General features: G+C 34.9%; 2 protein-coding genes across 2 annotated transcripts in view; both read right to left on the bottom strand.

The window, feature by feature from the left end:
* LOC107188745 (PAX-interacting protein 1) overlaps window positions 1-19,352 on the bottom strand; it is a 26,008-nt gene extending 6,656 nt beyond the window's left edge. The window contains exons 1-4 of the mRNA XM_015577091.1: window positions 19,154-19,352; window positions 18,570-18,754; window positions 16,014-18,454; window positions 10,526-10,970 (exon numbers count right to left, since the gene is read on the bottom strand). Coding sequence (XP_015432577.1) covers window positions 10,526-10,970; window positions 16,014-18,454; window positions 18,570-18,754; window positions 19,154-19,249 — 3,167 coding nt within the window. The 5' untranslated portion in view covers window positions 19,250-19,352. The remainder of the gene's footprint in view (window positions 1-10,525; window positions 10,971-16,013; window positions 18,455-18,569; window positions 18,755-19,153) is intronic.
* Window positions 19,353-25,676: 6,324 nt separating this feature from the next.
* LOC107188754 lies at window positions 25,677-131,950 on the bottom strand. Its single transcript, XM_015577105.1, has 7 exons — window positions 131,817-131,950; window positions 93,333-94,226; window positions 56,229-56,559; window positions 39,493-39,716; window positions 33,830-34,988; window positions 28,676-29,149; window positions 25,677-26,279 (listed from the first exon to the last, which is right to left on the bottom strand). The coding sequence occupies exons 1-7, from the start codon at window positions 131,948-131,950 to the stop codon at window positions 25,677-25,679; spliced, it is 3,819 nt and encodes a 1,272-aa protein (XP_015432591.1).
* Window positions 131,951-144,179: the final 12,229 nt, after the last annotated feature.

Below are 144,179 nucleotides of genomic sequence, written 5' to 3'. Positions count from 1 at the left end.
TTGAAGTTTTTTTGTTATGTAGATTAGTTCCAATCTATACAATGAAATAGTAAGATCGCGAGAATATCTAAGGAATCAAAAATCAAAATAAAATAAATATGGACGTATACTTCTGTATGCGTTATTTTACAACTGTTGTAAATAAAAAATATATATTTATAAAAAATTTTTAATGAACTATGTATAATTTCGCAATTGAATGTATCCCAATTCTAAAGTATATGAATCAAGGTATACACTGATACAAATTATAAATAGCATTTCTAATTTTAAGATCGTCCAAATGTATGAAATATGTTATACATATGTGGTGGGTGGATACTTCTGTGAGTATGCTGTACATGATCAAATAATCCTAAGCAAAAACAATTGAAGGTTCAGACCAGTAATTATTGCACAATGGACTCCGCAATGTTACTAAACTGTAAAAACATATTTATTTTCCATTATGTATGCTTGTGTTCCGAATTCTATCTACAATTCTTACTGATTTTATGCTAAAATCATACGTTTGATAGTACAACTTGAAATTGTATGTCAATTGTGTTAATTTACGTGACAATGGTAAATTCCTTAATTCTGAAACAACCCAGCATTGCTAGACGTTATCTCTTGAAGTAATGTCTTAAGATAGTTCAAAAGGAGGATGCCGTGGGAAAGAGGTATGGTACTCAACTTGGATTAATTCGCTTCTGAAGTAACAGAGGAATACCCAGGAATAAAAAAAGGATAAGATATGTCAAAGGAACAATGTATTGCAGCTAGTGTTGGTCAAGCAAACCATTAAAATGTGTTTAAATATCTGACGCAAGAGTCTAAACCAGAGATGTCCAACTATTGTTCACGAGCAAATCTACCATTCCGGAGGTATCACCACTATGGGATTCGGGATGACACACTCGAGCTGTAGCCGAAAGACCATTGTTAGGGACATTCGCTCGAACAAGCAAATCAGTAAACCATAGTGGGGGTACCTCCGGAGGAGCAGATTCGCTCGTCAGCAGCAGTTGGACATCCTTAGTCTAAACAGTTCAGAATTAAAGGTCGCTTTCAAATAGTTTGATGTATCAAACTCCAAACAGTCTGATGTAGTTGCAAACTCCAAACTCTCAAGCTTCTGTAGATACTGTAAAGTTGCTAAACAGTGACAAAACATTCCAAACTTGAAGCCACTCGAGCCTCGAACGTCGACACGAATTTGGGCAAAAAAATGAGGTATTACACGAAAACACATAAAAGCTAAAAAGTTCAATTTAGTTTAAAAAGATCGAGGAGAGTTTAAGATGTAATTAAATATAACGAACACTCAGTTTTAAACACGAAAAAATGTACTTGACCATCGACGATTCCGAAAGTTTTAATTCTTTGTCAAATTAGTCCTCTTAACTTTTCTTGTATGATTTTATTCCATTTTTGAAGCGGAATTTTCGCCAACGTTCACACCGCGTTTCAAATTTACCGGTTCTCGTCTAATTGCGTGTCCGTGTCGGCGACTCGTCCGCTGGTTATTGAAATATGTCTGCTTAAAGAAGTGAAAACTGTGCTTTGAAGCCTCCACAGAATTTAAGGAGGTACGTCACGCGCCAGAGGATAGACAAATTGTGTTGTTAAAGTGGGAAGTGAATGAATATAGGCCCGAAAAAGAAGAAAGTGGACCAATACAACCTTAACTCAGAAGAAGCCACGCCGCGTGGCGTCGTTGACAACGCGTCCAACAAAGCTATAACCCAAAAAGGAGAAATAGATGATCCTAGGAGAGATGACACCAGTAAGAATGCAATTACAGATATTAACACAGATAAGGAGGATTACGCATTAGTGATAACAAAGTCATTGATAAGAAAGTGGTATAATTCACAAGTTGACAACGAATATTCTAAAAGAATAAATCGGAGAAAACTTGTCTGAGTTAATAGATTTAGTGCATTATAAGACAGAAGTGATATGGACCTCGAAGACGAAGCACAAAACAGCACCCATAGACGGCAACTTGTGCTCATAAATTCGGAAACTATTAATAGGAAAAGTAGGAAACCACCACCCCTTGTAATGCACGATGATGTGAAAGACCACAAATTATTTATCAGACTAATAAATAATGTAGTGAAAAACCAATTTCATATAGAATACTATAAAGATACTGTAGACGTGCACTTGCATGATCTAACTGATTATGACAATCTAGAAAATGTTTAGACTGGAAAAGAATTGATGTTCCACACATACACTAGAAAGGAAGACACAAAAAGAGTATATGTTTTACTTGGTCTGTACGATTAGGCAGATCCGGAGGAGGTAAAAAGAAAACTGCATGAAAAAGGCATATGGGCAGAAAAAATAAGAGAAATGAAAGGTACAGCAAGACCACTTCTTAGGGACACAGTGCCTGTATCCTTACATCTAAAAGAACAGCAAACAAAAGTAAAACATCTATGCTATGTGAAGGTTGCCTGGGAAAACTATATTATAAAGCGAAAAATAACGCAGTGCCACCGATGCCAAGAATGGGGACATTCTGCGTCTAATTGTTTCGCGGACCCGGCATGTGTTAAATGTGTTGGAAAGCATTTAACAAATGAATGCGCTAAACCCAAAAATGAACCAGCAAAGTGCATAATTTGTAACGAAAACCATACAGCAGATACAACAATTTGTAATGTTTATAGAAATAGACTAAGCTGGTTAGAGAAAAGTAAAAGCATTCTCAGTAAAGTCACACCAAGACCAAAAGGCACATACAAGGAGGTTATGAATATCAATAGCATAAAACAGTTCTCACAACTAAGTCCAACTTAACAACAGGAAAAACCACAAGAGCCAAGAATAATCCCAAGTACAATAACACAAAACAAGCAAACAGCAGCAGCACAAAACAGCACAAATGAAGACCAGGATGATGTATCACAATTAACAGAAGAAGTCAAGAAACTTGATGAAGCTATTAATATTCCAAAGATGTCACAAGTAGCAAGAATGTTAAATACAAAATTAGCAAATTGCAAAACAGGATTAGAAAAATTTGAACAGTTTGTACAATTCTGCTAAAGAATGGAATGAAAAAATAAATAAAAATTTGCAGCTGGAATGCGAATAGAATTAGAAATAAAGTAAGTGAGCTAATAACATTCATCTCAAGAAATGAAGTAGATATCATGTTATTAAACGAAATTAAATTAAAAGATTCAGACAGATTTAACATTAGGAACTACACTGTGATAAAGAAATGCAGACACAATGCTGCAGGTGGAGTGACCATGTTAATAAAACAGCATGTACCTTTTAAGTTACAAAAAATAAGCCAAAGCATCTCGTTAAAGTACGTAATTATCACACTCGAAAGTAATACCAATATCATAGCGATGTATAACACCCTAGAAATCAGTTTAAAAGTAAGGATCTAGATATATTGTTGAAATCTAGTAGTAAGGTACAGAGTCTTCTCGATTATCGTCCCTAACTTGGGTACGCGAGGGGACGATAATCGTGGACTTACGCGAAACGCTTCTGACCCCTGTGAATACGTTTTTTTGTTCGAAGCTCGAGTCTCGGCAATTTGCCTTTGTAGTATTCCGAACGTAGAAAATGACAAGCCAGTGAAAAACAGCAATAATAAAAGTACGTGTGACTTTTGACGCTGAAAAACTTTTTTATTTTTGATTCGTTGTTAATGAAACTTTTACTAGTATATTGGTGAGATGTTTCTGATTAAAATAGCAAGTGTTAACAATTCATATATGTTCATTATCGTTTCTGATAAATCATAAGTAAATATGACCCAAATTGCGTGGTGTTTGCTATCATTTTAATCAGAAAAATCTTATCAACTTGTTTATAAAAGTTTCATTAATAAAGAACCAAAAATAAAAAAAGTTTTATCGCTGCATTAGTATTGTCTCCCGGATTACCGACACCCGGGAATGTAACCTTTTTGTGGGCTCCCAACGTTCAGTCGTCTGCTCGTGAACGGGAAGTCGTCTCGGCGCGTCGCAGCAATAAAATATGCGGTTGCCGAGTTCTACCCCCCCCCCCCAGTGGTGGGGATGACGCCTGGACAATAATCGCATATCAACAAAGAGTCAATAATCGCGAGGACTCTGTATTACTAATAGGAGACTTTAATGCCCGCTATTACTTATGTTGGCACACCTTTTTTTCCAAAAGAAATCAAGAAATGTACATTTTACTCGAGTACACTGTGAATGAACAACACTTTTCATCGTTTCGCACTTCATCTCTCTTACTTTTTAAACCTATTTACTCGCGAGAGAAGCAAATATTTGTCATATATATTCCATATACTTCTCCGAAAAATATTAGGAACGTATTTTTTTGATCGGCAAACGTTCACGTTGTAGGATCGAAAACAGTCCTCCAATGATGTTACATACGTAGAGAACCTTAAATTATAACTTTTAAAAATGTTGAATACTGCAAGCTTATATATTCTTTAACTGCAGAAATTCGAAATGCGGTATTTTCATAACTGTGGCATTCATTGATTTCTTACTACTAAAAGCATTGCAGATAGACTAGGTTGCTATCGCTGTCGATTACGCGTAGCTACGGCACTGAAGAGTCGACACAGGCGGGTGATGTGCAATGCACCGTGCACATGTTGCCAGCTAATATTTTCTGAACCTGTCCGAATTATAAACAGTTTCTTCAGAAATCTCTAAAGAATCTGATAACGTATTGCAAATTCGTGTTAGGTAAAGCAATTTTCGTAAAAATACAAAAATAATGCCCAAGAAGTACGTGCATTAGCTCTTCCTTAAAATTTGATGGTTATTTAGAAATATTCAAAACAACATAACTCTATAACTGTGTAGACTGGTATATTCAGAAAACTCTTCTCTATCTTGTAAGAGTAAATTAAACTTTTTACCGGTTTCGGTTTCCACATAACACCTCATATTTGTCTAAAACCGTGCGCTTTCACAGAAACTCGTGTTTTCCAAAATCTGAAGGTGAGATAGAACCATTCCCCTAGTGTAATTGTATATATATGTTATACACTAGAAAATGTGTATGTGTCATTTGTTAAGCAATTAAATGTATATATCAACAGTAATAGTCAATACTTCGAATAATCAATCCAATTTTCATTATAAATACTTCAATAAATACCCGTTCTATACCTATTACGTCTCAATATTTATTTACTCATTATGAGTTGACAATACTGTTTAAATTTCCATTAAGAAATACAGGATGTTCCGTTTAAGAAAATCAAGGTAACCTTCAAACAATGTAAAAAAACAATACTTGTGCTAACGCATGTCCCCCTTGAAATCATGCAACTTTTGCTTCATATACTTTTTCGTACAACGAATAGTTTACAAGTACACTGCTGATCAAAATTAAGAGGCCCTTAAAATTTGCCGAAAATTTTGGTCAGTTTCAAATAACTATATCTCCGCGAAAAATAATCATAAAAATATTGCAAACCACCATTTTGAAGCCTGAAGTTTCTAGCTTTTGAATCAGGAACTCAAAAATTCTGTTCGTGTAGTTTGGTGCTTTTTTTGAAGATGAAGCGCAGCAAACGAATGTTAAAAAATGTTCGTTAACTTTGAGAGATTGCTTGAGGCAAACCAAATTTTTTCTGGTAAACCCAATAGAATGCTTTTAGAGAGCAAACTTTTCTCTTTAATTTCGTTTTTTTTTTTTTGGTTTTGTTGTACAATTTTATTGGCCAAGTTATTCTCCATCATATAACAAAAGATACTTACAGTGTTTTGGAAAGGAAATTTTTTTTCGTCGTACAAGATAACGTAACATATTGCATAATTACTATTTTTCACAAAACATGAGTGAATAAAGCGTTATTAACAAAAATCGTGTCCACTTGTTTTCAAGTAAAGAGTACACGTAACCCCGGTGCCAAAGGCCGAACTGATTAGATTTTATTTACCTTATGCCCTCGATAGTGAAATTTGTGATACAGTCTGAAAAATTGGTGGATCACTTTTTGTATGTACGTTTCCTCTTCAAAACGGTTTTCGCAACGTTTAAACTGTTATTGCGTATTTTCTCTTAGTTTCACTTTATTTTGGAAGAAAGAAAAGATTTCAGACATTTCACAAACATATTTTTATCCAATCTCTTGGCAATGACAAAAATTGCACAATACCACCGACATTAGCATTACCCAAAGCGTACCACAAGGAAGGTGCACTGTCGGATTTGCGCTTCAGTGCGTATGCACAAGCATGGAGAGGGGACCCTGTGGTTCATCACTCCCACAGTATTTTTTTACTCCAAACTCACTTCCCGATGTATGCGTGCATCCATGTGTGCGTATGTCGTGCTTAATAATGGGTATTACCGCCTCTCCGATTGATTACTTCTCTTTTTGTGCATATTAATGCACCTCCGTATTCAGAGTTGGGTAAATTTTATTTTGAATAACGAATAACGAATAACGATTTTATTCGACGAAAAATTATTCGTTAGTTACGAATAAAGCGTTATTCGTTAGTCACGAATAAAGCGTTATTCGTTAGTCACGAATAAAGCGTTATTCGTTATTCACGAATAAGTTTTTATTCGTTATTCGATATTCTGAATAACTCCACAGCGAATAAAAGTCAGGAGTAAGCGACACCGCTTCTTTCAATCTTTTTAAATCGACCATAAACACGGCCCACAACTTACACCAAAAGCATTAGCTACCTGTCGCTGGCGGCGGCCCTCCTGCAAAAGTACTACTAGTCGAGCGATTTTGTAATCAGAGGGGCAACGTTTAGGCATAATAAAGTACTAAAAAAAGAGAATAAGTGTGAAAATTTCATTAAAAAAAAGAAGAAAAAGATGTGAATAAGAATAAATAAAGGAGGAAACTGAAGGAAGAAATGGATTTATTAAAAATAAGCGAAAAAATCTGTGATGCGACTACTGCGTGACGAACTCTAATGAATCTGTTGATTATTTAAGTAACCCGCCCTTGACGACAGGGGGAGCTGCACACTTTGACGTTCGTTTTGCTTCACCACTTCCGTCCGCGCGCTTCACGGTAACCATGTAACCACGTGCGCCTATTATACTTATTATCTTATATTATGTATATCATTTAGTCATTAAATACTATTATTGTCTAACTGGAAGTGGAGTGATTATTGGTAAAACCTAACAGAATCTACCCACCCCCGCTTGCGGCTCGTCTTATCAAGCCGTGGCTCGCAAATCTCGGTAAAAAAAAGCAAATTAAGTTCAGTAAAAGGAAGAGTGAATCTATCGCAATAACTAAGGAAGGACAGGATATATACACCATCTGCACTCTGGATAGAAATGTGTTTACTAAATTTCTGAACTCTCTTTTTCCTTCCAAACTAAAATGATCCTAAGAAAAAACAGGCAATAACAGTTCGAACGCTGTGAAAACCATTCTGAAGAGGAAACGTACCGCAATAAAAGTGATCCACCAATTTTTCAGACCGTATCGCAAATTTCACTCTCGAGGGCATAAGGTAAAAAACATCTTATCAGTTCGGCCTTTGGCGCAGGGGTTACGTGTACTTTTAACTTGGAAAAAACGTGGACACTAGGAAGATTCCACGATTTTTGTTAAAATGGCATTCTGTTTTGTAATAAATGATAATTATGCAATATTTTACGTTATCTTGTATGACGAAAAAAACATTTCCACAAGTTGGCAACTAAAGATTTTTAAAGAGAAACCTTTCAGCTTTCCAAAACACTCGTTGCAATTTTCTATACGATCATGCGTTCGCAAATTACAGGCGCTCAAAGTGGAAAGTACCTTTTCTCATATGATCGAGAATAACTCGGCCAATAAAAATTGTACAACAAAGCTAAAAAAACGAAATTAAAGAAAAAAGTTTGCTCTCTAAAATTATTCCATTGGGTTTACCAGATGTTGTTTGGCCCAAGTATCATCTCAAAGTTGACAAACATTTTTTAACATTCGTTTGCTGCACTTCATCTTCAAAAAAGCACCATACTACACGAACATAATTTTTGAGTTCCTGATTCAAAAGCTAGAAACTTTAGGCTACGAAATGGTGGTTTACAATATTTTTTATAACTATTTTTCGCGGAGATATAATCATATGAAAATTACCATAATTTTCGGCAAATATTAGTGGCTGCTTAATTTTGATAAACAGTATACTTTGAAGTTATCACGTTAGGTGAATCACCCTGTATAACTTCAACAAATTTTAGACTGAACAAAAATTTTACCATAATTTACTGCGAAATCATCTTCCTTGAGATGACAATAATTACTGGAATACCCACTATAACTTCTCGGTAATACTACCCCAGGCAAAATATCTTCAATCAAACACATTAATATGTATAAAACTTTGTAAGCAGTATAATAAAGGATTGACGTATATTTAATTTTCTCAGTGAAACAAATAAAAATACTGGTTTACAGTAGACTTCCTTAAAGGAAAGGTGAATTTTGTAGATTTAGGAGATACCAGACGAATGCCTCAAATCTGAAATTCTCTATCAAATCCAGTTTTCTTTTCTAAATTGAGGGCTTCCAGAAATTTGTTCTTTTTCTAAAATGAAGTAGAATTAATCTCTAATGTAATTGTTATGTTGACAAGTTTTAGTCCAAACGTCTTTTGAGTTAAAAAATGAAGCTTAAGAAAAGTAGTCACTACCTGAAGCAGTGGCTATAGAGAATGGAAAATATCATTTTCATGAATATTCCAAATCCTACTTTAGTTGAAAAGAAAAAAATGTCCTACCCCCACTATATATAAAAACATTTGAGGTTAATAAACTTTGTGAAGAGAATGCACTAAAACGGTAATGGATATAAATATTTAAGGCAAAATATCTTTTACCTAAACAATGCGAAAATGAGAATAAAGAGCTTTTCAAGGATATTGAAACAAATTTTCTGCAAACAGTGGAGAAAACTGAATCTTTCAATTGCTATCTAATTTTCGCATTCTGCGTTTCGCAAGAAAAGGATATTAATCTTTGATGTTAATATTTTGATTATTTTTCTCGTATTCAGTGAAACAATATTTTACCTCCAATACGTGAATATACGTTACCTTCTAGACATTTAGTTATTCGATTAAATATTTTCTGCTAGGGGTAGTACCATGCGTTGCTGAGAAGATGGCAAGCGGAAAGAATGCAGCTCCAATTGGTTATATGCCCATAAGACCACCTTCTCTAATGCAATCGCAGAGATAGGGTACACATAGACTACCGCTCATAAGTTTAATCGCATCTGTTGGGATGCAGTATATCTGAAACTAACTATAGGAGAAGAATGAGTTGTGTTGTGTATCATATTACCTAAAATTGGGGGGTTATGTGATAATTATCAATACACATATTATTCGAAAATACCTTCAATGATAAAGATATCTGAAAATCTGAATCTGCTAATAAATGTTATGATCGTAATGAACATCAATAAAGGGAAGATATGAAGTAAGTTTGTTGTTCGTGTTTCCCTTCTAACCTAGTACATTCAAACGTGGTATGATACATACTAACTTGCATGGTAAAGAATTAAGAAGATTTTAATCATATATTAAACTGAGTATTGAAATAACAATCGAGTTGGTTACAGTATTATTGCATGCGTATGGAGTTCGGTTACAAATTCGTTTTACTACTGAAATCTATGGCTAAAAGACACAGTCACAATTGGAAATTGCAGTTTCAATAAGTGTATTATACGTTACGAAGATATCGAATCGAGCAATAGCACGACAAAGTCAAATCTCTGAATATTGTATGCGTGACTAAATCTTTGCGTTGTGCGATTAAACTTAGGAGCGGTAGTGTACTTTCATTATGGGCCGAAACAGTGACATACGCAATCGCATCATATAGCACCGCGTGACAGAGAAAGCGAATGGGACACATCGAGACCTAATGTTCATTCATCGAGCCGAGTCAATCAAAATAGAAATAACTAGCCGCGTACTAAGGTCAACTATTGGCTGGTACAGTAGACTCGCGATAACTGCCTACTAAATAAAAGCCCGTTAGGAACGCCCCATGTTCAAACGCATTACTTAAACACGCGTGTGCACCCCACTCTCTCTCTCTCTCTCTCGCCTCTGTAGCCAATAAGGCTGGAGTCGCATGAGCGTTACAGAGGACGTCCCTCGACCGAGCTGCGAGGAGATCCCGCATGCTAATGGCCCTCGATGATTATTCGTTCCTAGAGCTGTCCACCTCTTGAGTCTCAAATCCGGGTAATTATCGCGAGTCAACTCTAACTCTGTAAGTCATTAATTGTACTCATTTAAGATTGTCTCTTTGTCCATGTCCCACCTAAATGATCATCACCTGCCTTTGTTTATAATGACTGACTCTACTCGTTGAATGAGATATAATATACGAACTGCAAAGTAATGCCGCGGCATTTCAGAGTGTTAACCATTGGTCTGCAGTAGAGTCGCAGGCGGACTTACATAGAGCGAGCGGAGTGCCCCTATTGCCCTTGTGTCATCACTTTTGACATCTTCCCAGCAACGTATACTAGGAACGTTAAATATAAAAGTAATGTTGCTACCTTCTGCAAACAAGAAGAGTGTTATGCCTGGTGAAGTAATTGGTAACCTTCGAGCCCAACGCCTCCAGCATATACTTCACTTTCGCCCGTTCCTCCCCCTCGAATCCAGACAACGATACAATTTGTTTTGCACACGGAAGCTCCGTCAAGCTGAACGGCGTTGGAAAATGTAGCGCGTGCCAGGGCGGCAGTACCTGCTGTTTACTGACAACGTCGGACAGCCAGTGCGCGCTGACACAACGTTTTCCTTCGCGTAGCGCCTGCACCACGGTCGGATGTTTCTGCGTGATCGCGAGCACGTGGGTCGCCCGGGTGCAATACTGTGGCTCGACCTCGCCGCCGTGTCTTTCGATCACTTGTTTCCATATCAAAACATCGTTCGGACGTTGCACGTCGTATTCAACGATAACAAAGATACAGCCTAGTAAAAAGAGATCCGGTGGCACTGAAAGCACAAAGTAACGTAACGATACTGACGACAAAAAGGTATTCGGTGTTAGGGAATAACTCAAGAAGACGCGCGTAATAATTGTTATTTGGTTTATACGCGTGGAATAAACAATTTTAATAATTAGTAGGATTTGTCTTTACGTTTATAAATGAAAGTAGTTTAATTTGTACACTCCCGCTTATAAGTCACCGGACCACTTGGTTGTTCTGAAGAAAGAGAAAATTGAAACAGATATGCAATTTTTTGAAGTACTCTAATTAATTAGTTTTGTTATTATATAAGATGGCGAGGTTGAACATACGACGAAAACTTTTCAGAATTAGTTTAAAAAACTATAAAATGGTAATTTTAGTAGTTGTAAACTATAGAACACTATTTACGGTCGAACCAATCTAACACAATCGTATAATTATGATGGCATTAATCCCTACGAAATTAAAAATACACACGGACAAGTATTGAAGATCTTATAAAAAGAGTATAGGTTGATTTAAGTGGAATTAGTTAAACAAATTTTTTTAAATTCACTACTTAACTGTTACGATTTATTGGAATAAATAATACTGAGCAAAATAAAGTCATTAATTGTACTCATTTAAGATTGTCAATATGCAGGATTAATAAGAACTTGTTTATTACATAATTTAGGTAAGTTCGTAACCTTGATTCATTCTTATGCAGTGTCTAATAACAGAAGCATCCGGTCACTTATAAACGGAAGTGCATATTGAATTGAAACTTGTTCACAGTACAATTTTATCGAGAATATGGATGTCAAATAGTTTAAGATGATTAAAGTTAGACAATCGATCAGAATCAAATTAGGCTCCTTGTTGTTCGTGCATGTAAACTTTATAAAGTAACATAAATATGCAATTAAATGTTATAAAATTTCGTGCAATATATCGTACATCATATTAAATCGCACAACAAAGAATAATAGCATAAAACAATTGAATATCAACTGAGATTTAAATATTATGAAAAGAATCAATGATTTCATTTGTAAAAACCTAAAGAAGTAAAAAAAGGAGATGGTGGAGTATTTTCTCAAAAATCTCGAAATATTTCATTTTTAATTGCGAGGGCTGACGCCGTTTTTTAGGTCAAATACGAATCTCCTTCATGGCGGTTTCAGGCCATGAGGGGCCGTATCATAAATTAGTAAATCAAACATATTCAGAGTAAGTGAGAGTACTAGATGTACCCATCAGACGTTTCTCGACACTAGAAAACAATGTCAAATGACAAGCAGTGAAGATCATAAGACAGTTTAAAAGAGCAACATGCTAAGGAAACCAAGTATAATTTAACAGAGACGTATACATATCGTACCCTTGCTACAAAAGTGACACAACATGAAAAACGTGCTTTCCAAGGAATCGCTATGAGTAAGTTGCAGAAACACTGTACAACAAATCATGAACAGTGTATCTTTTAGCTGACTGTATGTCACTCTTAGCGTTCGGAGTGAATTTGTGATTTGTGACAATACTTTATATTTGTTGGGAAACTAAGATTTTTTTTTATAGATTTTGTTTTATAGCAAGGCTACGATATATTTTAGTAATAGTCAATTTACTTAAAACATATTATACATTATACAAAGTTAAGTAAATAATAGGAATGTATGTAAAAATGACGGAATATAGCCTTCACAATTTTTGAAAAATATAAAACATACAAAATTACTTCACCAAACGTGAGTGAAATATAATTTCTTATTACTTCATACATAGAGTAGTACACGTAACTGGAACCACTTCGATTACTGCGTAAATAATAATTTTAGTAAAAAATATTTCAGATAAAAGTTGTATAGTTTCAAGGGCGGCATAATTTGATGTAATTAGTTTTTTGTATGTAAATGCCTAGAGGATATATGAAGGTCAAGTTTTTTTTTTAAATGGAATTGTATATTTTTTATTACATCAGTCGACCCAACTCATACTTCTGCATACAAAAGTGTTAACCTATTCATATAAAAAAACCAGTAGTTTAGCAGATATTTTAACTTCAATTATTCATAATGACGTAACTAGAACCACTGCAATTACTCCCAAAGTATTAACTTGAGCGAAAATTTCTAGAGTTGAAATCTGCATACAGTGGACTCTAACTACATTGCCACTAACCATATTGCCTCGCGAGGCACTTCCCCGTCACACGTACTTTCGAGCACACAAATTCGCTGTCCCACCACGTTGCGTACGTTGGCGCACCAGCAGGACCCAGCTTTTGCGCGGGCGCTGAGGCCGAGGCTATGACGATACTTAGCATGCAAACGGCTCTGAACTCATTGCGATTTTATTCCCCTACAGCCCCAACCATGGCAATATAGTTAGAATCAACTGTAGTTCGAACGGGACCACATAGTGAATTATTCGATTTATTTCTATCACTTACATTTCTTGAAATTTTAAGATAATTTTCAATTTTTTAAATGAAAGTCTGATTTGTTTTTCATAACGAAAGTTATGGATACGAGTAAAACAAATTCAGCGATATGCATTACGATGGTCATTAGATAATTTTTAAAAAAATTCTACCAACTGACGTACCGAAAACTGATTCTGCAGATGTTTGACTGTTAGGGAATCTTGATAATAACATAAACAAAAAATTACTGTTCTGCAAATGTATTTTGTTCTATATGATGATTTTACACGTGTTGAAGTTATGTTCAAAGTATTGTCCTTGGACGTCAATACATTTTCGGATTCTTTGTTCGAAACTATTTTGAACATTATCAAGAATACATAGCTGCATTGTTGCATTATTGTATTGTATTATTTTCGGTGGACCATCGTAATGCATATCGCTTAATATGTTTTACTGTTATTCATAACTTTCGTTATAAAAAACAAAAGACGACTTCCATTTAAAAAACTGAAAATGACCTTAAGATTTCGAAAAATGTAAGTGATAGAAATAAATCGAATAATTTAATATCTGGTCCCGTTCGAACCATGCAGATTTCAACTCTGACAATTTTCGCTCAAGTTAATACTTTCAGAATTATCGCAGTTCTAGTTACGTCATTTCGGATAATTGAAGTTAAAATATCTCCTACACTACTGTCTTTATTATATGAATAGGTCAACACTTTGGTATGCAGAATTATGAGTTGGATCGATTGACGTAATAAAAAATATACGATTCCATTTAATAAAATAAACTTAACCTTCATATGTCCTCTACGCATTTACTTACAACACTTGTTATCAGAAAATCTTGGTAACCGATTGGTAACTCAATTTTTGTACGAAAATGATTAAGTTTTTATACTGCATTAGCGAATGACATTGATATGTGACAGTACTCTATAACTCCTGGAATTCCTGCAGTTGAATGTGTAGAATGATTCTTATAGTTTAAAATGATTTAATATTCGAGATTTTCCAGAAATTACTATACACCAGTCTTTCTCGTAAAGCGCAAAAGCTGTGATGTTTATACATTTGATTAGAGAGATGTGATACCGATTAAGATTGTGTCGAGTAATGCGACGAAACTTATAAATATTTTCGAAAGAAACAACCAGCTTGAACTCTGTGGTTACAACGTGAAACGGGAAGCAAATTTTTGTATCATTTCTTCCGAACGAAAGTATGTTTAATAGATGAATAAGATTATTCCGATGAAAGTATGCCCAAATACAGCGTCCATTAGAACATTTTATGTTCAAAATGCTTTCAGATAATATTTGCATGTGAGGTTAAAATATGAAACACCTATGCATATTCGTATTAGAAATTTTATCAAATTTTAGAAAAAATTATTGTAGTTTTAGAAGGTGTCGTATATCACCACTTTAAGGTGGCTCACACAAATTTTTAATAATTATAAATTTAGTTGAAAATTTAACGGAACATGCTTACAAGCTTCAACTTTCGATTGCTACCAACAAATCGCAAGGTCAACGTTAAAATTATTGAAAAAGAAACGTTATAAAAATTTTTTCTTAACACGAGCCTTACGGAACTGTAGTTAATACCGAGAAGTTAATCACTTCTTATTTAGTTACAAAATATGACATTTTCGTAAAAAAATTAGGTGGTTATAGATTCTTTTACGGAGATTATGATGCCACGGGAGAAAAGATATGTTAACGATCAAATAAGACTGAAAATTACGTGCAAAGTATGCAGGTTTTTAGGTTTGAATGCGTTTGGCAATATCTTCTACGTATGTCTGCTATGAGCGTCAACGTCACTTGTTTTCCCTTGATTTGTTCGACGAACTTTCCAATTTTGTCTTAAAAATTAATCAAAAATTAAATTTTTTTATAAGCAAAAAATTTTGTTTTTTCCACTTATTTGCAAATTTTGTTACCATTTCAGTAGTTTGAAGTGGTTTAAAATATTAATCATTCAAATTAAATTGGTAAAATTGATAAAAAGTATAAGGCGCCATATGGAGCCCCAGCTAGATACGACACCAAACGCGTGAGCTACCTTAACTCCAAGGTCTTTCTAGGCGGCCATAGCACTGACCGCGTCCGTGACTGACTGGCTAACACGCGCCGACAGTAGTCTGATTCGACATTGCGTCAAATGTTTTTCACTCGTATTTTCAACGCTCGGTAACTCGATATGAAGCCCCCAACGTAATTGTGTCTTATTTTGGTATGTAGAATCACCCTTTAAAGTTCTCTAACGCCCAATAGTCGAATACCTTGAATACTATAAAATAATGACTCTATAGAATGATGGAAATATAATAATCAACCTACATACAATTCTTCTGAAATTGCGAATAAAAAGTACCTACGTAATAATGGTAGTAATATTTATTTCCTATATAAATATATTGCTTGCCACATAAACATATCTTCGGAAGACTGATCAAAATTATAGGAAAAAATTCCGACCATGCAGACATCGACTCGGCTGTTTGGACTCATTTTCACCAGAAAAAATTTTACCAATGCACTTCAAATATTAAGTGTAAATTATGTGCACGTATAATAAGAACTCAAGAAGCCTTAATTGAGGGGGTTTTTAAAAATGAAAAAAATAAAATAAAAAAGCATACGTTTTAGATTTGGATTGTGTCCGTAGAACTGAGCTTTTGGCTGAGTCATCGCGGGAGCGTACTGCATCTTTATCGGAGCCCCGGGTGGTGCTCCATTCGTAATGTTGCCAACAGGCCTCCGCTGGTAAGCTGCAAGAAGCTGAGGATCTTGAGACGGTGGCGGTGGTGGTCTGTGTTGGGCGGTCATTAATCGCAGCTGACCAGCTGCACTACCTTCGGTTGCGCTACCTTGCAATCTGTTCGTTAGCATGTTTGCCAAAGCAGTCTTTGTTTTAGCATTGACAACCAATTGTTGGTCAGGTGGTATTTGAACGTTATTGGATAAAGATGTAAGAGGTGGATCCTGTTGTGTTCCCTGTGGCTGTTGTTGTTGCTGCTGCTGCTGCTGTTGCTGCTGCTGTTGCTGCTGTTGTTGCTGCTGTTGCAAGTGTTGTAACTGCTGTAATCTCACCATTTGCTGCTTCTGCATGTGTAATTGTGCTATATGTTGCGGTGTCAGGGGCTGTCCCTGTTGGAACGTTTGACCAGGTTGAGCAGTTTGCGGACCCTGCACGGTTTGTCCGGTTTGCACGATCACTTGATTAGCAGAATTGATAGGCGTTAAAGCTGGCGGTTGAACGCCGGGATGTACTGGCTTTTGACCAGGTGTTTGGGCTATTTGTGGTCCTATCATTTGCGGTCGTGGCTGCTGAACCCACTGCAAGCCACCTGGTTGCACTGGTTTCCCGGGACTCCTAATAACAGCGATATGGGCTCCTTGTTGAGCTTGACGATTTTGCATTTGCCTCTGCAGTATGAAATTTTTCTGCTTTTGTATCTTTTGAATAAATTGGGCCCTCTGTTGTGGATCCATCTGCTGTAATTGCTGATGCGTCTGAGCATCCAATTGAATAAGTTGTCTTGGCGGCTGTGGTGGTTGTTGAGCCCACTGTCCACTCGGTCTCTGAGGACCAATTTGTTGCTGCTGTTGTCTTTGTAATTGTAAGTGGTACTGTTGTTGTTGCCATTGTGTATCTCTTTGTACAATAAAACTTTGCTGATTCGGTCCCATTAACTGTTGACTTTGAGGCTGTTGTTGTAATTGACCGTCCCTTATGACGAATTGCTGCGAACTTTGTGGGGCAGATTGTTGTAACTGCTGTGAAATTTGCTGAATTTTTTGTTGCTGCTGTTGTTGTTGCTGTAATAATATAATTTGTCGCTGTTCAGAAGCAAGTTGCTGTTGTGCAACTTGCTGCTGATTCAACTGATGCTGTGCTCCTATTTGTTGCTGTGTAGGAAGCTGCTGCTGCTGTTGAAGAACTATCTGTTGCTGCTGTTGTGGTGTTAATTGCACTTGTTGTTGTTGAACCAGCTGCTGTTGTGTACCGATTTGTTGTTGTTGTTGTTGTTGTTGTTGTTGTGATATGTGTTGTTGCTGATTTAGTTGTTGTTGCGAAAGAATCTGCTGTTGATTCAATTGTTTTTGTTGTGGTGGTAGCAACTGTTGAGGAGAAGACAACTGATGTTGTGGTAATTGTGAATTTATTTGTTGTTGCTGTTGTGGCAATATTGGTTGTTGTGCCCCTATTAACTGTTGCTGTGATGATAATTGTGGAGATTGTTGCGGATTCAAAATTTGTTGCTGAGTGTATGTCTGTTGTTGCAATTGTTGATGTTGCGTAAGTTGCGACATTTGTTGCTGTTGTAATATTGTATGCTGCATATTCATTTGTTGTTGTTGTTGTGGAGATACTTCTGGTTGTTGCATTTGTGGCACAGTTTTCATTTGAGAAACATTATTTTGTTGAGAAGATTGTGGTAACCAGCCAGGTTGAGTAACGTTCTCATCAGATACAGAAGTTATGATTGTAGAAACATTGGACAAATTTGTGGTAGGAATTGGACGTGGAAGATGTGGCTGTTGCGCATTAACAGTATTTTGTCCATTTGTTGCATAAGGAATTGTTGTTGCAGTTACATTTGCAGTATTGATACTATGCAATGTATTAGAGGGTACAGGTGGACTTGGTTGATTCCAAGGCATACGTTGTTTAAGTTGCTCCAGCATCACTTTAGTTCGGTCTTGTTCTTCTTGTGTAATATTATTTTCAGTGTCTTCATCCATAAAGCCAGTAATCATAGCTGTGGAACTATTTGGATATATTAAAAGTCTAGGGTGAAATTCCACTTCACTTAAAATAGTTCCTTTTCTACAACATTCTGTCACCCAATCTGGCGTTACAATTTGAATAGGATGTCTTGTAGCTGTTTCATATTTGAGACCAACAGCCTTTCCAGTAATTAAGTGAGTACAATACTGGTCTAAACGTAATTGACATGTACCACCTTGTAATGCGATCATCGCCCATAGACTTTTGCTATCTGCACGGCTTACCTGAGACACGCATGCTCGTATATTTGAAAATAATTGTGTATCTTCAGGTAAAAAGTAATGTGGCCTATATTAATGATACTGTTAAGGAAATTAATTACTTTAAACTATTAAATAATTTGAAAATTATTAATTGCATTATTTTTATGATTAATAAACTAAAAATTACTATAGTAGGATACGGTAGAAGTTTGTTACATTTAACAGAATATAAAATCCAATTCTGTGTAACTGCTGGTATTTCATAAATATCCTTTGCAGCAGATATATCATTCTCCAATGCATCATATCCTGCTATTAAATGTGTAACAAAATCACTAAAATAATTTGATCTTTCTGCACCACCTTCTTGTAGTAAATTTAAAATCTGCAATAAGTTGAATAATGCTTCTTTCAATAATAGGTTTTTCTGTAGCATTTAGAGTTATGCATTAACATAAACACTACAACAATTTTACTTTCACAAATTTCTATCTATAAATGCAGTAATATGAATACTATGCCTCTTTTTATTTCATTTCTTTACATAAACAATAAATTATACAAATATGTGTTTTTAAAATTCTCATATCATGTTTATAGTATTGCAGTCTGTTAAAAGTAACACTACTCTATAACCTCTATCACACGTATTCTGACTAATCCAATATAACCGTGGGTATATAACAATTTATTACAGTCACAGTTCATCGATATCAATATCGCAAAATTAATGATATTACACTAAAGGAAATGGAAAAACGCGGGAAACGGTGAAATGACATACCTTGGGATCACCTTCGCCGCTGACGTAGTATTTAACGTCGGCGAACAGGGCACCATCGAGTTTTAATTCCTCGAGGCCGGCCCTTATATCGCCCATCCTTACCAAATTGTAAGCAAAATCACGTTTTCCACATCACAATAAAAGTTGAAGAAACTGAAAGCACTTCAAAACTATTTGATAACACAACTCAGCCGCGACGCTTTTGTTATTATTGTGATCGTAAGGTTATGTAGCTACTTCGGACTCCGAAGTTCGGAGTCGAACGACTGCACTCCATGTTCGATATATATCGACGCGAGCGCGGATTTCGAGTGCGCTAAATTTGAACATGGAAAATGTTTAAATGTAATGTCCAATGCATTAATGCACTCGAGCAATAACATGTAGTCGTTTCTTTGTTCTATTTAAATTACTAAAGCTAAAATTATGTCTTATTAAATCTACATTATATAAAACAAATAAGCTGTATGCTTTGAAAATTAAGTTTCTTTAATGAAAATTTTTCTAGGGTTCTTCCTGGCATTCCTTTTTTAAAAATAAAGTGTTTACTGCGATTTTATTTTGAAATGCATAAAGAATTATAAATGATGTCTTGTGAATATATAAACTATATATATTTAATGCAATTAATTGAATCTAGAACAGAAACTCTTCAAATATTTATTGAAGGTTAGTCAGGGATTCGTTTCTTGAAAACTAGCACGAAACTTTGTAATTATTACTAATTTGTTTACACCGACGGGTCATGATCAATCCACACTATTATTCATCCGCTCTCCGTTCGCTCACGTTCCGTTCTCGATTCGATTAAATATTATTCTGTTGTTTAGATTAGACGTATTCACATTATGGGTAACGTTTAAATTTCGGTTCATTCGCATCGTAGCAACGATCCTTGAGAACAATATTTTACTGGAGCGAGATCGAACTTTTCCGGAACTGAACCGGTTGTGAATGCGTTACACGATTCTACTAGTCACTCGTCACTCCACGATTTTTCGAATATCAAGTAGCGGTGAAGTGAATACGGCCAATGAAAAGTGTTTAAATTTCGAAAAATTTTCTCTTTTATGTAGTGCTTTACGATGTTACACTTTGTAGCTTAGCAAAGACGTATTATTGTTATTAGATATAATTAACACATAAGTGCGAATCATAATTTTATTGTAACTTATTTTATGTCGTGGTCAATATTTGCTTATAACTGATAAATTTATATTTTTACATACAAATCTCCAAACCCAAGTTTATTCTATCTTCTCAAATAAATATTTTACTGATTAAGTCACTGTCAATATAACCGTCAGAAAAAACATACTACTACTACTATACTTTCATTTTCAGAACTTTATATATGTAAGTAGCATTTTGAAGCAAAAGTAGTGGAATATCACATATAGATTAAGAAATGTGGTGAAATGCATAGAAACAAATTTTACCCCTTTTCACCTCCTCTAGATGGAATTCAAGAAATCCTGAAATTACCTTCCAGGTATTTGCATAAGTAGTATTTTAAAGTAAAATGCAGTGGGATATTTCATCGGGACTAAGAGATATTAAATATTGCCACAATTTTTTTCATTTATTCCTTCTTTACCCCTCTTAGGGGTTAGATTTCGAAAAATCCATTCTTAATGGATGCCTACGTTCTAAGGGGAAGCTATCCCTAAAATTTCATGTTGCTAGATTCAGCGGTTTGGACTGTGCGTTGATGAGTCAATCAGGACTTCTCCTTTTATAAGTATACAGTGGGGTATGATACAACGAACTAATGCTACAGTCAACAATTTTTAGTATTACAATCGGAATGCTAGAACGAACGAATATGTTATAACGAACGCGGGAAAATACGATTGACCATTCTGCCGATTGTCCTAGTACACAGATAGAGTTTGGTATTCATTAAAATATTTTAATATTTAAAAATGTATTTATTTACATTGAGCATACAGTTAATTTTTCCCTCCGAGAAATAGCTTCGCGAAAACTGGTACTTCTTCTTGAAATTCTTTTTTCAATTTTGGATAATATAATTTCGAATGTACCCGAACTCACTTGAAAATATTTCAAGAATTTGTCGTCATCATCCACTAAGTGGAAATATAATGTGAAATATTCCCCATCAGCTTTTCTCATCATCAAACTGGGATGAATCAACATTAACCTATTGTTTTCTCTTTTTTGACACTTTTCACTTTCTTTATCTTCTTCGTCCAATGCGACAGCAATTGTAGCCAATTCATTGTCCGAAAATACTGCCATTGTATGGAATAAACTGATTACGAACTTGATAGTAGGGAGGTGGAAAATAAACTCAGGGGTGTGATCGTGAGCGGCCGATAGTGTGGATACTTGGATACTCATTGTCAGTGATGAGTGATGTGATTGAGCAGAGAGCGGATGGATAGCAAAAAGGAGATATAATGAGAGACGACACTCCGGACTTAGAAAGAGATGAAACTACACAGCCAATTTAAACGGCCATTCGGCAATAATCGGCAATCTTCGGTAAAGTTTGAATATTCAAACACGATTTATTTTGTATTACTTCTAAATCTATTCATAACCTATTTTCAAATATATTTTCTGTTTGTGGAATTTTGTGTTTAATGTTGTTACTTATTATTTAATGTTAAAAATTTTTTGTAACTTTCCTTTAACAAATCGGAGTTAGGTCGGAAATGTGTAGATCTTACTACATACAACATATGTCAGGTGATAGAAACAACGTAATACTTGAAAAGATTGTTTACTTTATTGTATACTCTTCTTCATTCGCGGAGTAGGTACATATCAGCGTCTAAAATGCTTTTCGCTGTATAATCCATCGAAACTGTAATGCATTTTTTATTCACTTCTGTTTCTTCCTTTCATTCGTACTAGCATGTTTTCTCTCTCTCTCTCTCTCTCTCTCTCTCTCTCTCTCTCGCGCGCTCTCACTGACACCCTCTGCTTTTCCCTATTTCTTTTTCTCTCTTTCACGCACAACCCACTATAACATATTATAACCATACATTTTCTATTTTCTTTAGTCATTTCTTGAATTAACACTCACTCTCTTCCTCTCGCTCATAGATAAATAAATTATACTCTAGTATGTACAAGATCTTCATAGATTTCCTCTCTTACTTAGTAGTCATTTGTCACTTAACAGATTTATTCATTTTGTAAAGACTCTAGAAATATTGAGCTTGGTCTGGTCAATATACGTCATATGTATATTCCCATTAACATTTGTCGATTTGTGACATTTTTTCCCAAAATTATGTTATTCATTACTTCGTAGTATCGAATATCCTTCTGTACGATTGTGATGCTTGTTTTTTTTTCTCGGAAATTTAAACGGCTGGCATGGGAAAGGAAAATTAAAAATTCCGTAAATTGTAGATCTCAGGACGACTTGTGAAGTTCTGAAATTGAAATTCTTCACTTATAAGCATGTATGTATGTATGTGTGCATATACCTGATTTTAAGAAGAGATTTATAATTATTTCAATCACGTTACAGAAAATGTTAAGGGATGATGGGAAACATAGACCGGCGTATTGCTCTATAAATAAAAGAAATTATGTAATTATAAATTCATTTCTAGTTGCTGTGACAGATAACTATAAAAGAATCATTGATACCTGGTAACTGAATATATTTCTCATGAATGTCTGGTATGGAATGAAAGCTTAATTTTATAATTTAGTTTAATGTCCGTCCTGTGTACACAATTACATATTTAAATAGGTGCTTATGTTTTAATTTTACACATCCCAAGTATAATATCCTCTCAGGCACCTGTGATTATTTACAATTCAAGGGCTGAATAATTGAACTGACATGTAAATTCGAAAACAGTTGATCAGAGAATAGAAGTCTCACACTTAAACATTTTGAAATTATCAAATTCAATAAACAAGTATGTTGATATCGAAGTAAAAGAATTCAAAAGTACGTCCGTATTGAAACTATAGTTATTAACTTCCATTTAACGATAGGTTTATTAAAATGAATGATAAGTAAACAGACTGCAAATATCAATAAAATGTGATGAATTTTAGTTAATTTGATCTATCTCTAAACAATATTTTCCAATTAAGAGGATAACTATACTTAGCCACTTATTGTGCTTATTCGATGATAAAATAACTTAATCGTTTGTTCCAGTAAAAATTGTAAATCTACTATTTGCGCGTGGACAGGAGACATTTTGTTTGGAACATAGAAAATCGGTAGCGACAAGGAAGAAAATGGAGCAAAAATATTTGTAATGTGGAAACGTAACTGCAAAATTTTTAACAGTAACATAATTACATTAGTTATCCTGTTTTTGTTGCTTTTATATTATTTTTATGCTCTCGAGAAAAATTATTTTACGGAAACCGAATTCGAACATTCATTACATTTTATGCCATGTATTCTAAATATTAGAAATTTGAGACGGTACGAAAAATTGTAGAATCATATCTTACTGAAGAAATTGTAACTGAAGGTCTTTTTTAATGTTGTGGAAAAATAATTTAAACAATACATATAATATAAAATATTAGTAATTTGTACCATACATGCGATATCTCATGAGGTAACATTATTCTTATAAGGTGCCTTATAACCCGTAATACCATAAATAAGATACGATTTATCATTCAGAAATAAGTTGGACACGTAGACTGACATTGTGGGTTGTTGAACATGGATTGACAATAAAAAATTACTGTACAGAGTAAAACGTCCTGCTTTTTCACATATATCTTAAAGTTTTCTATCGATGTTGCCGTCTAGCAATTTACGTAGTAATTAATTTGTATATTGCATTACCATAAAACACTTAATACTCTTCCATCAGAGCAAACGCAAGATAATGAAAATGAATACATAAGTTATTAAAAAATATGACACAATTGCATATGCAGGGAAAGAACATTGTTAATCGAAAGAATTTAAAGGCTTTTCAAATAAACCCGCATATTGTTATTAACAAAAAGTTATGATTGTACTGCGGAATCTTTGATAAAGAAGAAAACATAAGTTGTACTGAAAATAGTGCAATCGATTTAATCTGATTCCTGTTTTGAACCATGTGTACCTAGTTTACTTCATTAGAGTTTTTGGGAAAACTGTTCTGTTTCATCGATTTTAGTTTGTAGACATTAATTTTTCGAGTTTTTCAACTAAGTAAAAATTGCTGCTTTTTACTATACTTCGTATGTGTAGACTGATTTTATATCCACGTTTGAGAGTTATCTTTTAAGTAAAACTATTTAACATTTTGTATATTTGGAAAACTAATAACACTTCAACAATCAACAAGGTTAGCGTTAATCATAAAGAAATGGTGGAGACGTTAATTTAAAGTACAGCATCTAATGCGTCTGATTTATGATTTGTGGTAGTGTAATATTCACAAGTAGAAAACGTAAAATATTTGTCTTGTAGACTGACCAAGATTCATTTAACTATAATTATTAGGTGAAATTTATGTTATTTTAAACGAATGTACAGGAGACTTTATTTGACCTTATTTCTGAATGAAATACCGTTTTTAGTTATGTCAGGTATGAGACACGATGTAGAGTCGCGAGGTCGTTAGGGAACTTTCAGTTTTACTAAACTAATTTCTGGGAACTGTTGACCCATTTGACATCCGGTCCTTCAAAAGGATAGTTAATACGAAGTCATTAACAGAATTCAAGGGAAAAATCGCAAACCAACGATAGACAATCCATTCCGAAAACAACACAATGAATCTAGAGATTACTGATAAGATGTTGTGTAACATTTAGAAATATTTTGTATTTTCGTTCGTCGTCGACGATATCTGAAAGGATTTGTAATTTATTACTTTTATTAAAGTCTTTATAATAGATATGAGTATCTAAATATAAGTTTAAATTACTATAATCTTAAAAATTCGAGAAAAAAGAAATTATATCGTTACTTACTAGATACATTGCCAGTAATGTATGTATGTATAATGTACTCTACTTTAATTTTAAAAATTATACGAGTGACTTCCGAAATGAAAAAGAAAATGTCTAGCAATAAGTAAAGAACTGCAATTATCACTGCGATTGTAATTGTGTAAACTGAAAACAATATACGAAACCCTTGTAAAAGATAACGAATAAACCGAAGAATGAATGAAAAAGATGAATGAAATAAGTTGAATTGTCGGCAGTCAAAGGCTCGCCAGAACAGACTCTCAAGAAAAGAACAAGCAGCGGATTAGTACACACACACACAGAGAGGGTGCGAAGAAAAATGTAAATTACATTATACGATCTTATAGGCGTACATCTCATACTCCACATAGATGGCCAGTACCATAGAAACGGGAACGATCTCACCGACTAGGCAAGATTACATCATAGTCTCGCTACAACTGGTCAAGCTATCGAAGTCTAATTGTAAGTAAGGGCAATCGTTATTGCAAAAAGTTGCACTGCCGGCGGTGGTCGCCGGCCTGTTACACCAGCCCTTCGGATGCAACGTATTAGTGAGGTAACACAGTACATCTAGGATCTCGTTAATGCGCTAGGAACCCGGGCTTGTGTTTTCGCTACTCCTTCGCCTTGCCTCGAGCTCCTCAGCGAGCATCGCCACCTCCCAATTATTGTGCCCCTCCCGATGTGATTCCTCGTCCTCGTCGTCCTCGTCGTTCCCGCTATCGCTTCTTCCCGCGGCCCTGTCGTCAAACTCGTCCTCAGATCTACTGCTATCGCTGTTCGACTCCAAGTCGATCGCCACGTCGTCCTTCCACAATGTCTGCGGAACGATCGAAGTAGGCAGCTCCTGAAGCTCCAGAGTCTCCTCCTCGGAATGCTCCTCCCAGGACCTTCTGTTCTGTGAGGTGGACTCCATGGACGGGGAGGAACGCGTGTAATGGGAACGAGCGGTAAGAACCGTGTCTACCGAGCCATCCCTCATGAAAGGATGATCCTCACGGTCGTCGTCCAAATCCTCTTCCAGGGAGGCGTCGTGCTCGGTGCTGTCCCCCAGGGAGTCTTCCGTGTTTCGCGATTCGGTTTGTTCTAGCTCTTGTATTCTCGCCTGGAGCTGAGATATTATCTCGTCTCGTTTGCGAATTTCTAGCTCCAATGACGTGAACTGCCGCTCGAATTTCGTCTGAATGTCCTCCTGAAATTTTTGTTGGTACAAATTGGTTAATATTCTATGGTGACAAATATTCATGTAGGTATGTTTTACGATGAAACGGTCATTCGAAAGAATTGTTCGTTAATTGACGAACGATGAATAAAATAATATGATCCTGTATTAATATTTTTTTATAGATTAATGTTTACTCTGTGGGAATTGCGAATACAGGATGTCCCACAATAAGTGCTGACTGAAATGATGTTTGAAATGTCTTTATAAAAATATAATAAAGACACATTTTCTGTCGCATAAATCATCGGGGTCTGTTGAAGTAGAAGAGACATTTTGATTGTTCCGTTTTCAAGAACATTGGAATGTCAATCCAATTTTACAAATTGAATGCTGTATTTCCATGATGTAGTATTTTATTAAATATCTTATTTAAAAGGATATCTTCATCCTAATATGTAGTATTTTCTTCAAAAATATAAATAAGAGTAGGTGAAATAATAGCATGGAAAACTTTTACGAGAACATCCTTTTACGTTGAATTTATCGTTGTTTGTCTGGCGAGATAGCGACGTGGAAATATAATATTCCATTTAAAATAAGAATTAAATTATCATTTAAAAGGCATTAAAAGCAAGATAGTAATGGTATTTCCTTCACAATACTCACAGACTATAAAGATACGAATTTTAATAAATCTTCACATAAGATATCGATTAAATTATGAATAGGTACAGAAATCGTTATTTTAATCTAGAGAATGAAAATTTCAATTTATTAGTATTTTGTGTGAAACGCATTTTTTGGATAATTGGGCCGTCTTATTGGGATATGCTAGTATTTTTCAGTGTACATCGGAAATATTCGTTCGTATTTGACCCAGCCTTGTTGAATGTAAGTATAACGAGATTCTAAGTGTTCAGATGGATCAGTCGGTGTAAACGAAGAACGCAAGAACTTCGTCGGATCTAGGCTAATATCTCCAACGGAAAATTACTTCGTGGTAGGAAATTTAGCAGAGTTTCTTAAAAAATATTCTCCCCTTATGCAAGACGACATCGAAATATCCAGGTACTAATTCTTTAATTGTACGAAATGTACATATACTTATATACGTACTAATTTCTGCGAATATATACAACATAATTTTTGAAACAATATTTCAAAAAAGAGACGAGGTGATTCGAATTACGCAAAATTGTATTAAATTGTCTATGTGATTTTTTCACTTGTATTGACAAAACTACTAATGTCTAAACCCTTCATTTATTATTCTTGCAGTTTATTCAGTTAACGGCTAATTATTTTAGAAAAAGTAATCTAATCCATATCTATGTCAAAAAGCGAAATACATTCAGAAAATGTCTTAAAGATAAGATTGAATTAACAGATACAGATTATAAGATTTTATATCACGAAAATAAAATTGTTGTTTTAACAATGTGAAACACGTTAATCACGAAAATCTTGGATTCTAAATACACCATTATTAGGAATCTCCATATCCATAATTTCTAAACAGAGTTGCATAATATTATATGTATATCCACGTGTTATTCTCTAGTATGATACAAAAATGTCATTTTATTTAATATTTTTTAATGAAGTTATTGCCAATGGATGAATGAAGGATTTCTGATAACAGTTAGATCTAACACGATATTATGTAGACCATTTCATGCCGTAAAAGCGTATCTTATAAATTTTAAGGCATAAGGAATGAAAGACGCATTGTAAATGTAATTGAAAGTTGTCCAAATAATGTTGTATTTGGTTTCCTTTTCACCGAGAGAACCCATTGAATTCGTTGGTGGAGGTTTCATGAAAATATAATGAAATATAAAGGACTGTTTATATAGCATCAATGATTCTTATTCTCGCCTAACAATAGATGTACGATGAACTCTGACAATGAGCCAGGAATAACAAAAGATTAGCTAACGATTCCAAAGTCCAAAACTATGAACTGACACGACTGGAATTTTTCAATATTTTCGAAGTAAATATTCCTGTACATACATGTGTGTACAGAGTGTTTCACAACATGTTGGGCTTACTATAACGGTGGACATGAAATTGCAAAAATAATGAAAAGAATTTTTATAAACGTGTGTTTTATTTGACCCTGTTTTCAAATTACCTTCCCAAGTTGTATCCTTTTTTGTCAGAAACTCTAAGACACGAAATTGTAGGGCTTGCCTCCTCGCTTTAAAGCTTTAACATTACTAGGACAGAAATGGCTAAAACTCGATAAGAAGGTCAGACAAGGCGTATGTCTGCATAAAGTTCTCTAACTGGTCTTGTGTTCTTCGTGACTCCTAATCCTCTACCTGCTTTTGCATTAGAAAACTTTTTGAACATTTTTCCGAGAAAAAGTCTAGCAAGTCCCTGGGAAACGGTCGAGTCTAATGGGTAAAAGGACTTACCAGACGACCCTTAATGACTTCTCTGATACCAGTCACCAGCTCCCCCACGTATTCCTCTTCTCGTGGCCGACATACCATTTGCAGGTTACCCCCGCTGCCCAAAGGACGGAAACTGATTTTATTGGGCGGTGGCAGTGAGGCCTGCTCTTGGGTATCGGGCAACTGAGTCCCAAGCGGATAATTTCCCGGAATCTGCTCGGACGGTGGACTTTGCAGCGTGTACTTGTTAAATGTTACACTTTTCGAGAGTTTCGAATGCCGCGCTGCGTAGCCCTCGATGGTCGGGGCTCTCATTAATTTTCTAAATTCGGCAGTAGCCGCCTCGCGATCCGGTGTGCTCGTTGCCGAGGTGTCTGAACTACCTGTCCTGCTACCAGCCGAAAGCTTCTTTAAAATGCTCTTCAAATTTCGCCTCTCCAACGTTTCGTTTTCTGGCGAGAGCGGATCCGTCGGCGACGATAACATCCGTCGACTCTGAAACGTGCAAGTATCAGAATGTAACGACAGACGAGATCGATTTATATTCTTCACGTTTTACACTCATACGCAACGATGGACATTGTACCTCACGATAGTGTATTTATTTTCTAGTCCAAACGATCTTACGTTTCCCTTTTAGTACGTTGTCAATTAACACTAGAACTGCCAGCATTGAAGTTACGCTAAAATAAATCGTGTAATGTAATACATCAATGTCTATAGTATGTAGGATGTTAAAAAAGGGGTCCAAGACTTTGGATTATAATAGTGCTTATAGTACTCCCCGAGTGGAGCAAAAATGTATAATTAACATAGATCCTAAAATCAATACTTTTGATTAAAAAAAAAAAGGAATTTATTTTTACATTTGGCGCAGATGTTTGATGTCTTCCCTCCATTTTAAAGCAAACATCATATTTGCGGGTCATAGATCGGCGTACTTTTTCAAATATTCCTTCGGTAGGTATTTCGTATTGTCTGTTGTCGTACAACCTTGAAGCAATGTACCTACTTCTAAGACAATTTATCTATTTACGTTTAATATGTTGCGAAATTACTCATTTACGACATCGAATGCTCGTAAACATAAAAGTTTCACTCGGTGAGTAGGATACTATAAGTCCCTAAAGGCCCATTTACACGTCCATATAATTTGTACAAACTGACTTGTGCATTCGACATTCACTTTACCATGCATAGTTATTTTATATACGGTTATTTTATTTACAAACTCGGCTTCTACTAGGGGAAAAAGTGGCGTAACAGAAAGGCCTCCTACCACTTGGTATTTGGAATTACTGAAATGTATTGCAAATTAACATTCGATTTAACATTTATTTCACTACCTGGAATAAATTTACCAAGTGGTAGGAGACCCTTTCCTTACGTTATTTTTTCCCCTAGTGGAAGCCGAGTTTGCTCGTGAGTGTACACATAAAGAATAAACTATAAGTAGGTACAATGAGTTATAACAAATTAAGTAATAAGAAAAGTAATGGTAATTATTTGCCAGGGACGTTAACTTCAATTTAAACGCAACGATTTGCTTGCGCAAATGTGAGTGCACAAATGAGTTTGAGCAAATTATTTCAACGTAGATATAAACGGGCTTTAAGGTTCTATAGTCTCTTTTGAACACCCTTTACACTAAAGTATAGCATAACGTAGCTAAATGTAAAATATAATATAATAAATTGAAGGTCAACCTGAATATCCACCGAAGCACCTTAATAATTTCCGTAATTGTAAAATAATAAATCTGAATTCTGCCATTTTGACAGGTTTCGAAGTTTTAGTGTTAATACACAATATTTCTTTCATAGTTCCAGTAGGGCAAGAGGCTAAATCTGGATTACGCGTATTTCATGCGGAAACGGCTTGAAGTTCTCAAATTACCGAACTTCTACGTTCAGCGTGAAATATGTAGGTATATCGATGAATTTTAGTGCATCCAGGATGCTTACACGCTGTAAGGGCTGTAACTATACTGGAGTATATCATCGTGGAATATAATGTCGTAAGTGAATTCGATGTATTTTTATATTGTTTACATGTATAGTGAATTATTACGGATAATTTACGAAGTGCTGTGTTTAATAAGCTAGAAAAATAAATTTATATATAAGAAACAAAGTATTTCAGAATGTATGTTGTTTGCAATAATGGAAGATAATTTTCTATATTATCTTTACGGTAGTCAGGCGTATTATCTGATTGGAATTTGAATTATGACTTTCGAAGATAAATATTTGTTTATATAATAATTCATTTGAAAAATGCTTATCTATTATTTTCGTAGAAATTCGTGTGAACTATACGTAAACTGTGTACTTACGTATCTATTTGTCGTTCAAAGATAGAGAATATTGTTTTTAATCTTTTTGTTTCTGTAATAAGTATGTTCTTACTCTATCCTTTGAAGGTTGACTTATCCCTTTAAGATGAGCGTGGACTGATCAAAAATATGCGTTGAATATTGTCCAAGGGTCTACCTTCTTGGCAAATTTCGTTCAAAATTGGTGATTCACATTTTGGGACTATTCCTTGGCAGAAAGAATAAAGCCGCTTATGTTGAGGTTGATGTGAATCGAATTTCGAGACAATCGACAATATAATTGCTAATGTTATAGATAAATAGAAAGAAATTGGCAATAAGCGAACAAGAAATAGCAGACTTACACCATTTTTAAAGTATATGGTTCAATTGTTAAACTGGTTTATATTTCGTTACTAAGGGAAAATATTCCCGAACTAAAAACAAAAAAAAAACATGTCGCGTTACAAGTTTTACAAATAAGGTCTTTACTTTTATAAAGTGTCATTAAATGACAAAAAATATTTCAAATTAAAAACTGTTTATGTCTGTTCAAACTAGAATAAATATTTGATGTTGTGGCTGCCCCTGATAACCAGTTGTGTACAAGTTTCAAGCAAAATGTTAGCAATAAATGATAAAAGTTGTTTAAAAAATCATAGCCACCTGTTTCCGCATTTGACTTGGGTTTTGCAGGCAACGTCAGCTGACAAAATGGTAAAGCACATTGGCAAAAAATCTTGCAACGTGGCCTATGTCAAATTGAGGGCAAAACCGCAACAAGGTTTGCGCAAGCCAATTTGCTGCCTATGTTGCTGCCAATGTGCGTGCAAGCTAATCTTGCATAAAACTTGTAGTCATAATTTTATAACAGGCATTGGACAAAATTTGGTTTCGCAGGTTTGACTGACTGGGTCGTAAACAATATGACATTCCAATAATTCATTCTCTCCAAGCGATGGACAATGTTTTTCTCCTATACAGGTTGTTTTAAAATGTGGCCGTGACTTCAGGATGGAATTGAGGGTATCAAAATAATGAAAAAAGTGCGGTTCAACATTGGTCTCATGTGACTTGTTTTTCGAATTACAAACAGTTTCGAATTTCAGTAATTCCATCTACCTACAAACTGAGTTAACATAACATTTTCATAAAATCATGCGACGCAGTACAGCGTCTAAAATTCTTAAACGTGTCGAAAAGTCATTGAGACGACGTTTAAAAGTTTGTATTGAAGTCTAAGGTCGTTATTTTGAAAACTTTCTTTAAAAACAGACTTGCACACATATATTGTGCAGCAGCTCGGTTTTGTAGTAAATATGATTGAAATACAAAAATTTGTGTAACTCGGGCACAAAATTAAAGAGGACAAATGTTTATAGAAACTTTTTCTATTATTTTTATGCCCACATGTTTTGAAACACCGTATAGGGTAAACTCTGCTTTGTCCCTGGTATCGGATACTACGTGATACTGTTACATTCGTTTCTAACACGAAATTGCCTGGGCCAATCTAGTTCAAACAGAGACTAATGGACAGTGTTAATGTTCTAGTTTCTTACGATAAAAAAATCAGTCAGTTAACGTTTCGATTTTTCTACAATTTTATTCAACTTTTTATGGGACAGCCTAAGAATTTTGTCGTATTTGGCTAGTGCAGGGGTCGGCAAACTTTTGAGACGGAAGAGCCAAACCTGTCCCTTACAACAATTTAAAAATTATTTCAGAGCTCTAAATATATTTTTATAAATAAGGAACATTTAAAGTAACATTATAACAAGTTCTAATATTAATTATATCTTTATTAAATGAAGAAATAGTCTTAGAAAAGTTGCTCTCATTGATTGTATTTTCATTTTTAATTGTACTTAAGAGCCACATGTAAGTAGGTACCCAAAGAGCCGCATTTGGCTCGCGATCCGCAGTTTCCGACCCCTAGGCTAGTGCTACTTTCAGACATAAAGGGAGAAAGCACCTTTTTTATCCGAAGCGCCGCTTTTACTTATTCGCTTGTAACTCGTAAAATATAAAAGACATTTAAAAGATTTTTACCAAGGTAATAAATAGTTTAGATAAATTTTATATTGTTTTTAGTTGTCCATATTTTCAAAAGAATAGTTTTTTTAAAATATTTTTTAAAATATATATTTTTTTAAATTCATTTCCACTAATATATGGACAACTAAAAACTTCATGAAATTCATCTTAATCTTTTATACGATATATTTTGTAGTTTACAGGTTACAAGCGATTAAGTAAAAAGAACGCTTTGGATAGAAAGGGTGGTTTCTCTGTTAAAGTCTAAAAGTAGCACCAACTAAATAAGACAAAATTCTTACGTTGGTCCCATAAACAATTGAACAAAGTTCCAAAAAAATATCGGCGTGTATCACTTCGCGACCATCCCTTGTTAGTAAAATTCTATTAACTTATTATTCGTTTCTAGATGTCCGCATTATAATTATATCCTTGGCTCACTCTCGGAACATGCAAATATCAGTAGTTAATAGAAAAATTCTAAAACCATCACGGACTTATCAGAGTTCACCCCGTATTAAAGAATCCGGTCAAATAGACTCTTAATGGGATTTTCATGATCGTACCAACGCTCGACATGTTCACCATGCATACATTTTACGTACACCCACGAGCAAACTCGGCTTCCACTAGGGGAAAAAGTGACGTAGGAGAAGGATCTTCTACCACTTGGTAAATTTATTTCAAGTACTGAAATAAATGTTAAAATGCATGTTAATTTGGCATAAATTTCAGACACTATCGAATTCAAATGGTAGAAGGCCCTTTCCCTACGCCACTTTTCCCCCCGTGGAAACCGAGCTTGCTCGTGAGGGTACACGTACCTGATTCAGTTTCGCTAGCTTCCTCGTGTACTCGATAGCGCAGGCCTCCGAGTGACTTCTCGTTAAGCTGCCGTCAAACTCAAGCTCGATATTCTCGCCACAATCGAGGCTGGAACTCCGCACCGCTTTCTCCAGTTCCGCTAACTTTTGTCTCTCGTTCAATATCTTGAGCTTCTTGACGAACGGTAAACCACAATATTCCGGCGATAAATCGTCAACCGACGCGTACATCTTGGTCTGTTGTCTGAGATGCACGAGGGTGTGCTTTAGCTGTAATCTGCTTATCTGCGGGCTTCTCTGCGGCGAGATCTCTTTATTCGTTAACGATGCATCTTTAAGCATCGCCCATGGTTTCTTCGCGCTCGATACGTTCTCCGTGCTTGGGGTTACCGGTGGTTTCGTCGTCTGATCAACGGAGCACTGCGTCGACAATTGTTTTTGCGGTTGCTTCGAAGATGGCATAGGGGACTGTTCCCGTTTCTCTTCTGGGATAGCGTTCTTTGGTAGTAATGGCTCTTTCGTGGGCGCTTCTTTATCAGCCTGTGCCTCTTGTTCGTTTTTCGCTTTTAACAATAATATTCGCTGGAGAAACGGTAAATTTGGATTGGTCGGATTCTGAACGTCGGCGGGCGGTAGCTGTTGCTGTTCCGGCGATTGCACCTGAGTCTCCATCAAGGTCCGTCGTTCTTCGCGTTCCTCTTTCTCCTTGAGCAATCTCAACCTCGCGAGCAACGGCAGACCAGCCCCGAGTGGCGACACAGGTGGTTCCTGGACGTTCGAAGCGGACGCCTCTTGACAGTCGTCGATCTTTTGTTGTCTCTTAAGTGTCGGCGCTTTCGGCGCCAACGGCTGCAGCTCGAGGCTCTCCTCCGGTCTAGCGTTTCGTCTGCTTTTCCTCAAGACATTTTTCAGACCCTTCACGTCGCTCTTCAGCTTGTCGACGATTCTCTTACCGGTGCTGTTGTCCGAAGAATCGTGACCCGGCGAGGTGGGATGTCGCGACGCTCTCGCGACCTTTTGCGCCTCCATCAGCCGTTTTCTGCCGAGATTCTGTAATATCTCTTGTGCTTCTGGGTAATCCTTCATTGCTGCAAGCACGTCTTCCCGGGATAGGCTGAACAGCTCGGAGTAACCGACCGACCGAACGTCGGCTGTGCGTCTGCAATAGCAAGATTTTTTTCTTGGCTGTTAATTTGTCCGAGATAGAGAATTTCTTTTCGAAATTATACCGGGAAATTTCAATTATCATGTTAAGTGTTTAATGTTGGTTTTATATTTAATATATGTATATTATACTATGTATACATATCTTACTGTACACAAAACATTTGAAAAATATAGGTTTCCTTTAAAGGGCTGTATGTTTGTTAAAGAATGAGGTTCGTTTTATTTTAAAGACAAACGATCATACTTTCCGGTAGTATATATCAAAATTGCAAAAAAATATGGTTTTCACTCCGTAGCATTTGACGAACATCAAGGAAAAGTACAGTTTGGCACACTCCTATTTAAGGGCGAATTTTACTCTCTAGACAAAGATTTTGATAAATTTGATTTAAAGAACCAATAACTAGAAAGTTCAAACTTTAAAATGGTTTTTGTTTCATCAACTTGGGACGAATAGTAACAATGTTATGAGAGTTTGAGATTGAGAAAATTTTGAATGAAGATTGAGTAAATTTTGAAATAGTTTCGAACAGCTTTTCTGGTCAAACACCCCACTATGCGCTGTGTAACCTGATTCCCCTCTACCTACCTGCCAAGGATAAACATTCGAAATCGTTTTAGTCACTGTGGATGTTAGTTCACGTAAAGCCATGTTTGAGTTCTGTGTTATGATGGAAAATTGAACGTAATTTAGAAGCAAAAGAATTGTGATAATATTTTTGGTGAAACAGTGTTTAAATTCCAAATCTATCACAAAACTAGAAAACCATATTTATTTAAGAAACCAATTTATAAAGGAACGCATTTTCAGTCAGTTTTTGTAATTTAACGTAATATACCGTTCTCAGTTGTGTACGATGGTGAAAATACTTATTACAAAATTGTTGAGTACTCCATTGTAAACCAAAAGGCCTAAATCCGACAAAGAACTATTGTTCTTATTCCCAAAAAAATAATCACATTATTATATACCATTAACCGTTTAAAAATATAAACAATTGAGTTACAAACGATTCAAGTTGTATAAAGTTTCCGAATACATATTAATGTATTCCGATACAATTTGTCAAAATCGTAATGTCTATTAACCCTTTGCGGACTAACGCCGCATAATATGTATGTATTCTGCGTAAACCACCAATCTGGCCGATGAACTCATATGTATACGTTCGGCGAAAACAACTGATAGAGCCGAAAGACTCGTATACGTGTCCCACATAAATACATCGCTGTTGATAGAATTATAAGATAGAAATTGATAGAACTGAAAGATATATACATATACGCGTTTAAGAAATGACAGTGTCAAACGACTATCGCGACAGCCACCCGGCCTTACGGTATGGTTGGCTTCGAACCATCCCGCCCGCAAAGGGTTAAAGCAAGAAACGAGAAATAGTGACAACCTCATATGTACAATAATGGATAATTATTGGGCTGTCCCATAAGTCCTTGCCGTTTTCAACCAGTTTTATTTTTATTTTGCATTTATGAAAACTTAATTTGTATTGTATGATATAATCACCGTTGTCATTATCAATAACATTTAGCAATCTGCTCGACAAGTTTTGAATGCCTTTCTTCCAGAAAGGTTGGGGCTTGGATGCAAAAAAGTCACCAATATACATACTTTTTGAGGGTGGTATAATTGTAAAAATTCTTGCCCAGCAGATGTCGTTTAAGATCTCGGAATAAGTGAAAGTCCGATGGTGCAATGTCCGGGCTGCACGGTAGATGAGGTACAGTAGACCCTTCTAGCTCCTCGAGTTGCTCACGGCTCACGCGTCAACTTTGTGCAGTGAGGTCGAGCGTTATCATGAAGAAGCTAGACGGCGAGTCGTTTCAGCCGTTTTGTTCGCACGGCAACGTCTAGCTCGCGGAACTGGATCCTGTAAAGGTTGGCGTTGATCGTCTGGTTAAACTTCAGGAATTCCCAGAAGAGCATTCCCTGCGAGTTCCGAAGACCGAGAGCATCAACTTCCAACTGGGGCTGGACTGGCGAGACTTCGCCGCGAGAAAGCCAAAAGGCGTGGCGTGTGTCATTTTCGTAATGTACCCAGCTTTCATCCCCAGTGATAATTTCCTTAAGAAAGTCCTGCCGATGCTGGCGGAGCAACAAACTTTGGCAAATGCTGACACGAGCGGCCCGCTTATGATCGGTGAACGCGTGAGGTGTCCATTGCGACATTATTTTGCGGTGGCCCATCGAGTTAAGGTGGTTGTCGATGGTTGTATGGGATTACCGAAGAGCATTCTCCAAATCTTGCGCGCTGGTATCTGAGTGCAGCTCGAGTTCGCCGCGTAGATCGTCTTCGTTGAAGGTAGTTGGCCGGCCAAAACGGGGTTGGTTTTCACACCTTAACCCTCCGAGCACGGAAACATGTTCACCGGTCCCTATGTCATTTCTGACCCCATACCGATATTCTACTACTATACAGCGACGGCGAGGCTCGAGCTCGAGGCCCTCACCGACACTGTACTAACCCAGTGCCAGTATGGCTCGAGCTCGAGCCACCGTCACCATGTATACAATGTAATGAATAGCTGGTTCCACATTACATTTGGATTTTCGTGATTCTTATTACACTAACTAGAATAAAAATCTCGTGAATTATAAAATAAATTATATTTATTAGTCAATACTTCTGTAGCGTCTTGGCCCGGTCGTTCGAATTAAACAAACATCGGTCGCTATGCGATTTACACAACAGCTCCGTCACTGCGTGCGTGTCGCTCTCGAGACCGTGTGTCCCCACTCCTGACTCTGTCACTGTATGCATGTCGCTCTCGCGAACAGGTGACCCAGGGACCGTGCTCGAAGGGTTAATATCGCCCTCATCAACAAGCGCTTATACAAGAAGCGTACCGCCCGATAGCTACTAGTGTACCTGGTCCGAATGTAGCGTTAATCTTTTTAGCCGTCTCCGTCGAAAAGGTGCTAAGCTGGTATTCATACAACATAATAGCTCACAGTTGAGGTTGCTTCATTTTTGTTCTCTATTAATCTCCCTGTTACGCCCGCGCCAATTTATACCCGTTACGCAAAAGGTTCGCGCACATACTCGCACATTCTGGAAACTTCTCGGGCCTGCTTCGATTTAAAGACGAAAACGTTCGAAAACCAAAGAACCTGGCAAGGACTTATGGGACTGCCTAATATTTGAAGTCAGTATAAATAAAGAAATAACTTATTCTCTATATGCGATAAATATAAAAACAGAAGTTCCTTATTTTACATACATATAACTGACGAATTGTCCATTTCATACATACAGACTTTATATTGCAGTTCCGTGTTTCAAATTAACGATAACTACCGCATGTTAGTTGAAAAAGAAAACGTTGCAAAGTTTTATTTTTTTAGATTATTGCATTTTCATCGCGGTGAACGTTACCATTATACGTTTGCATCACTGGAGCTGGAAACCATGTATCAAATGAAACAGTTACGAAACTTGTTCGCAATACGTTCACAAAACTTTCCATCCGATCATTCACCGGAAAACAAAATAATGAGGTGGCATAACAAATTTTTCGAAACTTTTCCCATTTATCACCACCTAGCCGTACATAGTACGTATACATATGTACTCACTTTGCATACTACATATCGTACACGATAGTTCGTACCTAAATTTCATTCTGAATATTTCAGGGTGCAAAGACGTTAGGGTCTAGTGTTAGGCTATAATGCTTATACTGCGAATGCTTTTTATATATTTTTATATGTTTTTATGTATTTTATTTTATTTATTTGTATGTCTATATGTTAACTGAAAATCAATACTTCATTTTGTACAGATAAATTTTATTTAAAACTTTATGAGCGAATACCAAGAGGTTGGGAGGGGGGTATCGATTCAATCATTTTTATGCACGGGTTATTACGTTATTATTCATTGTATACAAATTAATAAGAATATCAACGATTCTGTTATGTAGTTACAAAACTGGTGTATTTAAATTTAAGGGAGGATTGTCCAATGCGTATGTCATCAATAAATAAGAAACAAAAATTCAAGTATAAATAAATAAGAAATTTACTGCAAAATTCAGTTACATCTTGGTAAGATGTTTTATTATTATTATCATTTGACAGCTTTACGTGTTACAAATATTTAAACAATAATACGTGATTGTTGTTAATTTTCAATCAATTTTTGTGATTGACAACAATCTATAAATACTTTTTTATAACATTTACACAATAGATTTTTATACAACAGTTTACTTTCACTATTTCAATGATATGAATTAAATAGTTATCTAATATTAATTCGGTAACTGTTTAATTTTTTAGTTAAAGTGTTCAATGATTTGTGGATCGTAACCTACCTTCAATTTGAACGAGTTATTAATACTGAAGCGAGCCTGAGTTTGAAACTTGGTTCATTATTGCTCAAACAAATCGATTTCATGTGCAAAAAGTTAAATTGTAAGAATACACGGTGTGTAATATTTTATTGATAAAAGAATGTAAATAACAAATTACTTACTTATTTAATCCGTCCAAATTGAGTATACCAATCTCCCCGAAGAAGTCGCCAGCTTTCATAGTAGTCAGAACTCTGCCCGTTTCGCTGATCACCTCCAAGATTCCATCCGCTATTATAAACATTTCCCTGGCTACTTCGCCCTTCCGACATATTGAATCGCCAGGTGTGAATATATAAGCCTTCATTTTTAAGACGAGGTCATGTAGAAACTCGGGTTGACATTCCTGAAAACAGAAAAAATACAGATTTCAAATTAATCTCTTTGGTTTCGATTTTATCTTAAGAAATTCTTCATACGGTTGCGATTTACTTTTTTTCTCCATGTCCTCATTCGACGCGTTGAAACATATTTATGAGCATATGTTTACATAGTATTCCTTATTATTTAAAAAAAAAGTTTATTTATGGATTGCAGTAGTAGAATTCAGTGGGAAATGTGGAAATTGTATATTATGATTGTTAAATAAAAGTCTATAAAACTACTTCTACAAGTCTTATAAAATTGAAAAAGGAATGAAATACATTTCTGTTATTCTCCTTTTTATATGTATAAAAGCTTAGATGGGACAATTAGACTATCCAGGAAGAACAAATCCATGTTGTAATAATGACTGCAGAAAATTTCATATAAAAAATGTTCAAATACTCCATTCCCTAATGAAGGTAATTAATTCGTTCAATGAATTAAAAAAATAAATGTACGCAATAGTTGTTTCAGATTTATAAAATTTAATAAATGTTTCAAGGAGACTTCTAGTTAGTATACAAAATGAGTTATAATTCTGCATTAACTATTATAACCCAAACTGAAAAATAACTCTCATGAATACATTTATTTCTCATTTCAACTATTTCCCTCCATTGATGTGAATATTACCAACGTGATAGAATTTTTTTTTTTGACACTTAGTCGTGGAATGGCAGACAGGCTAACAATACATTTTTTATTCATTTCCTGTGGAAAATGCGCCTATAGCTGTAACTTTTTCGCTCCGTCATCACATATGTCTCTGAATTTTGTAAAACTCTTTTCAGTCCGGAAAAGTCAAACGCTTCTACCTGGCATGTGCACTAGGGTGGAGAAAACTATATCGGCAGAATTTTTTTCTATTATTCATGACATTTGACAGTGGACGAAAGTTGTCTTTTGCAGTAGTAGGTATTTCAGCTGTCAAAATCTGAACTTGGTGAACAAATTTTGTAAAGTGCCGTAAGCCAAATAAAAATCACAATTTTTACTGCTTTTATAAATTTGTAGTGATTTTTTCAGTAATTTATTTTTTGATTTCACCATAATTTTGAACGAACCAGATTTGGGTGTAGACAAATGGAAACTATCATTCCACACTATTTCTTTATTTCCTCATTTATACATATTGTGAACAACATTATCGTACGTATTTTTGACCAAAAATTTAAATTTTCTCCGTAGTTTAATTTAATTTTAAAAGGAATCAATTTTCAACCTTAATACTACAAAAAAATCAACAGATGCAAAATTTTGAAATGCATGTTCAAAAAACAAAAGACTGAAATTTGAAAGTTCATGCGGCATCTCAACAATTTTTTTACAGAAACTAGCTTTTGCAGACTTAATCGGGAAAATCAAAGCAATATTTGTACAATATTTTGAGTATTAGAGAAGGAAAAATTTTTATTTTTTCGTTCTACCCAAATGTATAGGTCGTCTTGCTATTGAAAGCATTTCACGAGCAACAAATTAATGGGGGTTTTCAAAATTGGGTTCCATTTATTTTATGCACAATGTGCGCTTTTGGTTTTGAAACGCGCTAAATATATAAACAGTTAAACATATAGTCTGTTTTATTTTAAATATAGTTTAGTTTTTTTAGCTTTTTAAGCAAATCATTGTATTATTGCGAACAATGTAAATAATACACAAGAGAATGCCTATAAATAATAGGAATCATTTAAACAATTAAAATGTTATTATTAAAATAAATATTACTACTTATGTATTCACCAATTTCGTTAAAACTGCAAATAATACATTATAATAGAAACCACAAACAGTAAAAATAATAAATAAGAAAAATAACAAATAATATAACAATTTTTTTGAAAATAAATATTAATGTGAAATTTCTTTTAAATAATGTCCAACACTCGTTTAACCCCAGGAACCACTTTAAAGTCTCCGAAGTCGTCCAACGAGTCCCTCAGTAGTTCTCTACCTCACGGTTCGCTACTTCAACATTTTCCTCTTTCGGGACACAAATATTTACATAATATTGAGGAAGATCTTCAAATGTATTAAAAGTAATACATCAAAGTTTGAACATTATTCTCTTTCACCTCGTACAGGTATGCCTCATGAATACAAGATATCAGTAATTAATACTAGAAACTAGAACTACCGATAATAAACGTACATCTCTGTCTATCGGATCGGTAAACATGACAAACTTTTGAAAATATACAGATTTATAAATTAACTAATTTCTTCACTTTCGTATTGCAATAAAAGTTGTGAAAGATCTGAGAAAATGCATTGTTGTAACACTTCGATACATTATTATAAGAACTAATCATGCTGACTGCTTTGGTAGATCTAGTGTTAACTTCCGCGCAACCTAATAATGCGTATCTTCTTTATTGCTGCGAAGAAACATTTACTTTACTCGAATGACGATAGATTCCACGTAATACATAGAGTGAATTCAAGTATATTAACCGGTGTCATCGCGTACGCAAAGTGACTGAAATTAGTAACCCTCTTATTGATTCCTTCACGCCGACCTTGTGGCTTCTATCCTCGTGAGCAATATTGAGAGGGAGGATGCATCCAGTGCATATCAACAGATGCCTCTCATCGTCAAAGGTATACAAAGGCATACGCAACCACATTTGCTATTAATATAAATAAATAGTTGAAAGCAGGACATCCTGTTGAGGAGTAATTATTTTATTTATGTATGTTTTTATGACTATGTATTTTATTTTATTTTGTTAAGAAGTGTGTCTAGTAAGTTTTTGTCTTATGTACAACCGTTGAAATTACTCGGGACTGTAGCAGTAGGTTCTCTTTTGTCCAAGTGTGTACTGCGCCATGCGGTGCGTCCAGTTGTACCTTGTATTATTAGAACTGTAGTCAGTGCAATGTTCTCTATATGTATAGTGTTTATTATTGTTCAAATATATACACTATTTTACTAATATTGGAACTGATAATGTTGGATATTTTCTTCTGGAATAAATATAACAAAACAACACATCCGTTTTTCGTTTCTTTCAAACTTTCAAGCATACTTGTGTTTGGTATTTTCCCTCTGCCAGCCATTACCTACTTGAACGATTATACTCGTAATGTTGATTAAATATTTTTCACCCCTCTCGGTACTATAAACTCCTAACATCTTAGACCTTTTTAAATTTGTAGTAAATGAATCTTTTTATTAGACTGTGAGGGTTTACTGAAATTCAAATATTTATGTAGTTATTTATAGAAAACAAAATTAAATAGACTGAACTGTCCAGTGAATGAACATCCCCCAATGAATAAACATTATATTGAAAAACGAGTAAATGTCGTTATTAAAATAAACACATGATTAAATATTGATTTTATTCAATCTGTATTTTGTCTTTTTAATCGAATTAAATACATTTTTCCAATTTTTCAAACTGAATCCTAATTATCATGTTCCAAATGTTTATTAATATTGTTATCATATAAAATTTGACTTTAATAATTACAAAATCTCTTAAGTGTTCATTCATTGGTGCGTGTACACCCTAGACTCTAGAATTATATTTATCATATTAAAGATTCTATTAGGTTGCAAATAATATGAAAACTTCATTACAACGTATTCAACCCTTTAATCCACTGATTACCAAAACAATCCTGGATGCGATAAATACATAAAATTCGCTGTTTACTTCTTATTATTTACGTCACAAATTTTTGGCAACGTTCAATAATTTGTACAATCGTAAATTCTCGTTCTCTGTGTAAATAAATAAAATTTTCCGAAGACATGTAATTTATCTCTACCCAATTTCTTTTAGTAATTGCCATTCGCGCCAGTTTTCGTGCCTGGAATGATAATAAATCTTAGGGCGCGTTTTAAAATGAATTTCTTCTTTTCTTTCGATGCCTTTCGTTTCTCGCTTCTGCTGATAACGGCGCGGGATCGCCGTCTGGATAATGGAAATTCTTCGGATATTATTTTCACGATGATATCTGATATTCTCTTTCCTCCGGGCGAAAGATCCTCTCTCCAATCTTCCGTTCGAGATTCTTTTCGTGTCATCCGCGGTTGCCCCGACCGCGGCGGTCGTCTCCTGCCTACCAGGGGGCACGCTTTCTCACGCTCGTAATAAACGGGGCACGAGTTTTGCAGCGGACGTACCTACTCGAACATCTGAAAAAAATTGTGGTCCACGACGATCTTCGAACATCAGTTATCCTCGATGTCAGCTGTTCTCTGAATTGAACGAGGACCAATCTTATATCGTTTTTCTTACACGTTCAACTTCGTTGAAACGTGTCGAGTGCTTCTAGTGCTCTTGGACTCATTCAGTGACTAGTGAACACATTATCAACCGGATGCTATTTAACAAGTTTACTAGATCCAACTATCAACAGCCAAAGAACTATTATGAAATATTTCAATCACAGTAACAAATTACATTCATAAAAAATAGCAAGAATTCTAATAAAATAGGGTATCAATTTCTTTTTAACCCTGATCTAAGGGAAAATTAACATGCTTTTTATCTATAAGCACTGAAATTCAAAAGGCTACTAATAGGTCAGTAAAGTGTTAAAATGGACAACAAACAGAGTTGGATTTATATCATTTCAAGTAATAATTAAATATCTTTAGGTAAATAATTTTAAGAAAACGAAGAAAATAGATATTTGTTGTTTAACCCAATCTAAATAATTTATTTATAACAATACAGTTACTTACACATGTAGCTCTAATTATTACTTGCCACTTCTTATGCACTACTTGTAAAATAACAAGTTTTTTAATAAATAGAGTGAATAATGATACATTAAAAATACTGAAGAGTAATAATTAAAGAATAAATTTATTATTATTCATTTAATATGGAACTTAATATACAACCTATAGGAATAAACAAATCTGTACTTCGTTTCAGTTCCTGTGAATTAATCTAGCGACCAATTTTGCATAATTAGTCTGGTAACCGTATTTAACCTTTATTCTGTTCAAATGACAATATCTCTCTAAAAGAATTATTCAGAGAACTCGTAGATATTCGAATAATTTTATGAACTCGATCTATGCAATAAAATATCAAATGTCCAGTTGAATTAAATACAACAGTACTAGATACTTAGCTGTTATTGTCAAACTAAAAAGTAAAGTGAGTATCCTCGATTTAAAAAAGATAAATACAAATCACAAAATTAAATTTTACAAGATTTACAGTAATTTAATATGCACATTTAAAGTATAATGTCCATAAATTTACTATATTCTTTACTATATTACGTGGATAAATTTTCAAAAAGCAACCGCATCTGATAACCCAGATCTTGATATACATATGTTATCAAGATCATCTTCACAAGTAACCTTCAAAAGGTATATGTAAACCGCGGATTATTGGTTATTAAACAGTTATGAACAACAGAAACACTTAAACTTCCTCTAACTAATTCCGATCAGTATAATGCTTCAAAATTGATGAAAGACAGTTTAAGAAGAAAATAATTCGGAGTTGGTTGGAGACAGTTCAAGAAAAATGGTATCGTTATTATCACCTCGGATTTTTGGCGGAATCCAACAATGATGTACGCAAGTATGTATACTACCAGTTTGTTTTTTAACTAGCTCTAACTAACTCAGACCTGTATAATGCTTTGAACAGCACTTTTTTTGCTTTTTACCTAGCTCTAACCAACTCAGATCAGTATAATGCTTTGAACAACTATTTTTTAAACATACTACGGTACCTACAAAAGTGCAGATTTTAGGAAAATTGCGGTACGTTTTTCAATCTATCCTTGTTAATAACTTTTTAATAACCAATGATCGGCGATTTAAACCTTTTAAAGGTTACTCGAAACGGTAATCTTCATAACACATATTAAAGTCAGGGTCATCGGGGGTGGGTGCTTTTCTGAAGTACAACCCATTACGTTTATAATACACATAGTATAATAGATCATTTTAACTACGGCTAATTATATACATCATCTATTTTGAAAGTCGCAAAAACGTAATTTTTACTAAATTTACAGTTTGGTTAATTTTATTTTCTTCTCTTCTTCCCGTAGTTCTTTGGTTTCATTTTTTTTTAACATTCCGCTTTCTGATATCGTTACCATTATGAAATTCGAGTATATGATTACAAAATAATTTTAAAAAGGAAAACATCCGTGTATTTAAGTTATACATAGCTTTATGGTAATTTTGTAGTTACTTAAGTTAAACCATAAAGGAAGTTGCGCGTATGATATCTTAACTCGGGGAGACTAAGCCCTAGAAAATGGAATTAATCAGAAACGAAAGTGGGTTCATACGATATGCATGAGCGTACCTACAAAAATGCATTTGCCAGCGGAGACCATGAAAAAGTACGTTCCTTGCGTTTCTAGAAAAGCTATAACACGTATAAACTGGTTTTCCGAATAAAACAAGTTGCTGCAATCGGTCGAGAGTAGATACTCAGGCTATTAAATAATATTTCATACTTTTTCAAGCATGTGATTCACGTATTACAGAATTTCTTGATTTTTTGTTACAGTTCTATTGACATTTACGTTTACTTTTAATACCTACAGAATGGTTTTCTAAAAATTAAAAATTACTAATAATGGTTTTTATGGAAGTAATGGAATCTTTGGAATTCCTTGAACCTATCTTTTAGTCAATTAGTCAATTATTCAATACCTTATCAAGGTAACATCCCCTATGATCTATATTAATATATTTGGAAATGCTGCTGTTTCGAGAAAAAAAGATTTGAATGATTTTATTTTATATAAATTTTTATATTCTATATAGAACGCGCGTATGTCAAGGTTAATTTATTGATATTAAATAAATAACTCAGAGAAAAAGATGAGCATATTTATATATGGCACCTTTCCTGTAACAAACGTTTCTTTTACAATATAAAGTAATGAAATGATAATAAGGTACTATCAAGAAAACCTGTAACTTTATTATAAAATCATAAGAAAATCAATCTTCTTTTCTGTTCAACGGGAAAATAGCTTAATATTCAAATTGGTAATTGAAAGTATTCGCAATTAATTACTGTTTCATATCGAAATCTAGTATTGCATATGGAACAGAGGGTTCATTTGTACTTCCTGTGTTAGATAGGAACTTGTGATACGCTACGAAATTGAGAAGCAAACTAGAGAGTAGATATTGTATTTACGTCCGAAGTTAATTGAATCAGCGGCTGGTACGAGACGATTGAATCCGTGATCTGTCATTGCCCAAGGCTGAATAGATTTCATGTTAAATCGATTTCGCAGTTTGGCTAGTTTATTCTAAAAGTCAAAGGTCACAGGACGACAGTTCTACACCATTTGATTTTCTAATTAATTTTAGCAGTGTCTGTCCTATGAACTGTCTTCTTCTATCAATTTAGTAAGGTCTCCTCTGGTCTTTGATCTTCGTTCATATGCAGTTGTGTTTATTTGTTTTTAAATATTGATATTCCACGAGTTATAAGCTTCCGTCGAAAGTCAATATTGGTTTCACACAAACTTATTTACAATAAATTACTGACGAAAACGTGTTAAAAGTGACGTATAAAAAATTCCAATAAACAAATCTAGTATATTCCATGCATAATAAATTAAAACTTTTTCCAAAAAATAAATTGTGTACAATTTCTGTGTTCTACACATCCTAGTTTAAAATATATTCACCTACGTTTGTTCTGATATAAATTGTAATTCTTAAATCTGACTAACGTTAAATAATAAAATTGATAAAATCCGTCGTACGTGGAAAGTGGGCAGATACTTTTGTGAATAATTGTAGCTCATATATACACAATAGGATTCATCAAAACAAGATATAGTTGCACAGAATTATCAGCAAATTCTTAAATGTATCTGCAAACTTTTCTGTCATGAATTCTGTGACAATGAGATTATTTGAAAGATACTGCAATTTTACTAAAATAATCGTAGTATTCCTTCCCGTTTTGTTAACACATTGCTAGCGGTATACTGTCTAATTTTAATGTAATGCAGCCTTAATACCTACTCACATTATCGGAAATTATATAATAAATACATGAATATATTCGAAACCGTGTAAAAAATTCATTAAACCGGTCCAAACATCAGTTCCATGCTGCAGGTTCTATATTGACCCCTGGGGGCATCCGCGTTATACTAACATATGTGTATTTTATTAAAAATTTATGAGTACACTTCATGATAATACCAGTACATATAGTGATATATGTGTCGGTGATTGTAAAAATAGTGTAAGTTAAAAAACGAAAAAAAAATAGAGCTTTTTCTTATTTTATTTTACATCTATTTACATTTTAATATTATGAAAAAATTTTCGAAACAATAAATATATGATTTATACCACTTTCTTCATCACTGGTACAAATTTCAGCGCTATATTCAACAGATTTCAACAGACAACCATTCCATGTACGACTGTCCATTCATTTCCGAATAAAAATATCTCATACGTTAACGCATAAGGTGCAGAAGACGTGAAAATTTGCTGTTTCTCGCCGTCAACGCTTCAAAGAACACAGATGCAGTTTCACGGCTCCTGTTAATAATGTGCTAAAAAAAGTACTCCAGTGATTTAATATTCCTTTATTCCTATTAATCTTTTAATTCCCACTGCAAGTATATATGACTACATACATATTTTAAATTACAAAATAAAGTATTATGGTCTGTTTTTCTAAATAAATGCAACAGCTTGCCGTGAACACGCACACTGTATATGATTGGCTGTAGCAGAGTCGTCTATCATTTGCGAAAGTTTCGCTTGAGCCATAGCATTTACCGTGACAAATCAAATTCCTTTTTCATCTATATTACTTGTCAAGATGTTTAACCAAATAGGTCTTGTACCTACAGTTCAAAGGGCGGATTTTGTACTCTAAACATTATCATCAGTAGAAGCACATCCATATCAGCAGAGAAGTAATACCTACATGTGTAAGATTTTTCGATCTTTATTTGTTTGCCAAGTTGGAACAAAATCGAAGACTATCAATTAAATGAGCCGATCACATGCCAGAGCGACTAACTCCACTTTTTTAATTTTGTTAAATTTTAGTGTCAAAACGCTTGATTGGTGCTTAACATTTTACATTTGAAATCAATTTTTTTTTGTCATTTTTTAGAAGTTAATCACTCTGGCAAATAAACAGCTCAAATGATGTTTCTTGTTAGTTAGGTCTATTTGTAAAAGTATAACAAACCTACTGCACCCCGATCCTCCTAAAAAAATAACAGGAACGCAAGAGCCTGTATTATCATCACTGAAGGTGCAGAAACATTAACACTTTTTTATGAAGTATACAAATGACATTTCCTGTAAATCGTTACTATGAGTTCGCGCAGAGAAAACTGCGATCAAATTTGCGCGACGACGTGTGAAATAGAAGATAAAAATTCAATTTCATCGTAAATATATTTTTTTCAGTATTCTGTGTTTCATGGTACTAGGTGTAACTGAGATGAATAATTAGATGAAGTTGACACACATATAATCATGAAAGAAACATGCCGAAATTGCATAGTCGGAAAAAACGAACAACTTTCATAAAAGGCCATTTATTATTTGGTTTGCTCCTCGACTACATAAAAGGAACTGACCGGGCTATAACTTCACGTTGGTATAAAACTGTTAATCATTTTTATTCTAAAAATGTGATTAAATGTAGCCTACTCGAAGACAAACTGACATTTTGTATGCAGACATCTACTATTTAGTAGATAATATTAAATAGAATTCAATATACACACTAGGTCGTTGCACGTGAAATAAGCGATTTTACTAATACGTATATTTGACGTAACTCTTATAAAGTTTTTAATGTGGCTCCTTTCTTTATTGCAAAATTGCACAGTGTACTATACTCGTTTCAAGGTACCATCTAACATTAATATGAATTCAATTATGTTAGAAACTGAAGTTAACTAAGCTAGAGAAGCAATCGGAGTTAAAGTCATTCAGACATTTAAGCCAAATACATAAATAAACTTTATAAAGATGCATACCAGTTTCAGCTAAAAAATACTATTTAGCGATGACAACATTAGATGGGAAGAAGGCAGCTGAAAGTGTCTGTGTAGAGTCATCTACAAATTTATTATAATAATTATGTAATGAATATAACAGAAATGTAACACTTGTTCTTTAATGAAAAACGTGTATAGAATCTATTTAATCTATCTTTGTTTAATAAAATTCGCAAAACGTTAAATATAATATCAAGTAACAACAATAGAACGATCATTCCATGTGCAATAATGTAATAGAATTTAATAGCAATACAAATAACGTCCGAATTCTTATTAAAAAATGTCTTACAGTTGTTCACTTCCTTTCATTTATAATTAAATATGAATTGATCCATCGTGTGATCGGCTGATCATCTGGAAGTTACATAACTACAGGCGTCACGAAGAGGACCCATTACATGGCTAGATGCCCCGGAGTCGTGAGGGAAGTCATGCTCTAATACACTGAATTGAACTGGAATTACCACTAAGGTGATCGATAAGGCCTCCGGATTGAGTGTACCTCGGTACCGATCTTATCCAGACCGAAGTGTCATCTCGGTCACATAAATGTGTTAGAACGACAAGTATCGAGAGAAATTAGTTTCTTAATCACAATTGGTCCGTGCGTAGGATATCCGGTATAGACTATTGTTCGATTGGAATTTAATTGTAACCGAATACATATTTAAGTTTTCGGTGAATAGGTAAAATAAATAAAAATACTTTAAATTGAAAATTCTTAAATAGCTCTGATAGGTGTATTGTACAGTGTAGTTATAAAAAAATGATATGTCGATTTACGGCTTTATCTTACAATTGGACAATTAAAACTTAAACAATCAAATCAGAATATAGTACATATAATGCAGAATGTATAATAAATTAAAAGTCAACATAACATGTCCTTTAATAATACCTTTATGAAAAATAGCTGTGACCTAGAAATATGGAAATTTTTAACCTTATATATATAGATATAATTGGGTTATTTCAAGCCAAATCGACTTCTCTCGAATTTTTAAGACTACTTTTACTGAATTTATACAAATATTATGAGGTTATAAATACATTGTAACATCGTATACGTAAGTAGTATTTAAGTTTCCTTTTATTGAATTTATAAAAATATTATTATTAATACATTTTACAAGCGCATATATAAGTAGTATTTACGGCAACTGTTATTATATTTATACAAATATTATTGTGATTTGTAAATTTTCCTACGATTTGTTCAACAAAAACAGTTAAATGGTATACACATATACATATGTATATGTGCATATACGTTTTATATTAATTAAATCACTATCTCGATCCCCATTTCTAACTTCATTTTGTCAAAAAAATAACAAAAAGCAACAAATAGTAATAGGTTCCGATGCGATTTTGAAACTTTTATAAAAAAAAGCGTGGACTAACTGCAAAATTGAGAAATTTGAATTTGTATGGTAGCTACCTTGTGGCAATCGGCGGAAGTAATTCTGGTGGTGACTTCCGGGATTAGATTAAGCAGTTTAAGATATAGTTCCACTTTCCGCCACCAGATGGCGACCATAAAAATGCAAATTACTCCATTTTACAGTTTACTCGTGGTTTTTGAGATTCAAATTTCTCGAGAAATTTAACTTTATATTTATTTTTAATAAGATTTTAACTAAACTTTTTATAGAACATATGGGATAGAGGTAGTGCTAGGCTTACATAACAGACAACGAATATACCATTTAACTGTTGTTTAATGAAAAATCATAAGAAATATTACAATTTACACTAGTATTTGTATTTAATAATAGTTGCCTTAAATGCGACATGTACATACAATTTTACAATATATTTATAACAATATTTGTATAAATTCAGTAAAAGTGGGCTTAAATATTGTTGCGTGGGTGCGGCATCATCTCCAATAATAACAAGAAAGCAGGATTTATAAAATGAATAATTATTTATTCTAGAGAAGGAGTACTTATTTTTGTCACGTCATTCTCTTTCAAAGGTCCAACCGTGACTCTACATTATCTATGTTGGGCGCCGTTACTAAAACGACGCCGTCAACCGAATTTCTCCCGCATTAACATTTCACAATACGTGTTATCTATCGGGTAATACGTAATATGTAATATTATGTAGATAACATACGGGGTGTCTCAACTAACTTGATCACTCACCTCGAATAATTACGTAACGGTATATTTTGTGGGTAAAGGCATTTCAGAGATTTCAAGGTCACCTTGATTTTTTTTAACGGGATGACCTGTTTCTTGTACCATAGATCGATAGTGTATCGAATTCTGAGTAAAAATGTGTCGACCTTCATACGTATAGCCTAAAGCTAATAGTTAATGAGATATTTACAAAATACTCACTGTAGAGATAGCACATTTTTACTCAAAATTCGACATACTATCGATCTGTGGTACAAAACATAGATCATTCCGTTAAAAAAAATCAAGGTGACCTTGAAATCTCTGAAATGCCTTCACCCACAAAAAGTACAGACTTTATAAGATGTGCCCCTTAATGCCATTTAAGTTCCATGTCTTAGAATTTTCATAAAGTGTATCGTTAAGTCATTATTCGAGGTGATTAATCAAGTTAGCTGAGACACCCTGTATATGTATATTATACATATACGGGGTGAACAACGAATCGTGATCAGTAAATATCGTTAGATGTTTTCTAATGTACAGAACGAAATGTTTACAAACAGTAGACAAGATCTCAACATCGGAACGCGTACAATGGAGTAGTATACGATACTCTTTGTAATATTACAGTTCGAATATTTCTTTAATCTTTTCTCGACCCAGATGAAAGAAAAAGTAACACATGTTATGTTATGATACTTACCGAATTCGTCTTGAAATCCTCTAACAGATAGGCGTAAACAAATTATAGTGTATTTGCAAAAAATTGAAGGTGACCTTGAAAAATCATGAAAAAAAACAGTTGACAACAAATTTGCTACAATCACGTTGAAGCTCTCTTGAAAACATGCTATACCTGATAAAAACATTTTCGATCGGACTGCTAATAACAGAGTAATATCTACTGATCATGATTCGTGGTTCACCCTATATAACAGTGTTATTTATCCATCGCAAGTAATTCCCTCTTCTGTAACTTATGAATCATCCGTAGGATCTTCAAAGATTTATAATATTTTCGTAAGGTTGTCATCGAATTTCCATTTCTGGCGGCATACGATAGACGTGTGTAATAAATTGCAGTATTCCTCTGTCGAATTCAATTTGTGTGTAGGCGGTAGAATGCAGGGGCACCTATGTTTGTTGTTTCTGAAAATTATATGAATTTGGAGAGGAAGAATCGTCGACGGCTCCGGTCGCTAAAAATGAACTCGAAATGAACTTGAAAATTTCCGTTTTTTTATACAATCGATATTTTCGAACATGTGACACGAAGTACCATAAGATGTTACACCTATTCTACACTCATCTGTGGACATAGATCAGGGCTATGCGTGCCGAATTATCAGGCGTGTCGGAATATTGGGTTTAACTGTACTTACGTCAATATACAGCAACTAGTATCTTTTCAAAACACAGTTTTCTTCAAAGAAAATTGTGAACGTAAATCGTTTAATTCAATCTTTGAAAACCAGTTTATGGAAAAAATTCTAAATGGTGTACCATATAATACACGTTCAGCTATGTACTATCTGTATCGATCGTCTGAACGAGTTATGAGTATAACAGAGTAAAGTAAAAGATATGTTCCCGTCGAGCAGAAATATCGTTCTAATTTCCTCTAGTTCGCTCTCCCTGTGAATGAATGAACTATTATAACATCGGAACGATTACTGATGTATCTTTCATCAAAGGACATGAAAGCCCAATTTTTAAACTCCTGATTCGTCTCAATCGGTTTTCCTTTGAATTTTCCACGTGGAAGATAGTGTTCGCTTCGTATTCCTTCTTTCTACAGGACCTTACACTTAAGCACTGAATTAACTGTTAGGTATTGTTTAAACAAGTATTTGTATGATGATTATACTGCATTTAAATTGCAGAGATTATAAGCGAAGATTAGCTGTAGGGATAATGTCGTTTTTTAAAATAATTATGAATATAGCTAATAGATATTGTGTTAAATTAAAGGAATCACTATTTTTACAAGAAATTTCTTGTCATTCGCGCGGCGCGGCGTGTAAAGTAGCGAGGTATTATACATATGAGTAATGCGGATTTTACAGTATTTAAACGTTATTATCTTAAAAATGGATGCGAGTATGAAAAACATATATATAGGAAGAAATTATAGAAAACTTAACGCTCTTTTAATATTATTTGAACAAAATTTCGATAAAACGTACCATTTTTGAGAAATTTTTGATAAACTCCAAAAACATCGATAAATTCAAAACTTTAAGGTCTGGTCGGCACCCTTTTCTGTTGTCCGATTGAAACAAACTTTTTCATGCATCATTTTTTGATAAAATAGACCCATACTAGGGGGTAAAAGCAAAAGAAATCAGATCTAAGTCAGCATACTTTATATGATAAAAGCAATGTGTTATTTATCTCGATATCATGTATTTTTAATATCTAATTAGTCTTTGACGAACGGAGCGGATACATTTTCCGTGTTACAATTTCAAGAATGTTTTAATTGGAAATCGATTTGCATCGTTAATCACGTTTTCAATTGAACACAGCGGAAATATAATTACTGTTTGTGCCGGTCAACTTGCACAAAAGCACGTTTGTGTAATGTCCCGTGAATTATATTGCCAAGATGAATGTATCCACGTAATATTATCATTGCTTGTCGTACACAATTACACTTCAAAAATGGAAGAAGAGTTATATACCTTGGAAGAAGAGTTATAGATTTCATATGAAATATTCAGTTAATTGTTCCTATAACATTAAACGAATCGGCAGAGAAGACATTATCGTGATTCAATATTCACAGAACATTATTTTATACATATATTACACATATAATTTATATGTTTATGTAGGTTTTTTTATATACTATTTATATATCGTTTTATAATGAGTTTTTATGTTTGTTCATTAATAATATGTTATGTCAAATACGTTTTTGATTTGCTACGTCCAGGGTGCTTCAAAATAGCACTTTCGTCTTCAATAAAATCGAGGTTAAAAAATCAAGCAAACGTATTTTGTAATCAAACTAGCCATTGTATTCATTATTTGTTATTGTTGCTGTAAAAACCACCCATATTGATAAAGTAAATCGTAGATTCGAAGTATTTGTTAAATATACATATTTCTCTCTTTTATGGTAGCCTGTGATAAGGTAATTCTTGAAATTAAATAATTTAAAATTAATAATAAGTTTGATCATAAAAATGATTCTTATTGCATTTAACAACTTTTTTGCAACGTTTACTCAAACCGTATAACACGTATATCTTTTTTGTAAAATTCAATAGTTTTTATGCATAAAATAATCATTTAAACAATGCACCCTCTGTGAACGAGTTTTTTTCCATAGCTCCCTTCCTCCCCTAATCAGAATTCATGTGACTTTTTTATGTTCCCAAAAACTAAAATCCATGTCGAGGGTTGTCATTTTGGAACTGTGGACAGTATCTAATAGGTTGTGAACAGACAATTGCGATGTTTATGCATTTATAGTATCTCTTAATACGGACAATATTGTAGATCCCAAGGTAATTTTACAATGTTTGCAGGGATGTATACTCTTAAATTGGACTGTTTATATTTATGAATAAAATTTCTAAAAAAAAAAGATGTATTAGATGTTTAACAGCCAAGAACTGTATTATATGCTCAAGCTGTAGAGTTGGACTTTGTATTAAATGTATTACACCTTACCATTAATAATATGACAATTAATCAGATTACTTTATGAATCACTTGAACTTCTTAATCATTTTTTAACGCATTTTAATGAATAAACTTACTTCGTAGTTGTTTTAATCTTTTCTGTCACCATTGAGACCTATTGGAACATATAATGCCATTGTAAAGGACTAATGGGGTTAAATGTCCGATTTTCAGAACTAGGCTTAATCTATCCTTTTTCTTCATATTTGCGTGTATTATACCTCGTACTATCATATTATTGAATTCATCGTAAAAACAATCCGTCTCGATCAGGGTTAAGTTAGAAAATACAATAAAATAAAGGTTTTAATACTGTTTACTACTAGTTATGTGTGAGTATTAACGTGGTAAAGTCTCTAGTACAGAATTCAAAATTCTGCTCCATTTTCAGATATTGATATCCGAAATTCTGAATTTGCATGAACTTCCGCAGGCTAGTTATGACAGTTCAACTAAAGGCAGTTCCAGTTGAAGATGTCCAGCACTGTTTCAAGAACTGAGAACAACATCTCCAGCAGTTTGTGGCTACCCAAGGGACTATCTTGAATGGGATAATGTTAATTGGTAAACAACTTCACAAATTTCTGTGTCACCGGCGCCGTTACTTTACCAGCAGATCAAGTATATTATAATAATGTAATCGTCGAGCAACTCACTTGGAAGATAGTGACCTTCTTCAGTACCGACAGATTCACGTGAAGCGCCAGTTCGGTCTTCAGCTTATCCGGAAGCAGGCCCAGTGCCGTGTTGATATCACCTCCGCCCTGTATCCTCCCGCGAGACCAGCTGTAGTCGTACCACCTGAGAACCCTTCTCTTCATTCCCCCTGGGACCTTATGGTGTCTCATATAGGTCTTGGCGCCATCTAGAAGCCTCTCGAACTCCAGTCGATTCGCGTTCCGATTGGTGATCACGTTCCCGACCTGTCCGACGATCGTAGCGAATATGAAGACTCCGATCAGGTAGCTGACTATCGTGAAGACGTATCTACGGATCAAGAAGCGAGAAAAAGATCCGATCAGTCCAAGGAGGATGTGATCGCTGTCCTCGGTACATGGACGAGCGGCCCCCGCCGGAGCCTTCCTCCTCTTTCCTTTTTCTCCGTTCCTTTCTTTCCCTCTTTCTTTCCTCTCTTACTTGCACCACGTTCCCTTTCTTACGTCCATTTCCCACCATCACACGTTCGATCATCTTCCTTCCTCCCAGCTACAACGTAATTACTTACATCTCTCTATTCACCACTGTCTCTTTGTAATTTGCTAGATCTGATTTTCGAATCGGACTCTTCGGTTCACCCGGACCCTGTCTTTAACCGTAATCGTTGAAACAGGCCTGGGTGTTCCGGGGTGTTCGAACTACCTATTTCATTGAGTATTCATGGGAAACTGATGAATGGAAAATTGGGGCATACTTGTTTCCCTGATAGATAGCTTTCGGAAGTGGATCAGCGCATCCGATGAAAAAGTGATCTTGTATTTCTGCAATAGCTGATGGTTTTTTTTGTTTTGCAATACGTAACACTGTGCCCGACTAATAAAATATATACATACTTGGACAGCTGACACTTCAACGCGTAGTTTAGAAAAGAAACCATCACGATTGATTTAAGTTATTTTGAAAATGAACGACGAGAAGTTGTACTTTCAAGATTTTCATTTCCGAAAAGGGAAAAATGCAGTACAAACAACAAAAAATGCTTGCCTATACATGTTGATGATGCTGTAAACGGATGGAAATAAGAAAAAGTATAATTTAACTCATTCTCAGAATATGTGAAAAGAAAAGCGTCATCTACTGCAGATATACGAGGTTACTTTTGGCCAACCTAATATTTCAACATTCCGGAAAAACGAAGGCTGGCTAATGTAATTTGTTATTTCTTTCTGTTTTGCGTGACGATATTGTTCATGAATACTCTTCTGTACCCGTGGATTTGGTCCTCTCCGTATATGAATTAATAACTTGACCAGAGAAATTAAAAAATGTGTCGTGTTTCCGAAACATTTATAGATGTTCGAACGTTTCATAAAATTTAAATAACGAAGCAGAAAGTATGAAAATATTATAATCCGTTAAATAAATTGCTTCTGACATAGGTGTTTTGTTTCTTTGGATATTCGGAAGTATGTAGTAACTACAAAATCCAACATGTCTTAATCGTAAAATAAAAGTTATATACCTATTATGGTTTAATTTCATTATCGGAAACATTAGATAAGAATTTACTTTTCAAATTGTAAATATTTCTTTTATGTGCAAGTGTACAAGAATTTGTTGCTTCTCGAATAAATCAGATAAACACAATCTTTTGCTCTATGCATCGGTTCTATGAGTTAAACAGATTTAAACCTGTAGTTCTAAAAATCATTTTATATAGGTTTCGACGATTTCCAGTGTAAGCGTTATTAAGTGTACATTTCCATGTAAACGCTTTTAAAGAATGGCTCCTTTATGATTTTTGTAACAGAAAACTATAACACATAAAGTAAACAACCAGTCCGGGGTTTATTAACCCGCAGGTGGGCGCGCCCCTTAAAGTTACACGAATATTTTGATATTTTGATTTGACTGTCAAATTAATACAAATCATTTATTCAGAGATATAAAATACATGTTATACAATGTAAATATTCTTCAAATACGTAAATTTCATGTATACTGAACTAATTAAATTCATGTTTTAGCGGGTGCAGTGATAACACGGTTCAGTTTATAACGCAAACCACTAGTTTATTATTACTGTTATTATTATTATTATTATGAAACAGATTAGCATATCATTATTTTATTATATAATAAATGGGAAGTAATTATACGCATATGAAAATACAACTTAAGCACTTACAACAGAAAAATAATACAGATTGTGATTGGACAAAAATGGAGCAGTTGTTTTATTATCTATGTAGATAGATTTTGTTATCTATGGAGATTATATGTATAACATAGGCAAAATGTGCATAAAAACTTCAGTATCTGGAATTATATGATTTTTATTTTTAGTATTGATTCTCAAATTTTATATTGGTAATGTAGAATCTTCTCTTTCAGTATTATGTAAACAAAAAATGCACATTAACTTTGCTTTAGAGTACTTCCGGCATACAAAACTTTTATATGACTCGCATTTAATTGAACAATTGAACAATTTGAAATAAACATTCATCTTCGATCATTAGATGAATAAATTCTTGTTAGTTTTAAGTAATAATGGATTTTGACTCCAATATCATACATAAGAAATTCGCTTTTGCACGGAATGACAACTGCGAAATGATTTAGTCATAATCCCGAATTTATTTTTCATATTTCTTACAAAAATTATTTTTCATGCAGCCTTCATAATCTTCTCTTTCTGTGTACCGGTAGTATATTATCTTCAGATAGAAAGTAAGAATAACTATACGTCTCTACATCATATGCAAGACAATTTTCTACAAAGCAACGAAATATGTTTCGAATTTCCTTATTACTTCCAAGAATCGTTGAAATCCAATTTCTGCGTCATCCTTCAGAAACACTAAGGATTATATGATGCGATAATTCGCTATTAGGGGATTGTTCACTAGGGGAACGGTAGATAAACTCCACACTGATTGCTTCCTCCATATGTTACAGTTTTCTGTTACAAAAATGATTAAAAGGCCGTTTCTTACAGTGTTTACATGAGAATGTACTCATAATTGCAAATTTTAAGAACTCCAAATATGGGAAAATCACATTACCAAAAGAATTTATATTCCCTGAGGATTAATCAAAGATTGAAATTCTAGTCGAAGACATTTTATCGCCCCTTTACGTAATAAAAGCTTAGCGCGAGATTTCTTTATGACAGGAACGATATTTTAATAAATTCATGCTCGCGACCGCGTGCGGAGATTCTAATAAATCGAGACGCCTTTCACAAACGAGATTCGATGGCAACTTTATTTATGTTCTTTGTATTCGAATCTGGATGCCCTCACTTCTACGCCTCGCGAATGTACATTTTTCTGAGCGATTTCTTACCACCCCTTTTCTTTTATTTCGATCACGCGTAGCCACACACACATACATACACACGTATCACCCACATTCACACCACCCACGCTTTTACACACACACACACACATATACACAGAAGGGACAAGCTTGCACGACCTTCTCCTCTTTCTTTTCATTCCGTAACGTTCGTTCCGTAGCGAAAATTCTGATCCGTCCACTCTCCTTCTCGTACTTCCGTTAACCCCAAGCAAATCTACGATCTCGTCTTTCATACTGCTTCGTATTTTCCTCCACCAGTTTTATGTTTTCACACATGCACATCACCGTTCTCTTCTTTTACCGTGTGTCGAATTTACAGACGTTTCATTTACACGCGCGTTGCGATGTTCACGAACGAACGTAATTTAAAGACGATGAATTGATTTGTACGTGTGTGCTTATTTGTCACATTGTTGGGAAGGTAATGGAAGCTTGAACATGTTGAGGCTTCCGTTTTCTCTATTATAATAGTAAAAAACAGGGTGTCCTATACGAAAGAGGCCACATAAATATCTTCTTCCATTTTAATCATATGAGAAATGTTTAAAACACAATTTGAATGGATTCAATAGAGGAATACCGTGAAAGAAAAATGTTGTTTAAAGTAATTTCCTCCGTGCTTCGTTTAAGACTACCGGTAGTCTTTTACAGGAAAGCAATTATTTCTATTTTATTTTGTAACAGATGGGAAAAAAGCACTTGAACATGTTTCAGTGCTCATAACATCATAAACATTAAGACAGTATTATTTGAATGGTAAGTGAACCTACTCTTTTATGTTACAAATGCTGAAAATGTTATCCCTTTCATTTGTTATGCGATATTTTTCTTTCGAAACTATTTGAATTGTGCTTTAAATATTAATCATATCATTAAAAAGAAAAAAGATATTTAGGTGACCTCTTTCAGATGGGACACGCCATATATTAAGTACTGGAAAAAGTTCGATTCATGTGTAATATATGTTTTCTGTTTGAAATACAATTAGCGAAACTGGTCAAGAAATATGATTATTACAACACCCAGTAGTAATATATGTATACTGACCAATATATAACAAAAACTATTACTGAATCCGCTGCTGAAAACAGTCTACTATGAGATAAATATTTTTTATTCGTCATATTTTTGTGCAATCCCCCTGTGGAACTATTGTATTTTTTGTCATTATACTTCTCAACTATATTATCACAATAAATTTCATGCCACTAGTTTTTTTATTGATGTGTCATTACCTAATCTCGTCTCTTCAGATTTGGAACTATCCACAAATGTCGCATTTCTGATCGATCAATGCCTTAGTTAAGGGGTTAACTGGCCTACAACGTGTACCAGTTATCTTTTAAGAAATACAATAATGAAATCCGACGAGGAGCTTATCTGAGAAATAGTAACCTTCTACGGTACCAACAAAATTTACAAATCGTTCCACAATACATCTGTGTATGGGTTAACACTACACGTTCGCTGCCGGCGACTCCGATTGGAGGTATAAAGTGATTTCAATTGGAGTCACCGTAAGCAGCAAGGTACACAATGACTTATTTTTTCAAATCAGTCTACAGGTCGTAATTTTCAAGTCAATTTGAAGCTCATTTTTTTAAATTCTTCGTAATGAAATTCTCTATCAATCCGTGCAACATAAATGTTCAATTTCGTTGCTTCTTTGTTTATATCTAGTGGAACATATAGATTTTTAAGATGATCAGTAGCTATGGGATATTTTGAGATGAGGTCATTATTGTAAAAATCAACATTTTTATTTGTACAACAGTCTCATATTCTAAACTAAATTGTAAAACTGAAAATGGCGGATGTAAATTCGTATTTCTACAATTTTCTACTCACCTCATAAATGTGCAGGTGATGTCTGTGTTCATACGCGTTCTTATAGTTGATTTTTCTGACATTTTTGAAAGACTTGATTCACTGGACGTTTCATGCTAGTTTCCCTTAGAAATCTAATTTCATTATATTCAACTTTCTTTGAAGGTTAGAATTTGTGCTTCTAGAAACAATCCCTTGATATTGTGTTTATGCGTACGTATCTTAAACTTGAAATATATGAATCCAAGGATATTAAAAGAAAATGGATTACGTCTTTGTTTGTATGTATGGGTGTCGATCACCATGTGTTTTATTTGCTCTGCACCTCATAATATCTTTGTTCCTTGCCTCCTGTGCCTCTTTTAATCACTACCCAACGGGGATTAAAAAAACTTGTATTACATCTGTCCCATTAATTAATATATAACACGAACAAGGCATTGGATATCACACATATTGATTAACACAAATTTTCTCCGTATCCATACAATACTTTTTGGATTTATTCACAACGATCGGTTTTTCAGATTCATTATTTACATAATTTTATCATACTATTCCATATTCGTAAACGGAGTCCCCAAAAATCTATACACGCTAAGTTTCTTCCAAATAAGCTGATTTTCTGAAACTTCGCATTGCCATACTGGATTTGCCATTTTGAGTTTCGAAAATTTGACATTAAACTCGTAACCAGCGACAAAATTCCGTAGATACTGATGATCTTGAATATCTGTATGTTTCGGTAAATATAAACAATTGAGCAACGAAATTGAAATTTTACGCTAGACAGATCGATAGACAATTTCATTACGAAGAATAAAAAAAAAAGAGCGTCAAGCTTACTAAAAAAATTACGTTTTGTTAGCTGATTTGAAAAATATAAGTCATTGTGTACCACTGTGCCCTGGCAGCGAACATGTTAACCGAATTATAGAAGAAGACACTTTTTGTTTCCCTCAAAATATCATAATAATTACCCACTTTTTTCCATTTAGAAAAAAAAACTAGTACTTTTTAACCTTTAGAGGATGGGAAGACTATTGTTTAGGGTCCAGAGTGGTCGCTTGTTTTTCGTAGTATAACACTATACAAGTACAAATATAAACGTTCTACCTTAAATATATAAAAAGTCACGAAAAAATCTACTCGTCTTCTAAAGGTTAATAACAGTCTAGCATAAGGGAGTTTTCACTAACAAATTGCAAACGTAGAAAGCTCGGCAAGCTCTCCTTGAGAAAACCCAGTCTCTGCCCTGTGGGCTTAAGGTCGCCGGTGAAGGAGGAAATTCGATTTACGATTCGTAGGGTTTAGATCTGTATTAAGGGAAAATTAACTTTGACCCGTTCTAGATTGAAATTCCTGACCGTTGATCGTATTCCGCCGTGTACTCCCCTATACAACCCCCGATAGCTCCAGCTGTCTCCGGTGCTTTAAGTCCACCTCGAGTGCATCCCCGTATCTGGTTATTAAGCAGTCGCGTTGTTAGGTGTGTTGCCAGAACCCATCAAAGTGAAAACATCCGTTGGATCAACGATGCGACACACGCCCTCCACCCGTCTGAAAACGCTATGAGATACAGGCACGATTCAGAGCTGAGATGCGGAAGAAATTCGGGTCCGATTGGTCATATCCCCATAGGCCCACCTTCTCTAACAAAATCGTAGAAGTAGGGCACACGTATTTTCATTATTCGCAGAAACAATGACACACACACAATCGTATCGCATAGCACCGCAAGATAGAGAGAGTGAGGGGAACACATCGAGATCTAATGTGCATTCAACGAGCCGAGTCAATAAAAAGATCCAAAATAGCCGCGTGCTAAGTCCAGTTATCAGTTGGTACAGTAGACTCGCGATAATTACATGCTGGATAAATATCTGTTAAGAATGCCCACTGCTCAAACGCATTACAGTAGACATTCGTTTCCCGCGCCACCGTTATCTGCACGAAAGCCACGCCCCTTGATCACACGTATTTCTCACCACGCGCGCGTACCCTACTCTGTCGCCCAGCACGCCCAGGCCGGAACACGTACAGTGTCGCGTTTAACTCGCATATCTCATCACGGAAAGCCCAGTGTACATAATACTGTTTTAATAATGTTTTTATTGGTGCAATGAATATTGGTGGCAATTTGATTGCTTCTTGTCTCCTGGGTCACACGTAATGGGTAACAAATGCTAACCAAGCTAGACATTTGCCACTAGAATATGTCACGAATTATTACCTTTTTCACATAATACCTTAATACTTTAGTACGCAGAATGTTTAGAAGAATCAATTTATGTAATAAAAGTATTTTATTTCATAATATTTGAATATCATTAATAAAAATAACATAATTAACTTTGAAAACTTAGACGATACTACACCTACCAAAAACTTGTCACTGCTAAGTAATAGCCCTCTTCATACTGAACAACTTCTGTGAATAAACTTTTCTGATATCTCTAAAAATAACGGTGATAATTAATGTAACCGTAAAGTGCGCATATCCAACCCACCCTGTATGTAGCTACGTCGCACGACTGAACGGCCGAGTGGTGGGGAGAACGCTCGGGTATTTGGCGGCGTCTGCTTCCTGCACGATTCCTGGAATTCTGTCCCGCTACAGCCCCCACTAGTGCGGGAAACGAATGTCTACTGTATTTACGCACGCGCACACCCCAATCTCAGTCGCCTCTATAGCCAATAACGCTACGGCCGCACGAACGTTTCAGAGGACATCCTAGTGATGGGCACCATTGACTAAAAACTATCGACTAAGTCGATAGTAACCAACGACTACTTTCAATCGACTAATTTTTTCAATCGTCGACTTCTTTAGTCGCTTGAAGCGACTAACTTCAGGCGAATAATATTAGTCGCTTGAAGCGACTACTTTAGTCGATTTAGTCGCTTCTGACTGGATGTTGATTATTTTCTTCGCAATGCAAACGAATTGTAATTTGTCCATATATTTTTTTATGCATTACCACGAACTGTGCAAATTATTGCTTATAACCTAATTGATTTTCATAAAAAATTTAAAGCAGTTAATTTTTTAAGTGCCAATATTAAATAGGTTACAAAAAATCGAATATTAGAAATTGTTTAAAAAACCTTGTTTACCATTTATATTTTTGAAATTCTATCTATGAACTAATACATTTCCAAAAGGTAACTACACCAATGGTGCTGAAAAGTTGATGACACAATCTATACATAACCTATAAAGCAAAATTTCAGTAGACTAAAAACTATCGACTACATAGTCGATAGTATGTTACGACTAAATAATCATTAGTCGATAGTTTAATTTCGTCGATGGTGCCCATCACTAGGACATCCCTCGACCGAGCTTCGAGGAGATCCCGCACGCTATTGGCTCTCAATAATTACCCGTTCATAGAACTGCGCGCCTCTAGAACCCCAAATATGGGTAATTATCGCGAGTCGACTGTAACTGTCTTTGTCCCTGTTCCACTTAAATGGTCATCATCTGCCTTTGTCTACAGTTACTGATTCGATTCGTTGATTAAGGTACAGTGGGATAGAGCGATAATACGAGCTATCCGACGAACTTTAAAGTAATTCCGCAGTGTCTCAGAGTGTTAAACATTTGCTTGCAGGAGAGTCACAGGCGGGCTTACGCAGAGGGAGCGGAGTACCCTTCTTGCCCTTGTGCCGTCCCGCACTCCAACCTGTGAGATCTGAATAGTATTTACTCGGGGAAAAAGAAATGTCACCTCTAAATAGTATTTACTTGGGGAAAAGGAAATTATCCCAGGCGTGTATTTCGTTTTTCGATGCGTCACGATCCCGTCACCGGCACGTCTTACTGGCGCATGCTATTCGTCTCTTGGATCGATTCAACACGCCGCCTTGGGAAAATCCCTCTGTGATGGAAAAGATTTTCTGCGATAAACCCGCAGAGTGTTTATATGTTGCTTGGATTAAAATGTTGTCAATGTATTTCGCGAATTGTTTTGATTGAAAGATGTTAGAAACTCACGGCAGAGTTTGGCACAATTTTATTCGAATGATAGATAGTAAAAGGCAGCAGTATTTGAAAGCGTTATGTTGACCTTTAAACGGTTTAGATTATCGGAAGTGTCCGAAAAATCGTGTCGATCATTTCAATGAACACCTTTTATATACGTACATCCTTTATGTATTTGGTGGGGAGATGATGACCGTAGCCCTTAGATGTTGATGGCATCAGTAAATCACCCTTGCTAATTCATTTGTTTTTAGATCATTCTTACCTACGCTGCTTATCATGATCGTGAATATCACGGTGACTCCTTTGTGAATTACGGCCAGCAGACGGTTAGCCATCCAACGAAAGTACGAAATGGTTTGATAAATACTTTCTTATTGGCCATGACGTATTAGAGAAACATGGAAGAATATCTGGACCACAATGGCAGAGTCTATTGAGTCACACTTCTCAAATTTTAGAGGATAGCAAATGAAAGGTGTAAAAATCTTGTAACTTTGGAGAACCGTTCGGTAAAAATTTAACAAGAGACAATCGCTAGCTTCGAACTATTGAATGGACTTAAGGTAAGTCTCGATAACTTGAAATGGTGAACATTGCATTAAGTACACTATACATATAATGGACTGTACACTGTTTTGACTCGGCAGAAGATATGGACTTAATATCATGTTTGCACTATTATATTAAATGAAAGAGTGAAAAATTTGATAGGGGAAACATGTAAAATTTAATTTCTTAAAAAGGTGGACTTCATACACTCAAGCTCTGGGGTTCTGATATGCATTTATGTATTATACAATAGTTCTTTTCAGGAAGCGAGTACACGGGAAAATCAGGACAATAGATGGAGAAGTCCAAAAATCAGCTGAAAGTGTTTTACAGAATGATTAACTTCTGATAATAAAAACCGATAGTAAGTAAGATAATAGAAATGCTAGAACGCAAATCATAAAATTGCCCATGTTTACACATATAATCATTAGGCTTACAATTAGTGTATACATGATGGATTGTTACAAGCGCTTTTCTCAAAAACCCCATAAATTGAAACTTTATTCTGCAATTTCAACTTAACTTTTTCATTATGAATCATACCCTTCCTGGTCATACTACGATTTTACTGAGGCATTCTGTATTTTTGATTTATTAATATTTATCTGTATTTGAAAAATGAATGTCTCATTATATCCGAAAAGTTTTATAACAAAGTAGTTATATTTTTATAAGAATGTCATGTCGTTTTCTGTTGGACACAACAAGGAAGAAGCGAATATAGGTAGAGATGAAGTAATATTACCACGTGTTCGAAAAGGTATAATACGAATTTCATTCTCGCAATCCGCCTTGAACGACATTGATTGATGCGGAAAACTGGGCAAGTTGCTCAATTCTCATTCCAGTCCAATTTAAAGCACGGTATCCCAACCGACCTTGATCCAGCATCTTATTCGTATTGGATCTCCGATATTTTAATCAAAGCAATTTCCTCAGCTTCATTTCGCTAAAATTATTTTTCCAAGAGCCACGGTGGAGTGCTTCGAAAGTAAGAAACCAATCGAGAAAGCACCAGAGTCGGATTTAAATTCTCGGTGGGATGACCTTTTTCAGGCTAGAATCTTGAAACTGTTCGTTCCTGTGTTCTTCTTGTGTCGATTTTCCTTTTCAAGTCGACTACATCTGAGATACGATTATTGTTCTTTTACCGTTTTCATGTGGCACGTAGACTCAGTGGTTGGGTTTATGGAAGTGGGATTTTGGCAACACTGGGTTTGTATAAAAGTTTTTCGACCATTTACTGGAAGAAAGTATTTTGTAGCATCATTACCTTATGAATAGATTTGGAAATATGCAGTATCAGTTTAGGTTTGGCATTAATTCTGAGGAAGTATTCTACCTGAAAGTTAGTAGTCGCCTTGAAATAATAAAAATACCTTTACGGCAATTAACACTAAAACTACCAGCATTGAATGTATACAAAATTAAATTGTATAATCCAATAATATACAGAATATATAACATCAGAATATCTAACATAATCTACCATAAAATAGAATCTGTAGTAAATTAAAAACCAACATAAATTCCGTCAGAAGCATCATTATACCTAATTTCAATAATGATAAAATAATAAATCTGTAATCCGTCATTTTGACGGGTGTGATAGTTCTACTGTTAATATCTCGTATGATCTTCATTCCCATAACAGTAGTAGCTTTTTGGAGGATTCTGTCGAAATTGCTTTTGATAAATTCGTTTAGTACTTTCTATCTTTTTTTTTTTATTTACATTTTTAACGTTGCTTTAACAGCCAAGGTCATTAGCAACGCGGTACATTTATTTATACTTTCTGTGTAGAGAAGTCGTACATATTTCTTTCTGTCTATTGGTTACTATTATACATTGAGTCATAGGTTCTGGTATGGTTTTGCGATCTGTAGGAATTGAGTGAGGTTTGATACATATTCATCCGACTTTTCTATCTTTTGTTTGTAGTACTTCAAGGATATCGTTTCTGTTATCAAATTTGTTTTCTTCCCTTGTTCGTTCTGAATATAACACAAAGCAAATGCAATATTGTTCATACTGTAATTTTTACCGATCAGATCATAACTGCGGATTAATTTTCTTTTTCTGTTATTAAATGATTTATGTAAATAATCTTTTCCTACTCGTGATTTGTGTTTCGTGTCATTGTTCAGTAGTAGAAATGAGGCTATGGCCAACTTGTCTCCATTTAGTCATTCCAATATTTTACCGTAACTTTTGCACGTTAAGGGTGTATATGTACCTTCACTGCGTATATGTATGTATACGTTATTTGATGAGCCATTCTTTGTGATTCGTTCTAATTACTGGCGTTGTATTTTATTAGAAACAGCATGTTTGATGGACGTCATATATCGGATTGACTCGTAAATAACTTCCTTCGTAATAATTAAAATACTTAAATTGTACCATAACAACTGAAGTATTTAAAATGTACCAATAACAATTTAAATATTTACATTGTATCAATTATAATTGAAATATTTAATTTTTTTTTATCGTACCAGTAATAATAATTGAAACATGTACATTACACCAATAATAATCAAAACACTTAAACTGTACCAGTAACAATTAAAATACTTGAATTCTATCATTAATAATAGCTGAAAAATTTTAACTCTGCTAATAGTACTTGAAATAGGTGAATTGTACCAATAGGAAGTGAAATATATAAATGAAAAATTAAGTGTGGAATATATAATATACATTGTAACAAGTCCTCGATCGAAATAAACTTAAGAAAGGTAAACAGAAAGTATTTATGAATCAACCTAATGTTTCAAGTGTTGAACTGAGATAAAAAGACTTCAATTGTTCTAAATAATTTTCTAAATTATAAATTAAATATTTCCTTTCCTCTGTTATTTGTGGTCATATCAACCACTACATAAATTGGGTTATTAGCGATATCTTTAATAAAACGATGGTGTGTACCTATTTTGCTTTAAATAAATGGCTAGTCCTTAAATTGTTTTTAATTCTTTTAAATAGCGTTAATTATTGTCTATGCGTAATGCACTTTTTGCAGTGAAAGATTCTGTGTTCGAGTGATGTGTTCTATTGTCAGTTTGGTGTGGCACAGGAGGAACAGGTCACAGGATGGGCGATTTTCTTTGGTGAGGAGGTATCGACAAGTGATTTTCGTGTGTCCTATTTTTATCCTTGAGATAATTTGTACTTGGTTTCATTTTGCTAATGTGTGTACTGAGTTTGTTTCGTAAATGATTTTCTTTATTTGTCAATCTACGTTTGCAAATTAAGGATTTGTGAATGTTTCCATGTTCTTCTGATTTTGCTAAATAATTTCGTCGCTGAATGCATATCAGTTTCAACCACGAAACGTTACACATGCACCCGGAAATTAAATGTAAAACGACCTGCGTGTTTTCCAGAGTGTTACTAATTCGGTCGATGCGGTTTGCGGTTCTGAAATTTGCGCACACGCGAAACCAAAGATTTTCCAGTACCGTTGGAAAATTGCGAGAAGTTAGAGAAAGTGGAAGTTGAACAAAGTTACGAGCGAACGAAGTTGTAAGCCTGATTAATCTTCTTTCCTTTGGAGCGATTCGGTGCAACCGATTCGCGTGTGCTCTTGATCGTAAACTTTCCACACTGCAATTTTTTGTGACGTCCGTTCTTTCACACTTTTGCCACAGAAATTGAACTTGTTCCAATTGAAAATGAAATTTAACTTATGACATGTGCATATTTTTAGAATAATACATCGTAACTTTTATTGACAATCCCCCGGCGGTGATAATACAGAATGTAGTTATCTTTAATATTATTTACATGGGATTTTACATGGGAAAGTAATCGTAAAACGAAAATCAACAATGACGAAATTGCGTTCGAAGCTTTGTTTCCGAGCTATTAACTGTTGAAAATATGGGCGAAATACGCATAAAATACGTCTGACGTGATGGATTATTCTAATTAAGAGGCACGTTCTTCAACTGATTCGCGAGTTGGTTCTATTCATTTCATTTTATTTCACTCATTTCTTTTACTAAGTAGGTCATTGATCGAGCACGTGTAACATCTGGGAATCGGCTGTTCAAGTGGTATAACCCATTGTATCAGACTTTTTCTGACTGTATTTTCAACAATTAATAACTTTGAAACAAAATGTCGATCGTAATATCGTTACTCTTGATTTTTATATTAGTTTGGCATATAGCCACGGTGGCCAAACTGCGGACCGCGAATCGCACACAGCTCATCTGGACCTGTACTGCGGCTCCCCTATACTTATAGAATATCTTTTTGTAAACTTGACACATAGTACTGCATACTGTATTATGCAGTGTGATATCATCGCGACTCACAATTTAATACTGTTCCAATAGAGGATGCGGCTCACGAGTATTTATGATAGGTTATATGTATACAGGGTGTCCCAAAATAGATCTAAGTTCTTGAAAGGGGTGATTCCTGGGGTCATTTGAAACAACTTTTTCGTTAGCGAAAAAGTTCTGAAAGTCTTTGTTAACGAGATATTAGCGAAAAACCCCGACCAATCAGAGTGCGAGTCTGTCGGCTGAGCACCTGCGGTAGCGTTGGCTATGCGCTGCGCTTGTACTACGAACAAGTAAGTTGGCATGACTCGAAGGAAACTGTGTGAAATAGCAAAAAGGCGTAAGAAATAACTTCGAACTTTTCATTTTCATTCGATAATTTTTCATTTGCTATTCTACGCAGTTCCGTTTAATGCCTGTCGACTTGTCTGTTCGTAGTACAAGCGCATCGCGTAGCCAATGCTTGTCTTTTCAATCTAAAGTAGGTTTACGTGCGATAACGCCGGTCAATTAAGTTTTAATCCTTCTGCTTAATTTGTAATCCTCGTTAACATATTTGTAGGCAGACAATAATGTTTATCTATTAATTACTACTCCTTTTATCAATAGCGTTGGCTACGCGCTGCGCTTGTATTACAAATAAGCAAGTCCGCAGGCATTCAAGGGAACTGCGTAGAATAGTAAATGAAAAAGACGCAACAAATAAAATCAAACTTTTCATTTGCATTAAAAAATTCTTAATTTGCTTTTCTACGCAGTTCCCTCCAATGCCTGCCGACTTGCTTATTCTTGTAGTACAAGCGCAGCGCGTAGCCAATGCTATTACGAGAGCTCAGCCGACAGATTCGCGCTCTGATTGGTCGGGGTTTTTCGTTAATATCTCGTTAACAAAGCCTCGGAGAATTTTTTCGTTAACGAAAAAGTTATTTCGAATCACACCAAGAATCACCCCTTTCAAAGAATTAGATCTATTTTGGGACATCCTGTGTGACTTCTATTCTGATAAGATTTATCCACCAGTGGCATGTACACCCTGTATTGTATACGACTGGATACAAATGTAGACTACCGGCCAAAAGTATGAGACCAGTGTTCACGATTGATGTAACAGTAACTCCGTATGCTGTAACTGTTGCTCACAAGCCTTCAGCTCGATTGCCTTAGGAATATGTATATGACCTTACACACTAACTTAATTTTGTGTATGTAATCATGACAATAGAACAAATACTTTGTGAAGAATAATAACTAGTTATTAACAAGGTAGATTTAATAACGGAGAGTAACGGAAGTGACGTGATCTGTATACAGTGAAGTTGATTATGCGATCGTTGATTTTCGTCTAACGATCTTGGCTGGATATGAAGGTGAGAAAAACGACGAAGATGGGAGAATCTTCTATTGGCTAAAAACTGTCGATGTTTTCCGAAAAGCTAATTGGTCGATTCGCCGTTGTACGTGGTCACATCCACGCGAGACGGAAAATGGTCAAAGAAGCTTCCTTCCTGATTCTTGCGCATTGCTCTGGATGCGTGGAATCTGCTTTTGATAAAGATTAGCAAAAAAAACATAAAACGACCTGAGTGCATATGACTTACAGCTGTGCCGGAATCTAAATTCGTAGGGTTTTGACAACTCTGAAATAATTTAGACGGTCGAGTTTCTGTAACTGCTACTTCGTGACGCGATAGTAACAATATAATGAAAGTTACGGAATCAATACGTATACAAATCATTTCCCATCAGTTATAGCACAGTAATTATCGAACCTAGTTTCATATTTTGGCCGGTAGTATACCTATATACACATACGTAGCAGTATGTAAACATTGCATGGAATACAACCTAAGTCTGAAATACTTTCTTTGATTAACAGACCGTTCCGATAATAGTGGTTCTACTGTACATAAAATTTTTAGTAAGAAATTGCTGGTTTGTACGCGAATGCGATTAATTTCAGTGCTTTGCAGAATTTCAATCCCAGCAGGAACAGTTATAGTAACCAAACGTTACGTAGCCACGCACCTATCCTATAAGAGGAAGCTGTCGGAAAGTTTCGTGTTTCAATTAGCATTAAATACCAGAATCCGCTGCTCGTAATTTTATTTAAATCAAATCGAAAGTATAATAAAATTTGTATAGCCATCCCACTTTTCTTTGGATAAAGTTCTTTGTCCTGTATCTGCAACTCGTAAAATACCCTTTGGTCTACGGTAGATCTTATTAACCCTGCTACGGTCTCTGAGTCTATTTCGACCCAGTCACGTTTTCGTTTGTTTAACATTGTTACGACTTTACACACTTTCTGTACCCAATCTTAATCTCGTCTCTTCAGGGATGTTCTTACGTTTGCGAAATATGTGATGAAATTGTCACTGATCCACGTGTTTCTTCTTCCTCGTCATTATTTGGTGTGTACAGCTGGACTGAGGGTTAACAGTAGGAGGGTTAATCGATAATGGTCCGTGCTAGGTCTATTCTGCGAATGTTTGTGTATTTATAGCTTCCTTTAACTTGGAAAATACAATAAAATGAAGGTTTCAATAAAGTTTCATACTATTTATGTGTTATCTTTAACGTGGCAAAATCTCTAGTGTAAAATTCAAAACTCTGTCCTATTTTGATTCTTAGATGGTAGTATCTGAAGTTGTAAATTTGAAGAAAGCTCAGCAGTCTATTTATCAGTAAGATTTGTTCGAGTATTACATAAAATAAGATTTCGGTTCTATTGTTATAATTACGCGATTTTTATTTCACAGTAACTAACGAACAATTAACAAATAGTTTAATTTACTGTGAGTTGGAGTAACTTCGTCAAGGTACCTTCTTCCCAAGTCAGAAAAGCTGCAAAACCGAAAGTTATGCCTGTCTGACTTCGGGACAAAGTAACCCCTGACTGTGTCGAAGTTACCCCAACTTACGGTACCCATATTTTGTTGTTTATTTATATTCTTTAAGAAAACAGGCTTTAGAGTTGGAAATATTGATTTTCATAAGCAAAGAATCCCGTATCCAATTGATAAAAAAAAAGAAAGGAGGTACGTATGGGTCAATCAACCGTGGCCTATTAACCGGGCTTCGTGGAACCGCCGAACCGTCATTACCGACGACCGAGGGTTCAAGCAATTTTCCCCATGAGGAACACACTTCAGAGTGTAACGAAATAGGGAAATATCGATCAAAATTAATCAAATTAAAACTTGTTTTTCTTCACGTTTAAACTTATCCTTCTTTTTTAATGCGCGTGTATACTCGTATTCTAGTTATCTTTAGAATTAATTTTGTATAAATGAACTTTATTACAATTTTTTTTGGATACATAGCATGGTTTTATGTTTAATCATTTTAAATCGGTTTTATATATATATATATATTGGAATAATTTGTGGTTAAATACAAAAATTGGGACTATTTTATAAGTATACAAATGAAAAATTGTTATAAATATTTACTAATTTTATTGTGGGTTAACATAAAATATTCTTGTTTTTATGAAATGAAATTTAACGAGGTAAATAAAACAGTATGTAGAAAAAATATTAAGAGCCAATCATGGTTTGCAGCTTTAAATTTTTCCAATTTCCTGCAAGATTTTTCCCATCTTCTATTTAAATCTATGTGAATACATGCAGCAAGTTTGGAAACAGATTCTTTACAGTCATCCTTCAATAAAAACTTCGTACGAATGTGGTTTATCGAAACATTAACTTTTACGGACTTGTACACAACACGTCAGACTTCAAAACATTAGCTGTACGTGAATGTATCTAAAAACACGAAAAAAACTAATTTGCGCAAAAAAAGAATAATATAGAATTAAAGTATACATAATTTAAAGTCATTATACAAAAAAACTGGAAATACATTTTTTGACATATTTAAAGAAAACCTTGATCATAAATCCATTACGAAATATACCCATATCTTCTATAATTAAGGCACTATTCCATAATCAACTTACCCATTTTATTCTTACAATACGGTTGATTGATATTATAAATAAAAACTTTAATTACAAATGAACTAGAATATATAATACAGGAAAATGTATATGAAATTATTTTCGACTACGTTTTCCGTCTCCATGTAACTATTGACGATTGCAACATTTAATTGTTTTTTAATATGTTCATAGCGGACAGAAGTGTGGCCAACAATTTTTCATTGAAGAAAGTTCCCTAAAAAACATTTTTTTTATTAATTTTGAACGGGGATCGTTGCACTGTGCGCTTGTTGGAAACTTTTGAAAATCAGGTCGAGACTGCTCCCACGTAATCGAAACGCCTAATTTCGCCTTTGCGCTGTATCCCGTTTTATGGCGAGGGGTAGAAAATAAAGGCACTTTGTCCACCCCACGCCGCAGGGAAGGGGCAGGGGCGTTGGGGGCAAAATTATTATCTTCGCGCAATAAATTCCGGGAGAAGCACGACCGGCCGATACAATTCGACGACTGGTAATAGAATATTTTAGCCAGACGATGTACTGCCCTGAAAGGTTCGTTCACTTCGGGAAACGAATTACGGTATGCCCGGGCTTTATTTAGTAACCGAATTTTCTCCCTCGCGGTTTTCACTTCGCCCACAACCGTTTGCGAAACAACGATAGATAAGATTAACCATCTCAATAATTCCTCGGTATCGACGACTGGCAAGATGGTTTTATTTCCGGTGAATCATGCGTATCGGAAACACACGATTTATCGTGTTCCGAGTCCGGTTACGGATCTAATGTATCGGGTTGTTTCAAAAGTTTTTGCGTATTCCGTAAGATGCATATACAAGGCAATGTTACGTGTTTTGTCATTTAAAGTACGACCAGGGCCGTTCCTGGCGGTGGTGCAAAAGTTGTCTCCGCACTTGGACGGCCAAACACAGGGGCAGCCGCAGATCGTTTATTATATGTGAAATTCTAGTTATCAAGTACATATAATAATAAAACTTTTTCTGATGTTTATGAAAATGTGAGACCTGAATGTTTTCGGTTGAGAAACTTAAGTATTCCCTCCAAAAATAAATAAAACTAAAAAATATTTTAATATGCGTCCGGCTTAATATCAATATTTTCAACTTCCAAATAACAATACACCTACAACGTACATATCAGTCTCATAATTTTGAAATAACAATTTAAGGGTCTGGGCGTTAAAAAGGGTTAATAAGTCTTCACTTCACATCGTAATTACCAAATCATATTTCTTCAATCGTCATTTCTTCGAATTTGAATGAATTCTCAATCGAAATCTGTTAATACTTTCATGAAACACGGTGAATGGATATACCTACATATCTCATTGATTTTTGTAGATACCACGTCCTTGCGAGCTTCATTGTTCATTCCGTTCGGGTATTCCGATCGCGTCTATAATGAAATTGACAAACCGGAATTTATACCAACCCGGTTATTACAACGATAATACGCGTACGATAATGTGATAACGCGCGCCGTCCTAAATTATCGTAACGGCTACCGAATTGCATTTGTCCGCTAATTTCCATAAGAATTTACGGCCTAGTTAATGTAGAAAGTTACAGCTGCCTGTTATGAGCCGATTCGAATAAATGCAATAATATCAATTTGTACGGAAATCGTCGATAGAAATACATTTAATAAAATGAATCGGCTAGAAAATTGCCGAACAAAAATCTGGGTTATTTAATTACGTGTCAGATGAAAAGTAGGTTAAAATGATAAACTAAAAATTAACAGTGGCATTTGAATTTCGAAAAGAGTTTATTAAATTATCCTTTGCCGTTTAACATAACAAAAGTATTCTTCAAATATTTTGCTTTTTCATAAAGGGAATCGAGATTTTTTCAAGTGATTATCACTTATACATATAATACACGTTACATTACCAATACACTATCGATCTATGTTGTGTTTTATATACACTAAAAATTTGTGCCACGTTTTTACATGTATTCGTGTAGAAAGACTTTTTGTAAATTGTATTACAATTTCATGTTCACTTCGTGGACCATGTGTTGTTCTTCAATGCTGAATACAATAAGTGTTTCTGGTTATTTTACAGGGTGCGACTGAAAGGGTGTTACGAGTGGCCAGAAGGCGATTCCTCGTAAAAGAAATCGAAAGTGCAGAATACAATATTTTGATCCGAGGCTTAGTTTTCGAGAAAGTTGAATATGAAAATTCCATTAAAACGTAGACAAGGTGTTTCAGGTCAGGTAATAAAACCGAGCAGGAGGTTATTCTACATATAAAAACAAATCGAAAATATGGAATAAAATTTTTTCCTAAGATGCTTTGTTTCCGAGATAATCGAATTTGAATATCTGCTGGATGCGCGTGCAATTGAATAGGACTTGGGTAGGGCGTTTGCTCATCAGATTCCGTTTCTACTTACTGTCATTACACCTACTCGACGAAATTTCCAAGTGGTTTTTTCTCGAAAATGGAGTTTTCTTTTTCGACTTATTTTTTCTTACAAAACCACCTCCTGCTTGGTTATAATGCCCGACCTGAGACACCCCGTATGTGTTCCTGATGATGATAAATAGAAACGGAAAGCAATGCATAGACACGTTAACCACGTGTCCAGCAATACGTAGGGATTTTGGGATATGGTAAAAACTTTCTCGGCTATGGACATTTTTAATAATGATACATTTTTTGTTCAAATAATCACTATTTATACAAAGAATCGTTTTTTTTTAAACCCTACGTATTTCTTTACTAAAAGTCATATATGTATAGACAGTAAAAATGTTTCGCTTTTTGTGCCAGGTCAAATCGTTTTCAAGTTATCCCGCACGCCGATTAGGTGCTCACTTAAAAATAGCCAACCTGGATTAGCACCAGCGTCGCCATTTTGTTCTGAAAAAAATTCGTTCGCGTACCTAAAGATATGTGTACAATAGATGTCTTTTAATAGATTTCCTATTTACTTCATTATTTTCGCGAAAACACATTTCCGCAAATAGCTTTCATTTTTTGGCACCAGTGTCGGCTAACTCCTTAACGAAACTTTAAGAAGGGGAGAAGGAAAACATCGAAATGATTTAAGACGAGAACAAATCCCTACCCGCTGGTTATACACTAACTCAGAGGGGCGTCCCCCCCAGAGAGGCGAGGTCCCCGATCCACCGCGACAATGCCCTCTCGCCAGTGTTAATACGTTCGATTGAAGAATGAATGAAAGTGCCCGTGGCCTGGAAAGAGGCTTTCTTCCGACTTGCTTCGATCCCGTCGCGGCGATAGAATATTCGGCGGGGGAATTATTGAAATTAAGCTGAACCGACTGTCGTCGACCATGGCACCTGTGTGGACCGTTTGTAATAGGACTTATTCGGAATTCCAACTGTCGCCGATAAAGGATGAATTTCAACCGCGTACCGACAAGAACGTTACCTGCCCATCCCCCCTCTCGATGTCGATACGCGTGAAAGGGCATACTTTTGGCTAACCGCTCGGTCAAAATTCCATGAACTTTAATTCTGGTATCTCGATCCGTAATCCTTTAACGGCTGTCGAATGCCGGATGTTTCAACTAACTTTAACATCTGAAAACGTTTCTGCTATAGTGAAAATTTCACGAAAATGTTTCCTACGAACGTAGCATAGTTTTGTGGCAGCCATCGTCTAGTTACCTATATTGAGTTTTCCGAGTTCTTTTGAGATGATCTCATGTAGTATTATTGGACACACGTTAGACAGAATTATTCGCTTTGTTTTTGATATCAGTGGCCTGATTTCCAAGACGTGGGCTCCGATGTTTACTTTGGTGTGATTGTCAGTTAGCTTGTCAGCTATTTCCTTGCTGCTTAGATATAAGTAGATTCGGCCTTGGGAGATCCTCGAGAGAAACCTGAATGGGTTCAATTATTTTTCTGATTGCTAGTGCGTATTTCTGAACAGTGATTCCTTCAACAGTATCAAGAATTATGGCCTGTTCTTTCGTTGAATATTGAACTTTTTTAGCTATCTGAGCATAAGATACAGTCGGAGAGGGTTTCTGTGTTGTTGGATCCATGATTTGTGTTTTTTGAAGAACGCGAGGTTCGGAAGCTCCTATAGTCAGAGGCTTCTTCGCACTCGTGCACCGCGTGAGGTGTTTTTTGTGGCACCGGAAAGAACAGAAGTTATTAACTCACTTATTATTGGCACACAAGCATATAACGACACTGCACGCCGCTTAGGTAAATATTGGAGAGCACGAACTCGTAAATACGTCTTACTTCGACGACGGTTCGAACAAGGAGTTACGATACCTAGTTTCCTTCTGTTGGAAGGGATTAATGCTGTATTTGTCTTGTCGGTACCTGGTAGCCATTTAAAAGATAAATTCAACGACAGGCTACAATAAGTCCTTCAAGATCAACGACATGTTAGCGTCAACTTGATTTAAGTGGAGTCGAAGGCGGTTGGCCTCTCGCTCATTGACCGTTGGAGAATTTATGATAGGGTTTTCGATTGCGTGCGGTCTTGGAAGAGGGTGATGTGCGACTAAACAGACCTGGCGTCGCATGATGGTGCGAGACCACATTGGGTCCTTCTACTATCGGTGACGTAGAGGGTTGTTTATGTGAAACAGATGAGTGGAAGTTTAGAGATGGCAAGCAGCCTGATGTTGCGATGCCTTAAGAATAAGGACATTGTTCCTAGAGGATCTGGCCACGGAATGGGAGACAGTAGAAGACGGTTAGAAGACTGTGATTGATCGGACGGCACTTGCTTCAGAAGCTTGAAGAAGCGTAAGTAGTTCTTATAGAGATCAAAGGTCTCGGACTAATATTTCTAACATACAACAATAAGTCCTTCAAGGTCAACGACATATAACAATAAGTCCCTGAAGGTCGTTGAAGGTCGTGCAAACAGTATTGATGAACAAGTGGAACGTTCTAAAATATCGATGATTGAAAAGAATGTTACGTCGCAGTGGTGAAATTTTGTCTGTATCTGACATTTAGTGACGTGGAAGGACTTGATTACTCTGTCTGGATTTATTGGACATGAATAGTCTCGAAAGTGATAAGTCGTAGAATCTATTTTTGAAGTAACTATCCGGTACCGACGATAAAATATAGCATTTCATTAAAAGAATAAAAATAAAATTGACCCTCGTTAATATTTCATTAGTCTAACAGAATAAAACTACTGCTACTATACGCTACCCCTTACAGAACTATAGAAATTTTGTAAGAGATATTTTCATTAAATTTTAAATATAGCAGAAACATTACAAGTATCACAGTTAAATAAGACATCCTGTATATTGAAATCGAATGGAAAAAGTGAAACAAAACATTCGAATAAATGACAATGCAAGAAGGAGGATTTTGCGAAAAAAAATTATAAAGTAATGTATCTCCTCTATCACGAATTTAGTATAATGATCAAAGTTAATAATAGAGATTAAATACTGGGTTGTTATAAATTAGAATATTAAGCTTTCTACAAATCAGTATAATGATAAATACGGCGGAAAAATGTATATTGATTTTACGTTGATATTTATGTGATTAGAAAGTAAAAAGGCACCCATTAGGTATATAACACATTGTACATATGTATTTCAGTAATGTTAAATTCAGAAGTAACGATTATAATTTACATTAGTTAAGTCATGATTTGTATGTATACCTACTTTATATTAGGATGCACCCAACTGCGAAGTTATACTTATGATTACATAGTGACTAATTGTTAACTTTCAATTAGTAACTAGTATTTAGTAATTAGACACTAATTAGTAACTACAATTACTGACTTACAATTAGTAGGACTATAGACACATCCGACAATTATACTATACATTATAAATTAGTTTACATAAATTGAAAGCAATATTTATTTTATGTAAACACATTTACAACAAAATAAAACTACTATCGGATACGTAAATGTAACTTATAAATAAACTGTATAAATTCTTGATTGAATTCATCCTAGGCTAAAGTATGTTAATCAGGGTTTATATCAATGCAAATTGCAACTACTCTTTGTATTTTCAACATTCAATAAATAAATATTTGAAGTAGTAAGTATGTACGATGTCCTCCTCATTTTTATCGTTTTGTACAATAAATTATTTATTTAGTAAAACTAACCTGACCCAAAATCTATCCATTCCATTTTATTTTATCTCCCTTATTTGTATTTAATTCCTTTTCCTATTTTACGTAGTACCATAGTTTGGAATTAGGAATTACGCAGAGAAATCTGCTCCCTATCGTTTCGTCAATCGCGCCGAAACCGCAGGCGGTTTTCGCTGTGACGTTTATGGACACCGATTTTCACGACGACAATTTCACGCTTAACACGTTTATCGTTAAATAAATCTATTGTCACGCCACCGGCGTTTATTGCTCTTGGAAGTTGATGGACGATTTTCAATTAAACTACTTCGGTAAAATTCACGTACGTTCTCCCGTACTTAGCATTATCCCCTTTAAGGTATAACCTCGAGAGAAATTCGTACACATTGCTAAATTCTGTGGACGTAATTATTATTGAAACTATTAATATGTTTCTATGCAAGTAATACTCGGTTTCTAACTTGATATATTTCAATACATTTTTATAATAATAACCATGCAGTTGACAAATGGGACTAAATAATCGGAATTGTACGTGGAAAAAATGACCTTCGAGATATTTTTTTGTTCATTGTCTTGTTAGTCTCTTTCAACAACTACATTTTGCCTTTAACTGTTTTTTTTTCATAAACAAAATTCTGAGTATATGTATAGAGTGAACATAATATGTACATGTATAGCCTCACCGCATACATTAAACATAATTCTTTGGAGATATACATACTATCTTTGTAAAATGATTTTGTAATTAATATAATTCTGTGTATAAAATAGGTATTAAAGATCAGCATTTATAATGTATTTTATAGAACTTCATGCAAAGTATAAAAATGTGGTGGTTTAATGTTTTTCAGGGTGAGTCTAGACCTTTGTAGTGCTAAATATGTCTTATTAAATGTTGCTTTAGAATTACTCTTGAGATCAAGAATTAATAACTACTTACTGTTGAAATTTTTTTGGTGTAATTTTAATGAAAGGTGAAAAAATTAAGAAGAATTCATATGTTGCAAAATATTCATATCTAACTTTAGTGGCTATAACATTCTTCACAAAAAATTATGACATTATTTTATTCCTATGGTAACACGTTGACTGTTGAAATTTTTACAACTGGTTAATACTGTAATAAGAAACATATATTTCAATTTTTTTTTAGGAATATAAACATTTACACGTTGATTTGTATGATCAGCACTCGAATCATTAGATTACTATTGTATTAATTATATTCGTACAAAGTTATAAGTGCTACGATTTAGAAATTGAATGTTTTTTCGTACAATTCATAAGATGTCGGTCAACGGTGACCACCATTACTATCAACTTATTAGTTGAAATCAAGTTGCAATATTTTTGTGCTTTAATCTCGACAGAAGCAATGATTTTCATGGACACGTCGTCAGACGAATGACAAATTGCAGACTCCTAGCGTTACTGAAAGCTGCAAGAGTAGCTTCCCATAATCTGCTGCAGTTGGCGATAATATTGAAAGCACGGTCGCCAAGGTGTCAGAGTGTCACGTGTCTACCAGCAGTCAGGGAACAAACAATAATTAACTGTGCCATTGGGCATCGTTCATTCATGATATATCATGGGGATTCGTGGCACGCCGTGATGAATAGTGGTCAGTGGTCACCCTCTAATTACTCGCTGAACGTCAATCGAAAAATAATTGGACGCATCTCTCTAAAAAAATGTTGCCTTTATAGATAGCACTTTATATAATTGTCTTTATATGTCCCTAAACTTATTGCACGGTATTTTTATTTTTCCTATTTATCAAAATTAAAATGTCAGTAAAATCTGATATTGTTTGTAGATTTTTTAGAATTATAGAGTTACTTTACCGTAAATTATAGACCAAGATTTTCTAGTATCTGTATATTTTCCAACAATAAATTGTGGTTTTTTACTGTAAAAATTAACATAGTGTCACTTATCTTCAGGTAGACATTGTTAAGAAAAATGAAGATCATCAGATTATATGTTTTTATGTTAACAGGGAACAAATTCAGTTATTCCTTCATAAGTGAATTCTGAAGTTACAGAGCGGCTACTTTGAAGGTCTTCGTGTCTGTTTGATAATTACTGTTATGTAGTATTACTTATTATAGCTTTTCAAATGTAATTGTAATCATGAGAATAGAGAAATATTACGCACATTGAACAAGCGTTGAGCATCCAGTATTGGTCAAACGAAACGGTCTATGACAATGGCTGATCACAATTGTCATGAATGACATTCTCAAAATGCATTTCTGATCAATAAGGCTACACAGTGTCTTCAAAATCAATACATATATATATATATATCGCAACCTAGTGTTGTATAAAGCTCGTGTCTTTAAAGCTACAAAGCTTAGCCTTAAAGATTCAGTCTTTTAAGGCTAAAATCATATGAAGCTCGCGGCTCAAGGCTCGAGCTTCAGGACTCGAGTCGTCGAGGCTCGAAACTCGAGCTTCAAGGCTTGGGTCTCGAAGCTCGAGGCTAACACGTTCACTGCCGAGCGTGTTTCTGCTGGTTTTGTCTTCAACGCCAAAGAGTGATTGCCCATTAGAATCATATAATAATATATTACACAATATGATTATATGTATTGTGCAAACTTATCATGCGTAGTACATTAATCTTGCTGCCGGTCATCTATGACTCCCACGGCGTAAGAGTATGTTTTCAGTCGATAATACTATATTTTGAACATTACAGACAAATTTTTAGCAATGTTTCATTCCGTCTACTATTCAATGGTTATTTTGTTTCATTTTTCATTTCCCTTTCTTGGTATCAATCTCTCATGTGTTTGCAGTCACGGCTGTATTTTTTAAAAACTGTATGAAGTATAATATTATAGATTTAGTGTTAATTCCATTATTTAACACTTAAGGGTTCTAGAGGGTTGAACCTTAAAGCTTCAGACTTAATGTGGAATAACACAGTGACGATTGGAAAAAATTAAGGTTTTTATATATACTTTCAAAGTATAATTTTTCGAAAATGTTCTACTAAAATATTAAGTCGAAATTCACTTGTACAAGTATACATATGTATTTTGTAATAAAAGAAAATTTAACGTATTGTCCAAAATATATATTTGATGACCCTATTTAGTAATAGTTTAATGATGTTTGGGTGTTGCAGAACTAATTTACAAAAACCACGCTTTTCTGGACGTTTTTGGATTATTCCTCCTTGAAGCTTTAAAAGCTTGAGATTCGTGTAATATTAGAGTTAAAAACTTGAAAACTTTTAGGTTAAGTTTTAAGGCTTCGAAAACTCAAGGTCTGTACATTACTTCACTACATACAATTTATACGACTCGAGCCTTCAAGCTTAAAGGCTCGAGCGTTAAAGACTCGAGCTTTCACGACTCAACCTTCGAACCTTGAGGGTTCGAGCCTTTAGAGTTTGAACCACGACTCGAGCTGTCAAAGCTCAAGACTCGAGGCTCATTTTAACAACACTATCGCAACCACACTACCGCAAGTGAAGAGAGTGACAAGGTAAACATTTTGCGTTTTCCTTTTATTGCGTGAAATATTTTGCAACACGTAGATATAGCATCTAGAAAAAAAGTTGATGTCCAATACTTTAATCGAGATGGCGCTAGTGCCGCTTTGTTTAATCTATGAAATACCACATAATGAATCAGTTCCTTTTCGCCCTACTGAAAATTGACGTCTCCATGTCTGAATTACTTCTTCTTTTTATAATATCAAAGGAAACAACTTCTACCACCTTAGCTAAGATACCTAGTTTTCACGATCTACGCTATTAGGTTGTTGTACATGAAATGTCATTTTTCCGGAGTTCAAATTTGTCTGATCGATTACATTCAATAAATTTTATCCGATTTTCTGTTGCTTTAAGCCATATTTAAGACAAAGCAATACGCTGTAATACCCGTGTTTTAAATGTTAACAAGATAATTGAAGCACATTATAGTAGCTGTCATGAATAATCAAGATATTCATATAATTTTTTTAATATGAATTTAATCTTGGAATAAGTGTCAGACAAGTTGCTAAAAATAGAAATTTAACATTTGGAGAAGGTTCGCGTAAATGTTAGAGTAGTTCAACGTTAGTTCGTGAAATTTCATGAGAATTAAATGAATCAAAAGGAAGGCCAGAAGAATGTACCATCGACAATAGCGTCCTAACAGATACCATGAGTCGTGGTAAGTATGACTCACAATCAGTCAAGGGTAACTTTGTCCCAAAATCAAGAAATGATCATTATAGATTTTGCAGCTCTTTTACAGGTAACTTCACGTGAAATACATTTTTACGTAAAAATCAATTTAATTTAACAATTTGCAGTGTTGCAAATTGAAAATGATAATTTTGTAACTTTGGGACTGAGTCAACATTGCCCCAACTTACGGTAGTACTATTGACAATAATAATTCATGACAAACAACAAGAGAAATAGCGTCTAAATAGCGTTGAGGAAACTATATGCGGTTAAAAATTCATTACATATGCACAAACCTAATATATTTAAATGGTTCGGTCCGGAACGAAAAAATGATGACCTTGAAAGTTCCTGTGCTCCAGCCCGAGATAGAGACAAGATCAGAGCTATGCTTGTGCCCGAGTTTCGTTCAATTTCACGCAACGTAGTTCATTGGAATCGAATTTCACGGAAAGTTAATCATAGACTTCCACGCATCCACGATTCCTCTGTTATTACCATCCGATATCATCCCCAGGGTCGTTATACTTCGCCGTATATTCGGTCCAATACTCTAAAAGACTTCTACGTCTGGTGTCAAGGGGAGCCGGGGCAGAAAACATTTCCGTGACTAAAGATTGACGTTACCGTGCACTTGCTTATCTATCCGTCTGCCACGACCAGACATTATGATGGTCTTCTTTCAAGCAGTTCTATGGCCTAGCGTAATAATTTCTCCCCCCTTGATAGGACCAGCTTGTCACTTGTTTTTTTGGCGCGGTCAAGTCACGACCGGTGAGGAAATGGTACTGGCGTCCATCGATCACCGAGAACCTGGAGATAGGAACGTGTTTCCGTGCATGTTGTTGCAGGCAGCATCGACACCTATTTACCGATACCTCTTCCCCGACGAAGAGTAATTGCCAGCTTTGCAGGCTCTTGTCCTATCATTAAGAGGTCATGCTCAGTCAGAAATTTTGAAAAAATCGATTTTTCACTTTCTACATTTTCTTTAAGTACATCTCGAGAATATTCTGTGCAAGTTTCAAGGTAATCTAATTAAAAATGGCAGAGTTACAGGCGTTAAAAAATGAACATTTGATATAAGTGTAAGCTTGAATTGAAATTTTAAACGCGTTTTTCTCGAAACTACATTTTTCAAATCGGTGATTAATATTTCTCGAAAACTACTGTGTCGATTTATATGAAGCCTTTTGCGCCTTATTTCAAATCAGAAAAACTTGTCCTTGCACGAAGGATTCTTTTGTTCGTTCCAAACATTTTTCGATACGATGATTATTTTACACGTAATCGTAAAAAGTATGTTTCGAGCGGCGAATTTTGAGGGGCTGTTTCACTCCTTCAAACCGCTTTTTAGTAAAATCAAAAAATACATATTCAGTGGTTTTTAATTCTCTACAAATTCATACCAACTTGAACGAGAATCAAAATTTCGCTCTGGGTATGTTGCCTTGTTAGTTTGTCATGTGGAATCACCCTTTAATATATCTGCCGCGCATTGTCGAACAGCCTGTATAAAACACAATAGAATAAGAATATGGATGAAATTGAATAAACTTTTCGTTATTCATTTGTTTCGATTAAAGTGTTCCTAAATAGATTTTGAAATATTTAAATTCGCGTAAAGATCCTTAGTTTCTCACACCTGTAGCCAAACACCCTGTATAGTTCATCAGTGCGTAACGTGGTTTCCAATATGTATCGCGCGTGACACAGAACAACGCTAGATGCCGTATAGTTTGTAATCCCAGCTTTGATGAATATTTTTGCATACTTGCAGTTCATCGATGTCAACAGCACTTCGCACAGCATTGCCGGTGTTATGTGTTACGAAAAATAGTGTATTTACGCGCACGAAAAAGGAAGCACGACTTTTGTACGGCCACACAAAATTGATATTTTGTGAAACAAAAATACAAAAATTTAGTTTAACTTGTTGATATTTAACAAGTTGCCCAGAAAGAAATTGTTTGCAGGATACATTTCCTTTCAGATATTTTTTAAATGTTTTCTCACGTCACGCAAATTTGAACAAAAATAGTAACACCGTAAATATAAACAAGAAAATTTATAAATATAACAAGTAAGATTCTAATTATGAACATGAAAGTCATCATGATCACGTGTTATTTATGAAATAGGTCTATATTCGTTTTCCATCTTCAGAAAAAATCGTGTGTTGTTAATAGACTGCGGAAGTTTATGCAAATTTGCAATTTCAGATACTAGTGTCTGAAAATTAAAACAGGGCAGAATTTTGACGATGACACTAGAGTCTGTACCACGTTAATGATAACACATAAATAGTATTAAATTTTATTAGAATCATAATTTTAATGTATTTTCCAAATTAAAGGACTCTATAAATGCATAAACATCCGCAATCCCGTTATTAAGGAATCAGTTCTAAATTATTTGTCGAACTTGAAGGTCATTCAGGACATGACAACGTTACAAGGTTAAGTTACTCCGCAGATATCAATGCAAATTCGATATTTCTCTGCTACGCAGCGGGTTTATTCGGTTAGACACAGGGAATTAAAAACTTGCCCGAGTATGCACGAATAATTTTCAACTGAACGAGAAGAAAATGTAGAGTCCTCTTTTATGCAATTTAAGATTATGTTCATGGTTATGTACATTCATCTAAACGTTTCAAGGAATTCATAATATATAATTATGTAATAAAATCGTAATGGAAAAGTTATAATAAATTCTTATAAACAGCAATTCGTTCCTTCATCTTATGTACATCTGTAAACATTTTTACTAACACCTACATTTTTCTGTATCGTCTAAACACATGCCCCTATCCAGAATTAATTAATAACATTGTGTTCTGCATACGAGTTTTATCAGACAAAATGAGTTACCTACTCGGTTTTACGTCGATTGTGTGAAAGAAGGTAGTGACTTGAAATTTTAAATTGCAATAAGATCACGACTTACAGATCGTCGAAAATGCTAGGTTCTAGTGGATCCTTGCAACAGAATCTTCCGTTAAATATTTCGTTTGCATTTATCTCATTTATATTACTGGATAATTGTAAAATCGAACTATTAGCTGCTTTTGAAGTTGGAAAACGAAGGATCAGTAACAGTGCTTCTATGGTTTCAAGATAGTATTCAAAAATAAATATTTACGTTGACTTGGACACTCGTTCCTTAATAATTACCGTGCTACTAGTTACATGTATAAGATTGTAAATTGACACTGTTGAAAAGTTGGTTATTTTTCCGTTTAAACCAGTAGTGCCCGTTAGCGGCAACAATCACGTCAGTCAATCTGTTAATAACTGATGGTGATTAATCATTACCAGAGACAGTCAATTGAATTAGAAACAGTTATCAACAAAAACTAAGGGGCGAATGTAATCGCTCATAATTACTATTCCATCCTTACATGTACAATTTAAGTATGGTATTATTTTACATCACAGGTACATATTATTTTTTCATAACATTTCCTAGAATCCTTTAAAAGCGCAAAATTAAGAATCCTCTGAAAATTGTTTTCTTTCTTTCTCTTCTAAAATTAACGAAAATCTGATAATGATCCTTCGTAACTTTCTGCGACAGCACCTGGAGGATTAATTTTCTCGTCATAATTTCCAGTTTATTTGTCCTTCAACCGTTCATCTCGTCATCAATAATTTCATCAATTCGTTCGATTCACACTCGTTCCCCTTTCATCGTCCCGTTTGCTCATCCATTATTTCAACCATTTCTTCGCGTTCCTCATCCTATCACTTTTACATCAAATCCATCCCCAATTGTTATTCTCTCTCCGTTCGATCTTCGGGTTACCAGCACTCCTCAACCGTCAGACCGTTCAATCACAATTTGTATCCCAAAGACATACGTACATACATCACTTCACCGATCATTTCCCTCCCATTCGTTCCCTATCCCAGCACAACACTTTTTCCCTGGTCACTTTCTAAACAAACACTCACGCGCGCTCACGCATACGCTCTTTCATCACATAATTCTCTCGGTTCAGATTTCCTGGTTCTTTGCCGTTTAATTTGTCTTTTCACTTTTGGAAACGATACAGATACCCTCCGTTATGCTTGAACTGTAGAAGCCGGGACAGTCGGCCACGACGAGCGAGGCTCCGGGGATTGCCGCCCGCTACGACTCTGCCAACACAACAACAACAAGACCGCTTCACGAGTCGAATTCCTAACCATCTAATTCGCTAGGGACTTGACTTGAGAGAATATGGAAATCCAGGTAGCGCGGTGCGTTAACCGCGAGCGCGCCCTCGTAATATTTCTCCCTCACGGCGTGGCGATCCGCCTACTATATTTAACCGCCATTTTCTTGCTCGAGTACAAGGTCGAATCAGTATTACTTACAACCTACCCGGTGATTCGTGTATTCTTAGAGACCCTTCGCTTGACTCTCCGTGGACGGTGCCGGAGTCACGCGAGAGCGAGAGCGATACGCACACAGTGATGGTGCTGTCCGTGTAATTCGGAACTGAGCGACGTGTGACATTGTATAACGGCCGGGCTAAGACGCCGCAGAAGTATTGACTTACATCTTCGGCTCACTCTACTTCCTTTTTTACTCGTTGTCCTTCCTGTTAGTCGACAAAGCTTCTACAATGTCGATAAGGGTCTTGAGCTCGAGCCACCGTGACTTTGTGTTAGCAATCTATCGATGTGAGACAGAAATGATCCAGCTTCGGACGCCACGGGAATCCAGTACTCGGACGGTTAACGTCGAGTAGCAACAAAGTAAAGATCCAAGATAAATGACATGGTTACTGCGAACTCTTATTTTTAAAGAGAAGAGTTGGGATGGAATGGACACGTGTTGAACGGGACATTGTAATTATCTGAAAGATGAAGAATCTCTACACTACACGATGAACGTATTTTTGTTTTGTAGCAATGCATGCCTAACCACGCCTAATTTCAAGATCAAGCAGGAGCTGAAAAGAGATGGACAAATCAGTTCAACAGAATATCGTTCACTTAAAACTACATTCTGGCTTTTGTAAATCCTGTCGCTGCTATACTGGAAAGGCATGCATCCTACTTTGTCATTTATTGTAATAGCAACTAGCTACACTTGCTGAGTAACCTATGTGTGTGACAGAGACAGATCGAGAACCGATACTCGCTCTGTCCCTGTCTATCTCTAAAAATCTCTAAATATCCCTGTCTGACTCTTAAATGACAAAGCAAACCGCATGCCTTTTCAGTATAGCAGCGAGAGAATCGCATTCTGTTCCACGTGATTTATATTCCCGCGTATTCATTCTAAATACCAGATGTTGGAGAATGGATCTGCTGGAGCATTTAGAGCTCCAAAATTTATTTAGGTGCACTCTACTCGCATGATAGTGGCTGAGTCAACCTATTCAGTATACCGTGATGTTTTGAGAAAAGGTGATGCGTCCAATGAATAGACACAAAACAATTTTTATAAAAATGCGAACTTTATATTAGTATTTGCAAATTTTTGCAAATGAATACAAAATATTGTATATAGCATATATTGGTCACAGGGAACCCGGTCATCGGCATTGACGGCCTATTATGCACGGGCTAATGTTATCTTATTTTATTACACTGTCTCATTCAATATAACCAATATATAAAAGGAACAAAATACACTTTTTTAAAAAGTAAAAAATATAAAAGATAAATAGTTTCTGCTATCTTGTGATGATTTCTTTAACTTTTCTGCTATCTTGTCTTAAACAAAAATGTTCCTTTCATTCCACCTCTTTCTCTAGAGAAAAACATTTATCGTTGTAGACTACGTTTTCGATGAAATGGTAAATTTTGTACTGTATGCGTGCACACCACTATCATTTATCTCACGTGTTTATAAATTTGTTGTCGTTTATGTTTGAGTTAATGTTCACAAATATTGTAACAGTGGTATAGTGGTATTTATTTTTTTTTGGTACATTGATATGTATTTGTTTTATATAACATCGTACTGTGATTAATGCTTGCTACAAAGTGGAAGTACTAAATAGTACAATAATTAAATCCCGTAGCAGTCGTATTTCAGAGTACGCGTGTCCAACGAGATTTACAACTCGATGATTTTGGAAACGTAGCTTCATCCTAGGATACGTTATTCTATAGTTTTGACGTATTTTTTTTCTATATAATCAACATCTCTTATGCAGAAAATTGTGGACAACTTTGAAACTTTGAAATTGTAAAAAATCGATAAAGATAAAATGAAGTTAAGTTCACGTTCCGCGTTTTTATATGTTTATCCTCGACATTTGCAATATACATCTAAACTGATTTTTACTGAAACTAATATTTACGAAATAAACAAAATGTTTCTTAATATATGTATGTTTTATCCCGTATAGGTACTATACCGTTAAGGTGATGGAAAGTTACGGTGACCAAGAGGTATAGGTGATATTAATCAGTGTGTGATAAGTAAGAAAATTGATGGTCGTGTTAAAATTAATTGAGCACATTGTACAACCTGACCTATAATGCTTCTATTTATTATATGAAAGTGGAGACGTATCGTGTTATTTATTCGGTTTAAAACACGTTTGTCATTTTTCAGTATTATTACCGAGATATATGTATATGAAAGTAGAAAATTTATTGTTCTGTTAGCAAAATTCATCTCCTTTTGGACAATTTTGTCTTTCATATTTTTCACTGTGCAATTTATATCTGTCCGAACAATATTACAACTCAAATGACACTCGCAATTTATCCAGATTGTACTACCTTCGTTAAACTGACGAATGACATTCCATGTATTAATGTATATGTATAGATATTTATTCCTATACTAACATTTTATTTAAATACAGATAAGTTCCTCATGCTACTTCTTTAGCTATCTAATGCTTATACATATTCATATCTATAGTAACATTTTATTCATATGTAGGTAGATAACTTTTTCATTCTGCCTTTTTCACTATTATTAAAAATATTTTAGATGTTCAATAAACGAATACTTCTTATTGAACATCTTTAATGGAAAAACATTATGTACTCTAGACTTCACTATTTTGAATTTACATCCTTTTTTCACGGAAATGGCAGCATATTCGATATAATATTTTAATTATTAGAACCACTGTTTGAATATAAATATAAATATGGTAAATGATTTTTTTTAAAAATGATTTCATTATTTAGTCTTAAAGGATACAATCCCTTAATTAAAATTTCGTAATTGCTTTCCTAATTCATTGAAATAGTAATTTTTTATTTCCTGCATTAAATAATTCATATTCCGGTCTATTATCTACCATAAGCAGTGATGTAAGAAATCATTAATCAGTGTTCTTTGATTATTCAACTTTTTGAAGAATTAATTTTTCTTTTAAACGTTACTTTCGGTAATTACCTAGTTTCTCAAATAAAAACATAGAGATCTGCAAATTTCTTTTGAAATAAATATGAGGTACCAATATCTTATTTACAACAATACAGTTATGATATAGTTTAATTTAATGTAATTGAACTTTCTAAATTCAAGTCATATTAGAACATTTTAAACGTATAACTTGATATTTTAAGGTTACGAGTATATTTGCGTTTAGGGCTCAAACTTCAGCAAAGGAAAACCTTACAAATGCAGTTTTCACGAAACTTTTTAACACGCAAATTGCTCAACATTTTATTACCGTGACAATATCGTCGTAAAATATATCTGTGTAAGTTCTTGGTATTACGAAGACAAATGTTTGCATATTGAATTGTATACTTATTGCTTAGATTTTAAATCATTGCTTGGATCATTGCTTAAAATTAGATCACTGCTTTATTACTGTAGCGACCTTGTCACTACAATTCCCCGTGTTTTAGGTACCTATCTACAATAGTATGCGTAAGCGGCGATTTGCCGGGTGTTTCCGGAAGGTCTTGCTCGGGGCTGCCTTTTATCGATGTATCCATCTGGCAACCAGACTCGTGCTAGCCTACAGTTTTACTGTTAGCAGCGAAAGTCAGCGAACGTTGATGACCATTGTCAGGTCACTTTTTCTACGTTTTGTTTCCAAGATTTTCGGTCATGGAGAGCACTTCTTGAAGTACTTACGGAAGCGTACACTTCATTTCGCGGTCAACTTCTTGTGCATCTTTTATCCGTGTTTCATTATAAAATATAATGCTTATGTATCGCGCGATTTCAATTGTGTAATGTTTGCGTCGTATTACTAAAGGAGTGTGGACGAACATTGACTATAAATTATTATACCTTTTGTCCCCTCACTACTAAATCCGTTTAAAAGATTGTAAGCGTTACTCTTTGGAAATTGAATATTCATCGCATAATTTACCATCGCCCGTCATCAAGGATCACTGTGACAGTTAAAGTATTAACAATATTCTATAATCTGCATTTCTTATTATAACCCTATTCTTAGGCCAAAAAATGCTTTACTTTTACCATGTACCTCTACATAAAACACAAAAATATTCTTTCCAATTGATCCATATTCAACCCATATTCGATTAATAAATAATGTTTTTTCAGGCTTGAAACCACGTACTTCCGAAATATTCCGAGGAATAAATCGACCAGTGATCATTCTTATATTTCCGACCTATTTCGACATCAAATCACATGGTTACCTGTTCGAGTGTTTCATACCCACAAATTCGAACCAGTGTCCCCGATTTCCATTCTCTCTCAAGTTTCAAGTCAATCAAGTGAGATCTAATACAATAAGACCAAGCCCTGGTTAAAAACACGAACGAGCGCTAAGTGAACTGGACGGAACGACGAGAACTGAAAAATGAAGGGCAAAAGAAATGCGTGTGTATATGTGTATATATGTACGGTCGAAGAGATATATCACTCACTCGGCGTTGGTTTCCGGCGTGGGTAGGTCACCGATGGTCGTCAGGGTGAGGGTGGACCAGTACAGCGAGCCAAGGTATTTCCTTGTCAGTGTCGCGTACTCGCCGGGCCTGTACGGGTAGACCCAGTCCCCTTGGAATCCTTCCGCCTCGCTGAGCAAGTAGTAAAAGCAGCCGAACCAATGCGCCAGTATCAGCAATATATGTATGAGATTCAGGACACGCCACAAATTCGGATAGACTGTCCGCGATTCCACCATGTAATAATAGTTATAGACACGGTAGATCTTCAGAAACCTTGGGAACCTTAGCATCGGATTGCTACCGAGGTTCACTTGTAGCAAATCGAGCGGTAGTAACGCTAGCAGATCCAAGATGAAGGATTTCGATTTCAGATAATGACCGGCCAGTTTCTTGCTGTTATAAACCATCAGGCCTTGCTCGAGGTATCCAGTACGGAATTGCACCGCCACGTCCAGAAAGAAGACCAAATCCGTGAAACCGTCACACGTGAGCCAACCTGCTGGCGCCAGCGCCTGCAGCTCTGGCAAGCTTTGCCGCACGATCAGAGTCCAGAGATTGTAAAGGACACACCCGGACAAAAGCATCAGCCAGTAGTAATAGAAGTTCTCGTCCGGATTGACCACGGTTTTTGGCGGCCTCTGCGGCCTCCTTGGTCGTCTTCGACGTCGTCCACTAGAGTCTTTGTCGTCCCCCGCGTCCCCTTCGCCCTCCCCTGTGTCCAATGTCTCCTGGCTCTCCGGGATCTGTCGAGTGGAGAACCGCTTCAAGAACGAGTCCTCGCGTTTCAACGGCGGTTTCTTCTGGATTGTCGATATCGCAGAGGACAGCTGCACTGTGGTACGTAGTTTCATCCAACGTTGATTGCTTTTCGTTCTGGGAACAGAAAGAGGAATAGATCGACAGTCACGGACTAATGGTATAAACGCGTACCGAGCATTAAAGACGAGGAACGAGATCCGAGGGCTACCGTTAATATTAAATTGAATACAATTATTGTTTTGATTGTTACGGAGAAAATTGTAAACCCTGTGCGTCCTTAATAGTACGAGAATTGTTTGACTTGTTAGGAACGACAAATCAGAAGTTTACATTTTATATAAAACCGTGGATAGAAGATTATTCTAGACAATAGAGACCCTAATCTTGATAATGTTTATCTGGCCTTTATTTATGATTCTCGACAAAAATCAGTCCAAATGATGTACCTGTATTCTTTAAGAAATACATATTCATTCAACATTATCCAAATATACGAAGATTGTACAATCCAATTTGTATACATACAGTAGTGGACAAAAAAGTTACCACTTTCCTCATTTTTAGAATTTTTAATGTTTCCTAACGTCAACTTGAAACCTTAATATATTGGGTTTTATACAGCCTTTAATGCTCTATCCGAACATATATTAAACGCATACTAAAGTTTTAAGTTGATATGAAAAATTAATAAAAATCAAACAAATCGAGAAAGATAACCTTTGTCCGCTACTCCACGTATACGATAAATTGGGCTATAAAATCTGCGTGCATTTGGAAATTCGATTTACCAGTCTGTACTACCGTGGTCGTTTGTTTTTAACTTTCTCGTAATAAGCGTTGTTTGTAAATGACCGCCAAGCTGGTTGTCATATACAACACTTGACTGGAAAACACACCTGGCGCAAGAGAGAGATTTGCAAGGGGTTGAATACTAATAGCACACATGTGCAAGTGATTCGAATAAATTAGTGAAAATTATATATATACATATGTATCTATAAAGTATGTTCAGAATGTTAATATACATAAAAACATGAAAATGAAGGTTTTTCATAGGCAGCTTTGTTTTCAAGAAAATTGAATTTGAATATTTATTGCGTGGGAGGACTTAAAGAATATAGTTTAATTAACATGTTTGTTCTTTTAAGTACTCTTTTTATTAGGTTACGTTTATTATATCAGTAAAGTGAACAAAAAAAATCTAAATCTTTGCCCTTATCATTTTAAGAAAAATTGTTCGATGACCATTTTCTTGTAGTATTATTTGGTTTTAGCCTGGGCCAGTGTACAGTTTAAAGGTGCAGTTTCTGCAGAAATTTCAAATTTTGTAAACCATAGCTTTTTTACCGAAAAGAGTAATAATAAAAATTATTATCAAGAACTAACAGACTTTTAAATGTATTTAACATATTTATTGTAAATAGACATTAAACTTCCGTAACCCCCTTTATTTTTAGTGTTTCCGCCATACCCGAAGATATTTTATGTCAAGGCCTATTTTTTACCTATAGACTCTAAAAAATCTGACAAAATTCAGGTATACATCTCAGGATCTCTACTTTATGATCTAATAGTTTTCAAAGCTGCATGTTTAAAGTTTTTTTTTATAACAATGTCTTTGTTTCAAAGAAATTTAAGAGCGAAATTTTGCTGGTCCCACAAAAGATCCAGAAAGGTCACAGAGGGTTAAGAAACAGAGAATTCAAAGTCGAAATGTACTTCTAGTTATTCTGTCGAATTTTTACGGAAACATAATAAATTAGGCAGAATCGAAACATCACTCCTTCTCATAATCAATGGCAATCTATTATTCCGCACGTTATTCTTTCCGTCGCATGAGTAATCATGTTCTTTTCAGTAGTATTATGGACTACGATTCGATCTACACAATTAAGTACCATAAATACAACCCCTTGGAGCTATTCTCGAGATATCGTAAGCGCTTCTAAGAATTTATGGGCATTCTTACATAATACCAGGACTTCACAGCTTACTTTCCATGACAGTGACAAATTGTTTCAATTGAAGCTACTCACCACTTCAAAACAGAAAATACTGTAATTAAGTTGCTGAGAGACTAGTTGTAAAAATTTATTTTATGTGTTAAGAAGTTATCAATCGACATTACGTTTAAAACGAATGCTCACTTCTATGGGTTGTACAATATGTTTCACATATCTCTACCAGAGTGCATCGTGCAGGCCTATTAAACAATGGATCAATGGTAATATGTATATTTTGGATCACCAGGTTACCGTTAAAGCTCTATCAAATCCTTTACAAACCGTGTCCATGCATGACACCTTCATACATGAATCGTAAACCTTCTTGCATCTCGTTTCACACTTTCCACTATGGATATAAGTACACGGTCTATCCCAAATGTTTCAGAACTAAAATTAAAACATCAGTTTTCCGGAAAATTACGATGTTCTTTATCATCAAAATATTGAAAATAGTTTTTCTTTAATAAGATGTATTGCTCAAAATAATTATAGAAACTCTGGAAATAGCTCTGATATTTCTTCCTTATGATGTTGAAAAAACGACAATGGATCTTTTAGAAAACATTGTGGTCTCAAAGGATACCTCTCACAGTTTGATTATCCACCGAAGTCGTTTAATTCAACTACATAGAAAGATAAAGAAACGACGATCTAAAATCTAAATTGTGAAGAAAAATTACTAGAGCTATTTCCAGTGTTTGTATAATTATCGTGAACGATATATCACTTCAGAAGGAAACTATTTTTAATAATTGACGATAAAAAACGTGAATATCATACGAAAAATTACTGGTTTAACTTCAATTCGGAAACTATTGAAGTAAATCGTGTTCACTGCAGGTCAAAAGTAAGGGAGCAGGTCTTGTAATTAATGGAACTGGAAAGTACCATTTCCTGACGATTCGGAGAAACCGATAAAAGAGTAGTTTATTGTAATACTTCTTAATATAATACCTAGGAAAAGGAGTCATAATTGCCATTGTATCCAATGATATAGTACTTAGAAGATTGAGAGAGGTGAAACCTGTATCAATCTTTGTTGAAGCCTTTTTTTAGAATTTGCAAAATTTTAGTCATTTCTGAAAACTAACTATGAATAATAACTATAAACAATGTATCACCTTTGACTTAAACCTTAGTTTTTATAAGTTACTGAAAAACCATTATAAAATGAAGTAAACGTTTATTCAGGTACACTCGAACTTTTAATCAGTAGGGTATTCGTTATTAGTCGAGTTTTTCTTCTTTAATTCGCAAAATGTAGTGACGAAGTCAAAGATAATAGATTTATAAAAAATTCATTATTATTTAAGATTAATTTTCGTAAATCGTATTGATTGTATTTCCAATGACCAAATTTTGGAAAATTTTGAATGCTTAATCGAATATTTGAAAATATACATTTCTGCCAGGTCAATTCTTCTGCGTGCTGTTATATTCAAAATAATTATAATGGCTTTTTTCTAGATGTATGTATATTACACATATACAAAAAAACTACTTTCAAATCAGTCTTCTTAAATCTTTATAAATTGATACACATATTTCACTTTCATTAAGTACAATACCTGGGTCCATTATTTCTTTGGACGCTTGTGCATGTAATATCTGTACGTACATGTATATATGTAAATATATCTATACTTGTTGCAAGCAGACAGTTCTACTTTCGTTCCATTCGCCAAAATCCACTGAAAGGAAAGAAACACAGAATTCTCCGACGAGACAGTCGACGCCGCCTTATAGTATCGTTCCCATTCTGATTATTATATGTGTATAGATCTAAATCTATGTATAACAAAGATGATAAGGTGATTCTTACTTGAAATAAAAAGTGAGCGAAAATCGAGTAAGATTAGTTCAGTATCAGAGCATCAGATGGATGAGAGGCAGACAGACAGACAGACAGATATAGACAAACAGACAGAGCCAGAAACATCGAGAGAGTTGTCAATTAGGTTAGATAGAGACAGAACGAAACTAAAGGTGAACTTTTCGTATGCCACTACGCATTCTTTTATCGTTAATACACCCATGTTATGTATATTGTAATGTTGAACTGAGTGTATACATTCTGTATGTAGTTGTAAGGATAGTTATATGTCGGAGTCTCCTATGCGTATGTATAAGCTGACGGTCGAAGAATAGAGTATAATTGGGAATCAGTGTTCCTTCTCTAATTAGACGAGCCGGTAAGGGGAAGCAGTTGCGACGTACAGTGTCAAGCACCAGCATTCGATCAACAATAAGATATCATCATATAGTAATCCCCTAGATATGTATATGTTCCTTGACTTCATTTTAACTCCAAAACTTTCAGTTCGACGTAACTTGACTTTTGCTCTACCGTCGGCATGCACTATTCAAAAACAATGTCTGCAATATACCGAGATTGTAGTTGTGACACATTCCAAAACGAAGCAATGTTCAAGAAAAGAAAAGAATTAGGGGATTGCTAACGTGTGCGGTCCTATTGCACCTAGCAAGCGAAAGAAACAAAACAAGTGCTACAGATTTGTTAACTTGATATCGTTTCTGTACAATACTAACACTATTAACACCTCGTTATATTTGTATAAACAAATTTTCGGGAATTATACGTCGAATTGATGAGCACAGCGACTGCAATACATGATCCTTTAATTGTTTTCAGCAGTGTAGTTAGAGGGTCAGATATTGCAGCTACTGTGTGCCCTTCGTTAAGTCGACTATTATAATTCCTCAAAAGTTTATTATGAAGAAACAAAACTGGTTGTTAGTGTCGTATGGAACAGGTGTAATTTATCAAATTCATGGCATTAGTGACGTTTCTTCCGCTTGATTGACAGACTAGGACCACCCACAGCTGCGATTCTCTAATTGTTTTAGGACGTGTGGAATAGTAACGAGGGATTCTCGACCAGCAGCAGTTTCTCCGAGCGATTAAAAGCGAGAGGATGAGTCATCTAATACTGAAAATGAAAACTCACATTTTTCATTATGAGAAATTCATATTGAGAATATTACAGACGTGTCACCATGATTATTATTTCATAAATTGTGGTCGCATTATTGAAAGAGGAAGGCGAAGCTTGTTCAATAATATCACTTTAAAAAAAATCTATCTAAAGTAGTTTATTGACACTAACATTTTCGGTTGTAGTACAAGTATAAGATATTTTAACGATGTTTACCAATCTCAAGTGGTGTCTATGAATCGAGTAATAATTCTTAGAGTAGGTACTATGCCGAATTTTTATGATCAATGTTTCTGACTTAGAAAAGCGTGTTGAAATTTTAATTTAAAATTGTACACAACATAAATTAGTAAATTTAACTGACAACGTATAAGAAAATCCTGTGAACCTTGAATCTACACTCTAGTATCTTCATAACTTTAAAGAACACAAGGTTGATAAAACATATTTCGTTCAAAGCTATCGTTTCAAGCTATAGCTAGATTGTTCGTCGTATTCTATTGTGACATTTCCGTTTAAAATACTCGCAAGTATGATTTTTTGTGAACAAAATGTTTATAGATTTGGTGATACAAGCTGGCAGAATCGGTTACGGCACATATCGAAGACTTATTATAGACAGGATATTTAAGAAAAGGTGTAATATTTTAAGAGTTTATAGGAACCTCCAACGGATATAAAAAATCTATGGACCGTAATATCATTACGGTGTAAATTGTAATTTCTTATTTATGAACATTCCATACTGTAAATGAGACTCTCGGAGTAACCTACTGCTAGTGTGTCAATATTTTATTAACATGAAAGAGAGACAACTTTTATGTACTTTCTGTACTTATGTACGTTAGTAAAGGTTCTTAAATACAAAATGACATTTCACACTAAAAAAAATCGTTTTTACGATTCATTGAGTAATGATTTTTCATTTCACTTGGTAAGCATTGTATCTCTTTAAAATCTGTTTAGACTCATCTTTGAAACACTTTCTATATCTGAAAACGATCTATTTCCAAAATGTTATACGGTATTGTTTCACGGATAACCAACCATAAACAATTTGCCCTTTCATGTTTAGTAGAATTTTATAATTATTTTCACTTTATTTGTAGTTAGTTTCAATTAGAGACCATTCACTTATATTACGTTTTATTACTGAACTTTTGTTCTGAATAATATATTATATTGAATATACATAGTACGTGTAGTTTAAATAAATTTCTTTATAGTCTTAATAATTAAATACATCTGAATCTATTCTAACCTGAGAGCTGAGCTTATTATATCAATGATAATATCATTAATTCTTTGACATTATCCTCATAAAAATGTCACGAAATAATTAACATTCAAAATTTTCATGAATAGATGACTCAATCCGTGCTCTTGAATAATATAAATCTTTCGTATATGACAGAAATTCTGCAATTATTGAGGGATTACTGAATGTATAATAGAACACTTATTTAACGATTATTTGATTTCGTTTATTGCGTCTCATGAGAATTGAAGGATCACTTTCAATTCAAACTTTCTTGCAACTACGTTCCGTAGGTGTGTCCACGTTTCTTGCATTCTAATATTTCATGCTGACGACACTGTACTCCTTAGACATTTTGAATACTTTACCGACTTCTAAACGAACAATTCCGTATCTCCACTTTTATACATACGTAAGAAATAAATTCGCGAGGAAGAGTCAGAAGAACTTTGTCCACAAAATGGTATTTTTTGACTTTATAATCCTTTCTGAAGCGTATCATAAAACTAAATGTAACAAAAATTATTTTTAAGGAAACAGAACATGGCCTTAAAATATGTGGAGACATAATTTACAAAATGAAATTTATATTAATCGTGATATTTGTTTACGATCTTTTTCAGATACCGTAAGTTGTGTAGCACATATTTTATTTGCAGTATGTTTTTAAACTAGGTACTGCATGCTGTATGTAGGGGTAACTTTCAATCCGTCAGGGTACCTTTGTCTCGAAATCAGAAAATTATCATTTTCGATTTTGTAGCTGTCTGAAAATTGTTAAATTAAGTTGATTTTTACGTGAAAAGATATTTTATGTACAAATACCTGCAAAAAAGTTACAAAATCGAAAATAATTTTTTTTTACTTCGGGATAACTTTATTCCTGACTGAGTCAAAGTTACCCCAACTTATTGTACTTACTTTAAAAACATACTGTTAATAAAATGTGCACTACATAAACAATATTTCATTCATATCTATGAAACTAGTTAAAGTATTAATGTTACATAACATAATATAATTTAATATAATATAGTACATAATTTATTGTGATACAATATAGTAAAGGTAATATAATATATGTGTAATAAGTCAAGTCTATTTCTTATCTTATTTTATTATTATTTCCTTTTCTACAATACTAAAGGGGTTTCCAAGCGATGCATTCTATTTTCCGATCAACTACACTTCATATTTTACGACGTGAACGGAAAGGAATCGATGATCCTTCATTAATCCATGCCAAATGTCAGAGAATGCTATAATACAATATCAGTGCGTGCACTCTCCCACCGAATACTGTCTTATCATACTCAAAGCATTCATCCTAAAGACACATCGATATTTAATTTCTTCACTGCTTCCCAATTACCAAAATTCTCTCAACTCTTGTACCAATAACTTCAACGATGCTCCTGTTACTTCAAGTAAATGAAGATTTTGCGAAGAACTGGTACAATAGTTATGAGTAGACTACGGATATTTATGTGAGTTAACAATTTTAGGTAGGTACTGACATATGTGGTGTCTCAGGTCGGATAGAACAACCGGTTAGGAGTTGATTCTGTGAGGAAAAATAACTTGAAAAAAAAGAATAACATTTTCTCGGGTGATATTTCGCTTTCGACATAATCGAATATGTAAATTTGTTGGTCATAAGGTTAATCGAATAGGACTTTGCATTGTTCATTGCATTCCGTTTCTACTTATTACCAGCACGAAGACACGCGTTCCAGATAAATATTCAAACACAATTTTCGAGAAAATTAAACTTCGAACGAAAAAATTTATTCTTTTTTTTCGACTTATTTTTTCTTACAAAATTACTTCCTGCATGGTACTGCTACCCGGCCTGAGACACCTTGTATGAAAGTAACAATATTAAACAGAATTTTGTTTTTTCTATTGGAGATGTGAACATGTCAATATTAATACGCAAAAACGTTTGCAAGTCAGGAAGTGTTATAAAGGCATAGACATCCGCAGTCTAGTTATTCTCCGCTCCCCTCCCTTTTTTTCTTTTCATATTTCAATAGAATCAACTGTGCGGGTCGTTAGAGACATGAAATGGTCAGTGACGGATCTTTATCGGGTTCCTTCGAAGGTTGTAAAGTCTCATCGTAAAGCTTCGAATTGTCGTCCGGGTGTTCTTCGGGTTTATAATACTTGAATTTATGTTCCGCTGTAAAAGGTGAAACGCTTGGATTCGGTGTTGAAAACCTAGCTGATTTTCCGGGAGTATCGTGACTTTATTACCACCTGGAGGTAGTTCTCTATCGAATTAGAATTGATAAATCGAACACGTAACAACCATAACGTTGTTTTAAGGCACGGGTACCTCGATTGTTAAAAGTAATTTGTAGATCGATCTTATTGCGACCTTAAAGTTGACGACCAGCCGAAGAATCGAACGAGTTTTTCGATTCACATAATTATCCGAGAGTATGCACCATAATATGTATGAAATTAGTTCGAATAGTTTTAACTCGAAGTTTCTGAACATTATTACTGCTATAATAATAATTTAATAACGGAAACAAACTAAAAACTATTGAATTATTTGTCAGATTCGTAATGTATATAAATTAAACTGTCAAGCATTCATACGTCTTATAGTATTGAAAGAATACTATTATGTATAAGGGTGTCCCAAAATAGGTGTAAGTCCTTAAAGGGGGTGATTCTTCGGGTGATTTGAAACAACATTTTCCTGAGCGAAAAATTTTCCGGGGCTTTGTTAACGAGATATTAACGAAAACTACCTACCAATCAGAGCACAAGTCTGCCGGCCAAACTCTCGCGGTAGCACACAGTGAGCGTTACCGAAGGAGCTCATCCAGCAGACTCGCGCTCTGATTGGTTGGGGTTTTTCGTTAATATCTCGTTAACAAAGCCTTGAAGAATTTTTTGGCTAAGGAAAAAGTTGTTTTAAATCACCCCAGGAATCACCTCTTTTAAGGACTTACAACTATTTTGGGACACCCTGTATATTCAGTCGTCAGTGATAGATAGAGATTTTGAGCAGTTGCTACATTAAAAGAACATTAGTATTTCCTTCAACAGATTGTAAGATCTTGATTACTTTTCAATAAAGAAATGGTCGAGCAAAAAGGTTATAATCAATCTTGTTTTCTATGTATTAGTATAAGAATAAAAAATTTACCTTTAAGAATTAATATTTTCACTAATAATTTTATAAATGTTCTTGTGTTTCGTTAAGGAACATAGATAACCATGTTTAAAAATCAATGTAGCTATTTTAAGATTAACAAAATTTGTTTAAGGTTCAATAGAATATCAAGTGTCACTAAAATATCCAGCATTTGTATATACCCTAACCGCAGGTAAAAAAAGTTTCAAATTCACACCTTTATACGTATCACCCTATTGCACTCAGTTATAATTAATATCGCTTTTATACATCTAAGCATCCCGACAGAAGTAATTAATTTTCTGTGACACATAATTAATCATTGATAAAAAGGATAATGAATGGAAACGTTTATTTAAAGCTACCTTTGTGATAACATTGGAAAATAATATATTTATCAAAACTGTTCTTAACATATTTATATTAATAACATATCCAAGTAGCTGCTGTAATAATAAATAGAGAAGGTACAGCAACAAAAATTTACAATTTAATTCAAGTCTGTTAAATTAATCCTTCAATGATTTTTCTTATTACGTATGAATGAAGTATCATACCTACTTCTTCGTTTTTACGTACACTCTTACTATTTTATTCAATTTATACCGGGCGTTCAGCTACTAGTACCGAAAGCTTTAAAGGGTCCATCTACATTTCACAATAAAACGGAAATCAAGAGTGACGTAACTGTGTTGAAGGCTTCGTTTCAAATTATTAACAGTTAAAAATTCGGGCCAGAAACGCCTGAAATGAGGCAATCTGTGTACAAGCGTTAAGCGTAGAGCACGACAATGTCGACACATACACTGGTGTCGCATAACAAAAATTCGCCTTTACCTCGTAGCCAAAAAAGTGATGTATAACATCTTCTCGCGACACTTCATAAAAAATCACACACTAATAGTTGCACGACACTAAACCTGGTCACTTGTTCAAATCCATAATGGAGACCACAGCACACACACACACGCACACGCTCAAACGCCCAGAGTTACTACTAAATAAACAAACTTAAACTAAACTAAAACTCACTATTATAAATCAATTAAATTTATATCATAAAAAAATCAACAGCTATATTGCACCGACTAAATGTGATCGCGTTGACGACTGCCACCAAACTAAGGATACGTTCCACGAATCACACATAAAGGACACAAAAATATGTAAATAATAAATAAATATAAGGACTCCTGTTCTTCGGTGGGGTCGCCAACGCTCGCGATCAGACCTGTGAATGTTTGCATTATTCCAAAGGAAAGGCACGTATCACGTGCCCTTCGGTTTCTGCTTCTACGCAGATTGCTTTTTTTCAAGCGTTTATAACTCCAATTTTCGAATGTTACAGACATGAAAACGAAATCTCCAACACAATTTCATCCTTCTTGAATTTCGTTTTACTTTGACACGTAGAATGAATCCCTTAAATTTCTGACCCCAGTAGCCGAACACCCTGAATAATGCATATTTTTACAATAAATTGATTATCATCGAAGAATCTAGTCCTTGTCTGCTACAATTTATTGGGTCTATCAATGCACCTTCCTTTAAACTTCGTTATTACTACATAACAGCAATGTTATTACATATGTTATTGTATATATCATAAATATTCTGTTGTTATTTTACGCACCATGAATATTCCAAATTAAATTTCGAAGGAACCCGAGGTACACCGCTCAACAATATAATCGTCCATCCCACTCCTGTCTCTCAAGAAACGTTAAGAAAGACAGCATTATTGTCTATCCTACGACGATGTGTAACGTAGGTAGTAGAGCCAATGTGTGATACTCTAACAGAACGGTTCTCCTAACAATAAACTTGTCTAAATTACAAAATTCTAATCTATGAGCACTTCCATTATGTTTACGATTCAATACAATTTTACCGCTCTGGTATTGGATAAAGGTTCTGATAGATTTTGTCCTAAAACAGTAAAATAATAAAAGTTTAAACAAACAGTTAATTTTCTTGATTTTCATTCAAATAAATAAAATTTAGCATCAGAAGAGTGATTGTTCCGTTATCGATGAATTCCTTTATCCAAGTACTTATGTCTCCCTATCACTTCAGATACGAGAAGTTCTACTATATCGTTTTTCGTAGCATTATCCATTAGACAGAAGTGAGACGATCCACCATTTTATTCGGTGGTGTATTCAATCCCCATTGCGACCAGCCCCAATTCGTGACCGTTCGAAATCGTCGAGAGTGGGTACAGGGATTGTCCATGAAGCCGTGTCACTTACTACAAACGTAAATCGTGTGCACAGCGCATAGTAAAGTGAACGTTGTAGATTAAGACAGAGTGGCAAAGAGGATAGAGTCGCGGTGGCAAACGGTTAGTCAATACTTCCTCGTTGTTGTCCCGTCTCGATTGGAATAGCTGGTATACGGGTCGCCAAAATAAAAATAAAACGAAATATAGGGCACGGATACTGTGACAGTTCGTCGCGAGAATTTCCGTGGGACACGTATAACATTTAAACTCCGTGAGAAACGAATCGATTTCCTTACCGCACGGATACCCTGTCCCGATATCGGAGAGTTCTGGTATACAGCTGGAAAATTCCAATTAGCAGAAATTTCCACGATGCGGCGCGTGCTCGTTCTCTCGAAGGACGGAATCCCCGGGTGACGCATTAGAGCTTTTCTCGTAACCCGTTCCAGATGGTCGACGGGAAATTCCCGACGTCTCAACCGGGATTCCCCGTAAATATCGTCCGGGGAATATTAACGGTGAAGCGATGACGGTGGGGGAGACAGGGAAAAACAAAATAACCGCAGGCTTTCGCCTCGAGTCGTGGTTTCTTCTCTGTTTACGAGTCTGGCATAGCTATTTTGTTCCCCAGGTTCACTGGTTCTCGCGTCGCTGAATTCCCGACCAGATTTACATCGTGAACGAGGTCGAGTGGAACCTGTGTATGTACGCGTTTCGGTGCGCTAGTTGATAGTAGAGAGAAAAGGGGAGAGAAAGAAAGAAAGAGAGAGAGAGAGGTGGATTTTTGCTAGTTAGCGATTGGACGTCTTAGGGGGGATAGCAATTCACACCCTCTGACAAGTAAACGTCGCGAACGGTCTGGCTCCGATTTGGATGAAACTTTGTATCCTTGAAGAACAGCAAAAAAACAGTAAACGCGAATTTTTGAGCTGCAGTAACTCAAGCTTAAGGAGTGAAACCATCCTCCAAAGCTCTAATCCCTGAGAGCGAACTCAGAAATGATTAAAGATAGAACAAACTTTGTTTAAAAAATTAAGGGGTCATGCTCAGTCAGAAATTTTCAAAAAATCGATTTTTCACTTTCTACATTTTCTTTAAGTACAACATCTCGAGAATATTCTGTGCAAATTTCAAGGATAATCCAATTAAAAATGACAGAGTTATAGGTGTTAAAAAATGAACATTTTATATAAGTGCAAGCTTGACTTGAAAGTTTAAACGCGTTTTTCTTGAAACTACATTTTTCAAATCGATAATCAATATTTCTCGAAAACTACTGTGTCGATTTACATGAATCCTTTTGCGCCTTATTTCCAATCAGAAAAACTTGTCCTTCAATGAAGGATTCTTTTGTTCGTTCCATACTTTTTCTTTAATTGACCAAAAACGAGTGATTTTTTTGGTGAAAATCACACTTTTTCAGGGAAACGTCCGCTATTTTGTTCCTAATCAATATTTCGAAAAACCTCACGTTCAAGGACAAGATTGGTTCTTCCATTACATAAATCTTACTGAATTTTTAATTTCAGATGAACCGTTACGAAGTTACAGTGATCACGGCAGACCACTTTTCGTGAAGAGACATTCGGGAGATCGCCCACCATTTATTTACTAATAAATATTTTTAAATAAAAAAAGTTACCTTATAATCTATAAACTGCAATCTTTGAAACGAAAACATTTTTTGAACAAGGTCTTATAGCTTTCGAGAAAAAAATTCCCAAATGAACACTCTTTTTTCGGCCTCCTGACTGAGCATGACCCCTTAAACCACCCTCTAAAGATCGACCCCCCTAGCAGCTAACTCGGGAACGGTTAGAGGTACAATAAAACTTGTTACACAAATTGTATCAAACACGAAATTCGTTCAAAAAATTTTATTCTATCTGCAATCGTTTCCCAGTTAGCTTTCAAGGGGTCGAACTTTGGAGGATGGTTTCACCCTTTAAGCTTTAGTTACCGCAATTAAAGAAACAACCAATTCTACTACTTTTGGTGGACTAATTCATAAAGATTCGAGTCAAATATACATTTGTTTTGCTTTATCAAGGTTTCGGTTAGGTACAACAAAAGCGAAAACCTCGATGGCTTTGATTAACCTTTAGAGGACGGACAGGTTTTTTCATGACTATATTTCCAAGTTAAAACTTTTATATACAGTGGCTGCAAGAAGATTTCGGCAAAGATCTACTTTAATATAGCTTTATAACAATACGTAATATGTATGAATAAACTTGGTAATTATTTACTTTGGCGATTCCTCACCGCTTTTAATGACCTTCAAAGATGTTGTCAAGGTCGTCATTACGAATAACTTTTTCCTATACATACTACCACCGTTCGGCTTTAGTTTGTCAGATATTCGAAAAAGAATTTGTGCACCTTATTAACTATTATATTTACAAGAGAGTACTCGCCACCAAGTTCGTGATCTTGAGGTATATTGTCTAGGTTATAATTCTGAAAATTTTGTCCTTATACATGTTACCGTCGCACGGCCTTAGTTTCCGGTTTATATGTAAAAATATTTCCAAAATTTCTTACTTTGATTTTAGGATTTGTAGATATAACCAAAATGATAATGTTTAATCTGGCTGCCGTAAGGATTTTTGCACACGGTGTACGTGTGTGCGTGCGCGCGCGCGAAGTAAGTACTGACCCACCCGCACGTACGCACACACCATAGGCAAAGAATCCCACCACACTCCACTCAATGTTAACCACACACCACCAAGTGTTCATCGCGTACCCAACATCCCACCAAACACAAGTTTAGTTATTAATATCTAAAAATACAAGAAAAAAGTTTATTTGTTTCACCCCAGAACACATCGTGCGTGTGTACATTGTGATTAGTGGGAGGTTAGAGTCCCTAGCCAACTGTGAATTACTTTGTTTCTTGAATTGTCTCTAACCATATCCGATCAATGTGATGCTTCAGAGTTGGTTAGAGACAGTTCAAGGGAAAAATGTCATTCAGAGTTACTTAAAGAGAGTTCAAGAAGAAAGGTATCATTTTTCTCTTAATAACTTTCTTATAAACAATATTTTATAACTGAAATTTTCTGAAGATCACTTAGGTAGGTGACCTTGACAACATATGTCAAGGTCTGGGTTATTGGAGGTGCGTCTCTCAACCAGCATATTTACCACGTCATATACACGTATAGTATTGAATATATTTTTGTGAATATCTCGAAAACTAAAGCCGAGCAGCGGTAACATGTATAGGAAAGAATTGTTCAGAATGACAACCTTGACAACATATTTCAAGATCATCCAAATCGGTGAGAAATCGCTAAAGTAAATAATTACCATAAGCTTTTCATATACCCATATTGAGGATACATTGCTTTTCCATATTTGGGGCTATTCAAGATTTTCGTGCATAAAAATAATCTGTTCACCTGTTTCTAATAAATACGGGACTGACAAATGTTAGGGCAAAGAAATAGTGAAATTACAGTTTGGCAGGAAATTTCTGACAGCCAATGTATTTGTTATTAGTGTTATACTACGAAAAACAAGCAACCCCTCTGGAGCCTAAAAATTTGCTTCCTGTACTCTCAAGCAGGGTTGGGCACATTGTATTGCAAGTAATATAACAAATAATCATTTAAAATAATGAACTGTTTTAAATATTTTATTATTCTTATTTTACAAATAACACCAGAAGACTCATTTTATTTTATGTTTACTTCAAATAAATTATTTGAAAATAACTTTTTATTTAAATAATTTTCTTCTTCTGTTATTTCATTCAACTAAAATAACAGATAAATTAACCCAAGAGGTTATTGAATTAAACTAACTATTAAACTTAGAACACGGGAATTTTACAGTTTAACTGCATTTGCTCTCAAAATTTTTCTCGTTTCAAACAGTTCGTCAGAAGGACATCTATACTGAGGTAAATCTACCATCCTAGAAAACGAAATCAACCTCTCCAGAAGAGCATATGATGGAAATCCGTTTTCTAACGGACTTCACGATGCTGACATGATAGAATTAGAGTCTTCGAGAAATGATTTAAATAAATATTTGATCAAATATAAAATGAAATGAAAAATTATTTCATTTCAAATCCAAATAACGAAATAATCTAAAAAAAGGCTTTTGTCCATTTACATAAACAAACACATGATCATTGTAAATACCATGTAGCCAAAGAAGATATATTATCTTAACAATTATCTCTCAAATAGTTTATTCGAATAATGCCCAAATCTGCTCTAAAGGTTAAAGATTTAACTATACCGAATTTCAGAGAATCGTATGTACGCGATGAATGCATAAAATCCACAGTCTATTCACGACAGATCCTAAATACGGTCCCCGTTGTAAGGCGAAGAGAATCACTGGCAAGAATAGCGTGTACGTGTAAAAAAGATCATGTTCTGTATATGTATGTACGTCAGTTAGTGTTCCATGTCCGTATGTACGTTTGCATCAGTATAGGCGGGAGAGAGTGCAGCAGTTCAGAGGTTACCGTCAATATCGAGCAACGACGGGAGTACCTCTTGATCTTGCGTAGGGAGGAATACAGCGCCATAACGGCGCGTACGTTACTCCATTTTTGCGAGCCCCTCGTACTACGGGGTCGCCTGGCCGCGGCTGGTATCTCGGTATCGAGGCCATTGCTCTCCAAGGACTCCGAGGTCGTTGAGGTTGCGCTCTGTTCCGGGGCATCCTTCTCCAAGGACCCTCCGTGGCTCGAAGAAGTGCCTCGACGATACAGCTCCGATAACCTGCGAAGAAGACAGAACCCCGACGGGTTGCCTCTCTCACTCTCTTTCTCTCTCTCTCTCTCTCTCTCTCTCTCTCTCTCTCTCTCTCTCTCTCTCTCTCTCTCTCTCTCATACACACTCCTTTAGCCCATTCGCTCGGTTCTCTGGGAGCTCGTCTCTTTGTTTTGCCAGTACCACCTCCCAAACGCCTCCCTACCATGTCATAATGTAAATTTTTCTTTCTTCCTCTTTCTCATACATACACACACCCTTGTATACTGTCTTCATTCGTTTCCATGTCCTTGTATCCGTTTACTCAGGCTGTTTTTTTTAAATTCTATACTGGTAATTCGTTGATGATGTATGAAGATACTTGGTGTTGATCTTTTAAATTAATGAAGTGGGTAATTATTCCCAATAGGGGACTGCTCACCGATTTGGATGACCTTGAAATATGTTGTCAAGGTCATTATTACCACAGCTCGGCCTTACTTTCAGAGATATTCAGGAAAATATGTTTCAAATTACATGATTTTTTTTAGGTATTTATTTATTAATTAATTATTATTCCACGCACCCAACATCCCGCCACACATCACCCAGTGTTAACGACGCACCCAACATCCCACCAAACACAAGAAACTTTTTTCCTGTTTTTGTGGATATTAAGTAAACTTATGTTTGGTGGGATCTTGGGTGTGTGGTTAACATTGGATGGAGTGTGTCTGTAACCAACTCTGATCTACAAGTCATAAATCTAAATTTAACACAAGTTTTATGTGAATATCCGTAAGACAAGTAAAAACTGGTCTATTGTTTTGGAGGCCACCCATCTCCCATTCCCCACCCGCTATCGAATCTAGTCTCAGACCTACTCCAATCGTTCTTTCAAATATGTATTTTCTCTTAAATATTGCATGTCGCTAATTTTTTCAAGATCAAGGTCACTCAGGACGATGACCTTGACAACATAGTGAAGGTCAAAGTCATACACGATGTTGTCCTCTTTTTACATAATTACCCATACGGAACAAAACACGGTATACAGTGTCGAATATGTTTGTGAATATCCCAGTAATTAAGACCCAGCGGCGGTTACATGTATAGGGAAAATTTGTTCAGAATGTTGACCTTGATATGTTTTAAGGTCAACCAAATCGGTGAGGAGGCGCCTATTGAGAATAATTACCGCGAAGTGTTATATTGAAACATACGGTAATTATTCAGGTTGTTCAAAGAAAAGGGTCTACGACTGATTTATAGTACTATATTATTATTATAGCCCCTAAAGTAGATACTGTGAACCTCTAAAGTATTGCACCTTTTTTTTAACAACATAAATATAAAATTACTCAAGACATTGACTATTATGTCATGTATCAAGGTCATTAAAATCAGGTGTTTAAAAATATAATCTACTACGTTTTCTTCCTTCATACTTTAGGTTCTTTTAAAATAAATAACTTTTAAAAAATATTTTAACGACGGTGAAGCAAAATCTGAAGAATTTTCATAGTTCCACAAGATCGCCGCGTTCACTAACTGTAAAAATTAATCATAAAATGATACAATGTAATGAATGTATGTAGTATAATGAGATAAAGAGATCCTTATATGAAAAACTTATAATTCATATTTACCAATATCTTTTTGTAAATTTAGAAATATAGTTTTTGTACCAAAAACTGTTGACCCTACTTACTATCTTATACATATACAGGGTGGGGCAATAACTATGTCCACTTTGAATATTGCCGTTATTTGTAATAATATGAAAAATGTTATATACAAAACTTATACGGTATAGAGGGCGGCATATGGCGACACAAACAGTTTCTGCGTGGGTGAAGGCATTGAGGAGATTTCAAGGTCATCTCTATTTTTTTAATGGAATGCTATATTTTTTTTTATCGCGATGTGATAGCCGGTGTTGAGACGACTTCAGCGAGCTACCATTGAAGGTCATGCAAGGTCAAATGTGTTAGTAAAATAAACTTTCTTACATTACAGAAGATGCTCGAAGTGGTGACCGTTTGCGTCAATGCAAACTTGCAATCTTCGTATCGCTGCATCACGTGTATGTCTTATCGTTTCTGAACTTATTCCAGCAGATGCTGTATTATTTCATAGATCCCCACTTTTACATAAACGAATGGTCTAGAAAATGTACCACTAAACGTTCGCCAAGTGATGTGGTTACAGCACGACGGGTGTCCAGCACATTATGCTCGGAGAGTAAGAGATGCACTCAACGAACCTACCCAAATAAATGGATAGGACGTGGAGAATTAATTTCTTGGCCACCTTGTTCTCCAGATTTAACCACATTAGATTTTTTTCTCTGGGGAGCATTGAAAAATGCTGTTTATCAAGAAGTACCCACTACACCAGAAAACATGAAACAACGGATAATTGCAGCATGTACTTGAATAAGTTCAAAAACGATAAGACATACACATGATGCAACAATACGAAGATTGCAACTTTACATTGACGCAAACGGTCACCACTTCGAGCATCTCCTGTAATGTAAGAAAGTTTATTTTACTACCACATTTGACCTTGCATGACCTTCAATGATAGCTCGCTGATGTCGTCTCAGCACCGGCTATCACATCGCGATAAAAAAAACATAGCATTCCATTAAAAAAAATAGGGATGACCTTGAAATCTCCTCTATGCCTTCACTCACGCAGAAAATGTTTGTGTCACAATATGCTCCCCTCTATACCGTGTAAGTTTTGTATATAATATTCTTTCATATTATTACAAATAACGGCAATATTCAAAGTGGACATAGTTATTGCCCCATCCTGTAGTTCTGAAATTATTTTATGAGAGTGTTAATACTAAATCTACCAAATCCTTCAGAGAGATAGGAATTAGAACGGCAAAACGGGTCATTTGACCGGTCGTAGTAGGTTTAGTGTTAATTTATGTGTGATGATTACGTGTTTGACCTGAGATTTAAATTGTTCCTTCCTTATAAAACTAATATTAATAATGAATTCAGAAAATAATGTATGATTTTCTTGTGCTAATAAAACGGTCCGGATAGCGAGATGAAAGTAAAAAAACATACAATACATATTCGTAATTAAATTTTATTCACATTGTCACTGGATTCGTACTAATTTTTATCTCTTAAAAAAAATGTTTCACGTGAATAGTTTGAATTTGATTCTAGCACGAAACAGACAACATTATTTTCAATCGTACGATCATACCACTATTTCTTCCATCCAGCTCCGAACGTTACCGTGTCTCCATTTCTCAGCAATATTTCAGAACAACAGTCATGATACAACGGGTGCAGAAACTGCCTCGCACGAAAACTTAAATAAATTGCATTCTGAGTTCGTTCTACGAAAAAATTCCCATTATTTTCTACCCTCATCTCGCCTCCGGCATTTCGTGACGTGCGCACGGAATCGTCGTTCAGCGTGGGATTAGAACAATACATAGAGAGCAAGATACAGTTTAACACGTTGATTGCCACAGTGGTTATCGGAAACCAGTGCAGACAAAATTATACGAAAAAATATTCAATTTCTGAATGGTAATATCTTCTAAATATGCATAATTATTAGTTTGATGATTTAAATAAGGCGTATACAACTCGTAAATATTTATATTTTCAAATAACAAGAAACTATGCAAACATATTTCATTACAGCATTGCCATAATAGTAAAGTAATGGGCAGTCAACATGTTAAGTATCCGAAACAGGGAGATCTTGGAAGTTTAAAACGTCTTGAAATATTCATAGGGGTTCTTTTAAGTGAGGATATTTAAGGGAAGAGAAAGATACGACACTTCGAGAAACGTTTACGACATAAGACTATTTACGATGTCAATATGTCGAGACTCTTAAGATAATAGTGTATAGTTAATTCACTTTAGAAGCAGATATCACGTGACTTGTTTACAGAGACATGCCTTAGTTTTTTAAATTTAATTAGTTAGGATTCCTACTCATATAACCAATTATGAACTTAAAAGAAAGTACAATTTTCCTCTTTGACATTTTCTTCTATCTATAATCCTAACAGAGATACTTAGGTGTTCTTTTCAGCATGACTCACTCTGTATACTTTTTGAAAATAGTACAGTTGCTGAAATGCCCACAAGATTGTAATTTATCTAGGTGTTCAAAACCTTTCAACTTTTCAAGACTTTTAAATTCTTCAATAGGTTTCAAGCTCCAAAGAATTTCTTTCTTCGAATAAGATTAATGATTCAAAGTGTTCGTCACGTGTTGCGGTGCAGTATGGTTTTGAATCCAGTGCTGTAAACTGACATGAACAAATGTGTAAGTTTCGTGAAAATTTTCAAATATTAAGTAAATGATATTATAACTATGAAAGACATTCCGCTTGCTAATTGTTAACTGAATATATGAATTGTAACTATAAATCAAAATCTACCTAAATAACTATTGGGCTGAACAAACGATGCAAATGAATCAGTGCGTAGTATTATACTCGTCATCTCCTGAATTACGTCATAAACAACTTCTACTCTTCTATTCTTTATAAAGTTCTTCCTTTCTAAAGTAATTTATAATAATTAATATTAGGTTCCTACGTATTCATTATTATTAAAATAGCCAGTGTTTTCGTTTATTTGTTAGTTAATGTGGAATAGGAGTACTTACAAGATTCTTCTGAAAAAGGATTTCTGCCATGGTTCTACGATATTTTAAACCAAAGGGGATCATGAGGACATCACGTGATCTGTGTAGGTAGATCGATTACACACAACAGTCACACTTTCCAACAAAATATCATTTTACCATTGGTAGAAGGTATTTATACCTCGCCCTAAAATAACAGAAATAAATGATTCTTTGCGACAACAAATCACTGACTTGAAATCAATGTAAATCAATCCATTCTTACTACGTGCCCATAATAAAGTTCACTTTGACGTATTTCTGACACCACAAAACAAAAACACACTAGCATTCCATTTCCATTCAGAAAAATTTCTTCCAGTTCTCGATCCTTCGATGAAGATCGTTAATAGATAGCAGTCAATACAATCTAAACGTTCTCTTCCTCATTCATTCCTCATTCTCCTCCTTCTCGATCCTTCGATGAAGATCGTTAATAGATAGCAGTCAATACAATCTAAACGTTCTCTTCCTCTCTCACTTTTCTTTGTCACTCTCTCTGAATTTCTCCATATCGTATCATCCATCGCAATATCACACGCAAACGATCCCTTTCACTCTTCTTCTCTGTGTCCGTCTGTCCATCTCCATCGCATTGTACAATATCGAGTTTCTCGTTTTCTACGGCAAACCCCATCAAATTTAACAGGGGGCGCATCATTTCGATTCGTTCCACGAACGAGAATGACGCTTACTTGTTTTCACCAGAAAAAAAACTCAGGGATTCACCGCTAATCGCCACAGTTCGAAACGAGAAATCGATCACTGGGACACCTTTGTTCCTTGCGTGTAGACCTCTGATAATACGACTCGTTGACATCGACACATTCGTCGTATTCCTTTAACAAATGTGAGACTTGATCTTTGATGCCGCGGTGAGATCCACTTCAGGGACAATGTTTCATTAAAGAATTATTTGTTCATCGTTTATTAATACAACCAACGAGAGAGGACGTGTGTGGAAAATCGACGTAAACGAAATAAATGCAGAGTTCCTTCGAAAAATGTCGGAATTTAAAGTACAGCAGCGATTTGTTTCTAAAATATAGATGACTTTCGGTGTTCATTGTAAATAAGAATGTTGTTTGGAGTTAAATATACACTACCAACTAAAAGTTTGGGTGTACCTACTGCATTCATTTGTATTCCACAACCAAATACAAACTGTAGGGTTTAATATTTTGTCATGTCTTAATCCTTGGACATTTTTTGCATAATTGTACTGTTTAAAAAATACACCTTTAGCCATCCTTTCTTTTATGATACTTGATTATTTTTCTGTTGTGATCGCGACCTTTACCCTGGGCTTTGACAACTAAAATAGCTGATTTTTGGCCATGTACATATTTGAACTTTCACCATACCAGAACTATACAATCTGCTCAGAAATCAACAATTCGGTTCGTAGAAGATATCAAACTAATAAAGAACAACAAAGCTGAACGTCGAAGTCATAGAAATATGATATCATAATCAGTATTAGGTACCATAAAAGTTCATTATCTGCAGTTGGAGAAAAGTCTTGTGTCTTTTTGTAACAGTAAAATTATACAAACAATATCCACGGATTAAGACATGCCGAAATATTAAATCCTACATTTTTTATTTGGGTGTGGAATACAAATGGATTAGGTGTACCTAAACTTTTGGCCGGTAGTGTACATGTATAAAGTAAATTGCTTTCAAAGAGGAACACTATTTACGTGAATTATGGAAATCGTAAAAACAGATCTGATAGTATTTCTGTTCAAAATAATGGAGAAACAGAAATCTCTCGAATGTTTAGTATTATATCGGACTGTCTTAATTTTTTGCTAGAGGAAGAAGAAAAGTTTTACAGGAAGTCAAATTAGGTGAATATGGTGGTCATTATGATGTATGACGTCGTTTGGAATCTAAAAAGTTGTATACATTGATGAATCGTCAATCCGAAAGTTTCAAAAGTCGTTGTTTCTGCCTTTTTGATGAAGAAGTATCAGAAATGTTTCTAGAGTTTGTATACTTCTTACATAGAGCATGTTTCTTTAGGGGAGAACTATTCCAAATAATTCATAAGAAATACCATGAATTTTTTTGCGAAAACTTGCTGCTTCATGTGTAGTTTAGAGGTTTTTTGACAAATCGTTTAACACTAGAACTACCGAAGCAGTCAAAGTTATGACAATGCATGTTCTCCGATCTTTTACAACTTTTATTGCCACATGAAAGCGAAGAAATTAGATAATGTATAAATTTGTATATTTTCGAAAGATTGTCATGTTTATCGATCCGATCGAAATAGATATATGTAGGTACGTTTATCGTTGGTAGTTCTAATGTTAAGATGTAACAACGAATTCGAAAAATGTACAAGGTGATTTTTCATTACGTGTTCCTGGAAAATCTTGGAAAGAAGATTATATAACTATAAGGTAATGAAGATCTGTTGCGTTAATGTATACAGGGTGACCAATTTTAATCTATAAACAGCAATTGACTCTCGAAATATTCCTTATTCCAAAAAAAAATAATTCAAACAGGAATTACTCCGTTTCGAGGCGGTTTTTTTCATTTCCAATCCTCTCGATTATCTTTTAATTTCAAATAATGTTCGTACTTCCTATGAACGTACTTTCTACGTGAATATCGCGGTTCATCTGGATCGTAAATCAGCAATGATTCTTGGACATCATTGCGGGCCGTGGTTTCTTTTCCCTTTATCAGATTTATCGGGCAATAAATTGCAGCTGCATTTAAATGTATCGAGCTAGACGCATGGGAAATTCATGTCGGAAACGATACATCGCACGTAGCACAGAAATAGAACATTTCGTGATAGTAAACTCGACTTACCCCCGTTAACCAGAACTTTTATCTCCTATTCCGATTCCGATACTCATGTTTCAGTTATCGCGATACCTTTCATATACGAGCCGAGAACAAAGTTTCTTGATGATAAGACAATCAATTATTCGCTAATACTTGCAAGACCATTTTTTTCTTACGCATGGAAACTTGTTTCATATTGAGAGAGTATTTATCAAACTGTGGATCATTTTATACAGATCGATCTTATAAAGTAGTGGGACGTAATGAAAAGTAGTAGCTCGTGTATCCATAAGCAACGACTGTTACAGAAATTATGCGGCCAATTATAATCGTTCTAATCCTAAGGGGTCATGCTCAGTCAGAAATTTTCAAAAAATCGATTTTTCACGTTCTACATTTTCTTTAAGTACAACATCTCGAGAATATTCTGTGCAAGTTTCAAGGTAATCCAATTAAAAATGACAGAGTTATAGGTGTTAAAAAATGAACATTTTATATAAGTGCAAGCTTGACTTGAAAGTTTAAACGCGTTTTTCTTGAAACTACATTTTTCAAATCGATAATCAATATTTCTCGAAAACTACTGTGTCGATTTACATGAATCCTTTTGCGCCTTATTTCCAATCAGAAAGGCTTGTCCTTGAACGAAGGATTCGTTTGTTCGTTCCATACATTTTTTTTTAATTGACCAAAAACGAGTGACTTTTTAGGTAAAAATCGCACTTTTTCAGGAAAACGTCCGCTATTTTGTTCCTAATCAATATTTCGGAAAACCTCACGTTCAAGAACAAGATTGGTTCTTCCATTACATAAATCTTACTGAATTTTTAATTTCAGACGAACCGTTACGAAGTTACAGTGATCACGGCAGACCACTTTTCGTAAAGAGACATTCGAGAGATCGCTCACCATTTATTTACTAACAAATATTTTTAAATAAAACAATTACCTTATAATCTATAAACTGCAATCTTTGAAACACAGACACATTTTTTGAACAAGGTCTTATAGTTTTCGAGAAAAGAATTCCCAAAGGAACACTCTTTTTTCGGCCTCCTGACTGAGCATGACCCCTTAAGTTTCATTAAATTCGGGGTGATGTTATCAGTACTTTATATACAGGGTGTCTCAGATCGGATAGTATAACCGAGAAGGAGGTGATTCTATAAAGAAAAATACATCAAACGAAAGGAATACAATTTTTTCGGATGAAACATTGTTTTCGAGTTAATTGAACTTGAAAATTTGATGGATACACAGGGAATAGAATAGGTCTCGGCTAATGTGTCTGATCATTGCAGGCCGTTTCTACTTATTTCTAGCACAAATATACGTGACTGGGATTAACTTTCAAACACACTTTTTTCGAAAATAAAACTTAAACCGATGAACATTTATTCTTTCTTCTCGAATTATTTCTTCTTATCAAATCACATCCTGCTCGGGTATACTACCTCACCTGAGACCGTGTATAAAGATACGATAATGTAATAAAATAAAGTTAGTACCCAAATTCATTGGGTATTGAGTAAAAACATCTAATGGTAACAAGCATTTCGAGAATACATTTGTCTCATAGTGAATCCAAAGTCACGTTGAGTTCTTTTTCAGTTGAATATAATTTTGTCCATTATATTGTAACGTTTTTCTGTGATAATTCAATGACTACCGGAACATAGCAAGATACTCTAACTTTTCTAGTGTTGAATAGAATATGTAGTTTTAAATTAACAGCTATTAGTTATCAATATTATCTGTTTCATGTGCTAAAATGGCATAATGTACACAACCCTGTGTTCCCCTTGATGAATAGCATTCTTAGTCAAAGTCTATTAAATTGCAAACTAAATTTCAGCACTATTTTGAATGTCTAACAATTTAATAATAAAAATAAAAATAAATGAACTTGGAGTCCACAAGTCTGTAAGGTTTATGATAGTTTCTTCAGCCTTTGAAAGACGCGTAGCGTAACATCTTCCGAATATCGACTCGTTACAGGTCCATTTTTTAAACATCACACACATATAATATACATAAAAATAACCGCAACAAAACACTGCAACAGATACTATAAAATAAAATTGAAATTACTTCTAAAATTACATAGTTATGCGTCAAAGTGCTGACATTTTATTTACAACCTATTATATTAACTTTTTCTTCCAATTTTCATAAAATTTTGAACTAGGTATATCTTTTTTACTACGGAAATCAAGGTGAATTCAGTCAGTACAAAATGTGGTACATACATTGTTATTCGCACAATATTAGATTTACAGTAAAATGTAAGATGTAGAACCAAAAGAAACATTGAATCAAAGCGCGTTACGCTTCCGCCATTTTGCGAACTATCGCACGCTTTCTACTACAACATTGACTGTGTAATTGAATGATTGATTAATATTGATTGTCTAGTGTAATGTACACGCTGCAGTAAGTAATATTAATTATGATGGATCAACAATAATCGTGTATACGAGCATAAGACAGAAGACAATACAGTGTTGCTTATTATCAAATATAATCAATCTATGTTTACATTTACGTAAATCAATATCATTGGAAAAGGAGTACGAATGCTAATATTTATGAAAATTTATTGTAAGGAAGAATATCTTAAGCAATATTTCACGTTTCTTTCAGGCTATACTTTGTACTGGCTAATAAACACAAATTGGGCCAGTAAAAAATATATATATATGTATTTATTCACTTGAAGGTGGCATGTAATTTTAGTATACATGATTTCTTAGAACTCAATATGATAATATGTTGAATAACATTTAATCAACGTTTTTAATACTAAAAAAAACTAATTTCTTAATAGTTCCAATTCTAATAGTTTAGCTCACAACAATTCATGTTAATTATAAGTTCTGTGTTTCATAACAACGTTACTTAACAGCTTCATGTTTCCTGTATGTACATTTTGTAAGTCTTCAATGTTTAATCATTTTTGTACATTAGTTTGATTGCAAAACTTCATTGGAAACAATCTTTGAGTGTTCTTCAGTTACATTTTACTTTTGATAGCTGGGTAGTTTCTATAAACTTTTCCACTTCCTAAACTTTTATACTATTTTGATTGCTTCGTATATCCATCAAAGTTCTTAAGCTCTGCAACTTGCATCGCACTCTGGGTGGGTCACTTTCCTATCCAGGTTTTTTTTTAACTTTTTAATCTTTCCGAGTGATATTTCCTTCCGATTATTCAGTAGATTCGTCACAGTTTCTAGTTCTTCGAAATAACGCGTTATTTCGATCGCCGTAGACATTCGTCAAGTATTTTAAGACTTCTCAGGTTACGTTATAACTGTATCACGAATTCAATGAACCTTTCAGTTTTGTTGACATTAGATTAAACCAGTTTCTCTAAATGACGCAAAAATACGAACTAGTTGTGATAGCTTCCAAGGCACAAATTTAAATTCCACGGAGAATTCTTTAAAATGTAAAACACCAAACATGCATTAAACTGTATTTTTCCATTGATAAAAATATCAGATAAAATTCAAAATGTAATTGAATAACAACCTTTCAAATGAATATGTTGAAAGCCATGGCCATCACAGATGATACACGAAAAAACATCGAATTTTTAGACGGTAACATTTATCATCTTCCAAATATAATTAATAGCAGAGCAATGATCCAAGCAATTATAAAACTCGATACATAAATATTTCTATATGTACTTAATAAGGGTGTTAGCCGACAATTACTATAAAACACGATACGTAAATATTTGTATACTTAATAATGGTGCCAGCACACGTCGATAACAGGGGTTTATGGAACAGTGAAAGATTTTTAAATGGATTATAGCAAATGGAAAGAAAAATGTGTCAACAGTTTGAGAGGTAGTGCGTGATCATCAACGTGTCATAAACTTAAAGTTTCGAGGCGATAACGTAGCACGTAACACTCGGACTGCTCCAAAACATCGCTGCAAGGAAAACAGAACCTAATGGAAAGTCCGCAATGTTACCGGATTGCTGTTCACCCCCACGCCAGAGGAATGTTGTAACGCCTTCTCTAGAGGAATTACGTTAGAGGAGCATTGAAGGGGGTTTGTGGGCCCCAAATCAATTTCAGAATCAGTACAGAACCGAGAGTCAGCTAGATTTAGTTCAGAGTTTGAAATTTGGTGTTCGGAATTCGAAGCTCATAGTTCAGAGTTCTACAGAGTTTAGAGTCCTAGAATGTTTAGAGTTCTGCGGAGTTGGGAGTCCTACGAAGTTTAGAGTTCAGAATCATAGTTACATCGGCAGAGTTTTTGGTAACTACGCTGGAGCTCAATTTGGAAAAACAGGTTCAAGTTCAGTTATTAACCCTCCGAGCACGGTCCCTGGGTCACGCGTTCGCGAGAGCGACATGCACACAGTGACAGAGTCAGAAGAGGCGACACGCGGTCTTAAAGCCCCAACTCTGATCGGTACAATGCTTTGAAAATTATTTTTTTTTATTATATATGTATATGTTACGGTAAATGTGATTAATCCGGTGATTATGTATAATTGCCGGTTATTATATATAATCACCACTAAGTTTGGTAAATGTGATGAATTCTTGAATATTTATCAAATTAACCGGCGAGTGTATATAATTCCAAAATCCTAATGACGAATGTGATAAAAGTCCGTTACTGTTCGTGATTGGCGGTCTTTGTCGATATCGGATGCACTCTCTTTTTTCTTACGCGGTCCCTTTGGCGAGCACCGAACGCGCACGTGTCGTGATCGGACTTTGTCCACGATTCCGCTCGTCTAGTGCCGACTCCTACAGTAGTATTTCCAATTTCATGCCGGCTAGACGTTTTTTCGCTACCCTCTCGTATTTTATAAAATATTGAATGATGGCTGGTATGCTTGAGCCTTTTAACTCCAAGTTAGTTAATATTATGAACACTAAGAAAGCAAACGGTGGTGTTTTGGCGAAAGAAAGATACGATGACTTGTTAAAAAAAGTGAATAATAGTAAAAACAAAAGTAGTGGGAAACAACCGGAAGATTATCGAAGAGATCGTATCTAAAAAGATACGACGTAATGAAAGTCGGCAATGTTGAAAAACGTATCTTTCCCGTAAATAAAGACACCTTCAATGTTAGATTTTACGTGTACTTTGAAGAACTTTTTACCATAATTCATAAAGCACACTTATCAATAGGCCATGGTGGTTGAAACAGGATGTTAAAAGAATTCAAAAAAAGTACATAAATGTCTCTAGACTATGAGTTTAGTGTGTTTTTTATATGTAACTGTTTTGTATGAGTTCTAATAATAAAATTATTTTCTCTACTTAGGTCTTTCATTTGACAAGACATGTCAGTCCCTTATTCAAATTTCGTTCAGGCTACATCCATGTGACTTAAAATAGCCATTTATTGAATTTTTAATTGTTAATTATAAAATATTGTTATTCGCAGCCTTTTGTGTCATAGTGTCCAACGAAAAACTGACTAGTAACTACTCAAAAAACTGCGCTGTATTCTACTGGCTCAATCGGTCAAGATATTTATCACATTCGCCATTACGAGTTGGGAATTATATAAACTCGCCGGTTAATTTGATAAATATTCAAGAATTCATCACATTTACCAAACTTAGTGGTGATTATATACAATAACCGGCAATTATACATAATCACCGGATTAATCACATTTGCCGTAACATATACATATAGTTAGAGATAAGGTAAATTAAATTTTGCACCGGACAACCACCGAAAACGGCAAATAAAATCCATCTTCCTCTTACTCACCGATGACGTCACAATATTATTACATAGAATTAAGTATTACTAACAGTGTATTATTGTATAATTTGCCATTTTCGTTAGGACGTAATTTCTTACGAATTCGAAACAAATTTTGTACACCTCCAACCGTTAATAAGAATGAGAAGCACGTATCCTCAGAATATTGAACAACGAAATGTGAAAGAGAAACCTAACACGTACAAGGCCTTACTTTGAATGAAACTGCAGAATTCTCAATTGGCAACCGCAGCAGTAGCTGCAAATTCGATGACATACTGTCCTTCTAGGTCCCACGTTTATTTTTATTTTGTCGAGAACAAGAAGTTGAACGATGTTGATAGATTTGGAACCGAAGAATGTGTGATTATTTATTAAAACCGATTGTAAAAAAATTATTACAGGAAGATATTAAATTGTTATACATGAAATGACGACTTCACATTAGGTCACATATCTGACTGTATTTAAGACCGAAAATGATTTAAATTGCACTGTACGTCATTGTTTCTTTTTTTGTAAAACACAAATTACCTCGATAGTAAAAAGATTTGAGGTTCATTCGAAGTGAATTTATCCAATGGTTCGAAATGGAATTCAACCGAATCCGTTACGTTTATTTAAACTTACTGTTAGAAATTATGAGTATTAGGTTTTTACACATGAAATAGCCGAATTATTACCGACACCTGATATTATATTGAACATTACATGAATCCTTTTAGACTAAGTCGGATTAAATAGATTCTAAATATACAATTATTATACTGATTTTGAATATGACTCTTAGATAACACTTTCAACTGCCATCTTTTCGCAAAATGTTGTCGTTACTAAACAGCGTATTTTTATGCAAAATGACATTTTCTAAAGTAATTCACACAGATGGGAACAAAAGTAGAAATTTCTTTCTTCTGCTAAGTATCTTATTTGGTTCAGAATAAAATAGAGAACTCGATGCATCTTTATGAAGTTTATTTGTGAATTTGATTTAAAATGTTCATCTTTCAATATATGTACAGGAAACAACAGAATTTAACTAAGATTTACTCTTTAACTTAATTAAATTTAATATTTAACGGATGTACTTAATTTTATCGCCACTGTTCGTAGTACCTTGAAACAAGTAGGTACAGTCTACTTTTGCATTCAAATAACCATGTCAATCGTTTTCATTTATAAAAATAACATCCAATACACCTACAGGTAAAATTAAACATTTCATGTACAACGATCTCCTACAACACACAATTGAAAATCGTTACTTACTATTAGTTATTTAAAAGATGCAAGATATTCTCTGTTGTACAAGTTATGCTACAATTTTCAATTACTTGCTAGAAAACGGATGTATGAATTTAAGTGTAACATTCCTTGCAATTGTTTTATATTAAAGTTAAATCACTCAATATGAGAAACATGGAAAGTTTTGCAGATTCCTAGAATAGGACTTTCCCTTGATAAATCTTAAGCATCCGGCTGAACCGACTCCTTTCGAAGATCGTGTGAGCCTGGCGGCAGAATTGCTGCGAAGACTTTCAAGTGTTGGACTTTTGATTAATGCTCCCAGATGGTATGCTCTTATTGCGTCTGACTGGAAACCGTAACAACATCGACGAAGTAATTAAATACTTCGCCGGCAAAGTTGACGGCTAACTTCTCACGATTTCTACGCGATTTTTTAATTTCGATGCGATACCGTTTCAGCTACGGATTATCTATATTTCTGTTAATTTATATTTCACTGTGAAATGAACGTGTTCAGATTTCTAGAAAGAAAGGTACTAAGGCTAGCTTATCTAATGAGTTAGTAAAGGAGATTGCTCCGCAGAATTACATCTATGAAAAATTGGATATAGAAATCAATGCAAATTTCATTAGCATAAAATTCCTCTTAAAAATTAAAATTATCAGAGAAACACTGCGAAAATATTTGAACAGTTTTGTTGGAAAAAAAATTTGACATCCGTTAGAATTTTTAAAAAAGTACCGGGTAATTTGGACCATTCGAGAAATTTTACTTTCAACAGAACAGTAATCCCAAACATATAGCGAGAATTGTTAAATGGATTTAATTGAGATGTATTGCAGTTGAATATTTAGGGGCAATAGTAAGAAAAGAATTGAATAAAGCTTGATTAACTTCTAAAATATGATTGGAGGACAAAATGATAGAAATATGAAATTCATGTTATTAATGCAATAACAGTTGACTGTCCAAATAGTTTTTTGACCTCTGCGAAGTGTACGATTACAATAGATATTTTGTAACTTCTACGTATGTTTGCAAGTTTGTTTAAAATCTTACCAATCTAACCACGGTAGCCATGTCTCAATTATAATTCTATAAATTAAGAATTAACGAAACTTGAACAAAAACAATATTAAAATCTGTTCATTAGTTCTTGAACAAATTCATGAAAAATTGGCCTCCTTTTTCGACCAGTAAGGTAAAGTAGACCCTTAATCACTTTGGCCAATGAATGACGATATGTTAATTACGTCTTGTAACTCAGATTTGAAATTACCTGTCTGGCGTGATAATATAAAGATACTACAAGTTTAGTTAAAAAGATTGAAACATTCCATGAAAAATGAGTGCAAAAATCTAAAAGGATTGCTTCTCATCAAAGTGCATCCAGATGGCGTAGCTCGATGCACTTATATCTAAAATGGCTCGATAGTAATTAGTGTCCCGTATGCTGGTATGGCACATCATCGAGGGTTATTAGATTCTATTAACTGTATTAAAGGGCCTGGCTAACCGTGGCGTAACGCGTAAAAGATTACAAAATTACGACGTGATCGAAACGATGTGACGAAATTGATTTTGTTCATTATTCTTCTTTACACCGTGTACAAATAACAATATCTGTTGAAGTATCAATTTTTTTTATTCACTAACTACCGCGGTCTATTTATTTTTTATAGTCATTTAAGTTAAATCCATTTAAAATTTCTGTAATCGAATAATTCTATAAGTTTCTTATTAACCGATTTGCATTTGGAATATGCATAAAAAGCAATTGTTGCTGATAGTTTGTTTTAACAATTATTGAATTTCTGTAACATTCAACAACTAATAATTTTATTTATTAAATTATTATGAATCCCTTAACATTTAATAATTAATAATGTTATTGGTAAATTATTACGTGACATTACATGGACAAATGTAAGTACATAGTTTTTCAATTGTCAGCAAGACAATTGTCCAAGTGTTATAAATCATCCCAAATAGCACAGAAACATTTGGAGGATATCCTGAAGAGGTCCACATGTCCCCCTACGTCCTCGTAAAGGCCTTTAAATGTCCTAGGAAGGTCCTATTTACAAAGTGGAACGCCTTGAGGACGTTCTGTGTCAATATTCTCAGAATGTTTTCCGAATGTGTAAAAGTAACATTCTTTGAGCTTCTTGAGAACATTTATAGAGTTTTAGAAAATGATATGGTAATGTCTTAAAAGGCGTATAAGAAACGTTTCTCAAATGTTTAAAATTACGGTAAAATTTTATTCTGTGCAAAGTGGTAGAAGTTAGGTTATATTGTCTTGAACCTAATAAATAAAGGATTAATTTTCCTGCGATTTCCGCACTCAGTCGAAATTACATCGAGTTAGTACCTATTCATAAATAAAAGGATAAATTTCTTGTACGGAATTATAATGAAAATGAAGGTCCGGGAGTTATGGTCTGTGTGTACATTGTGTTCATTTTTATTTCCAAAGCAGATTCCAAACTGATTGTGTGTTGTTAAAGACAGTTTAAAGGAAACCACTTACTCAAAGCAAAATAATGATTCTGTGTTGGTTAGAGACAGTTAAAGAAAAAAATGTTTTTTCAAATTTCCTGAGGTTTCTGTATAAAACCACTAGTGTCGTTACACTTCTCTACTAATTCTTTAAAAAATGTCACCTTCCTCATGGGAATCCACCACCTTGCATGGAATGAAATTGAGCAAAAATTACTAAACGAAACCATCCGTAATTTAAATTCTAAGAACATTTCTAAGACTTAAAAAACGGACATTCCTAGGACATGTGACATGTAAATCTTGAGAACATCCGTAGGACTTTCGGGGCGGACGTTTCTAGAACATCCGGAATTGAAGTCTTACTAACATCCTAGGGATGTTCAAAATGAACGTAGGACATTGGGATATAAACCCAGGTAGCACATGACGCCTTGAAAGCGGTTTAAAAACGTCTCAGACCTAAAATAGCCGTAAAATGAGCGTTTTCAAGGCGTCATGTGCTATCTGGGAAATGGACATGAAACGGAAGTCGTTTAGATGTACGGTGCTATGTAGGATGGAGGATGGTTTACATAGAATCAGATTCGCATGAGATTCGTGTTGATTCTACATCACCCCTACAACCACAATAATCATTTATTTTCAATTTGCACGTGTAGGAAACGAAGATTTGTACTAATGATTGTTTGGTTTTGGTTTACAGATAAATTTTTTAATTTATTTATTCTATTTATGCAAGTTAAATTTATTCTGTTATTGTGGAACCTTTGTTCATGGAAATAACAAAGAGACTTCGAGAAAAATAATACGATTAAAATATATACACCAACAGAACGCAAATATTAACAAATCAATATTTAATATTGTTTCTTATATTTATGGAACGTAGGAAAATTCTGTTTCGTAGAATGGGATAGGTACTGCTAACATTTATTTCTAATAATTGAATTAATCTTTGAATTAAACTAGAAAATATATATAAGAAAATCTATATTTATACAATACAGAAAATAACAAATATGGGAACCTGGAATAGAATATTAATATTCACAGAACAGAATATTAACTGAGAAATAATGGAAAATAAATGAGAAATAATATTGAAATTAAAGTATTTATAGTTGAAGCAATAGTCTTGTTGAAAAATAAGAACAGTAAGAAAATTATAGAAAGTTAATAAAACATCCTTAATTGAAGGTAATAAAATAAACATTAGCAAAATTACAAGAACTTATAATTATGCAAAGAATTATGCAATGAAGTTACTTTTAACGTTGTTCCTTCATCTCGTTTTATTTCATATCGTATCAACAAATTAGTTTACATTAATAATAATCACTTACAGCTTCGTGTTCGAACAATTCAACTTTGTAGGGCACTTACAATTGATTTCCAAGATTCGAACTACTCCTGTCTCAGATACTGCTATCAAGGGGGACTTAATTTAATCTCCAGGGAGATGGAGATACTTGAATGCACTTAGACAATTACGATTTCGTACTCTTGATACGTGCGCAGCATTAGTTATCGTCACTGTTCATACGAGATTGACATAAAACTTTGAAAATTTAAGTTAATAATAACTCATATTTAAGTGCGATCAAAGATTTACTATAACTGCAACACTCTTTGCAACGTTCAATGTACCTTTATTGAATAAACAAACTTTATATATTAAGAACCTCCATGTTCAGTAAAAATTAGTAAATCGTAGAGTACAATAAATAAACAAGGAGTATACATATTTCTTTACAAGATTAAAAAGGTCTAATAGAAGAAATAAAATACGATTTTATTGTCATCCTCTAACTTGACACAATTTTGAGACGTGTTTAATGTTTGTTTAAAGCACAGGTAGCCAACTGGGCTGTGGTGAGCAAGAGCGCTCATGATCACCCACGGGAAAAGTCACCATCTTATTAAAAAAAATGAAAGTGTAACAGATTATTTTAAGGAAAAACTATAACAAGATTACTTCCCAAATTTGTATCTCTAAAAATTTGTAGTTTCCTGACAAGAATCAAATATCCAGTGGTTTATGAACGGTAGTGTATATGCACACTACATAAAGGTTTTTGAAAATTTTAGATACTGTACCTTAATTATAACTAAGCTTAAGTGATGGGGTCTAGGGAATCCCGTGAGTATATTCAGATTTTTTCATCTTTTTTTATTTTGTTCCATAGTTAGAGATGCTCGTATATTTCCATGTTTTCTTACATGAGAATGCAAAACTACTAGTTGCGTATGAAGAAATAAGATTTGTATATCACGTAATAAGTAACAAAATTTGCACCTCGGCAGTTAACGGTTAGAAATATTATGTGTGTATCTAAAAATTGTAGCAGTCTCAGTTGCTGAGAAAATGTTATGAAAAGAATCAAAAAAGGAAGAAGCATGTTCGTAGAATTTCTTCTAACACTCAAGTAATTGTAAATTACTTCAGGAAAACGAATGTGTATATCACGTAATACGATTAACTATTACACTGAACCCTTCAAAGTTATAAGCTAGTATTTCCGATTGAAACTGTTCCGATACTGAATTATACTTTTGACTGACAATAAACTTCCAGACCCACTCTTGCTGGTAACCACGAGAGATCGAAGTCTAAAGGAGCCCAGCTATCCATGATACGACCAACTGACTTCTGTGTAGTTCCTTACAAGTTTCCAAAGATTCTCCTGAAGTCAAACACTCACTAAGAACACCTTCGAGGAGCTGTCGCCTTTGTCCAAACCTACCTCGAACAGTACAAAAACTTTCGCGATATCGGTCTGTACTTTGATTGCATCGCGAACTATCATCGATTTTAAGTATCAGCTAATTTCGTTACATTAAAATCCATTTTTCTTATTTATTCCGGTCGATCTTTATACAGGATTTTTAATTTACTTTAATCCTTTAACACCCAGACTCTTGATATTATGTTGTTTCTTGTTATTTTGAACTCGAAAATGTGGATATTAAAACGACCTATTTCTTATATATTTTAATTATTTTTGGAGGGAATACTTGAATTTCTCAACTGAGAACGTTGAGGTCTACTTTACTATCAGTAAAATTACAGATCCTTTCTGACAAAAGTTAAATATTAATCGGCGACAGAATTTTACACACTTTTAAAATTAATGTTGCAGTTGTAGAACGCTTACAATTAGAGGTAAAGGGTTAACTACACATAAAGTATTTAAGTAAATTTTGACATTAATACGTACTACATACGTTTTATTTTTGTTACCATGCTGTCGTTTTTTTCCGGTATTTCTTTTTTAAACTTTCGGTCCAGTAATTAGATTGTTGCATAATAAATGCCGGTTTTCAATGAGCTTCATTTCAGCCATATTGAAATCGTTAAACATAAGATCAAAAATCTTGTAACTATGTAGTTGGCAAGGTGTGTCAATTCAGATAGATTATATTTTGGTTGAAAATATTTGTTTCGAAATAAGTCATAATCGTTCAATCGTATAATTTAAAAACATTTATTATGCAACAATCTAACAAAATAGGTACCTAAAAATAAATACCCTTTCGTGTAATTTCTGTAATAGTCACAATAAATGAAATATGTAATATAATTCGCAGGTTTAGATGATAGTTCCTGAACGATCTGTGCTTCGTGCGATGAATCTTTGAACGATAAGTTTAAGTATCGAATACAATCATGTCATACATTTTTTGTAAAACGTTTCAAGCGAATATTTTTAAACGCTATTTGTTTCCCTCAGGAAGACGCAAAAGAGACGTGGAAATGATTAATTTCTAACTAGCAAACTTGAATATTCATTTTTGATATCCTAATTGTAATCTTCGGTTTTCTTGATATTTACTATTCGAATTTTTTATATAGAATCGTACAAGAATGAAATATGAATATGCATCTGTAAAAAAGATTCGAATTTGGCAGGGTAAATAGTTCACATTAAATAGAAAATTTTGTGAACACAGGTGAAAAAAATAAAATGAAAGTCGAGTGTTGTATTTATTTGGAATACATTGAAATGAAATCTTTCAGTTGTGTTTCAGTTACGATGGACAAGTAAACGACAAGTATAAAGGAAAACCGATGAAATCATCGGTGAAACTTCGATCAAAATTCAGTAGGTGCGACAAGGAATGAATTGTCCACAAGAATTGTCCACGTATTTCCGCGAATCATCCGTTGAAACCGTTCAATGTAAATACACGTCGATTCCACACCGTCGCAACCTCTCTTACCTCATAACCCGATTTAACAAACGACAGTTGAGAATTATAACGCAAACTTCCATCGGAGAACCCCATCACTCGACGCACATTAGAATATGTGCGGTGCTAGTTCGTAAGCATTATTACATCGGGCACTATTATCAAGGACAAAGGGATGAGGGACCGAGTTTACTCACCGCGTTCCTGTGTGGCCATTGGACCGTCTGCCACTGCTTTCCTCATCCTCTTCGTCTTCGTCGTCCCTCGAGGTAGCCAGTGACTGGGGAACAGAAGAGGGAGCACTGCTACCGGAGTCGGGCCCTGGGCCCATTCTCGAACCGGAAGCACCGCTGCAGCCCGCCGAGGACCCCGACAGACCACCCCCTCCTTGGCCCTCCTCGTTCTCCGCGTGATCCACCTGAAACAAAATCACGTATCCTCGTCACGAAAGTCATATGTAATATTATCGATTTTAGAATTTGAAAGACGAAACAAACAGTTGCAAATGCACACCATCTTCTTGTTGATACTTTACTGTTACATGATTTAGGACATAAGCGCAGAGGAAAGTTAGATCGATTAACCCTCCGAGCACGGAAACATGGTCACCGGTCCCTATGTCATTTCTGACCCCACACCGATATTCTACTACTACACAGCGACGGCGAGGCTCGAGCTCGAGATCCTCACCGATATTACTACGCAGTACCACTGTCACCATGTGTACAATGTAATGATTAGCTGGTTCCACTGGTCAATACTTCTGCAACGTCTTGGCCCGGTCGTTCGTCTGTAAATAAACATCGATTGCTATGCGATTTACGCGACAGCTCCGTCACTCCGTGCGTGTCTTACTCGAAACCGTGTGTCCCCACTCCTGACTCTGTCACTGCGCGCGTGTCGCTCTCGCGAACGCGTGACCCAGGGACCGTGCTCGGAGAGTTAACGAATAAATATCGACACTTAACCGTCCGCATATTTCAGACAGAAACTTGTGCCTGTCGTTGGCAGCTTCAGCGCTTACAAGGGAACACCGTGGATGCTGACTCACGGGATTGGAATGAAACTTTGTGGGTTTATGGAGTGACTTAAGACAAGGATAATGGTATGTTTTATTTGTGTCCAGTCACCAATTAAGGGTGTGAAAACTAACCTCAAAGTCGAATGGGCACTTCCACTTTTTCGCGTATAACTCTTAAAGTACAAGAGATAGGAAAAAATGTTTGAAGAACAAGTTTAATGGTACAATAAGCGCTATAAACTGGCGTTAATAAAATTTTGGAAAACATGTTTTAATATTTTCTTTTTAAGGAAAAAACTTTTTTCAAAATTTTGTTAACGTAAGTTTATAGCGCTTATTGTACCATTAAATTTTTGCTTGAAATATTTTTTTCTATCTCTTGTACTTTAACAGTTATACATGAAAAAGTGGGAGTGCCTATTCGACTTTGGGGTTAGTTTTCACACCCTTAAATTGTGATTGTGCACAAATGAAATATACCGTTATTCTTGTCTTGAATCACTCCAGAAATCCAAAGAGTTTCATTCCAATCTGCGTGTCAGCGTTCGCGGTGCACCCTTGTTACTGTCAGAGTGATAATATGTATAAATATAGTTAATTGTATAAGGCAAGGGCCCGAATTTCGCCGCCGTGGCTAATTCCGTCTCCCACTTTATCCATAGTGTTAAGTGCAGCAGCCTGAGGGCAACTGTGTAACTTTATGTTGAATATGATTCTAATAAACTGGCAGAATAAACAAAAGTTTTCATCAATTTTAATATAAGTTATGACAGTTCGTTGTGTTATACGCAGTGCACTGTAGTGATTACTTATATTTAACGTCAGGTTTCAGTATTTAAGGCAAATGATTCTATTATGTTCTTTTTTGCTTAGATGTAGTTTGTTGTTTTTGTTTTCATAATGTGAAGTGGCAATCTCGTTTTGTTACTTATAGGTCACAATCGATAATTATATTGAAAAGTGATATTGTGCCTAATTTGGGCCCCCTATAGTGGTCTTAATTTCGCCCCAAGGATACTTGTGCTTTATGTGGTAAGTTGTGTTCGAGCGACGTAAAAGGAGAAAAATCGATTTGATATACTGCATGCTTCAAATGGTGACATGAGCTGTGTGCATCTATATCTGACACAAAGAAGTTTCTGTGCGATTACTGTATATGATTTTATTCTTTAGTTTTTGTTTTATTTTTATTCGATAAAAACATTATTTTTATATTTTCATAAACAAAAAATTTTATATACCATACAAAAGTCAACTATCAAAGAAATGTAAAAAATGCATCTTCTTGCATTTCAATTTTTGATATTATTTATATGAACCTTTTAAGAATTAATAATCGGGTGTCGTAATTCATGTTTCAAAATGACTATACAATTTTTGTCAGATTATAATGTACATAGATCAGTTTTCGAACAAGAACCAAAAAATCTTTGGTGGAGGGGTAAAATTTAGGCCCCTTACCCTATAAATTATGTACGTCCATATAGTACGCCGGTCACTATTAACGTGAATACTCGCCATATGATGAAGCTAATGTACAGCCTTGGACAAAAATATTAGGCACCTCTATTAATGTAGCTAGCTGACAAAACTATTACTTTGAAACCTTTCTATTGTTCATCATTTGACGGGCACTTCCAAAGAATGTCAAAATAGTTGACAAGGTTTATAGTGGATCATAAACCAACTAAGTGGTCCCTATAGTTTATATTTTGTCTTTCTTCCTAAAAGTTAGTCTTCTGCCAGTACTCGCTGCTAACACACACCAACTGGTCTTTAGTTTTGCTATTAATATTTTGAACGCTAGAAAGTTTTCCTAGAAATATGCCGAAAAAAGTGAACTGAGTGGCCAACAACGCAAGTCAATTTTTTTTTAAAAGAACAAGGTAAAAATCAGAAAGAAATTGCTGTGATTGTCAGTCATTAGGGCAAAGGATGACTGAACAAATATTGACAAAATTAATAAAAAATAATACATTTCAGATTTCAATAGTTTGATTTCCTTCTAATATGACAATATTTTGAAAAATTCATATTTGATGGGGAGTTTAATACAATTGGCCAAGGCTGCATACCATACTTTATTGCATTAATAAGAATTTACTTTAAAACTAAGGATTAAAATGTTTGGAAATACATAAAATATTTACACGGTATACAAACTTTATTAAAAAAAGTGATTTTGATATTTAGAAATAAAGTTCTAAAAATTATGGTATTTTTGTTCCATAACATTGGTCTAATTCCTTAATTACGTCTATTAGACACAACACGTAATCAGCGTTAAGAAATTTGTCTTGGCTTAATCATTTTATTTGGTTAACAGGATTACCGCATAACGTCCAGACAGACTACTGCTATAACTTCAGTTGAGTGTTGTTTGCAGAGAGGATAACATCTCTGTGTGCGGTTTGTAGGTAAACTTGCTACAAATGAAGGCCACCGAAGTACGGTATCTTACTTGTACCACAGATATACAAAGTGTGAGAATATGTTTGTCCACATAGAATGTTACCGCCCGTTTCAGAGATCCGGAAAGATTTCACTTTCGAAAATTTTACCGTAGTATCTACAGGGTTGTACGTACATACCACAGTGATAATTTTCTGTGGTTGAAGAAAGATCGGAGATTTCAAGGTTATATTTAGTCTTTGAAACGGAACACTATACTTTCTTATTCTTCGTATCTACAGTGCGTTAGAAAATGATATAGCCACCTACGTTTTCTGATGTAACTCGAGAAAGGAATCACCGATCCACCTCAAATTTGTTGTGTATGTAGTCTAAATAGTTGTTGATAATTCTAGAATGATTCATTTACGAAACGTATATTCTGGAACCTTCTTCGGTGTTGTATACCGGAGTGTTCTTTGGCATTGCATTCCACAATGTGCGGAAACGCACCCTGTACCCATCATGCATACATGAGTTTGTATTATACCTCTGTTAATGAGGTAAAGAAACATATATACAAAGACCAGAACACGTTTCTTTCAGGTCGCTATATCATTTTCTAACGGTTGAAAACCCGGTAAATTCATGAAAGTGGTTACTGGACCTCAATGAGCGAACGGTTTGTAAATGAATCAGTCTAGAATTATCAACAACTATTTAGACTACATACATTTCTTTCTCAAGTTACACCAGAAAACATAGGCGACTATATCATTTTCTAACACACTGTATGTAATAATGATAGGTCATTCGACATTTAACCCTCCGAGCACGGTCCCTGGGTCACGCGTTCGCCAGAGCGACATGCACACAGTGACAGAGTCAGGAGTGGGGACACGCGGTCTCGAGAGCGACATGCACGCAGTGACGAAGCTGTCGTGTAAATCGTATAGCGACCGATGTTTGTTTACATACGAACGACCGGGCCAAGACGTTGCAGAAGTATTGACTAATAAATATAATTTGTTTCATAATTCACGAGATTTTTATTCTAGTAGTGTAATAAGAACCACGAAAACCCAAATGTAATGTGGAACCAGCTAATCATTAAATTGTATACATGGTGACGGTGGCTCCAGCTCGAGCAACCGCCACTGCGTAGTAATATCGGTGAGGGTCTCGAGCTCGAGCCATACTGGCACTGTGTTAGTACAGTGTCGGTGAGAGCCTCGAGCTCGAGAATATCGGTGTGGGGTCTGAAATGACCTAGGGACCGGTGACCATGTTTCCGTGCTCGGAGGGTTAAAAAGCCAGTAACACACCACAAAACACGATGTAAAAAACTAAGCAAACATTTGCTGCAATTAATTACTTCAAGTACTTCCTTTAAAAATAAAAATCATTATTTCACCCTTTTCTTATAGATCATTCAAATCGTATAAATAGCAGCTATTGTATGACGCATAAAGAAAGATAGAATTCGAGTTAAAAATTTGGAAGTGACCTTTCAGTTCCAAATGTCGCCGCGTACAAAAGATTTATTACTATAATACCGTATGCTTTTCTCGTCTCCTGATATTTTGTTGTATTTATTAAAACGATGGAGGTATTTTAAGTGGACACAATTATTTCCTCGCTCTGTACACAAAATATGTACTATATGAATAGTAAACAATATTATTTACACTCTGTTCAATAAAAACCTGTCGACGGTTTTTGAAAAACAGGGCTTGAAGGAACAGGAATCGCAGCGGGGTTAGGAGGGGAGAGGTGTCGGTGTGTCGGTTACATGAAATGCAGGCGTACTCGAGACAGTCAGCGAGAGAAAGTAAACGAAGTCAATTCTTCACAATGAGTGCAATGTACGCTACTCGTTTTAAAGCTGTGTTCTTATGCACGCATCTCGCGGTTCCAAACTCTCTTATGCAGTGGCAGATCGATACATGCAAAAGTCGGTAGCTTTCGTGAAAGAGTGATTATTCGAAGGATTATTTCGGCGGGATCCTTCACTAACGCTGCGGCTCGCCTAACAAGAAGTAGCAGTGGGAGGAATACGAGTGTCCTTGAATACGTTGCGCCTACGTTTGCGTGAACACACGTGCAGTATCGAGGTACGCGGTCGAAACCGTTGTTGACTCTGCGACACATTCAACAACGCCTGCAGTGGCCACGGGCTCACACGACCAAGACGGAGACACCATAACCTTCACCGATGAATCCACCTACAACGTCGTAGCGTATCCCCGAAGGCGTGCTTGATCCGTACGTGGCGAGCCAGTCATCGTATGCACCATTACGCATACCCTAAAACTGAATGTTTAAGGATACATATCGCGGTATGGTATTGGAAGATTGTGCGTCTTCAGCGGGTCTTCGACAGCAGTGAAACTGATCAAAATCGATGGTATCTACAAAGTGTATTCAAAAAGTTCTCGGCCTGTTACTACATGATAGCTTCTGATGGCGACATCTGTGTTTTAAGGCTAAATCTATTGACTATAGATCTTCTTTTGTTTATCAGCCTCGTTTAACCTTAAAAGATTTAGTCGTTTGTCTGCAGAGCACATTTAAAATTTGTCAGTTTTGTTTTGTTGTAATAATTTTTGTGATGGAGCAATGAACTGCGATACGGTTTTGTTTTTTAAGCGGAGAAAGTCCTACAGAGACATACCAAATGATGCAAAATGCATATGGAAGTGACTGTCTCCGTCGTACGCAAGTATTTGAATGGTATTCACGTTTCAAGAATGATTGCAAGTCACGCGAAGACAACCCAAGGAAAGGGCATCCGTCGACAAGCAGAACGGACGAAAATGTTGAGCGAGTTCGTCAGCTTCTCCTGAAAGATCGCCGTATGACCACTGAAATGTTGTCAGAGGAGTTGAAAATAAGTATTGCAAGTGTTCATGCTATCCGTCATGACGAACTTGGAAAAAAAACACCAGTCCGGTCAATGGTTTCTGTTACACGATAACGCTCAGTCTCACGCATCGCTAACTGTGTCTTCCTTTTTGGATAAAAGTCAGTCACGGTTCTAATGCACCCTCCGTACTCACCAGATCTGGCTCCAACGGATTATTTCCTATTTCCAAAATTGAAACTAGCCATGAAAGGAACTCGTTTTGAGGATGAGGAAGCAATCAAACGAAAAGTGACAACAACGTTAAAGGGTATTTCAGTCGAAGACTTTTCCAGATGTTTCCGGCGACTGTATGAACGTCATCAAGAGTATATCAACAGAGGAGGAAACTATGTAGAACATTAAACAATAAAATGATGTCTACCTATAAATCTTTTTGGTAGCAAACATAAGTCCGGGAACTTTTTGATTACACTGTGTACTACCCTTCGCAAAATGCTGGTACGGCCTGGGTCCGGCTGCGTGGGTGCTGTGATAGAATAACGACCTGAAGCATCGTTCTCGGCGCAGTACTCAGTGGACGATGGTTCAGAACATTCCCACCTTGTCATGGCCGTCGCAAAGTCTTGGTGCAACCCCAGTAGAAAACGTCTGGTCTCCTATGAAACTTAAAATGCGAGGAACACACACAGTCATACGCCCAGTTACTAGTGGGCAGCATGCCCTGAAGTTGCCGTGCCAGAAACAACGCTGGTGATTGGACCTCTTACTATGTAGGTAAATTGCATGATAACACAACACCTCTACTTCCTCATACACCTTCTACCTTTTCCAAGACATTCTTCGTTTAGGCGTAATCGTCGATACGATTTTATTGAACAGAGAGTAACTTAAAAATCGAGGAAATCCAAATTGTTCAGTTCCCATCACTACATACCTAGTAAGAATTACTGAAAATAATTAGAACATAATCACTCGATGTTTTAGAGAGTTATTAAAGCGTATATCCAGCCAAACTTGTTAGCTTTCGAAGTCGTTAACAGTTGAAACGGCGATAGGTATTCTATTTTGCATTCAAAATTCTCAGTTCATTTGGTCATTCGTGATACAGCGAATAATATTACGTATGTGAAAATTTATTGCACGTAATAAAATGTATGTTAAAAGATATCACCTTTGAAGTAATGTAATAATAATTTTAATAGTAACTGCACATTGCATTTGTTTTATTAATAATTACACAGTACTATCTATTTTTATATTATCACATTTGATTTTTACAGAAAGTAAACTACACTTCACTTTCGATTTATTTTCGAAAGAGAATTTACTCATGTGTATGTACTTGTACAGTCATTACCGCAACAGACCGCATACACAATACAGATATACCGTTCCCCCGCTGTACACGATAAAGCTTTAGAAATCATTCGCGCGTTATAGACCGAGTCGCTAACGATTTTCATGGCCTGGATCTTTTTTTTGGCAAGATAACGATGTGTTTTATTGTGAGTTCCAGTTTCATATTGTACTTACTATTCGATAACAATAGTAACTGAAATACGTTCAGAGTGAGCGAGAAGATAGATCGCTAACAAGGGACTTGTAGAACGGATCTCGACACTTCAAAATGGTACAGACGATATGTTGTTCTCTCAAAGAGCAACTTTGGTAGTTCAAAAATTCAACCTTTTTCAGAAACTTCACAGCTTTGTAGGAGACTGATAGAAGAATCAAGCAATACTTTTTTTTACTCCCTTTGACTCTTCAATAGTAAGATTCAGTAATAATTCAGAAAACGATAGTAATATAATAAATGGTTGGAATGAAAATTTAATAACTGTTTATTCTAAATAAAACGATACAGTGAAAGTTTTAAAAATTTGTTGTTCAAATGAATGAATTCTTAACAATTTCATTGCATAGTTTCGTAGAGTATATGAAGCTATTAAATTTTCATTCTAACCTGTTTTTATATTTACTATGGTTTTCAAGATATACAGAAAAGTAGGAAAACACACATTAACCTTTAAAAGGAGTGTTTTGCACCGTGAAGAACCAAAAGGAGCAAAAAATAACCACATATGCCTAATACTACTGTTGAGGGCCCTAAGAAATATGCAAAGTTAAAAAATATCAGATTTCTCGGGTTACTGGAGTTTCTTTGCCAGTAATTCACGCAACATGAAAATTTTCTTCTTTACCATAATGCCTTTAAGTAACTTGTACCACTAGTGTCATGACATTTTTTAACAATGAGTGCAAACGTATTGAGGCGTTTATCCAGATCACGTTTGATACAATTTACACTAGAGAAATCTCGTTAATTTATGGGTATACAAAATTTCTTACAGATATACAATAGTAAAAGCTACTTAAGAAATCTTTTTGTTGCATTAATGATTGAAATAGTTCATTCAGTGTTCAGTGTTGAGATAATATTAAGTGGAGGGGAAATTAATGACTGAACACACTTCAGGTTCGCAGTGTTATAATTCTATGAATTTTGTACAGATGAATCAAAAGACCCTTCACCACGATTCATTTCACTTTTACAAACCCTAATTTCCATTACTTTGGGAAAACAATTAAAGAAATACTACATATTTTGTAATTCTAGCAGGGACAATCTTAACATGTTTAAACGGTTACTTATTATCCAAAAATCTGATACTCACAGGTATTAAATGCAATCACTCAAGAATTACACGGTAGATAATACTGTAATAAAAAGATACAGAATAATACTCTCTGACAACCATAACATATAGAATAGTTCAGAACATAAAGTAACTACAAACATTAATCAAGGAAATAACCGTGACTGTATACTGAACTACACAAATTTTAAACTAGTTGAACTCCTCCATGAGGATGTTATAAAATTCCATCAAGAGTTAATTTGCCGTGCGTTATCCGAGCAGCTATGAAATGTGATCGTATTTTCCTTGAAGTATTCCATAAAATATTTTTCAACGAAACACGCTTTCAGCGAAGGCAAGCGAAAAAAAGCTTCTGTAATGGAAAGATCGCTAATATAGAAATTAGTACCGTATCTTATATACAAATAGAAATTAGTACCGTAAATATATACAAATTTTGAAAAAATTGATTTTTGGGTTTTAATATTTTCATACAGTACATCATTTTAGAAATATTGTGTGAAAGTTTAAAGTCGATCCGGCCAAAATTGGCAGAGTTACGTCCGTTTAAAGTATACGGCCTTGGAACTTTCGGAGCAAATATAAAGTGGTACTATGCCCCAATGCAATTTATGGTTGTATTAGTAAATACACAAAGCTATATGAAGCCGTAATACTAAGAATAACTATATATAAAAAATTTACATTGTGTTTGAAATTCAACCAACGCGCTCGCGCACCGTCGCGCGGCCGAGGTCTCCCGAGTGTGGACGAAGTCTCGCGAGATTCCGTCGCGCTGCTCGTTCCACGAAACATCACGCGATTTCGCGGAAACCAATGCTGGCCCGCACCTGTATCGCGCGATGACGCATAGCCAATCACCGCATTTTACAAAAAAGGACTCTCGGTGCTCGAGTATTGTCCTGCGCCGATAGCCCGGCAGAACTGGAAGAATACTGGTACGGTTCTCACGCGTAAACCGCACGTGCCTCGCACCATTGTACATTTCTCTTTGTTGCAACCAGCCAACAAATTCTATCGAACGCGCATCGCGTTATCGTTCAGTCTTAATTATTGTATATCGTCCAATAAACGTTCCAAGTGTTCGGTATATCATCGCCAATTTCGCGTGTGTTTTTCTGGACTCGAGCAAGAGTTCTCCTTCCACCTCCACGCTCAGCGCTGAGCGATCCCAGCGATTTTCAATCGAAATTTGCGGCAATCCGCCCGTTTCGAAACACATTGATTCGGTTGTAAACCTGACTTAAAATTTTAAACGTGTATTTCTCAAAACCACATTTTCAAAATCGGTGACCAAAATATGTCGAAAACTGCTGCACCGAACTGATTTAGCTTTGGTGGACTCATTGTATACATAAAAGTCTAGTGCCTGATCGTGGCTTTTTATATTTCATTGTGTAGTTTTTATTTTACAGATCAAAAATGAACAATTTTTTTAGCGAAAATCGGTACTTCGATTTTAAAAAGCCGCCATTTTGTCGTAAACTAATTTTTCAGCATAATGAACGATCGGGCACTGGATACTTTAATATATTAACTAAATTTGCTGGGATTTTGTATTTTAGATTAACGAACTCGAAGTGACAGTGGTCCCCGCAAAGCGCCGAAAATAAAAACGCCGCCGGAAGATCGATGATATTTCCCCTATTTATTCATATTTTGCATTGAAGAAATTACTATAAGCACTTTAAAATGTAGACTTTCGAATACAATGACGTAAGTTTAAAAAAGTCTTCAAGTTTTTTAAAAATAAATTTCCAAATTACATGTCTTTTGTCGAGCTCGCAGGTAGGCGTAACCCCTTAACAGTACCTTTAAATATTAGTAATTATTGTAAAAGTCTAACGTATATAAAAAAATAAATAATAAATTTTAGCCCTTAATGAAGCCTTTGGGAAAAGGAAGAATCAGATCGAAAAGAAGAAATTAATAGATTTTGAGAGACGATTTTCAGATACGCCATTTCGAAAAATTATAGATACGAATAAGTAATACGACAGAGAACCAAATGACTTTCAAGAACATAAATTTTTTTTAGATTTCCATGGTTGATTGGTTGACTTGGAATACGTTTTTGGTATTTTCTCATCGCAACTTCTAAATATAATAGAGTGAATGAATCGTAGAACTATTGAATCATTTGTAGCTGATTACTATTTTTCAATATTCCCAATAACTCTGAAAACTCAAAAGTGTTGAGATGATTACAATTTTCTAATTCTCTTTAATAATTCCCAAAAGTGACGAACTGAATATTATTATTTTTAAATTCCCTTCGATAATTCCGTTAAGTTCCGGAATAGTTATTATTTTCTAATTCTCCATAGTAATCCTTGAAATTGTCGAACTGATTACGGTTTTTTAATTTTCATCAATAATTTTTTACAATGTATAATAAACAGTAATGTACACCGCGTGTTTTAATTCAACTCCTTAAAATTGTTGAGCTATCAATATTCCAAATCCGAATAACCCCTCAAAATTTCAGCAAGGTTTCCCTTCTTGTGTATATTAATGGTAGATTATTATTTTCATTTAACATAAATGATGGAAAAAATGCATAAAAGTATCATTATCATAATTATATAGTCGCACAAGTAAATTCTGTGGATTACTGTTTAAAGTACATACAGCAAGACCCCGTTTTACGCTCGCAGAGAAAATTCGTAGAAGTTGGAATGCTGTACAAAATAGGATTAAACAGTATTACTTCTACATTATATACATACATACATATGTACCTATATTTTTTGGTAGAAGTTATCTTCGTTGTTGAAAATGTTGAAGTCATAGTTGCAGAATATTTTACTATATCTTCGTTTTCCATCATTCTCACAGTAGACCTTGCTAAAAAGACCCAAACATTAACCGAATATTCACTTACTTAATTTCCATTTCAAAGAAATGCTTCTTCCACTGAAATTGAGTTTTTTTACTTTCATTTAGTTTTTTTTTTTATATTTTAGATATTTTAAATATATTAGATATTTGAGATATTTGAGATATTTTAGATGTTTTAGATGTTTCGGATATTTTAGATATTTTAAATATTCTAGATATTCTAGATTTTTAGATATTTTAGATATTTTAGATATTTTAGACATTTTAGATATTTTAGATATTTTAGATATTTTAGATATTTTAGATATTTTAGATATTTGAGATATTTTAGATATTTTAGATATTATAGATATTTTAGATATTTTAGATATTTCAGATATTTCAGATATTTCAGATATTTTAGATATTCTAGATTTTTAGATATTTTAGATATTTTAGGTATACATATTAGATATGATAAATATTTTAGATATTTTACATTAGGTTGAACGGAAATCTCTTGCACTTGTCAATAAGGATTGCAGAACACGAGAACTATGCAAAATTTTACAGTAATAATAATAATAGATCTCCGTTGAGCTTTTGTTTTTCAGTTATTTGTAATAGCTGTGTCAGTAAGTAAATGTTTAGAGAAGGTGTCAAGTACAATGCAAATTGTTATTACTGTTAAAATCATTTAGAGACCTACAAATAATTCGATCAACTATAATAAATAGTATTTATTGATAATAGTAGAAAAATATTGAATATTATACATTTAATGTTTATAGAGCTAATAATC

Source organism: Dufourea novaeangliae, unplaced genomic scaffold, assembly GCF_001272555.1.
Source record: "Dufourea novaeangliae isolate 0120121106 unplaced genomic scaffold, ASM127255v1 scaffold108, whole genome shotgun sequence".
Classification (NCBI taxonomy): domain Eukaryota; kingdom Metazoa; phylum Arthropoda; class Insecta; order Hymenoptera; family Halictidae; genus Dufourea; species Dufourea novaeangliae.
The sequence above is the reverse complement of the archived record's forward strand: the minus strand, read 5'-3'. Positions and strand labels throughout refer to the sequence as shown.

Coding starts and splice junctions, on each gene's coding strand:
- LOC107188754 (XM_015577105.1), bottom strand. CDS start 131,950: ATGGGCCCAGGGCCCGACTCCGGTAGCAGTGCTCCCTCTTCTGTTCCC. Junction 56,560..93,332: donor ACGCCGGAAACCAACGCCGA/GTGAGTGATATA, acceptor CTTGATCCGTAG/ATACGTCTTCACGATAGTCA. Junction 26,280..28,675: donor AAGTCATTAAGGGTCGTCTG/GTAAGTCCTTTT, acceptor CAAAAATTTCAG/GAGGACATTCAGACGAAATT.